Source organism: Amblyomma maculatum, chromosome 7, assembly GCF_055883805.1.
Source record: "Amblyomma maculatum isolate TAMU_Amacu chromosome 7, ASM5588380v1, whole genome shotgun sequence".
NCBI lineage: Eukaryota > Metazoa > Arthropoda > Arachnida > Ixodida > Ixodidae > Amblyomma > Amblyomma maculatum.
This window is the reverse complement of record NC_139350.1, coordinates 10,029,215-10,173,393: the sequence shown is the minus strand read 5'-3', so window position 1 is coordinate 10,173,393 and position 144,179 is coordinate 10,029,215. Positions and strand designations below refer to the sequence as shown.

Sequence of the window (144,179 nt, the reverse complement as noted above, 5' to 3'; positions counted from 1 at the left end):
TTTAAGAAAGTTTTTGGTTATCCCTCGCTGCCTGTCGCGCTAAGTTCCTGCACAACCACCGAATCACATGACCCCTCAGGTTGTACTCGCGAACCGATCAGACAGATAATTAGAAAGCATCGCGGTGCTCTCTGAAATAGATGATGGCTTGATGGGCGCTGTTTAACACAAAGACAAAGAAAAGAAAACACGGGACTGGCGCTTTTATCGCTTTCTTTTTTTTTGTCTCTGTGTTAAAAAGCGCCCACGAAACCATCATGAACAACCTACAACTCGCCCAACTTCCCCTTCTGTTGCTCTCTGAAATTTCTCGTCTCGCGCAGCTCAAGTGCTTGAGTTAGCGGGCCGCATTGCTGAGCTTGGCAACGACGGCGCGGACCGATAGTTTCTCTATGAGAGCAAAGAGTTCCAGTATGAAGAGCAAGATGAAAGAACATCCTTTACGTATTGAAATGTCATTTTGACGTCATCATTAAATGTTTATGCATGACGTATTTCCCGCCACACAACGTCAGCCAATCAGATTTCAAGAGTCGGCTCTTGACAGTGGGCGGTTTATTTCATTTCAATGGGACTTTTGAATGGGACGTTTAACTTTTGAGGTTCTACCTTGAGTCCACCTTCATAGGCTGGAAGGACACGCTGTATACGCAGAAGGTTGGAGTATGCATTGGGTCGAGTGTTGCACGAATCTTGAGTGACATCTCCTTAAAGGGGTCATGCAATGCCTACAATGGGGTAAAGCAAATCGGTCGAGAGATAGGTGCTCCATCACAAGTCAATTCACCGCAAGAAGTTTTTAGCTAGCTTCATTAACACCACAGATATCGGCGATTAAATATGGCGCTCCTCCTCGCTCTCCTCCTCGCGCTCCTCAACTCAACATTCGGAGACACCCGAAAAAATCGAAGAAAACAGCTCGGGAACTCCGCCCCGCTTGCCCCGCCCACGAAGCGTCATCGGGTGACGCTCGGTTATCAGACTTCTGGTCGTCGCGCCTGTTTTCCCCGAGCGTCGCCTATGCATTCACGGTCTCTGCCTTTCCCGTCCCGTCTGCGTTTGCATAGCATTCAACCTTGTCTGCTGTCTTCCTCGGCCGCCGGTTTCTTCGGTTTCTTGACCTCTCGGAATTGTGTGCGGCAGCAGCCCGAACGACTCGGGTCGTTCGCGAGCGCATACCTGCAGGTGGGAAGCTGCTGTCCACATATACCGGCGGCCGCCGTGGAGGGAGCACTTTCCTTCATATCCCTGTCCCATTCAGCGCAAATTAGCGTGCACTCCTGCCGAGCACGGCTTTCTACAACACCTCTTTCTTCTCTCGCGCTGCCTGGGTCTTTTAGTACTGTCTTCTGCGGTTTGACCAACGGCGGCCGGTGACCCGTCGCGGAGTTGACGCGATAGCATCGACTCTGCATGGATGCTGGCAGACGATCGAGCGTGCGAGTTGCCCGCGTGCAAACATATGTCGTCGTCGCTTTTAGTCCAGAGCTGCTTTCTATGGTTAGCGAGAGGCATCTTTTGTGCATAACGAATGGAATGTATACGCGTACGTATCACCGACGAGAGCACGGACTGATGATCGCTACAGTTTGGATATCGGTTGACAGGTGAGCACGAATTATTCGTCCGCGAATCTTACAATTGAGATTAACAAAAAGGATAGTGTAGTGTATTTTTTGTCGTCCTTTCGCACATCGTTTAGGAAGTGCCAATGCGCAACGTGCACGCGTGTTTTATGCATGTGTACGCATCGTCCGAGCCAGAATCGACGGCGTAAAACATCAGCAAAACACCTCGGCACGTTCAGTTCGGCAGCGCAGATTGTCACTGATTTTCGCAGCGACACGCAAGAATCGCGCACATGAGCATGCGACCGGCTACGCAAGAGATGCAGCGAAGCGGGCGATTCCAAAACGTCCGCCGTGGCTTCGACGCAAATTGCACCGTGGACGCAAATAAACAAGGCCTAGCGACGACCAGGTAGCAGCGCACGATCGGAGTGCCGTCGGCCGCAGCGCCCGCGGACGGCATCTATGCGGTAACCTGGCGGCATCCGGTGCTGCGCATAAGCGGTGCGAATTTGTGTACTTTCGCGATGAAGCTGAGGACAGACCTTTTTTGACGCACGTTTCATTTACACGAAGGTTGATGCTGCCTTTTTAATTGGTACGGTGTTGAATCGGACCAGCTCGTGCTCTTTTCGCACTGCTGCACCGACGCGCACTTTCAGTCGGACGCACATCGTTTAGGAAGTGCCAATGCGTAACGTGCACGCGCGTTTTATCTCATGAGTACGCATCGGCCGAGCCAGAAACAACGGCGCAAAACATGAGCAAAGCAGCTCGCCACATGCAGTTCGGCAGCGCAGGTTGTCACCGCTTTCCGAAGCTACACGCAAGAATTGTGCACAGGAGCACGCGAGCGACTACACTAGAGACGCAGCGAAGCGGACGATTCTAAAATGCCGTCCGCCGTGGCTGCGATGCAGAAGAAACAAGGCCTAGCGACGAGCAGGGAGCAGCGCACGACCGGAGTGCCGTCGGCCGCAGCGCCCGCGCCTGGCGGCATCCGGTGCTGCACTTAAGCGGTGCGAATTTATGTACTTTCGCGATGAAGCTGAGGGCAGTACTTTTTTTGACGCACGTTCCATTTAATTATCAACACGCCGCACTAATGGTCGATGCGGCAAAGACGAAACGGGACACGCTGCTGCTGCTGCCCCTTCGGTCGGTACATGAAGGTTGATGCTGCCTATTTAATCGGTACGGTGTTAAATCGGACCAGCTGGCGCGCTTTTTGCACTCCTGCACCGACGCGCACTTTCAGTCGGACGCCACCACCACCTTTTCGGGTAACATCGCGAGCCGAAGCGCCACGCTCGGGTTCACGCATGCATTGCAGCACTCGAGCAGACGACTTTCGCAGCTACCGGAAGTGTGTCCGTGACGTAGTGGCCGTCGCGGCTGCAGCCAATGGCAGCCTGTCGTGGCCTGTCACTCTCGTGACTTGTGACGTAGGTAATCACGGCAGAATAGTCCCAAATCTCGCGGCCACGCGGAAATGGCGCAGCCCGCGAATTTCAAAAAATGCTGTTTTTAAAAATTAATAATAAATCGCGGGATTTTTTTCCGAGGAGTCTTAATTTGCACGAATGCTCAAAAGCATTTATTCTACACATTGAAAACGTTTGTTAGCGACCTTTCTAGCCGTTTCATACCCACTTTAATATACGTGGAAAGACACCAGAAGGATAACTTGGAGGGCCTACATCATTCCACCTTCAGGTATGTGGACAACTTTTTAGTATTGACAGACCGTGAAGGATTGAATCAACGAATGAGGGACATTATGGATGTTTTTACTGAATGTGGATCCGGGCTGGAATTTACTGTTGAAGAACCAGTTGATGATCGGTTACAGTATTTAGATTATTTATTAAATTCGGTGAAGATCATGTTTGTTGGGAATACAACCCGAGATCGGTGAAGCCCTTGCTAAGCTCCAGTTCGGGGCATTCCAAATTTTTGAAGAATGGGATGATCAACACATGCTTATTAAATGCGTTGAAGAAATCTTGCTACCACGGCATGGGCAAGAATTTTGAAAAACAAGTGACAAGAATTGCAAAGGCCGTTTATCGGGAGTCGATTATTAATGAGGCCAGTTGCCGGGAACTGAAGAGCCTTAAATTATGCACAGACTAAACTCCCTGCCCAGCATGGGCGAGAAGAAGAGAAAGGTTACGGTGGTACCGTATGTGCACAGAATTTCACATCGCCTCAAAAATGTAGGCAAGAGGTATGGTGTTGACGTCGCATTTACCGCCCGGCTCAAGATGAAGAGGATTTGCCCGGCTATTCAAAGGGAAAGAGAATTGAAGAAGCAAGAATGTGGGGTGAAACATAGAGACCCATTTGTTGGATGCAAGACAGGTGTTTTATACAGGCTTCCACTCTGTTGTGGAGCCTGTTATATAGAACAAAAAGGACGATGAATTAATAAGAGACTACAGGAACACCAGAAAAACTTGGAAAGTGGCAAGAACAAAACGTTTCTGGTATCACATTGCCATTCATGTGAAACAATGAAGAAGGAGAAGAAGAAGTGCACTCCTAAGTTTGACCAGGTTGGAATTATGTATCGCAACAAAGAAAAAATGACGAGAGAGATAGTTGAATTATATTTGATTTCAACAGACAATAAGTGTGTCAGCAAGACTTCTCTTGCACTTTCAAGCAAAGAGGTGTCTTATTGAGTGACTTTTGAGTGACTTCATGGATCACTGCCTTGTCGTGGCGGAGGGGCTTGCGAAACTCGATGAAGTCGTGAGCTGTGCTGTGTAGGGCCACCCAAGATAGACAGGTCACGGCAGAGAGTTCTGACAAATTGTGATTCATTGGAGAAGGTAATGGCAACCCACTCCAGTATTTCCTGCCAAGAAAACCCTATGGCCAGTCACAATACCATTAATGATATGGCGCCGGGAGATGAGCCCCCCAGGTCGGAAGGCATCCCACATGTACTGGGGATGAACAAAGGGCGATTCCTAGTAGCTCCAGGACGAATGAAGCGGCTGGGCTAAAGCCAAAAGGACGCTCAGTTGTGGACGTGTCAGGAAGCGACCGGAAAGTCCGATGTTGCAAGGAGATATATCACATAGCAACATGGAATGTAAGATCTATGACGCAAGGTAAACTGGATGTCGTCAAGCGAGAAATGGACAGATTGAACATTGATATCTTGGGTATCAGCGAGCTCAAGTGGACCGGAATGGGAGAATTTAACTCCGGCGACCTTTATGTCTTTTATTGTGGGCACGAATCGAAGAGAAGGAATGGGGTCGCTCTCATAGTAAACAGAAGAATGGGCAAATCAGTGCTAGGGTACAGCCCCATAAACGACCGAATGATTTCACTTCGGATCCAAGGTCACCCTTTCAACATAACAGTTATCCAAGTCTATGCACCGACCACTACTGCTGAAGAAGCTGACGTTGAGAGATTTTGTGCGGACCTACAATGCCTTTTAGACCACACCTCACCATCAGACATCGTTTTTCTCATAGGAGACTGGAATGCTAAGGTCGGGAGTGAAGAAATATTCGGAATTACAGGCAAGTTCGGTCTTGGTGAGGCAAATGAAGCTGGGCAGAGGCTAGTAGAGTTTTGTCAAGAAAACAACCTGACCATAGTGAATACTCATTTTCAACAGCACAAGAGGCGCCTGTACACATGGACTTCACCTGACGGTCTGTACAGGAATCAGATCGATTATATTCTTTGCCGGCAGAGATGGAGAAGCGCTATACAAGCAGTAAAAACAAGGCCTGGGGCCGATTGTGGCACCGATCGTCAGCTTCTTGTTGCCAAAATTAAGCTTCGATTGAGGAAAACACAGAAAACTAGAAGGCCTTTCAGGTATGATCTGGATCAAATTCCATTAGAATATGCTGTGGAAGTGAGGAATAGATTTCGAGAATTAGATCTAGAAGACAAAGAGCCCGAAGACATCTGGACTGATGTTCGTGATATAATACAAGAAGTTGCTACTAAGGTAGTTCCAAAGCAAAAGAAATGCAACAAAGCAAACTGGTTATCTGAAGAGGCTTTGCAAATAGCTGAGGAAAGGAGGATGGCAAAAGTTATGGGGGAAAGAGAAAGATGCAAGGTTCTCAATGTGGATTTTCAGAAAATAGCAAGGAGAGATAAGAATGCCTTCCTGAACATACAGTGCCAAGCAGTTGAGGACAACAGCCAATTAAGGAACACAAGAGCTCTGTATAGACAATCAAAGATATCAAAAGAAGCTTCTGTGCTAAGCTGGGCGTGATAAAGGACAAACAAGGGAAGGACCTCACTGAAGCCTCAGAGATAAAGAAGAGGTGGCAGGAATACACAGAAGAACTGTACAAGAAGGACCCGAGTGTGCAAACCCAACACAAGACCGTTGTGATTACTGATCTCGAGCCGGGCATCCTGAAGAGTGAAGTTGAATGGGCCTTAGCCAGCCTTGCTAAGAACAAAGCTATCGGAATAGATGGCATTCCAGCTGAGTTGCTTCAAAACCTCAACCATGACGCTGTTAACTTTCTGCATACATTATGTCAGAAGATTTGGACAACCCTGCAGTGGCCACAGGATTGGAGGAGGTCAGTTTACATCCCCATTCTAAATAAAGGCAGTGCCAAATATTGTTCCAACTACCGCACGATCGCGCTTATTTCGCATGCTAGCAAGGTGATGTTGAAAATCCTCCAAGGTAGGCTGCAGCAGTATGGGGATCGGGAGCTTCCGGACGTGCAAGCTGGGTTTCGCAGGGGCAGAGAAACTAGAGACCAAATTGCCAACCTTCGCTGGATCATGGAAAAAGCAAGAGAGTTCCAGAAACCCATGTACTTCTGCTTTATTGGTTATGCGAAATCGTTTGACTGCGTAGATCACAGCAGATTGTGGCAAGCTCTCCAATAGATGGGAGTTCCAATTCACCTCATCTGTCTCCTCAAGAACCTGTATCAAGGGCAAGAGGCCACAGTCAGAACTTGTCATGGTCTTACTGATTGGTTTCCGATCGAGAAAGGAGTGAGGCAAGGCTGCATACTGTCGCCCTGCCTATTTAACCTATATGCAGAGCGCATCATGAGGAAGGCCGGTCTGGACGAGTCTTCAGCTGGAGTGAAGATTGCTGGAAAACGTATCAACAACCTTAGATATGCGGATGATACCACTTTAATGGCAGAAAGTGAAGTGGAACTCAAGAGACTTCTGATGCGCGTACAAGAAGAGAGTGAGAAGTTTGGGCTTAAACTGAACATTAAAAAGACAAAGATCATGGCGTCTTGCCCTATCAAGTCCTGGAGCATCAAGGGACAAGAAGTGGAAGCGGTGACAGATTTTCTCTTCTTGGGCTCCAAGATTACCTCGAAGCAGACTGCAGCCATGAAATTAGGAGACGCCTGCTTCTGGGAAAGAGAGCAATGGTTAGCCTTGACCACCTAGTAAAGAGCAGAGACATTAGTCTGCCAACCAAGATCCGTATAACTCGTGCTATGGTCTTTCCAGTTGTGATGTATGGATGCGAGAGTTGGACTGTGAAAAAGGCTGATCGCCGAAGGATTGACGGGTTTGAATTGTGGTGCTGGCGAAGACTCTGGAGAGTTCCTTCGAGTGTCAGATGATCAAATCAGTCAATATTGTCGACCATAAACCCTGACTGCTCATTGGAGGGTCAAATTCTAAAGTTAAAGCTCAGCTACTTTGGTCATCTGATGAGAAGAGAGGAGTTGCTGGAGAAAGAGTTGATGTTGGGAAAGGTTGAGGGTAGCCGGAGAAGGGGTAGGCAGCGAACGCGATGGTTAGATGGCATCCTCGAAGCACTGCAGATGAAGTTATATGATGTTAGAAAGATAGTGAGAGACCGGAATGCGTGGCGTGACATGGTCCATAGGGTCACGAAGAGTCGGACACGACTGAACGACTGAACTGAACTGACTTGTGCAGCAGGTGAACCCAGGGGTTGTTTCACGTGATTTTTCCGTTTTCTTTGTGTTTGTGTTTATCTGTGCCTTGGAGTAAAGGGCCTAGGCATAGTTGTGTGTCAGCGCTTGTACTGTGGTTTTCTTTTATCTTGTCCTTTGTCTTCGGGTTTGCGCTGTTTAAACTAATAATGAATAAGTACCAACTCGCCCAACAAAACGTCTTGGTAAAATCTAATTCCTCAACGTCCGAAATAATTATTAGTGAAACTGGAATCCTATCTTTACTAAAGAAACTTAAAACGACACCTGCGTCTGATCACCTTGGTTTCAATAACAAAATACTCAAGAATTCATCTGAAGGTATCAATCGCATCTTGTCCGCTATTTTTTCGCAGTCCCTTTCATTTGGTTTGGTTCCACTTGACTGGCGCCTTGTCAAGCTTGTGCCCATTTTCAAGTCCGGTGATCGTTCTTTAGCACTAAATTATCGATCAATTTCATTAACTAGCACGATTTGTAAACTTACTGAACGCTTGCTTCATTCGCAGATATTTAACTTTTTAGAACAACACAATATGATCTTTAAATATCAACACGGCTTTCGCAAAGGGTACTCGTGTGAAATGCAACTTGCTGGTTTTATCCATGATCTTCATTCATCTATTGTTGCTGGTATTCAAGTTGACTCAGTATTTCTTGATTTTTCCAAAGAATTTGATAGGGTACCTCACTACCGGTTTTTAGCCACATTAACACTCCACAATATTCACACCTTTGTTATTGCATGAGTTAAGGATTTTCTCTGTTCTAGGTTTCAGTTTACCACTGTCAATAACCATAATTCGTCCCTCAGCCAAGTTCATTCAGGCGGTCCTTAAGGAAGCGTGCTTGGCCCTTTGCTTTTCTTGATATTTATTATTAATTTACCTAACTCAGTCTCTTCTCGAATCAGAATTTTCGCTGACGATTGTGTGATTTATCGAAAAATTTATACTAACGACGATCACCTAGCCCTTCAATCAGACCTCGACAGAGTAACAGCATGGTGCTCTATTTGGCTTATGCAAATTAACCTTTCTAAAACAACATTTATGTGTTTTACTAACCGAATGTCCAGACTTCAAACAGCCTATTCTTTAAATAACACTCCAGGTAAGTTGGTAACCACGTATAAATATCTCCGTCTTCACCTTCTTTCAGATCAAACATGTAACCACCTTATTAACCTTATTCTTGCATCCACTAATCCGCTTTAGGTATCTTATAACATAACTTAAAGCATGCTGCCTCCCACCTCCGATTACGTTCTTACACCACTCTTATTCGACCTAAAATTGAATATGCTTCCGCTATTTGGGGCCCTCACCAAGCATACTTAATAAGTAACATCGAATCATTGCAGAATCGCGCAGTTCGTTTTATTGTCTCGGATTATTTACGTCATACAAGCATCACAGCCTTGAAGAAACGCGCCGATCTTCAGGATCTATCTCTTCGTCGTAACCTTGCAAGTTTATTTCTCTTTCATAAACTGTATCATCAATCAACGCTTCATAATGACTTTTTTTCTCCACCTTCTTCCATTTTTGACTGCCGGGACCATTCATTATAGTTAAGCGCTTGTCATGTCGTACATCTAACTATGCGCATTCATTCATACCACGTACGGCAACCGTGTCGAACGCTCTGCTTTCACATGTTACTACCGTGAGTGCTGCGGATAAATTTTATAATCTAGTGGCTGCCACTACACCTGCTTAAACTTTTTGTGTTCATTCTTAACTTACCAGTGCATCAGGTTTCTATGTTTATTTGTGTTAATGATAATTCTCGTTTTATTTTCATTCCGTTATTTGTGAGACATTATATCTATAACTTATATCAACCTTAACTTCTGCCGCTTTGTTTATGTTTTTTTTGTCCCTTTTAAGCTTCGGTGTTTAATTTGGTGCTTTTACAAATATTCATATGCTTTTATCTGTTTTGTTGTTTCTTGTAATTGTGGTTTATTTGTTTACTTTTGATTACATGCTTGTATCCCCCTCCCCTTTTTTGGGGGGTCATTTTGGGCATGAAAGCATTGACCACCAAATGGGCCGCGATGTCACCTTTAGCAGCGTAGTGTAGGCCTTCTATCAGGCAGAATGCATCTGCATTTTGACTAAATAAATGTTTTCGGATCAAATCACTCGCCGACGTTGGTTCACTTAAAGAAGAGAAGGTTGGTATTGCGCTGTCTCCAACATATTCACCTGCCAGCGCAAGTCCTGCGCTATACGTTTGAATGACACAGTGATTCCAATTGCATCAGAGCCTTGTCGAGGCCGACGGTACTTAAACACTCGAGGACTACGCCGCAAGCCCATCAGAACCCGCGAGTGTCGTTCCATGTCTGCAATTCGCCACTACTTATGACCAGTCATGAAGGTCTAGGTGACGCAACATATCGTGCATTTCACAGTATCGACCACCTTGAAACGCAAGAGGCCTCAGAAGCGGCAGGGCGACCAGGGGTGAGGAGGCCGACAACAGTGCACTTCCTGAAGACGGCGCTTAGGCTTTGATTTGAAGGACTCATGTGCTGACACTGGCTTCACCGAGATCCTGAGCGGCGCATAGCCACCGTAGAGGGTATATTGCTGCGTGCGAATCAGGAGAATAGGCGTGTGGAACCGTATCTTTAAGAACATCTGCATTGAAATCCGTCAAAATCGGCCCGGTAAGCTGTCCGTCCTCATGTTTGCACCTCGGAGCGACCCGAGCCTCACCGACCACGGCTAGTGAGCACCACAATTTTAGTAGAGCTGGTCGTAATATACCAGTGCATCTACTGCGTGTACAGCAGCTACTCGGCCCCTTGTTCACCGGCAAGCCGAGGATGTAAGACCACCTTGTACCCAATAACACACTTGAGCAGTTTCATGTGAATGGACACATGATACAAGAATTGAGGCATACGGCCTCAACAGGGTCGTTGTGTGCGAAAAGCTCCTCGGCTCCAGATTTCCAAAGTTAAGCTGTGCCTATTTGGCGCGATGATGCGGTCATATTACTTCGAGTCGGCTGCGTAGTTGAAGGAAGCTTCCCTGTCAAAGTCGGCCTCAGAGTAAGCAGCATAGTCGCACATTTCAAGGCTCTATAATCCAGGAAGAAGGTGGAGATTATATAGCTGGACCTCTAAATGTACCTTGAACGTATATGCGGGGTGCAGTAGCTTAAGCTTCTTACGCAGGACGATAGGCTCAGGTCGGGGATTGTTCGAAGTGCGAGACTCCGGGACAAAAAGCAATGACAATAGCGTGCCCTTCCGGAGAACGCTGACTTTGTTCCGGATTGCGAACAACAGTATTGGATCCTCAGAGATGCGAGCATTAGTCGATGCGTTAAAGACGAACAATCCACGCTTAGTTCTAGACTTTTGTGACAACGCCATTGGTGCCGAAGGAGCGCACGTAATCGCTGAGATACTATTCGTGAACACTAAGCTCGAAGAGCTGCACCTGCATGGTAATGCTATTGCTGACTGGAATTGTTGCCATTGCCGACTCTCTACATCACATCAATGCACACAATATGATTCATTATTTAACAACTGCTTTGCCAAGAACAAAGTCACCGCACTGGCTAGTGTGCTGACCAGAAAACAGACTGAAAATATTCAACGCCGCAATGGCTAGAATGATGGCTAGAAAGGAGACTCTAAACGTACTCAACGCCACTCTGGAGCTCATTTAGCTGTACGTTGAATGACTTCCCCTCGACGCCTTCACGGACGCCTTAGCATCAAACAAGACTCTCTTCGGGCTGCAACCCCTCGACTGGGTGTTCCAGCTATGTGGTAGATATCGCATATACCTTGATGACTGAATTCCTGCAGGAACAGTGCCTCCAGGCGTCCAGTTCCTAAGGCGAGCAGACCAGCTCTACGTTAGAAGCGAAACAATCCATCCGGGAACTCAAAGTACCTCCTACCTCTACAGGGATGATTGCGCCGCGTTGTCCCACCTATGAAGTGAACAACAATCCGGGCGGTGATTATTCCCAGGAAACACACCACCACTAGTGTCATTTACAATTTCACGGCCTGGCAAAAAGAAAGAGCCTCTTTTGGTTCAGTGTCCAACTTGAATACATCATGAGCACCTGCGAGGTCATCGCCGACGCTCTGGAGGTCATGACTCTCTGCTGTATGACGTTTGGCTAGCCATCCGCCGAAGAGGAGAGCCTGAGTATCCTCTGTGCGGCTAATGCGAAAAACGCCATCATGGAGATGTTTGAGTTAGGCTACACGACTTCCAGTAGCGCAGGATTCAAGAAAAGGAAACGGCACCGCTGCAACATATACTTGATGGTGCAAGCCATGAAGTTTGTGTTGGCCAACCTGGTTGACAAGCCGGGAGCTGAAGCTTTCGAAATTCACAAGTAAAGCATATTATTACATTGAGAACTTGGTAAGGCTTAAGCAAGCAGGAGTCGTTCTTCGACGCTGACCTTAAAACGGGAGGCCGAGCACTTTATTGAAGACGACTATTTGCGGATTACGGGGTTAGTGAAGAGGAAACTTTTGTTTGTTGGGCCAATGGGCAAAGTGAGAAAAGAAGGCAATGCTTGACCTCTTGGACAAATGCTGCTTAAAGAAAGTGTTCAAATACCTTCAGGTTTTTAACGTGCGGTTGTGAACTGTGGGATAATTTTTTACACAAAGTTTACAAAGCACCCCAAAAATAATATTGTTCGTTTCTTTTTCTACGTGAATAACAATTTCTTTTTGACCTTCTAAAGGAACGAAATGCTTGCGGCAGCTCTCATCTGGTAACCTGTCATATATACGAAACGGCTACAACGTTTCAATGGCGATTTCAGAGATTTGAAGATTAGCGAGCTACGATGGGGCCATTGAACGTCCCAAACATTTGGTGTCACCAACATTACCTTGCACATGCGCGACCTTGGACTAGACCGGGGAGATTATATCCTTCAAGATAGAGAATAAGGAAATCTGCTCTGTGCAAGCTACAGATAACCACAACTCTTGCTTTGCAGATGGCATGGTACCCATGGGCCAAGCCGTAAGTGATGCGGACACAGTCGCTGCAGTTCTCTATCGTCGGCCAACACTCTCGAAATATCCATTTCATATCGAGGGTCCCGATGCAGTCTTATGACTATGGGACCCTCGTCTGTATTTTTATGCACTTTGTAAATATGTTCAATCTAATAAACTTTCACTTTCAAAATCGGCATGAAGAGCTTGGAGTAACTCGCACCATGCCAAATGTCAGAAAGGCGAGCGGAGAAGCCGCTCACGTATTCATGTGACTGAAGTTCATGTGTAAACCACTCATGCGACAGAACCAGTATACCTAGGAGTACTTTTTTGGCACAACTGCAATGCATAGTGTTTGTATCTGGATGCGCTATAGGTTTCGCGCGTGAGGAAGTTCGTGTTTCTCGTTGACGCAATTAAACGCATTCCTCTATGTTTAGCTGGCGCATGTATAAGCTGTCGTGACGCTGGGACTAAGTCGACCCGGATTTCACTTGGTAGCGTGCAGAGACTCCGGGTTTGATGAAGGATTGAATTTTCTAAGTTGGTAAAATATATACAAGCAGGTTTAATGGCACTTTGAGAAAACTTATTTACATGAAAAAAGGGTATATCAGCAAAATGGCAAGCGTTAAGAGTTTATAGCGAGAAGCGTCTGGATGAGCCCTTTACCCAGGGCTCAGAGCGTCATTTCATGCTCTGCAACGTCCTTAAATCCCCTATGTCCAGCCCCTCTCTGAAGATGCTGACCAATCTGTTCCAGGGCACACCCCTCACATATCGGCAACAAATCGAACACATCACTGCACTGATGGTCTGATGCACTGACTGGTCCAGTATTGTTTCGTCTGGCGTGGTCAGTTTTTGTCGGGTAGAGCTTGGGAACGAGGAGGAGCTAAATTTCGATTCTTCTGCAAAGATCCGCTATGTTGATTCCGGCAAGTGGATTTCCTTCTCAGAAACCCAAGTGTACGTGCGCGCCACGAATACTGCTCCCAGCATTGTCCCTTTCCGGCTATTGCAACTATTTCCTGCATTCACGGGAAATCCACTAATGGCCGTAATCCTCATGCTCCTTTCTTCTCCTGTACGTCAGCGGACGTGTCACTCCGATCGTCTCCTTTGGACAATAGGCATTCCTTACTTGACAATAGCGCCTCTCGACGGGAAGGGTGAACAGTTGAACATAAGCACTTCCGGCTATTTCTCACAGGGCGACGTTTCTTTGTATTTTTCTTGACGTTCCCTTGACAGGGCCAACTTGGCAGTTGTAGGGTCACGACAAAGCAAAGCATGCTCACACAAAAAGATTCATGTGAACACGCTCACTTAGAGCCCTTGCAGAAACACCACATATCAATACCATGCCCACAGGCGCACAATAGTACGCGCAAGCGCGAACCATGCACGATCACAACAGCCTCCTCCCCCGCCAGCGCCAGAAGAGTCACGGAGGGCAGCAGTCGCAGCTGCTGTATGAAGAGACGACTTATTGGCCTGCACATAAACGCTTGAAGCTCGCTGTCGCTTGTCGCGTTGTCCTGATTGTCGTAGGCCAAATTGCTTGAGCTGTCTCTGAAACCCAACCACATGTCTAAGCAAGCACTCGGCTCCCGTCTGAAGAGACCAGGTCAAAAGAAAACTGCCATCGTTGTCCGGGAAAAGCCCACACTCAAGACGCTCAGGACCCACGTATGCCTAGAAAACCAAATGTGCCATTTTACATAGTCACATATTTACAAGTGCACGAAAAAAAAAACCTGATTATCAATTTGGATACATGGTGAGGAACACCTCGGACCGCTTAGAAACAGCGGCTAAGCGCGTCCGCATTCCCATTTAACTTCCCCTTTTTTTATCTTATCTCAAAATTGTACTGCTGTAAAATCAAGCTCAACCTCAGAAGGCGAATGTTCTTCGATGTCGCAGTTTGCAGCCAGGCCAGGGGACAATGGTCCGTCTCTACGGTGAATTTGGCCCCTCCAAGATAGCACTGCGATTTTTGAATGGCCCATACAATGCAAGCGCACTCTTCATCTGACGCGCAATAAGCCCTCTCTCTAGAGCTCAGTTTTCTGCTGAGGTAGAGCACGGGGTGCTCATTACCGTCGTCATCCCTCTGGCAGAGAACTGCACCTAGCTCTTGATCACTTGCATCACACTGGACCGCGAATTCTCGGTCGTAGTCTGGAGCTCGGAATACCGGATGGCTAATCAGCACAGCCCTCAGGTTTAAGAAGGAGGCTTCCTGTTGTTCGTCCCAGACTACATTTGTCGGTTCTGTCCTGCGGAGAGCGTCGGTCAGAGGGCTAGCCAAAGCTGAATAGTTAGGGATGTAGTGATTGTAATATCCCGTCAGCCCCAAGAATGCCCGAATTTCCGTCTTCGTGCTCGGCCGCGGGTAGTCTGCTATCGCAGAAATCTTAATCTCTCTGGGTTGCCTGAAACCTTGACCTACATTATGACCCAAGTAGTCCACTGTCGCCCTTGCCAGGCAACATTTCTCGGCCTTTACGGCTAGCTTACGGCTTTACGGCTTGACGCAAAAGGCTCAGTACAGCTCTTAGATGTACCATATGGTCCGCCCATGAGTCAGAAAAAACCGCATGTCATCTAAATAGGGCACCGCGAATGTTTCACACCCCTTTAAAACCCTATTCATGAGTCGGGAAAAACAAAATGGAGAATGTTTGAGCCCGAAACTCATCATTGTTGGCTGGTAGCTGCCCTTCGGAGTGACGAAAGCCGCGTATTTGCAGGCGCGTTCAGTGAGCGGTACTTGCCAGTATCCTCGAGTAAGGTCCAGCGTAGTCACATAGGCCGCTCGACTGACCTGTTCTACTCTCTCCTCGATATTCGGAATAGGATACACTTGATCCCTGGTGAGAGAATTTAGCTTTTGGTAATCTACCACAGGCCTAGGGTGTTTACCTGGAGCTTCTACCAAGATCATAGGCGAAGCATAATTGCTTTCCGAGGGTTTTGTTACTCCCAATTCCAGCATGCGAGTTACTTCCCTATCCAGAATTTCTCTTTGCCTTGAAGAAAATCTGTATCACCTTGATAGCACTGGCACGTCTGTAGTCAGCTCAATATCGTGCTCAGTCAAATCAGTCCTGCCTGGCCTGTCCACGAAGCAGGCCTCAAACTCTGTTATTAGCTTGCCCAGATCGGACAGCTGAGATTTCTTTAGTTCTCCTCTCTGCTCCGTCTTTTTGAGAAGCTCCTGAGCGTTGCTTTCTTCTCCGCTGAGGCAAATCAAGGTTTCACCCATCCCCTCGGGAAGGTTTAACGTTAGATTTACCACGGCTTCCTTCTGCGCATAAGGCTTCATAAGATTGCAATGATAAATGCGCACTTCTTTACGCCTACCGGGGATTTTCACTGCGTAGTTAGTGTTACAAAGCTTTGCAACGACTTCAGCAGGTCCTTCCCACTGTTCTTCGAACTTATTCTGCCTTGAACCTCTCAGCAACATCACCTTGTCCCGGATACGAAACGTCCTTTGACGTGCTGACTTATCATAGTACACTTTGGAACGAGCCTGGGCTGACTTCATGCTGGCCTCAACGAGTTCCTTAGTGTTATATAAGCGATTCAGGAGGTTCAGAATAAATTCTACTACTGTTGGGTCTTCCGCGCCCCTCCCAGGCATCGCACACCATTCGCAAAGGTGAGCGCAGTGACCTTCCGTACACCAACTCGGCTGGGCTAAATCCAGTGGATTTGTGCGGCACTGACCGCAAACTGAAAAGTGCTGCAGGCAGGCAGGTATCCCATTCGCGCTTGTTTTCATAGCACAGTCCCCTCAGGGCGCGTTTGAGAACAGAATGCCATCTTTCTACGCTCTTGCTCTGCGGATGGTGGATCGAGCTGTGCACTACCTTAATGCCGCATCGCTCGAGAAATGAGGTGGTGAGGACACTTGTGAGAACGCTACCCTGATCACTTTGGACCTCGGGAGGGAATCCAACTTGTGCAAACACTGACAGCAGCGAATCCACTACACTCTCGGACGTCACCTCGCGCAGCGGATCAGCCTCTGGAAACTTTGTGGCTGGGCATAACATAGTGAGGATATAACGGTACCCTGACTCGGTCACAGGAAGTGGCCCAACTACATCTATTACTAACCGGTGAAACGGCTCGGTAATGATTGGTACTAACACCATCGGAGCTTTCCCCTTATCCTGCGCCTTTCCAACCCGCTGGCACGTGTCGCATGACCGTACAAAATTTTCCGTGTCCTTAAAACATCCAGACCAATAGTATTCTTGCAACAGCCTCTGCTTTGTTTTCCTTATTCCAAGGTGACATGGACCACGAGCTGCCATGGGAAAGTCGCAGTACGTCTTCGCGGTACTTTTGGGGAACGACTAATTGGTCCCGCTCTACTCCGCGCTTATCCTTAAATAAGCGATACAGCACTCCCTTTCTCAACTCGAAAGAAATATTCTTTGCTGTCTTAGTGGCGCGGTGGCGCTCCCTTATCTCCTGTATCTTGGGATCATTGGCTTGCTCCATAGCTGAGTCCTCTCGGGTTCCACTTAGAAGTCTCGTGAGATTACTAGACACTGGCGGCAAGAGGTTACTCTCAAGAACGTCCTCATTCCGTGTCTCATCAAGCTCACTTTCAAGTTGACTTATCTGAGATGCCTCGCTCACAAAGTTTTCTGACCCGCTATCTTCAGCATCAACCACTGTTTTAACTGCCGTTTCCTCCGCTGTGGAATTTTCTGGAATGAGCAGTGTAGCTAGTTCTCGCGCCTTTGAACGTGTTAAGGCTTGCACAACTCTGTCTCCGAAAAGGATGCCCCTCTTTCGTAGCAGCATGTCCGATTTGTAGGAAAACAAATACTGATAACACTTAGGAAGCTTTCCTGAAACGGCAGCCTCGGTTGTTAACTCGCCGAAAGGGCCCTCGATGACCACGTTCGCGATTGGCATGCACACACACTGTTTCTACACTACCTGGCGGATCCATGCACACTGTCCTGTATAGTCGGAAGGCGACACATACGCCGGATGGACAACATCCATCGTTGCGGCCGAATCGTGCAGTACCTTGCAATGCTTCCCGTTGACTACTAGGTCATGCATGTAGGGTTCTAAAAGCTTCATGTTTTCATCGCAGTCACTGACATACGAGAAAGCAATCTTTTCTTTCCGGCAGTTGACGGCAATGTGACCCTGCTCATTATACCTAAAGCATGCGAGCGGCTTCCTAGCCTCAAGCTTGTTCTTTGTGTTCTGCGCGTTGCTCACTTTCCCACTTTTCTCACTGCCGTCCTTTCTAGAGAGTTTGCCTGAAGAAGACTTCCTTTCTTCATTTGCAACTCTAGCAAAGTGCCTTTCCTGATGGTTATTCACCCTCAACTTGGGATTGCGGGGCCTATCCACTGCTGGGTGGCTGAATTATCGGCGCGAAGCGTACTCCTCAATGAGTTCGGCAGCTTCAGTTGCCAACGTAATGTCGCCTCGGTCCTGTAACCAATTTCTTTCTTTTTCTGGGAGGCAGTTATAAAACTGCTCCAAAAGAATTCGCTCGACTACAGCGTCCCTATTACTGTAGGAATCAGTGCTCTTTAGCCACTCGCTCAAATTGACTCTTAAATTGTACAGGAATTCAGGGTAACTCTCGTCCCTGGACTTAGTAGCGTTCCGAAAACGTCTGAACGCCTCGGCGCTAAACCTATACTTTCTCAGAAGGCAAGCCTTGACCTTTTCGTAGTTGTCCGCGTCCTCCTTGCTTAGCCGCGCGACAACCTCCGCTGCCTCGCAGGGCAGAACCGTCAATAATCTCTGAGACCAAGAGTATCGCTGGAAGGACAGTTTTTCGCAGGTTCGCTCAAAGTTAGCCAGATACAGACCGATATCCTCTGATATCTCATATGGCTGAATGTACTTAGACATCTTGAAATCTGCCTCCTTGTTGAAAACAAATACTGCTAGCTGGGGACAATTGCCCGACCTCTTGCTCAACTCTACTTCTAATTTCTGGAGCTCAATTTCTTGCTCCAGCCTTTTTGATTCTCTCTCAATTTCACTCTCACGCTTTTCCTCTTTTTCCCGCTTTTTCTGCTGTCTGAGCTGCTCCTCCTTTTTTGTCCGATCAGGTTCCATGCTTCACTGCGCTCCTCATCATCAGTTCACAAATCAGTGATTGCCTTTAAAATCAAGGGTTTTCGTGCCAAACCACTTGTATCATTTCCCAATTCCTCACACAATAGCAACAGTTCCGGTTTCTGCAGCTTTTGTAGGTCCATGATCGCTCCGAGTGTCGGCTACTTCCAAAACAACTGTGCAAACTACCAAACCTAAAGGTGTTTCAACACTCTTTACCAGTTCTAAAATCTAACCCTGTTCTAGAACCTGGTCCACATCAGAAGAAAAGCCAAGCACTCACCCACACATGCGATCGATCTTCCCAGCTGCTTTCTTGTTGGCCGATTGTTGCTCCTGCTTGTTGCTTGAGATGCTACCTCCGATCACCAAACGTTGTGGCTTGTAGATTCAGGTGCCACCTCCGATCACCAGATGTTGTGGCTTGTAGAATCAGATCCACCTCCAATCACCAGATGTTGTGGCTTGTAGATTCAGATCCCACCGCTGGTCACCAGTTGTCGTGACGCTGGGACTAAGTCGACCCGGCCTTCACTTGGTAGCGTGCAGAGCCTCCGGGTTCATGAAGGATTGAATCTTCGAAGTTGGTAAAATATATACAAGCAGGTTTAATGGCACTTTGAGAAAACTTATTTACATGAAAAAAAGAGTATATCAGCAAAATGGCAAGCGTTAAGAGTTCATAGCGAGAAGCGTCTGAATGAGCCGTTTACCCAGGACTCAGAGCGTCATTTCGTGCTCTGCAACGTCCTTAAATCCCCTATGTCCAGCCCCTCTCTGAAGATGCTGACCAATCTGTTCCAGGGCACACCCCTCAGATATTGGCAACCAATCGAACACATCACTGCACTGATGGTCTGATGCACTGACTGGTCCAGTATTGTTTCGTCGGGCGTGGTCACTTTTTGTCGGGTAGAGCTTGGGAAAGGCGAGGAGGTAAATTTCGATTCTGCAAAGGTCCGCTATGTTGGTTCCGGCAAGTGGATTTCCTTCTCAGAAACCCAATTTTACGTGCGCGCCACGAATACTGCTCCCAGCATTGTCCCTTTCCGGCAATTGCAACTCTTTCTTGCATTCACGGGAAATCCACTAATGGCCGTAATCCTCATGCTCCTTTCTTCTCCTGTACGTCAGCGGACGTGTCACTCCGATCGTCTCCTTTGGACAATAGACATTCTTCACTTGACAATAGCGCCTCTCGACGGGAAGGGTGAACAGTTGAACAAAAGCACTTCCGGCTATTTCTCACAGATCGACGTTTCTTTGTATTTTTCTTGACGTTCCCTAGACAGGGCCAACTTGGCAGTTGTAGGGTCACGACAAAACAAAGCATGCTCACACAAAAAGATTCATGTGAACACGCCCACTTAGAGCCCTTGCACAAACAGCACATATCAATACCATGCCCACAGGCGCACACTAGTGCGCGCAAGCGCGGACCATGCACGGTCACAACAAAGCGCATCTGACACAGGGGTTTTATTCTGACCCATATGTGATGCTCTTATTTATGTACCTGCGGTTTTCTTGTTTTTAGTCGTATCTCATTAGACCGAGCCACTTTCCGCACCATAATTTCACTTGAAGGCGCACTGGTTAGCGGCTAAATATGGATTGCAACTGTCTCCTCAACGCTTTTTAGGTCATAGAGAATGACTGTTTCTATAACAGCACCTATTTATTACCATTGCAGCCATCAACAACTCATACAAAGGAATGCATATTCTTTATTCAATAAAAATCCGCAGCTCCAATAAGGCTTTATTGCAGGGGATACAAGTCTTTACAAAACAAATCCGCGGTTCTTCGTCTGACTACTTCACTTGGCAGTAAATTCCATTCCTTGATGGTTCGTACAAAAAAAGAATACTTAAAAATATTTGTCCTTGAGCTGTACGGTCGCACTTTGTAGATATGATCAATTCGTGAAGATACTGTCACGGACAACAGGGCTAGACGTGACTAAAACGTCGGGACGAAGCTGTACCAGCAGGCAACGTTCGGCGCACAGCGCGCAAGTCAACTTCAGTGTCCTCTTCTTCCAGGCGCAGCAAGAACATGGGGACACCAGGTGGCAATACGTAAGGCACAGGGTGCAAATATGATGTGGATGAAAGTCCTGTTTGACCCTAAAAGATTGTATAAAAGAGGTTTAAACGTAGCGACCTGCAGCATTCACTCAATAAAACGCAGCCCAATTCTTTTTTCTTTTTTTTTTGTGCTAGCAAGCGGTCGTAGAGGCAAAGGCAAATCGCGCAGCGGTAGATTGTATGCGCTCAAGCATCTATACATGAATATTGTAAACAATATCCCACACAGGGCAGGCAAACGATAGACGACGAATATTAGGCTTTCGCCTTTTCCTCTTATAAGAGACATCTAAGAGACCTAAAGTTTTAACGGTTATGCGGATCACTAAGTGGCAAGTAATGAATAATAAGATGCGAAATTACAGGTAACAAAATCAATTTTATTTTCTTTACTTTGGCGCTATCTTTGCAAGCACGGGCTCTGGTGAGGAATGGCCTCACTGGTTTTTAAAAACAATCAGCCTCGTGCAGACCTTACATTTTCGGCATTCGTTTCCTTCTACCACCTTCTTGCGTAAAATGCAAATGTGGTTAGCCGAAGCAACCCAGTCGAGTGTGTGCTCATCGAAGCTTGAAAATCACACCTCTGGCAACAAGCCAACAATTCCAAAAGCAAGTCCTTAGATGTTGCATGCACATACTTCAAATTTTCGCGTTCCGCTTGTAGTCGCCGTAGCCCCTTTTCAGCAGCAGTGCAAATTCCAATCACACCATGTGAAGGAGAGACACGGCCGCCTCGGCTCTTTTGCTTTACTAGGGGCAGTTGTTCCGCTGCTTGAAAAGCCACGACACAGTCTTCGCAACTGCTTTTCTCAGCCACAATTATTGCAACAAAGCCTGCCATATAAGACACCACAGAGCCACTGAAAGAAGACAGGCTTTAAGGGTAGTCTAGACGGTGGGTGTAGTCTTGGTCCTCCAGCTGTATAATTGGAGACCGCCTTGCTACAGTCACAGCTGTGTCCACATTTTCTTGAAAATCTGCTGGGCCACTCAAAATGGAGATGATGGCCTGAACACAGCGGACACTGTTCGAGACCATACTTCAGTTTGAACTAGAAGTTTCAAGTATGAAGCCATGAACTGCGCTTCGGTCGGGTTAATGTTTATCCACTTCATGCCCGAATGCATCCAAAGAATGTTTCCTCGTGGTCGTGACTCATTTTGTGAGTCAGGATGTACTTGAGGCTCTCTTAGCCGACCAGCTCGTCATACATTTTTTATGCTTTCCATACTGACAAGAAAGTCAGCAAATCCAGCCTTCTTTGGCCTATCGAAGATTGGTAGCCCCTGTGTGTCTTTCATAGCCATTATGTGCGCTTTGGCTTTTCAAAATAAGAGCTTCCAGTAAGCTTCATTTTGCCTACTCAACGATGTCTGAAAGATCTGGCCAGATGATTTCTGGAATTAAGCATGTTGAACAACTAGTCAAAAATTCTAGTGCCTTTTGCCTTAGCACTTGCGTCTTTGAACTCGGGCAACTTCAATTCAGTCTCAAAAATGTCTACAGCATCAGCAACTGACGCACTTAGCGCCTGGACTACAAGCCTCACCTTCATTTTCTGCCTTCCCCATTTCACATGGTCTTTCATCACCTTATTGCCTAGTCGCAGCCCTTCTTTTCGTTGCAGTGCTTCAAAGGCTTTCGCATATGCCCACATCACATAGCTGCCTTCCCCATCAAACATGACTGACGGTTTACAAGGAATTGCGGATTAGCTTGATAGTGTGCCACGCATCCAATATGACGCGCACATTTTTCTAGTGTGACAAAGATTCTCAAAGTGTGGTGAATAGTGCTCAGAGTACGGTCGGAGGTCTGCCGCAAGCAACTTCGCCATAGTGAGATTTGATGCAGCGCCATCAAATGTCAATGAAACTATCTCCACACCTATTGACGTTAGCTTTTCTATACACTGTTTCGTTAGTGCGGCCCACTCTGCCCCTGTCAATGAATGAATAAAAAATACTCAATTGGCAACTTAAACCGCACGCTCAAGTCAACGAGCATGTACACACAAGTATTCTTGGCTTCAGGCAGGCTGTTTTTTGTGGATTCCAGTACTGAAGTCCATGTATCCATCTACTTTGCCCCGCACCAGTTCAACATATTGTTACGGTACGCAGTGAAAGCGACGATGACGAAGTGCTGGGCTGGTAGAGAAAGACGACGCTGCAGCTACGTCTGGTTCTCCTGTGAGTGTGTCCCTGACGGTGAACTGTTGCGGCTACGACGTACCATCACCTCCTAATATCTCGACGCGCCTGATAACATCTTGGTGGAGCTGCTGGGTTAGACACCAATACCACAAGCTGGATCTCCGTAGTAGCCGCCAACTTGGTGCTAGCACTATGCAGTCCGACGCAGCTACCTCTACAGCGGCACAACCAGCGCCCACTGTCGTCGTTGCGCAGCCTCGTGATCCGGGAACCTTTTGCGGCACCGATGACATCGACGTCGAAGACTGGCTCGCTATGTACGAGCGAGTGAGTAAGCACAACCGATGGGACGCAACGTTGATGCTTGCAAATGTCATTTTCTACCTGGCTGGTACGGCGCGCGTCTGGTTCGAGACGCACGAAGAAGATCTAACATCCTGGGACATGTGCAAAGAGAAGCTTCGGGATCTCTTTGGCAAGCCAATCGGACGCAAGCTCGGCGCTAAAAAGGACCTGGCATCGCGAGCACAGTCGTCGACCGAATCATCTGTCGTACATACAAGATGTACTAGCTCTATGCCGCAAAGTGAACAGCGCCATGCCCGAGTGTGACAAGGTGGGCCACATCTTAAAAGGGCATTGCTGACGACGCTTTTAACCTTCTATTTTGCAAAGATAGTACGACGGTCGACTCCATCTTCGAGGTATCCCGGCGGTTTGAGCAAGCTAAACATCGTCGTATTGCTCCCCGCTTCGACCGCTTGCCAAACACAGTTGCTACGTCTTCGTGCGAAGATCTGCCAACACTGGCCGTCCCATGAGCCAAACTTGACCAGGATCATTCGCAGAGAGCTGGAGGCAATGGCCGCCGTCGCATTCACACCTCAGCCGGCGGATGCTACTATAGCACTGATCCAAGCTGTCGTTCGCCAAGAATTCGCGAACGTGGGCCTTAATGCGAGCGTAAGCCTCAGCTCTGGTCAGCCGTCCGCACAGCCATCTGTCCAGCCCACCCTCTCTCCATGATATGCCCTCTCGTGACTTTAACCCGCCATCCCCGCGCATGTCCAGCCGATCGCCGTCTCCCCAGACCCGCCGTTCCCGCTCGCCCCTACCTCACCGTTCCTCGTCCCCTCACTTCTCTGGCCCGCTCCCGGAAAACTGATCAATGCAGCTCCCGGAGGTGAAACTGCATTGACGACCCGGCCCGAAAATCCTCTGCTCACCCTCGCTCATCGCCGCAATCTTCTAGATATTTGTATAGATGGTGTGCCTGTTACCGCCCTCATTGACACTGGTACCCAAATTTCCGTCCTCAGCTCTTCGTTTCGCCGCCGACTCAAAAAAGTTGTCACACCCGCCTCTTCATCAGCCGTTCGTGTCGCCGATGGAGGCGTCGCTGCCGTCGTGGGACTTTGCACTGCGCGCGTGAGCATTTGTGGTCGAACTACCCCTGTGCTCTTCACTGTAATCGACCGCTGCCCTCACGATGTGATCCTCGGCATCGACTTTTTAACGGCGCACTCTGCCCTGATGATTGTTCAAGTGGCCTCCTTCGCTTAGACCTGCCTTTCTGCTCCGACCGCACAGATATCAGGCCATGCTTCTGCTCCGTCGAGTTTGTTCGCCTACCGCCCGAAGCTGCCATGTATGTTCCTTTGGCCCCGTTTCCTGCTATTCCTGATGGTACATACGTCACTTGTCCAATCACCGATGTTGTTCTCCACCGTAACGTCATACTCCCTTACACTGTCCTGACCGTCACGGATAACAGAACCTATCTTCCCGTCCTTAACTTTAGCCGCTCTGTCCAAGTTTTGCCCCATGGCATTGCACTCGCTGACTTGCTTCCGTTGGCTGACTGCGAAGTTTCTACCCTCAAGCCTGTGCCTCTGTCTGAACCCCCTTATCAGCTTCTCGTTCGACCCTTTTTACTCCCATGATAGCACCGGATTTGACACTTCAGCAAGCCGATGCTCTCTCCGACCTTTTGCTTTCGTACAAGGACATTTTTGATTTTGCCGACCGACCTTTGGCCCAGACATCTGTCGTTACCCATCGCATCAATACTGGTGATGCCAGCCCTATTCACAGGAGGCCTTATCGAGTCTCTCTTGCTGAGCGCCACGTGATACAGAAGGAGGTCGACAAGATGTTGACAAATAATATTATTGAGCCTTCCTGCAGTCCCTGGGCGTCTCCTGTCGTTTTAGTCAAAAAGAAAGATCAAACATGGAGATTCTGTGTAGATTACCGCCACCTCAATCAGATCACTAAAAAAGACGTTTATCCGCTCCCGAGAATTGACGACGCCCTCGACTGCTTGCATGGTGCCAGCTATTTTTCCTCGATCGACATGCGTTCCGGCTACTGGCAAATAGCTGTCGACGAACGGGATCGAGAGAAAACCGCATTTGTCACCCCTGACGGACTATACCAATTCAAGGTCATGCCATTTGGCCTCTGTAACGCTCCTGCGACCTTCGAGCGCATGATGGACTCGCTTCTCCGTGATTTCAAGTGGACAACGTGCTTATGCTACTTAGATGACGTCGTTTTCTCTCCCATGTTCACAAGTCACCTTGAACGGCTTTCTACGATACTGGCAGTCTTTCGCCGCGCCGGTCTTCAACTCAGCGCAAAAAAATGCAGCTTTGGCCGCCGCCAGATCAAAATCCTGGGACATTTGGTTGACGAAAATGGTGTGCAGCCCGACCCTGATAAAGTTCGTGCAGTCCGCGAGCTCCCTACACCACGTAATACAAGTTATGTGCGAAGTTTTCTCGGGCTTTGCTCCTACTTCCGTCGCTTCATTCGGAACTTCGCTGACCTAGCACGTCCCCTTACCTCTCTTTTACAGAAAAACGTGAATTTCTCGTGGAGCCATGAACAAGCTCAGGCCTTCACAACGCTCATTTCCGCGCTCACCGCTCCTCCTGTACTGGCGCACTTCGACCCGTCTGCGCCTACAGAACTGCGCACCGACGCTAGCGGACATGGTATTGGCGCCATCCTTGCCCAGTACCAGCACGGCCACTCTCGTGTGATTGCCTATGCAAGCCGCCTTCTATCTCAGTCCGAGCGCAATTATTCCATTACGGAGCGCGAATGCTTTGCACTTGTTTGGGCGTTGACCAAATTCCGCCCTTATTTGTTTGGGCGGCCCTTCAGCGTAGTGACGGACCATCATGCCTTGTGTTGGTTGTCATCACTTAAGGACCCTACTAGCCGCTTAGGTCGCTGGGCCTTGCGATTACAAGAATACACGTTTACTGTTGTGTACAAGTCAGGCCGCCTACATCAAGACGCCGACTGCTTGTCCCGAAACCCCGTTGACCCTCCTGAACTTCCTGACAATACTGCTGACGACTGCATTTTGTCCATTTCGAACTTTCTCCACATCGGCGTCGAACAGAGTCGTGATCCTTCCCTGCGCCCCATTATTGATCACCTGCGCAACGACAGCACCGATCCGCCCATCAGTATGTTTCTGCTACTTAATAACACATTATACCGACGCAATATGCGCCCAGATGGTGTAGACCTTTTGCTTGTTGTCCCGACACATCTACGCTCTGCTGTTCTTGCGCACCTTCATGATGCTCCTACAGCAGGGCACCTAGGAGTGTCCCGCACATACGACAATGTTCGACGGCGATTCTACTGGCCTGGCCTCTACCGCTCTGTTCGTCGCTACGTCGCCGCCTGTGAGCTGTGCCAGCGCAGGAAGACCCCGTCTCTTCGCCCTAGTGGGCCCCTGCAACCACTCGCAGTTCCAACTGAGCCCTTTTCTCGAGTTGGTCTCGACCTGCTCGGGCCATTCCCCACATCGACTTCAGGGAACAAATGGATTGCCGTAGCGACCGATTACTCCACCCGGTATGCCATAACCAGAGCTATCCCCACCAGCTGTGCCTCCGACGTTGCAGACTTTATTTTGCTTGACGTAATCTTGCTTCATGGTGCTCCTCGTCAACTGCTCACCGATCGCGGTCGCTGCTTCCTTTCTAAAGTTGTTAATGACCTTCTGCGCTCATGCGCTACGCGCCACAACTTCACAACGGCCTACCATACACAAACGAACGGTCTTACTGAGCGCCTTAATCGTACCCTGACCGATATGATGTCAATGTATGTTTCTGACCATCACCGTGACTGGGATATCTCTTTACCTTTCAGAACATTCGCTTATAACTCCTCACGACATGATACCGCCGGATACTCTCCCTTTTATCTACTCTTCGGCCGCGACCCTCTACTTCCCTTCGACACCTTACTGCCTCTTGACGATTCCTCCTGCAGTTACGCTTCTGATGCCATCGCCCGCGCTGATGCCGCCCGTCATATTGCTCGAGACCGGCTTCGTGCGTCCCAGCGTTCTCAAAAGCACCGTTACAATCTCCAGCACCGTGACGCCTACTACCCTCCTGGCTCCCTTGTACTCCTCTGGCTCCCTGCTCGACGTGTAGGCATGTGCGAGAAACTTCTGCCCCGTTACGTGGGCCCTTACCAGGTCTTGCGGCAACTTACCGACGTGACGTACGAGATTATCCCTGTGAACCGCCACTCTCCGGCAAACCATCATCCAGAAGTCGTGCATGTCGCCCGTCTCAAACCTTATATCTCGCGCTCACCTGTGTAGTCTACGCACCGGGACTGTGCTTCTTCCGCGGGGGGGGGGGGGGGTATTGTTACGGTACGCAGGGAAAGAGACGATGACGAAGTGCTGGGCTAGTAGAGAAAGACGACGCTCCAGCTACGTCTGGTTCTCCTGTGAGTGTGTCCCTGACGGTGAACTGTTGCGGCTACTACGTACCATCGCCTCCTAATATCTCGACGTGCCTCGTAACAATATTTTCTGATAGTCATGTCATCAAGAATCAAAGTGCTGTGCAATGTCTCCATGCTGCCTTGAACAAGCTTTTCTTAAAAAGACAGCGACTCAGCTGTGAAGCCAGGATCTCGTTATTTGAACTATTTGAAAAAATATGCTGGAATTTTGTCCAGACAGGTTGACGAGCAAGGCTTTTACGGCCGACAGCAACCGATGGCGAAATCAATGAAGTTGTGAATTTTATTTCAGTGAATACTAAACAGCGTGTGCCTATTTGCAGTGCCACAGGCGATATCAGCTAGCGCAAGAACGTGCAGTACTCAAAGAATTTTGCAGGTACAGCAGAAATGCGTCAAACACGTTCGCACAACTTCCCGGTCGCGGCCGCGTCGTCTGCCCGGTCCGGTCGAAGCAATCCGCGGTGAAGTGCGCCGAACGTAAATGGCCCACGTCTTTTCGCTGCCAGTCTTACCCCGTAGGGCCCGCTCCCACATATTTGGCACATTTTGGTTCTTGGGAAACCTGTTTAGAAAAAAAAACTTGTGACCATCCGATGTGAAAGCTGAGGCAGACTACGAGCTGTCACCATGCGTCGCGCCAGTCAGATACGTCTTCGATATGCTCAAAAAATGGTATAAGTGAAACGTAATCCCAGAGCCCCTTTTCGCTCGGTTTTTACAGCCATATGCTTCACATGAAGCAACGATATTTCCCTGCATCATCCAGAAACCACGGAGACAACTACGCACCAGGGCGGGCGGCGCGATATTTTTTTTTTTATGGTAAGATGACGCGCGGCTTCACCTAGGAGGCGCCCCCTCCGCTCCAACAGTCTATTTTTAAACCTTCTTGTTGCGACAGCAGTAAGGGTCCTGAAGTGCGCGCTCACGCGCTCAATCTTCCCAGAAAATGTATCATTTCGATTAAGAAGTTCTTTTCGAAGAAATTGAGGCTTTGCACGAGTATGCAAATTGTCAAATTCAGAAGACGTCAAATTTTGGGGAACCATTGGTCCATATTTGCGTATAGCCTCCTTAAACACTAAGTACACCACTGATTTTCCCATTATCAAATCAGGTTGGACACAAAATTTGGTGAAGTTCGGACCACGCCAAATTTTGAGGCACCAATCTGCCAAATTCTTTGAGGGGCCGCAATAATTTCGGAGACATCATTGATTTGGCCGGAGCCAATGCCTAATGTGCAATTAAGTAGTTGCCGACCAATTGACACCCTATGAATACTTTTGGTATGCGGACACCTGCAGAAATATTCTGAAGGCAGGTACTTTCCACCCAGCGTATTTATTGTTCAAGCATTAACATTAAGAGTACTGAAAGAACCAAATTTGCAGCGCCACCTCGCGTATTTCGAGTAGGTCGACAGCGATATACAAATTGGTCCCAGCGCCAACAAATTTTCAAAACACGTGGGCCATCTCCGGCAGAAATGCACCTACCGCTTTCATAACGAAGAGGCTAAACTAGCGCCTCCAGCGCAGACTATGATGTATAAAGGCAGCGGTCCCTGCACATAAATGCTCGCTTGCTTTGAGCGCTACCATACGATCATGATAGTCCTTATCACGACAGAAACGCCGGGAGTATACCGATACAGTGACAAGGCATACGGAGCAAAGGGAGCGTCGCACCGGCAGGGGGAGTGCAGATGCGAGTGACGATTTTCTGCTTTTGGCTGGCTCGTCTAGGCGGCGCTGACTCTCAGTGTTTTCTGGAGTTTAGTGACTCTGTGCTTTCTTGGGCTGTGCGCTCCATTTACTTCTGTCCGAACCTGCACATGCAGACTGCGTCAGGAGACGATATGTAGCGGCCTTTCTAGCGTTTTGATAGCGGCTTGGCGAGAGAGCCGTGCAATGTTATTATCGGGCGCTTTGGACAGTTTAGGGAGGTTTTGGCGCATCTGTAGGCGAGAACTAAAGAAGTGAACGGCCTTAAATGGGCGACAATGTACGAGCGTCCAGATCGAGCGCACTGCGACTCCGGCTCGTTTTTTGTTACCTTGATGAGGATTCGCGCGCAGATAGAAAGCTGTCGAAGGGTCCAGTCCATTAGAGTGGAATAATCCGACAGGGGATATTCAGGGATACAAAAAGATGATGATGACCCCAGGATATGTGTGTCGCCTTGCACCAGGCGGTGACAGCTGCAATCCCTGCGCTCTCCTCTTCTTTGGAGCTTTCAAGTACAGTTATTTAAGAGCGCATTGAGCCGTGAAAGCAGTTTTTAGATACGTGTAGACAGTGAGAATAGGCACGATGTATTTAGGAGAACCTGTGATGAGAGATAGAGCTGTGAGCTCGAGAAAAATGGAGCGTGCTAGATCAACCAGCTGCACATGTTTTTCTACACATTTATGTAACCTAAAGTGAGGTCGTTTCTGTGGTAGTAACCCTTCTATATTGTTCTCAGTACTTTATAGAGCTCAGTTCGTCTGTGTATCTGTCATAGAATCGCGGTGCAGAAATACATCAAACCTTTACTCAAACGTTGCAGGCAGTACATGCTTACAACAGTACAAGATATAACAACCATCTCTGGAGCTAAGTAGCAGAGCATATAATGCGAAATTCTCTAATGCGAAGGTCGCGGGTTCGGATTCCTCCGAAAGCATGTGGCTGCTTTTTTATTTATATATCTGGATCATTACATTCTTATTTGAGGTTTGAAATTTGTTTCTCGGCGTTCCTCTGTGTAGGAGGAGAGATAAAGGCAAGAAGCCTAACACAGCCTCTTCCGGCTCTACGGTTAGAGGTAACTTACATAGTTCATAAGAAAAACGACACTCAAGAGGAGCCCAACTCAAATCACTTTTAAATGTACACAGAGCACTGATACATGGCTTACGCCCCATCGCAATTATTATAGCTTGCAAGATATTAGCACAAATGCAGCAAATACACTTTATTAAAATGGTATTAGCAAGTATCAAAAAAGAACAAGAAAAAACAGCGTTATTTATTTAAAACGTAAAAACATATTTATACAGCGTCGTAATTAAGAATTCTGCACAAGGACAAACAAAGGCATTTTCTTGTGTCCAAATGCGACAAATTCCCGTTGCCAAATACGTGCCTTTCACTGGCGTGCGAAGTCACGAAGCCGTCGGTGGAGGTCATGCTGCCGTGACTCTGTGGCTTCATCGCCTTACAGCTAGAGTAATTATTACAGTGACCTCGTGGAAAAGCCGCCTTTTAAAGGGATGATGGGATATTGTACCCCCACTGTAATCCAATGGAAAAGGAATAGTTTGCATAAACACGGCAGCCATATGTAAGACAGTCTCTTACAAGTGTTTTAATGAAGTAAATTATGTTTTCTCAAGTTTTGCATAAAAAAAAACGTTTATGCGAAAAGCCGAAACGCCGCATGCGAGCCACAGAACAATATTTGTGCAAAAGCAAAGTTCACTGATGTATTTTTGCGCCCATTACCCAGAATTACGACAGCATGCGCTGTTGTATCACGACATGAAACATATTGCATCGTTACAGGCTTGGTGTAAGCAGCAGAATAGTCAACGCTTACTGAGTGCCTTGATTTTTGATAGCGACGGAGCGAAACAAAATCGGAAGGGATGATGCAACCCAGTCGGAAAAAACTACAGAAAATTTTCTGATGGTACAACAGAATTTCTGCGCGGTTTTTGACGGAAAACCTGTTGTGACAACAGAACATTCTGTAGTAACATCAGAAATTTCTGTAGTTACAACAGAAAAGTACTACAGAACTACAGACAACAGAAACATACCACAGAAAAACTACAGAACTACAGAAAAGTACTACAGAACTACAGGAAAATCTGACGTTTACGACAGAACTACAGAATATTGTGTCGTATTTTTGACACGGTTCTGTAGTTTTTTTCGACTGGGAATACAAGGTCATCTTCGAATATTCTATTTCCGCCGAGCTTCCTGCGTGTCTCGGTGTGCTTAGCTTTAATTTCGTGAAACAAGAGCTGAATTTCGTTACTCCCAAATCTTCAGAAAAGGACGTATTCACCACTTAAGGAACCATTCAGTTTTTACCTTGGATAAGGCTTTTTGCTCTTTGCTACTCAGCACCTAGTCCACCTGGTTTATAATACTCTATAAGAATCTACATTCAGCTTTCTAACAGTTTCGTAATCATTGCTTTTTCTTTTTAATTTAAAAGTTACAATGCTAGAAAATTTTGGAATCTGTTCTCTCAGTCTGCCTTTGTGTCAGCATATTTAGTATTTAAATGGAAGTCGAAGAAAAACCCCCGCAATAAAAAGTAATTCGTGTTTTTTGCTCGAAAAGCCCGTCCAAACAAAAATTGACGTTTTTGCACGGATTGCACTGTTTTTCATGATCCATCGTCCGGCACTAGCCCTAATTATTCCACCGATACTCGTCTTGCATTCATGAAACAATTTCTCATAAGACAGAATCACATAATGAAATACTGTTGGAGCAAGCCACAACCAAAGGCAAAATTAAAATAACGTTTAATTTAACGTTATCGAACGCGTTGCAGGAGGCAATATTTCATTGTAACTTGCTTTTGGCGCGTGACAGCTTTGGCCACATAGGTGCCGATGTAAATAATCACATTTTTTTTAAGACTGCTGCAGCTGAGGCTCAAAGGGAGCACTTCAGGTGAGGCTCAAAAGAAGTACCTTTGCAAGAGAAACTGAACCACCTTTGCAGGCTGCGAGGTTCGCAACTGGGTTTGCGCCCACCAAAGAGGAGGGGCGCAGCGGGGTTTGCGAAGCTTCTCCCAAGCGCGCACCCCTAGTAAAGAAGAGCGCCAGGCCGGGGGACGCCTGTACCGATTTTTACCGGTGGGTGTCCGGCGGTGGGTTTCGAAGTGACCACTTACCGAAGCCGATACGGGCGCTCTAACACTAGGCCACGGCTGCGGTCTGCGCATGTGGACATTTTCAAACGCGAATCGAATAAGAACGTGGCAAAAAATGTCTTCGAATACCCTCCCCCCCCCCCCCCCAAAGAATATGAATGATCTAATCTAAAAACATTAGAAACTAAAAATTGCAAATAAAGTTCGCCTTGTTTATTTCACAATTCACAGGGTATTGGCAAAAAAATGTTAAGCTACAATTGCAGTGAAGTGTATACCCTACTGAAAACTCTAGTCTGAATTATACACTGGATTTCTTGTAGAACCAGTTTTTTTTTTTTTTATACAGGAAGGACCTGGATGAAAGCGGCTTAATTTGTGGTATACCTGTTGAATACATGCAGCTCTTGTTAATTCGGCCCTCAAGAGATCAGAAAAAAATGTCTGAAATAACAGAATACTCAAATTATCGAAAGGGCCCGAAAGAACTACTAAAAGCCATCTCATTAAATTATAAAATTTCAATAAAATTTCGTTTGACCCTAGTTGGTTCATGATTACCTAAAGAACTGGTGAGCGCAAACTGTAGATGATCCACGGAGAATAAACCAGGACAGGCGCTAACCAACTACTTTATTCATCGTACAACACGTATATAAACCTGTGGACACCCTTGTGCAAGCAGACAAGAATCCGATAAGTGATCTGATCCAAGTCAACAACGTCGCGAGCACAGGAACAAATGTTGTCCACCACTTATGTTCGGTCACAGCTCGAGTACGCTTCACCAGTATGGGATCCATTTAACGCCTCACTAACACAGAGTCTGGAGGCCGTGCAGAACCGGTCAGCTCGCTTCATCTTAAATAATTTTAAAAGGACATCAAGTGTAACACAAATAGAAGTACTATTAAGCCTCCCCCTTATATCAGATTGTCGAAAAATCTCCCGAATTTGCCTCTTCCACAAAATGTATTGTCAAAACAGTATTTTACACACACTTTATATCACCAGAGCACCGTTTATTTCTTCGCGGCGAGACCATAATCGGAAAGTTCGCGTACTTAATTTTCACACTGCCAAGGCTTCTAACCCCTTTTCTCCCAGAACTAGCAAGGACTGGAACAAGTTATCGCCTTTATTAACAAGTATAACTGATCCTGATAACTTTAGAAGCGGGCTTGAAAATGCATTTAATTGTTGTATTTCGAGTGTTTATTTTTATTCCCGTTCTTAAACAAAATTTTTGTTTGCTTCTTACGTAAGCAAGAAGTTAAAAAAAACGGTTCAACTGTTTATTCATTGCATATGTAAACGTACCATCGTGCACTTTGTATTTTAGTTTTCCGTGCTTATCATCATCAGTTGTAGCTCGATATTTCGCATTCTTATTTTCATTAGCATCGTTTATTCTTGAGAATTATTTCTGATATTTTGTATTGTATTGACTCTCCCCTCTCTAATGTACGCCGTATATTGAGGGTATAATAAATAAAATGAAATATTCGGCTTCCTACTAAGAAAAATAAGTGCCCTAAATAAATTCTTCAGCTTTTTTTCTTGCTATAAAATGTTTCAAGTGCCAACCAAACATGTGCATTTTCGGTTTTGCCAAGAATCAACGTCTTAGCAAATCGCGGTGCATATTTGCGTGCAAGAGCATAAGACACGAGGGGCAAACATTTGTGATCTTCTTAACATTTGGCGCATGTTCTCTGAGTCATTCATTACCACAGCAGCTAGTCTGACTGACATTTTTTTCCCGCAGGAAAGTGGGATAGCATACACCACTCCAATGGCGCATGGAACGTCGGTAGTTCCGTGCCTGATTTGGCAACCCCGCCTCAACCATTGCAAGTGCGGGAGCAAAGCTTAGATAGCTTGTGCGGTGCAGAAAACGCCAGATCGACAGAATACCTGTTTGCTACCTTCTTGGGATAGTGCGAAACAAATATCAAAATAAGGCACCACCACTGCCCAGAACGTTTCACGTTCGATCGCATATTTCTGAATTGGCGTTCTGGTTTTTCGGATTCGAATCAGGGTCTCGGCAACAGCTTTTAAGAGCGACAATGGGAAACCTGCTGCCAATAAAAGCGCGCATGATTGCCTGTGTTTCATGCACACAAAAACTTCTGAGAGCCGATTCCATTCATCAAAACGTTATTCCCATTTACACAATTTTCGGATGTGCGGACTTGAACAAACGTTCTATTTCTGCGTGTGGTTCGTGTTCCTAATGAGCACGTGTTCAGCGACCTGGAGCTTAAGGTCCAAGAACTGCAACATGTTCTTGAGGGGTAACTCGTGAGTAAAACGTAGACCTTCTTCGTGTTGATTGAAATAATTTAAAACAACATTATTCGCATCCTAGCAGGCAGAGTGAGACTTTACAACCACTAAAATGTCGTTATAGTACCTAAAGACTTTTTCCACCTCACCTGCTTTGCGGTCAATAACCGCTAAAAATACATCACAAAAGAACTGGAGCAACACTAGACCCAATGCTAATTACATTTTGTTGTAGAAACAGCTGGTCATTTAAAACAGTAAAAGTGACCTTAAGGTAGTATTCTAAAAGGTTTAGAATGTTCCCCCACAGAAAATCCGGTAGCATTCTGGAATGCAATAAGAGCATTTTCTTCAGTCCACGTTTTGACAGAATTTAAACTTTCACGCTGCTCCACTGAGTAAAATACATCGATGTCAATTGAAAAAATGTACCTGATCTTTTCATTGCTCTTCAAGAACTGCAATACATTATCAGATTTTTTCGTACTGAATGGGTCATCCACCACAACACATCGTAAGTTCTGCTCCAAGAATTGGCTTATACAATTCTGACAAGACCCGTATTCATCATCATCATCATCATCAGCCTGATTATACCCACTGCAGGGCGAAGGCCTCTCCCATATCTCTCCACTTAACCCGGTTCTGTGCTAGCTGCATCCACTTGACCCCTGCGAACTTCTTAATCTCATCCGCCCACCTAACTTTCTGCCGCCACCTGCTACGCTTTCCTTCCCTTGGAATCCAGTTTGTTACCCTCAGCGACCATCGGTTATCCTCTCTTCGCACTACATGTCCTGCCCATGTCCATTTCTTCTTCTTAATTTCCACTAGAATGTCGTTAACTTGAGTTATTTCTCTGAACCACACTGCACGCTTTCTATCTCTTAATGTTACCCCTACCATTTTTCGTTCCATAGCCCTCTGGGTTGTCCTCAACTTAAGTAGAACTCTCTTGGTTAGCCTCCACGTTTCAGCCCCATAGGTGAGTACAGGCAACATGCAACTGTTGTATACTTTCCTCTTGAGCGATACCGGTAAGCTGCTAGTCATAATCTGCGAGTGCTTGCCAAATGCGCTCCATCCCAATCTTATTCTTCTTGTTATTTCCTTTTCATGATCCGGATCTGCGGCTACTACCTGTCCTAAGTAGATATATTCGCCTACTACTTCCAGTATTTCGCTTCCTAATGTAAACTCCTGTTCCTTCCCGAGGCTGTTGAACATTACCTTAGTCTTCTGCTATTGATTTTCAAGCCTAACTTTCTACTTTTCCTGTCTAGGTCATCAATCATTATTTGCAGTTCATCTCCCGAGTTGCTTAGCAAGGCAATGTCATCAGCAAATCGCAGATTACTGAGGTATTCTCCATCTACCCTTATCCCTAACTGCTCCCATTCCAAGTCTCTGAATACTTCCTCTAAACAAGCTGTGAATAGTACTGGGGAGATTGTGTCTCCTTGCCTAACACCTTTCTTTATGGGAATTTTGTTGCTTTCTTTATGTAGAACTATGGTTGCTGTGCAGCCACTATATATATCTTCCAGCACTTTCACGCACGGCTCGTCTACCCCCTGATTTCGCAATGCCTGCATCACCGCCGAGGTTTCAACTGAGTCAAATGCTTTTTCGTAATCAATGAATGCTATGTATAAGGGCTGGTTATATTCCGAGCATTTTTCTATCACCTGATTGATGGTATGGATATGATCGATAGTAGAGTACCGTTTCCGAAACCCTGCTTGATCCTTTGCTTGATTGCAGTCTAAGGTTGTCCTGATTCTATTAGCGATTACCTTAGTAAATACCTTATACGTAACAGACAGTAAGCTGATTGGTCTGTAATTTTTAAGGTCCTTAGAGTCCCCTTTCTTGTGAATGAGGATAATGTTTGCATTCTTCCATGCTTCCGGTACCGTCGATGACACCAGGCACTGCGTATACAGGGTGGCCAGTTTTTCTAGCACGATATCCCCCCCGTCCTTCAGCAAATCTGTAGTTATCTGATCCTCTCCAGCTGATTTCTCCCTTTTCATAGTTTCTAGTGCTTTCTTGACCTCGTCCTTCGTCACTGGTGGAACGTCTGACTGTTTTTCCCTACCGCCAATCTCATTACGGTCCTGACTACTTTGGCTACTGTAGAGATCTGTATAGAACTCCTCGGCTACTTTGACTATCTTGTCCATATTAGTGATGACGTTGTCCGCCTTGTCCCTTATCGCATACATCTGGTTTTTGCCTATGCCCAATTTCTTCTTTACCGCTTTAAGGCTTCCCCCGTTCTTTATAGCATGCTCAATTTTCTCCGTGTTATACTTCCTTATATCGGCCACCTTGCGCTTATTGATTACCTTTGATATCTCGGCCAATTCGATCTGGTCTGTTCGATTGGAAGCTTTCATACTCTGCCGTTTCTTAATCAAATCTTTCGTCTCCTTAGACAGCTTACCGGTATCCTCTCTAACTATCCTACCGCCTACTTCTACCGCGCACTCAGTAATGATATCTCTGAAATTATTGTTCCTTGCCTCTAGGGTAATGTCGCCATCCTCAGTTAGAGCTGAATACCTATTCTGTAGCGAGATCCTGAACTCTTCTGCCCTCCCCCTCACCGCTAATTCGTTGATGGGTTTATTTCTTACTAATCTATTGCGTTCCTTCTTCAGATTTAGGCTAATTCGGGACCTCACCATCCTGTGGTCACTACATCGAACTTTCCCGATTACCTCTACATCCTGCACAATGGCGGGGGTTGAACACATTATGAAGTCGATTTCATTTTTATTCTCTCCGTTAGGACTTTTCCATGTCCATTTTCGGTTCTTCCGTTTGCTGAAGAAGGTATTCATGATTCGTAAGTTATTGCGCTCTGCAAACTCAACTAGTAACTCCCCCCTGCTATTCCTAGAACCAATGCCATAGTCACCTACTGCCCTGTCTCCTGCCTGTTTTTTCCCTACCTTGGCATTGAAGTCGCCCATTAGTACAGTATACTGCGTCTTTACTTTTCGCATTGCCGATTCTACATCTTCGTAGAAGCTTTCAACTGCCTGGTCATCATAACTACATGTAGGTGCATAGGCCTGTACAACCTTCAGTTTATACCGCTTATTAAGCCTAATTACGATGCCTGCAACCCTCTCATTAATGCTATAGAATTCATCTATATTACCCGTTATATACTTATTGACAAGGAAACCTACTCCTAGTTGTCGCCTCTCTGGTAAACCTCGATAACACAGTACATGCCCATCCTTCAGTACAGTATATGCCTCATTCGGCCTCCTAACCTCACTAAGCCCTATGACATCCCATTTCATGCCCTCTAGTTCCTCTAACAGCACTGCTAAACTAGCTTCACTAGCTAGGGTTCTAGCATTAAACGTTGCCAGGGTCAGTTTCACTGACGATAGATCTGAATGGTTTGTCCGGGTTTTGTGTTTTAGCTGTAAAGAACACTGATAAAAATCTTACTGCTTTGTCCTTAAAACGTCGAACCAGTTATAGTTTTTTGCAAAAAAGGTGAACATAGGTTTTACTCTGACCTCGATTTTCTTAACCGGCACAGATTTCATTGAAACAGCTAGCATTCAGCGCTTTCTCATTGTACAGTCCATTCAACACCCCAACAAACTCTCCTGCTCTGTCAGTGTGCAAAAGGGGCGAACTGTTTCCTTTCAAGAAAGACAACGCATTTCGAACGCTGTCATTCCTGCTTTGGGTGAATACTTTGGGGGCCTTTCTTTCCATGCATTTCATACTTTCAAGAAGGTAGTGCTCGCGGTCTTCTTGCTTCGCCTACATCTGTTCATTGCCACGAATTCGTGGGCAAGGGCGTGGGATGTAACACAACTTTGGACCTTTTTGCAGCAGGCGGGTGACGTTTTCCGGTAGACTTACCTTTCCAAGCACCTTAAATTTCACACTTTCAGGAGAACTTGGGTTTTTACAAGTGCGGCACAGGACCTTCAACCTATCATTCCATATAGCCTCAGTAAGCTGGCCAGTAAGACGTACAGACGTGCGATACTTCCCAATAGCAAGCCATTCAGGATCCACACAATGGCAAACCGTCCAAACCAGTATTGATAGAGGCGGACGTGTCTCCAAAGCTCCGAGCGAAGTACTTTGTTCAGTCTCTTGACATGGGCATATGAAGATTACACTGAACCAAAGGGCACTCACATGTGCTGGGACGAATTCTTTGCTTAGTGCGAACCTGTAAAGTGGCGCTCGGCAAGCAAGATTTATAATATGGCTGTGTAATGCGTTGATAACGGAAGAAGAATATGAAAATGACACACAAAATGAGGGGCCCACTGACCGAAATATGAACATCAATAAGTTTGTTTGGGCCTAGTTGGTCCATAATTGCGTAAGGAACTGATGAGTGTAAACTGTGCACGAATTTTGGAGAAGACGCAAAAACAGCACACTGTTCTTTATAGCTAAAACACAAAGCCCGGACATACTTTTCAAAACTAGTGCCAGTGAAGCTGGGTGGTTACAGCATTATGTAAGCCAATTCTTACAGAAAAAAGTGAAATTACTCGGGGTGAATGACCTATTCCGGATAAAGAAATAGGATGAAGTAGTGCAGTTTTTGAAGAGCAATCAACAGATCGTGCATGTTTTGTCAATTTACACCGGGGATTTATTTTACTCAGTCCCTCAGCGTGAAAGTTTTAATTCTGTCAAAACATGCATTGAAGAAAATGGTGTCATTGTATTTCGTAATGCTGCCGGTGTTTCTGTAGGGAACTTTGTAAATCCTTTGTAATACTACCTCAAGGTCGCTTTTATTGTTTTTAACTACCAGCCGTTTTAACAACAGAATGGCATTTGCATTAAGTCCCGCGTTGCTCCAGATCTCTGCGATATATATCTAGCTTGTACTGACCAGGATCTTAGACCATGTTATAATGCAAGAAAGGTTTAAAACGTGCTAGGTACGTTGACGAGTTGTTTTTAGAGGGTTTAATGTCGGACCCTTCCTAACAATACATGTATAATGTTTCATATTATTTTAGGCAACACGGACAAGGTCTACATTTTACTCATGAGTTACCCTGAGGAAAGTTTTGGAGTTCTTGAACCTTAAGATACAAGTCGTTGAATGCCATGTTTGTTAGTAATACCAACCACGCACTCAAACGAACTCCTTCCGTTCAAGTCTGCACATTCGAAAATGGGGAAAACGGGAATGGCGTGTTTATGTAATGGAAGCGGCTCTCAGAAAATCATGCATGCATGCAAAGGGAACTCTAAGGACCTTAAAAATTACAGACCAATCAGCTTACTGCCTGTTACGTATAAGGTATTTACTAAGGTAATCGCTAATAGAATCAGGACAACCTTAGACTGCAATCAAGCAAAGGATCAAGCAGGTACTCTACTCTCAAAATGGTACTCTACTATCGATCATATCCATACCATCAATCAGGTGATAGAAAAATGCTCGGAATATAACCAGCCCTTATACATATCATTCATTGATTACGAAAAAGCATTTGACTCAGTTGAAACCTCGGCGGTGATGCAGGCATTGCGAAATCAGGGGGTAGACGAGCCGTACGTGAAAGTGCTGGAAGATATATATAGTGGCTGCACAGCAACCATAGTTCTGCATAAAGAAAGTAACCAAATTCCCATAAAGAAAGGTGTCAGGCAAGGAGACACAATCTCCCCAGTACTATTCACAGCTTGTTTAGAGGAATTATTCGGAGATTTGGAATGGGAGCAGTTAGGGATAAGGGTATATGGAGAATACCTCAGTAATCGGCGATTTGCTGATGACATTGCCTTGCTAAGCAACCTGGGGGATGAACTGCAAATAATGATTGATGACCTAGACTGGAAAAGTAGAAAGGTAGGCTTGAAAATCAATTTGCAGAAGACTAAGGTAATGTTCAACAGCCTCGGGAAGGAACAGCAGTTTACATTAAGTAGCGAAATACTGGAAGTAGCAGGCGAATATATCTACTTAGGACAGGTAGTAACCGCAGATCCGGACCATGAAATGGAAATAACAAGAAGAATAAGATTGGGATGGAGCGCATTTGGCAAGCACTCGCAGATTATGACTAGCAGCTTACCGGTATCGCTCAAGAGGAAAGTATACAACAGTTGCATCTTGCCTGTACTCACCTATGGGGCTGAAACGTGGAGGCTAATCAAGAGAGTTCTACTTAAGTTGAGGACATCCCAGAGGGCTGTGGAACAAAAAATGGTAGGGGTAACATTAAGAGATGGAAAGCGTGCAGAGTGGGTCACAGAAAGAACTCAAGTTACTGACATTCTAGTGGAAATTAGGAAGAAGAAATGGACATGGGCAGGACATGTAGTGCGAAGAGAGGATAACCGATGGTCGCTGAGGGTAACAAACTGGATTCCAAGAGAAGGAAAGCGTAGCAGGGGGCGGCAGAAAGTTAGGTGGGCGGATGAGATAAAGAAGTTCGCAGGGGTCAAGTGGATGCAGCTAGCACAGAACCGGGTTAAGTGGAGAAATATGGGAGAGGCCTTCGCCCTGCAGTGGGTGTAATCAGGCTGATGATGATGATGATGATGCATAAAATGAAGGCAAGTTTTGACAATCATTTGTGCTGGTTTTTGTTGCACGTTTCCCTTTGTCGCTCTGAACTGCTGTCGCGATCCAGGTTCAAAACCTAAAAAGCAGAACGCCAAGACAGAGGTTGGCGGTCGAATTTGAAACGTTTAGGCCAGTGGTGGTGCCTTATTTGGATAAGGTTTCACACCATTCCAAGTAAATAGTAAACAGGCATTCTGTTCCTCTGCCGTTTTCTACTCGGAACAAGGCATTTCATCTTTGCTCCCGCTCTTGCGGTTAGGGACGGCGTGATTGCAAAATTAGACGCGGAACTACCCTCGTTCCATGCGCCATTGAAGTGGTGTATGCTATCCCACATTCCTGCGGGCAGAGCTTAAGTATACCACTAATTTGTTTTGGTCAGTTTGTTTCAGGTCAATCTTATCATTATAGTCGCTAAGATTATTTTCCTTCCAGTGGATGCAGTTAATAATGCTCAAATCACGACCTTAAAATGTTTTTATTTCGTGTAGCTTTTTTCTTGTTCTGAAGCGCTTTCCTGATATGCATCCCGTTGCGGTGAACGTGCCTGGACTGCTGACATCAAGAAGACATAGCTGGTTTCGATGCGGGGAAAATGGAAGCCGTCCGTCCAATGTGCTGTGTCAGTACACATTGCAGAAATCCGGGTGGTCAAAGTTATCCGGTGCCTTCTCCTACGGTACTCTGAGCTGACCTGCTGTGGGATGTGAAAATGTTCTCCATCCTATTCCATACTTCTTTGTATGTATCTCCGGGAGAGATTTCGTTCCATGGTGCTTAGAGTTTTCATCTCGCAAATTTTGGAACACAGGACGCTTCAAGGGTTATGATACGTTGGAGAAAATTAGGTACATTCTTTAAAGACAAGCCGAGGTACTTCAGGATTCAAAACCAACGAAAGGCTTTCCTAATCCTGACCAGGTCAATTTCACTTTGCAACTCGGGCAACTCTGTCTTCCACCAGAACACATACCGATTCACCGACAGTCAACTTAGGCCAAGCCTTTCCAAGGTCAAATTTCGGGTGGTCTCAGCCATGCTCAGCATATGCCTCATGTGCTATACCGTGTGCTTTCATCATTAACGTGGAGGGAAATCCCCAAATTTGAGCTTTCCTTGTTGTATTATCATGCCTACCCATTCATTCACTGAATCTAGCTGAAGTGTCTTTTCCCTAGCGGCAGGCATCAAAACCGGTGGAGGAATGCTACAAGTGCCGCCGGAATAAAAGCAGTGTTTTCAAGAAGCCTTTTTTGCTGACAGAAGGTCGTATATTATTTTTCTCTGATATGGTGCCTTCATTATAGTCGTTAGCCTAAGAGCTGAACGGGACTTTGATTTCTTTTCCCTCCGCGCTGTCACTTTATATATATATATATATTTAAAGGAGTGAACAGTCTGGAGTGCAAGGCAAACCATTTTTTTTTAGTTTACACTGTTGATATTTACAGGAATGTTGTCTTTATGGTGATTATTGGAATAAAGAGCATTAAATGCAAAGCGGAAGGAAAAACAACGCGCCCAATATGTACGCAACGCGCACTATATATATATATATATATATATATATATATATATATATATATATATATATATATGTGTGTGTGTGTGCCCCCATCTTCTGTCCCGGGGCGTTGTGCCCCCGGACAGAAGGTGGGGGCAGGAGTGGCAGGGATGGGCGCCGATGGTTGGCTGGGAGCGTCCTGCATGGTTTTGACAGAAGGCGGTAGCGTGCGGTTCCGAAGTTCCAGGGTGAAATTTTCGAGGAGGACGGGGGCGACGACCGAAACACCTCCACCAAGTGTAAGGTGTTTATTGGAGCACCAAGACCGTATGCAACGTCCGCAAACCAAAGCGACGGGGGTAGCGTTCGAACCAACAGCTTGCCAACAGTGCAGTGCCAACAAGGCGCCGGCTCCGCTTCGTCTACCTCTTCGGATTGGCGCGCGAGCTGATGGCGATCGGGATTACTACAATATATATATTGTTACGGACGACAAGGAAGAAGAAGCGGGCAGTGGCGCGGACAGGAGCGCTCGCGCTAGGCCCGCGAACATTCATTAAACGTCATCTACCATCGTCATCGGTCATGTTCTGTCTCCTGTCTTCATCGGCTTGCCGCTTCGTAACAATATATATATATATATATATATATATATATATATATATATATATATATATATATATATATATATATATATATATATATATATATATATATATATATATATTCAGCTTGAACCGAAAAGGCTTTGCGGTAGAATAAATTTCTTACGATCGCAACAAGCATAGTAGTATGTTATAAAACGTCCACCTCACGACAGATCCTTAATTAAATGATCAACACGTATAGAAAATTGAGCAAGTTGGTATTGGTTTTTATAGGAAGAGTACAGCACAAGAAGGCACAACACGAAAAGTAGAATGCCTATACTACTCATTACCGCAAAAGGGCATCATGAAATCCGTGAAATTTGCATTGTGGAAGAGAATGACGAAGAGCGTTTTATGCGTCGATGCGGAATACTACAAAAAACGTTTCCTGAACTTCTCTATTTTTACTTGCAATCCACATATGAAGGATGGCGAGATAGAGTGTATGTTCAGAAAAGGGGTGTATGCATCGGATTGAAGGTAGCGCCAGAGCTCGGCAATATTTTGTTAAGTCAAATCGGCAAAGCAATCATCAAAGACATCACTAGACTAGTAAAACGTGTTTCCAGATATGCAGATTATTTTGATTATTTGAGTTGACTTATTTAATTTTATTTATGATTTAATTCGATTTGTTGATAAGATTTATTTTGTTGAAGACAAATTCAGCTGGAGAATAGTTTACATAATTAAACCGTTTCGCGAATGTGCCGCCGAGTGGTCTTTCCCACTTGAAGCTTCCCTGCCAACACTGCAGCACATCAGATTTAAAGATTGAAGCTGTCTTTTAAGAATGATCACTTATGTTGGCTGTATTCGCGCGGATCCCGAAAACCCGTGCTAAACTATTCATCTCGCCACTCTAAGGTTGTAAAAAATAGAACCGTTTATTCTAGCATCCGCTTAGACCTAATGAACGCGTGTCATCATAGCATCCCAGATCACGTACGGTCGCAGGTACACCGGCTAGAGAATGCAGGTTTTCCAGTACCTGTCTTATGGGCAACATGCAAAAAGGTTTGCGACTGGTAAGAGAGAGACTTGTGGATCATAATAAAAGGAATAAGGGAGCAGATAAAAAGTGGCGGTCATCCTCTATGTGCGCAAAGTAGACCACAATTTGAAAAATGTAGCAGGAAGTTTTGATGTTGGCGTATTTTTAGTGCCGTATCAGTTTACCGGGCTCTGCCGTGCAATCAGGTACCATCATGAGAGGTTGATAAAATTTACTGCTTTAAATTCCGGGTGTCGTACAGGTCAAAGACTGTAGAATGCGCGTGCGCCGTAGTACACTAAATACACTGTTACGCACGAAAGTATTTTATAGATGAAAACGTACTAGCAAAGATGAAGATTCTGCGCACTATCTTCATTGGTATCGCTATTGGTGTGTTCGTTTAACTGCATCTACGTGGACTATTCCTACCGTGTTTCTCGAGTCCCAGTACCTGTAATATACCCCAATCGTTCATTTGGTAGAGGGCCTGGGCAGAAAAATTGGTCTTGGAGCTCCGTAGCTGACAGCCCCTCGTTGCTGCAGGAAAGTAAAGCATTTATTCGTTACGAGGCGGCAGTTCAGCCTTCTCTGCTTCCTAGCCCTGAAAAGCAGGCACCCTATCTGGCCGCGTCATTGCGGCACGCTACTTAGGAGCAGGTTGCTGAGGTACTTCAATCTTTCCATCTCCCATCAGTTGCCGTTGCTGCTCCTCTGGCTTACGCGGATGACGTTTTAAGACCTGTCGCCACTTCTATGACCTATGACGATGCCACTCGAAGGTTTGTGCCCGGTCGGTCCTTTGACACACGCAGACATCATTGCACATTCTCGACCGCCCACTTACAGTATACATTTAGTGCCTCTGATAGCGCCAGTACCCTATTTTCGACCTGCTTCAAGACCATGGAATTCCTGGCGCACAACTGATAACCGGCCAATTTGATACACTTGCGGACTGGATAGGCCTTTTGCTCGCTATTCCCGAAACCGTCAACCCAGCACCACCTACTCAAGGTTCTGCGTACTAGCATTCGATGCCTCAGTATTCCACTTCTACTGAGCTTGCAGCAAGCCGTCATTTCTAACCAGAAGCTCAGTCCTCTCCGACCGCCGTTCACCGTCGCCGCGACGCCGCTCAATCTCTCTGATGCGACGTCGACAGAATGCTTCTCGTGAGGAAAATTAGAGGCCACCGTTCCTGAGGGGAGAACTGCGACACCGGCGAACTGCCCAAGTCTATTTATCACCAGCCGACCTTACTGAAGTTTCGGTCTAGGGCGTTTCTGCCATGGTCTTCATTGACACTGGTGCAGCGAGTTTTGTAATGGAGGCAAACTTTGCAGCTGTTTAAAAAAAGTTCACACTAATTGCTGGACCTTTGTAGCGAATTAACAGTGCTCAACAAATCAAACCTTTAGCAGCAGGCAGTGTCCGAGTAGTGATACAGAATTGCTTTCATACTAATCAGTTTGTCATGCTACCAAGTTGCTCACACGCTGTTATCTTAAACTGGAATTTCCTGTCACGTGAAACCGCTATAATCGATTGTGTTCCTGATGAAGTCGGGTTTTCTATGCTGCCCAAGCACCGTGACAGACCCTACTTCTTCTAGCTTAAAGCACTCGTTGCCGAAAACATTGACATTTCTCCCGTTCTTCCATGATTTTAAATATCGCTTGTGACTGTGTATGCGATCAAACTGTTGTCTTCACGCCAGCACATACATTTATGCGCCGAAAGCGCCTTCCGTTGCCCTATGCTCTACTTATTATTTTTACTGGCTTTTCGAGCTCGAGCAGTCTTGTGTGGCTCTGGATGCTATGAGATACTCCCGGACTATTCCCTAAATTGAATTCCAAATTTCATGGTCCCTAGCGCTCTGAGTCTCACCCGTTTTCATACGCCACTGCATAGCGCAACGGTGAATATCTCTGGAACCTACAACCCCTCGCATCTGTTCTCCGTCAAGAGCCTGACGACTCGCCGCTCCTCGCCATGACGGCGCTCAGCCCTCCACTTTGTGTAGCCGCTCCCTGTTACAAAGACCTGTTCCACCACTCCAATAACGCCAGTTTTCCTTCACATCAGCGAACTCAACTTCGTGCCCTACGTCGACAGTTCAGCTCCCCCTTCTAGTGCCATCAAGTTCCCTGGGCCAAAGTTCAACTGTTACTAATGGAATCAACACCGGAGCCCACACACAACTGCGACAGCAGCCGTATCGTGTGTCAGCAACTGAGCGCCAGGTTATTGAAGATAAAGCAGCTCAGATGCTACAGAATGGCGTCATTCAGCGCTCAAAGAACCCATGGGCTTCGCCTGCTGTGCTCGGTAGAAAGACGAATGACTCCATTCGCTTCAGTTTGAATTACTGCTGTCATAATAAAATTACCAAGATTTATATCCTCTTCCGCGCATTGACAATGCGCTGGACTGTTTGCAAGATGCTGAATTTATTTCCGCTCTAGATGAACTTTCTGGGTACTGGCAGGTTCCAATGGAAACGCTAAAACCACCTGTTACTAACGACGGCCTATAGGAATTTACTCTTACGCCTTTCGGCCTTCGCAGATCTCTTGAGACATTTGAGAGAATGATGGACACCATTTTGTGGAGTGAGATGCAACAAGTGCCTCTGCTATCTCAACGACATTGCCGTCTTTTCTGCTGATGTTGATACTCATCTCTACTGCCCGAAGCACGTCTTGTCTGTCTTTCTGATGCTGGCTTGCAGCTCAATTTCACAAAATGTTTTTCCGCACGTCAACTGACCATTTTCGTGCACGTTGTCTCCAAGGAAGGGGTTTCTCGAGATCCAGCCAAACTTCTTGCTGTCGCTGCCTTACCCAAGCCGAGATACATCAAAGACCTACGCAGCTTCCTTGGCCTGTGCTCCTACTTTGTCGGTTCATTCGAAACTGCCTCCAATGCTGCCCCTTAAACAGCTTCTGTTGGGCAGTTCAAATTTTCTCTCTGGTCAATTTCATGCCACGACGCCTTTAATACTTTGCACCGCATCCTCACGACATCGCCTGTCCAGTTTCGCTTCGACCCAACAGGCCCTACTAAGGTATACACACACACCAGTGGTGTCGGTTTCGGCGCTTTACTCGTTATGCGGAAATCTGGCTTTGCTGAATACGATGTCACATACGCAAGCCGAGCGCTCCCAAAGGCGGAGTCAAATTACTCAGTCACTCAAACCGAGTGTTCTTGTAAAGTTTGGGCTTTAACGAAATTCTGCCCTCACATCTATGGCCGCCCTTTTTAATTTGTGACGGATTACCATGCGCTGTGCTGGCTCTCCTGTCGTCTTGCCAGGAGGGCTCTTCGTCTAGAGGAATTCGATGTCCATGTACCTACCGCTCAGGCCGCAAGCATCAAGACACTGATGTCGTTTCTCGCTGCCCCCTTCCAGCTGATGTCGCCAGCCTTTCCACATTGGATGCCTCCACGACGTCACTTCTCATCGGCGGCATGCCTTCTGCACAGTAGAGAGACCCCTGGGTCGCTTCTCTTATCGATCTCCTCTCCATTGGATGCTTTCCGATCGCATGCGCTTCGACGCCAAGCATCAAACTTCGCCATTCTTAACACCTCCTTTATCGTCGGAACTACAGCGTCGATAGCCACAAATGGTTGGTAGTCCTTCCCCGGCAGCTACACTTGCAAGTCTGACTACTTTCAGTCTTTCCCACAATGCGGCAAAGCGGGAGTGGAGGTGCATGTACAACTTCGTGCTCAAATACATTTGCCCATGCCTCGTCTGTCAACGTCACAAGTCCCTTCCTCATCGTTCTGCTGGTGAATTGCAGCCGTTATCCTGCCCACGACGGCTATTTGATCGCGTTGGTATTGATTTAAACGGACCGCTCTCATACACTGCCGCTGGAAACGGTGGGCCATCATCGCGGTTGACTAACTGACGCGCTATGAAGAAACAACTGTCATTCCATCCGCCACAGCGTCACACGCAGCCTCATTAATTTTGTGTTGCTTCGTCCTCCGCCACAGCACATCTCGTGAACTGCTCAGCGACCATGGAAATGTCTTTTTATCTGACGTTGGTAAAGCACCACTCAACAAGTGCCACATACTTGACCGAACCTCCATCGCATATCATCCGCAGAATAACGGACTCACCGAAAGCTTTAACCGTACCCTCGGCAACATGCTTTCTAATACCGATTTCCATTGGGCGAACAGGAGCACATTAAGCTGCACTAAAAGTGCCCTCGCGAGTTTCGGTGCCTACCAGTGGTCGAACAGGAGCAGTAGAGTTGTGTTCTATTGGCAGAGGAGGCACACTTTTGGGGTCCCGAGAGCAGTCTTCGGTGCTCCGTCGCCAGCGGCGGAGTACATATATTATGGTGAGGCTACCCCCCAAAAAAACATAAAATATTGTGCCTCTGCCCGTAGCGGCGGAGTACAGGGAGAACAGAGAAAGTCACGCTGCCTTTTTGACGTCACTTCTGGTTATTCGCCCGGAGTCCGGGCCCCGGACAGAAAGGTCACGCCTGACGTCACGTGCTCCCCTCGCTATGCTGAGCAGCGTTAACGCGAGCGCGGGAAAAGTTTGATCACATGACGCCTGACGTCACGCGCTCCCCCTCGCTACGCAGCTCTCCGAGCAGCGCGAATTTTCCGTTGGGGAGACGAGAACGCGCGTCCCCAGTGCTCTCGTGCGCTGCTCTGGCTGCTCGTTGCTCTTGCGCCTGCTCGTCCAATGGAAATCGGTATAAGTAAGTCTCCTCCGACCACTCTGACAGGGATCTCCTCCTTCCATGCGTGACGTATGCGTACAATACTGCTACACGGTGAACTAGCGGGTTCTTTACGTTCTCTCTTCTTTAAAGCAATCAGCCTTCTGCTCCCCTACATGCCATTCTTCCCTACCAACCACATGCACCTGACTATACCATTTTTACCATTTTATTCCTCCTGTCAAACTGAAAAAAAAAACATGAAAAAGGAAAGTGAGCCCGGACCAGCAAAAGCTTTGACAGGCTTAAAACGAATTTCAAATAAATAAAAAGAAGAAACAGCTGGAGATGAAAAAAAAAACATTAAAAAAAAGCGAAATACCCCTGCCTTTGAAGCTACCCTACACGAAGAAGTGTCGCCAATTTGCCCAGTCTCTCACGGCTAAAACACACTCCGACCACAAATCCCGCCACGGGACAATCACACGACAACGTAATTCTCCTCGAGCAGTCTTGTGTGGCTCTGGATGCTATGAGATACTCCCGGACTATTCCCTAAATTGAATTCCAAATTTCATGGTCCCTATCGTTTCATAGAGCGCATCTCTTCTGCCAATTGCACCGTGGGACCCCTGACGCCCTCACCTAGTCTCCACCGACTCGGTCGCGAGACTGTCCACGTCCAGCGCCTTAAGCAATACTACGACCCTGCCATCTTGAATACGTCTTATGTCGCCAGGGTGGCACCTCTTCTCCGCGGGGGCACTTGTAAAGATGGAAATGTACTTATAAATACAAACAAGATTCTGCGCGCTGTGTTCAGTGGTAACCTGCCTGTACGCGCTCTCTTCCTGCCGTGCTTCTCCAGTCCCTATTCGCCTGCGAGAACATCTGAAGTTCCTCTGAAACACGAAGTACTCCCATTAGAAAAATCACTGTCAGGACTGGGGAAAAGAAGAAAAGCAACAGAAGAACTGCCGCCCCTTAGCTGCGAACAGCGAGATTCTCTGTCGGCATGCGCATAAAACAACAGAGCTGATTGATACCTACTTCAACCGAAACCGACAATCGCAATATATAAGCGAGCCTTCTGTTATGCTTGTCGATAAAATGGCCTTTTTGTGATAGTTCATAATTTTGTTCTTAACTTTCAACGGAGCGGGGAGAGAGTCGATTTAATAACTTATGATCCAGTGACGGTGACTTATGCTTTGTACCCCTTGTAATCTGCTTCGCGCTAAAGCACAGGGCTTCTTGTTATCACTTGAAAGACTTGTATAAAGATGTTTTTCTTTTATTTATTTGCGAGTCAGCGCACATCTGTCCGTCTTCTTCATTTTCTTCTGGTTTTTTTTTACTCCGTCGCGTTCCAATATAGAAGTCTTAACAAACCTATTCCACTGAGGTTTGTGACACAAGGCTGGCGTTTCAACCTTTGTTTTTAGCTGTATATACGGATTTCTGTGTCATATAATAATAAAAAGTCTAGTTTTTCGTTATCTCTATGAGAAGCAAACGATTAAAGCTCCCGATTGTGCTCTTGTGCGCGAGTTGGCCCTTTTCTGTTCTTGTGGTAGAGATTTCGCATGTAAATGACCAGTTTCATGATAGTGCTCTGACCAAGGAATAAAGAATAAGCAATTTTGGCGGAATCAAGTCGGACTTGGACAATTTACAGCATTTTATGCTTTCCCAGTTTCGAAATAGTGTGCTGCATTGGCATTGTCAAATGTTGTTCGTCAGGGGACAGGCAGAATCACGGATGTATGGGAAGTTTTCGTTTCAAGCAGCATAGTTTTCATTACTTGCATTACCTTGCATGTTGTTTATTACGCTAAAGAAGTGCAGTTAATGCATATTGCCACGTGGTGAGGACAGTGCCGTAGACCACAAATGGACAGGCAAGTACAGAACTGGAATGAATGATTTATCGACCTGACATGCGGCCCCAAAATAACTAAGTAGCTGGTAGTAGCAAACTTGTTTCCTGGTCTTTGAACCGAGAATGTCCGTTTCAGTCGTCGCGCTCAATTTAAAGGCGGCAGGGAAACATCTCGACAAAACCGGAAACAATGCATAACCTTCAAGATTATAAAATAAACACACGTGCGTGGATTGAACCCTTCGAGATAGATATCGGCGCATCTTCGGCGACAAAGAAAATGATAAATCAGCGTTTCGCAATAACGAGCGTAAACAAAGAGTACATAGTCTATCCGAGCGCTACAATCACAGTGAAAAGACCACATGCCTACGGCTGCAAAAAACAATTAGCGATTCTAATGGTTCGCGGCAATGCAGTTGCGGCGAATTCTGTCACGCTGTCAGCAGAAATTTGTGCGGAAGGCAAGTTCATTTGTGGCTCTGCAGTCTAGAGCCATTGCTTGTCCAGCAACTTCTTTGAAGGATATTATGTGAGCCAACTCTCACTTCCTTTCGGCTGCACTCGAAAACAAATCACATGCCAATTTCCCTATTCTGTCTCAAACAATTGGCCGTAAACATGTGTGGCCTCTTTGGAGTTTTCCGGAAGTAAATTGCCACCAGATTACAATGTCTCACTGTTTGCATCCCTTCAAGTACTTTTACTCTCCTGCCAGAAAAAAAAAGGTTCTTATTGAGACATTTTCAGTTGTAATCTATAGTCAACCTGGGCTCCACTTTATGAGCAGTGTGGTTAAGTTCAATAAATATGTGTTCAATTTCAACCTAATATTTATTTTTAAAATTCAATTCTTTTTGACCGGTAAAACGTGGTGCCGTTTGAGTCATTACCCGTGGACTCCTGCACGTGTCACAGTCCGAAATTAATGAATTTTCATAATTTAACGTGCGGTATTTCTTTGGGGAATTTTTACCGGACTCAAACTGCCCATTCAGATAAGCTTCTGAGCTGTAAGATAAGCTTTTTGCCTTAGGTGGAAGATTGTAAGGTTGACCCTTTTGTGCCCTTGAGACTCGGCAGCTTGTGCCACGGACTTGCCACGGACTTGCCCCGTTCTTTGAAGTCTGCGTTCAGAGAGCTTTAACGCGAGGTGTATACGTTGCACAAGCTAATCCTCCAAACTTGCTACCTTCGCTCGATGCTTGTGTGCCTTCCAGAATTTTAAAGTCTTCGCACGCTGGCGTGACTACGCCAAATTCGCGGTACCTGGCCCGATCAAGTGACGGAAGAAGCCTACGAGTGTTGTACTCCCTATGACGGCTCCTGCCCGTGCACGAGACCGAGGACACCGGTAAGTGACTCATAGACACTGCTGACCGCGCCATGCCGGCATCGAGTGGCCAGACTCTAGGCATTTCCATATTTGATATCACGGGAAGAAAATCACCATGTATGGACGACCACCGAATACTCCCGACCTGTGAAAGGGCGAAAGGGCAACAGCCGCGGGAGAGCTAACAAAGGCAGCCGGCGGCCGTGGAAACCAGTCAACCTGTTAAAAGGAGGCACAACACTGGAGCGAAGGGGTTAAAAAAGGAGGCGAAGGGAGAGCGGGAACAGGATCGCAGGCAGCGGACGAGACGGTCAAACAAAAGACGAGCTGGGTAGAAGAACGGGGCTGCGCAAAGACCGGTGAGCCCGGTGTCTAGTCGCCGTTTAAGGTCGGCCCCTGTCCTCCTGCCTCCATGGGTGCAAGCTTATCCCCAGCTTGAAACACGTAAGCAACGGCAGCCTTTGGTATTCCATCACCTGGCAGTGACGAACATCCAGCCCTTCTTCTGGGCCCGTACACCACCACGAAGCGACGCAGCCCAGTGACTGCGAGCGGTGGCATTCGGCATTCCAGCCCTTCTTCGGATCCCTTCAGTGTGTGGACCCAGCACCATTTTAAGTAACTCGAGTCATCACATCCCATGTATTAAAAAATTCCTTCCAGGCATATGGGTAGCCTGCCTTTGTCGCGATCCGAAGGTCGTAGGTTCAGTTGCCGCCAGGCCTATCAAAATGTACGAATTCTTAGCACAGTAATTTTCATTGGTCACAGCAACTTACGTGCGTATTGTTGAGTCAATCTGAATTTCTTGATTTGCTTCCGAATTTTTATTGCCCAATTGAAATACATTTTTTACGCTGAGTGAATGAAAGAAAGAATGAACAATTGAAGGCGAATGCAGCCCTTAATGCATGGAGGCATTAGCAATCTGTGTGAGGAAAACTGAGTTAGCAAAGCAGCCGACATTACCGCTCTAAACATTCGAAATGGATTAAGGAGTGCTATACTAATGCACCAAAGAGTATAGGTCGCCCCGCCTGCGCAGTTTCGAGAGTCCAGGTCCTGGAAAGCCTTCTGCTGAACCTTTTAGAAGCATTGTCCCAAATAACTGTTAGTTCCCCGTAATGTTCTGATAGGCAAGCATATAAAGCAAGGATCCTATCTTATTATTTTTGAGAAGAGCTGGTATTAGTTGCTGCTCATCCCGGATTATTTGTTGCTAATCACGAATCACGCCAAATTATACTGCAATACATGTAATTCCCAGCGACCCATGCAAGCTCCAAATTTTCTTTCATTTCGAAGGATTTGTGGAATTCTCACCATAGTCTATCCCAAAAGTTAGAAATAAGACTTCAGTTAAACACACCAATTGCCAATTATGTCCTCCCTGGATTATAATAGCACACAACAATGCCCTGCGACTTTATTACTACATCCGCCAGGCTAGGCTTTGCTTTTAAAGCTGCGGCAGGAACGATGTTTACCAAGTTTTGAGTTCGAAGAAAACCTTGACTAAGAATGAACTGCATTGTGTTATTTAACAGTGACTGTTTCTCTACAACCGAGTTTATTGAAGGCGACGAGGTGCTACAGACAGCTGTATTTCAAGCCGCAAGTCCACGTCTGCTTGGGAAAGCGTGTTTTCGTTACAGGGCGATGCCCACCAGCGATGCGTTGCCTGTCAATAACCGCCTGCGAAGCAGGAACAGGAATTTTTCTGATAAGCGAAAACATGGTCAAGGATGACATTGAAATATTATTACCTGCCAGGGAGCATGGGTATCCTGTAAGGCCCAATCACTTCACCTCATAGAAGGTGTGGCAGATTTCTTGAAATCTATGTAGCATTTGTTTGGCTCAGTTTGAGCCTACTGACGTTAGCACGAAATGAAACGAAGGTCATGTGGTGGGTGTCAAGCCAGTTTATTAAAGTGGAACGTGTGGTGAGAAAAATGACCACTACAAATAATTAGAACACAGTATATATATAGTGCACGGGCTTGTTAGGGATAACGTCCTAGAAAACCATACCTGGAAAATGAATTTTCTACAAACATAGGTAGTAACGCGCAAAGGTTTCCTTGGACGGAGATCTAGGTAACGAAAAACGAGGCGGTCTCCGAGTACAAGCTGCTGGCCCAGTAACTATCGCGAATGGTTTCGGTTACATCGTCCAGCATAATGGACCGGTAGGGGCCACGCAGTGCGGAACGAACTTTATACAGCCGCTCGCGACGACGGTCCAGGAACTCCTCTCGTGACATCCAGTCCACGTCGCTGAAATGAGAAAGGGCCCAAGCATTCATGAATATGAGTCACGAAGACTAAAATGCTGAGCATGCCTCAGAAAGGTTTGAATTAATTACACAGTGCCCGCCTGCAGGAGAGCAATGGATGGCGCTAACGAACAAGTATCGAAGCTCGGTTGGATACTGCACTATGCCAAGTGCATAGCCACCCGTATTGTAAATCGAATGATGAAGCGCGTGGCTTGCACTACTATGACTGGCAAAACGAAGCGTTGGTTGCTTTCCGATATGTTTGCGGTGGCCATCACTACCGACTTCATTCCTCGTTATCACCGTGTTAACGGAAGTGGTTATTTATCGCGAAGCCTGCTTATTCGCATTTCTAATTTAGGAATCAGAGCGAGTTATTCGCGGAACCGCTGGTTTGGGCCCAGCAAACTAACGCGCTCTATAGTCGAGCACAACACTGTGGCTATGATGCCAAGGCTACAAGGGCAGAGCTTTCGTCACGATGTTACTATACCAAATAGTTGTCGTATATCTGCCTTCAGTCACGGTTTCAGTTTAAGTTCAGCCTCAAAATAATAGATATCGAACTGCCAACGGCGCAGTTAGCAGTTAACGACTTTCCCACGCTGCGTACGTTTATCCAAACAAGCGCATTGTGAAAGCGCACAGAAACTGGCGGGTAGACACAGCACAAGCAGCCGACCGACGCTTTCATGGGATTTCCGACAGATGGTGCAGCCAGCGCATTTTCATGGCGTAGTGTGGTACCTCTTGAATGCACTAGACTAAGTGCTCTACCGACTTGTACTGTACTATAGTCTGGCTGTATTAACAACATGAATATTTCCGGAATCCTATATTCCACACTATGATCCTGGAAATTTGACTGTTCTGCATTTTGCTGCGCAACGAGCTCATGCGTTTCTGCTGTGTAGCTTTGGCTGCATAGCCACGGAGAGTTGCCCGAGCATAATGTTCTTTTATCAGTGAGCTGTCAATCGGCATCTTCGCCTTTTACCCGTCGTCTTACCGTCGTGCGAGCGTCTAAATTTCAATGCCCTGTCACTAGAATGTCCGAAAAGTCAAACGTCCAAAAGTAACCATATGAGGCCACAGAAGGGCATTGTAAACAGTAAAATAGTCCTGGAAAAATGGACGCTTCCAAGGTATATTGTCCGACTCATTGTTCTTGGCACAACTTCCTTTCCAGTAGTGATCAGAACCCTTTAAATCACTGATTTTATGTCCCTTGGACGCGCTGTGATCGCAGTTTCGCGTTTTAGGCACGCCTCAAAACCTCTCCTAGAGCGTTGAGTCGTATCTACAGCTATTTTAGCGTTGCTGTATTTGACTCTTGCCCTCGAAGACTAAGCACTAAAGCTTACATTTTATTTGTGCAGCAGTTTAGTCTCGCTCGTCAGGGCGTTATGTCAAATCGTTGGTGCGAGTATAACAAGGCCGAGCTAATAAAGAACAAATAAGGTACGAGGACACTGCAGGGCAAACATGGGTATTGCATCGCTATAGTGGCCGCAGGGAGCTCCGATATTGGAGATTGGGCTGTCGATTAGGAGCCACTATTTCTTCGTAACCAGTGAAACCCTTCTCATTGGTTCAAAGCGGATCTTTTATGTCGTTCCTTAGTGCGGAAAAGCCGCTACACATCAGAAGCACTGCCGAAATTATATAAGGTAAACTCAAAGAGATTGTGATTTAAAACACCGTGACGAGTGCTTGTGATAGTCATCCCTGGCTACTTTGCCCGGACGGGGCGGGTCCCATAGAAACACCAGGAAGCAAAGCATTTTGAAGAATTCTGCTGGTTTTACCGCGTGTTCATGTAGGCACCCGTTCTTTCACAGTGCGTATGTGCTGTGCCGAGTAGTTTCGTATGCCTAGTCGTTTTGAAGCTTCCTTACTAAAACGGCATAAAAAAACGTTGAGAGGTCGCACATACCCTTTTATAGGTGCTTAATCGGTTGACTTTTCACCGAATCGCATATGCTTCTGAAAGTACGACGTATTTTTACGCACGCTATAGTGGCTTGTAGAACGGTCGTTGAAATTTGACAGACTAGAGGGCTCCACGTGAGAGCAGTTATCAGATCGTATGACATGCGAAAGAAGAACTGGGTGCTGTTGCAGACGGCACAAAAAAACAGGGTATTAAGATGATCAATTTCACCTTAAGCAGCAGACGTAAAGGAAATGCAGGTTTTTACGTTGGTTTTAGGACCGCCAAAAACCCGTTCACAGCTTACTCCTGACGTAAATGGAGCTAATTCGGCAATTGTGAGCCTCTTATTCTTTGTCCACGGCGAAAGGCGGTAGAAGCTTTTGCTGTTAACGGCAGAGCAGAAATGGGTACTTTTTTAAGGGCCTACATGAACCCAAAAGATGCTTTGTGAACAGCCATACAACTGAAGCACGCCCAGAAATACCATCTTTTGCATGCCCGAGATGACTATGTCGCCGCCAGGGACGCGCAAATTGCTCTGCAGTTATATGCGCCCCGAGCTCATAAGTTCCATTTTCAGAATGCTTCTTTGGCTTATATTCTGCATCTCTAAAGTATCCCTCCCACCACGACTTGCCTTTAAATGATAATTTATTTTTAGCCTGCACAAGAATACCCCAAGGCATACTCTAATTTCTTGTTCTTGTCGAGCAAACTGGGATCAGCCAATATGCAAATGTCGGTTAACGGCCACAGAGGCTAACCGATATGCGCAAGCAGATGAGTTCACGTATATTATTATAAGAATACAAATTTTACGTTTCTTGCTCACGGCAAACAGTTGTATTCATGTAACACACTGGCTTATCTAACAAGAAAATATTATGGGGGCTCTCATTAAGGCGTAACGATTTAATGGCTCAGACTCGCCAGCGTGTTCGTGCTTGTGTTAACAGCAAGCGTCCGCAAGAAGTGTCTCAATTTTCGAGACATTTCGTGGCATACCATGGGCTCCACCTATACATCCTTCTGGTGACGTCATCATACGTTTATCAGAAAAATAAAACTGAAAAATCTTGTCTCCACCGTGAATCAACCCTCCATCCCTCAGATCCCTAGCAGAGCGCTTTATTCAACTGCGCCACATCCAGGATTATGAAACTCACACTACAATTCTCCTCGTCTACCATGAGGGAGACAGTACAGGGATTCTGATACTACCCGTACCAATTATAGAACGGCGGTAAACTTTGACGCATTTAACGGAACGCTGGTTGTATTGAACGAGGGGCGCAAGATGTACAGTCTGCTGCATCAACGGCTATGCGTTTGCATTTCTCTACTGATGATTCTCCAATGCTTTCGGAAGTTTTCCCCAGGCACCATGTGGTTCAGTGCTGGCGCGGCTCCCACCTATGCAGCTCAAACGTACTTCGGTATTCTAGGTGTCAAATGGGCTTACTGAACTGTCACAGAAATCAAGCAGAGTCAGTTCGCATTTCCTTTTCCATAATTTCATGCTGCTCTGATGACCCAGCCACAACCGGCTTGAGAGAAATTCCGAGCGTTTAACTAATGAAACACTCGAAAAATGTCGAAAAGAAATTCCTATCTACAATAGACAGTACGGTAGAGGCGCGAAGCAACTTCCTTTTTGCAGTAAATAAATACTACACACGAAGAATTCCACCTTTCAGGAAAGGTGCTTTGGCATCCCAACACCACGGCCTCCGAATAGAAATACCTCCAGCGATCTCGCGATGCTCACGATAGTTTGAGTTCTTGTTTATGCACAAAGGAAGAGCCCAACGATTAAGGTGAGGTTACTAGAGTGGTCTTCAGTCCGATTAGGCACAAGTTTCGGGCCGCTAAGAACAACTCGATTTCGACAAAGTACCGTGCATTACATCTCCAATTCTAGAAACAAAGAGCCTGTGGTGGCACTTTCGCTTCTATGTTCTGCGGTGCGGCCGAAATCTGCAGCTGATTTTTCTCGCTACTGATGCCGCAACCGCGAGTTGGAGCCAGCAAAGCTTGCTGTCATGGACATCCATTTTCCGCGATGACTTTTCAGACGAAACAAATGCATACAAACCGGGCATCTGCTGACGCCGTACGCCTAAGCACAGCGGGCACTATTTACCGGAATTTGTGATTAATGCTCAAGAGAACTCTGTCGGAAGTTGAGAGCGCAGGGAGCTTACTTGTAAGCTGCTCAGTGGGGTATTTCCTGTAGTCCTACCCTATGGAGGGCGCGGTACTGGTATTCTTACCATCAAGAGATTTACTAATCGTAGGATGAATTATGAGGTATTCCTCGAAAGCGAACCCCTGTGCTCCAAACTTAACACTTGGTACCCGTCCACGTGATACAGGTTGTGAGAGCGAAGTAAACGCTGGAAAACGCCAAATGAAGAAAACGCTTTTGCAGTGCGCTTTCTACTTCCGTCAGTTACTCCTGTGGTATTTCTAGCCCTTATATCGTGCATTTTAACATATTGAAAAGCAAGCTCGTATATACTTCAGCCAGGCTCCTAGTGTACGCGACCACAGTCACGACCTGCCATTGCGCCCTCCTTTGGCCACAAAGCGGAACCTGCAGGTGTCATCCGCAACGATACTCAAATGAAGTATTAGAGAGGATCGACAGCTCTAAGGTTCACTTGCTTTTCAAAGGACACTGAAAATTCGTCTAAGAAGCTTCACGTACCGTGAAAACTCATTCGCAGCTCCATTCAGAAACGAGGTTTGTTGGTTCCCCGTTGCAGCAGTAACATCCATCGGGGCACCCTGGAGCCCTTGGGCATCTCTTTCCGCTGTTGCTAAGAACGAAAATGACATTAAAAACTATTTTTCTGCTCAACACAATGATGAACATGTGCAACATCGTTCACTTGCGTGCGACGTTGCTCACCTGGACACTGTATTAGAATCTTCCTCAGCCATGCTAGCGGGCACATGAACAGAGCGACGTGATTTTCGTCGACAATGAAAGTAGACAATTATTCGGGATAGGGTGCGAGCAAAACACAAGGATGAAAATACAATCAACAAGTGCCAGCTTGTGCTAAACGTTTATTTGACCTGCATACGAAGGAGAATGAAGGCAAAGAGGACAAAACAGGTTTCCCCACTGACAACTTACATTTACACGAGAAAATTAAGCAAGACAAAGTCGAACGAAGAGTATTTTTTGCACACACAGCCTCACATTCAAGCAAGCAGGATCTTTTCTAGAGAAAAATACGGGCACACTAGCGGCATGTTAAGCTCTACGTTCATTTATTTTGGTCGGCTTTGATTCCGACATAATTAAGAGGGTAAATAGGTAGACCAGTTGGTGAGAAATTAGAAAATTAAGAACAGCAGAAGACGCAGGATATCGGGAGGCGACTACAGAGTTGGTATCGCCCATTTCTTGTTCTCTCTCCTGTGTCTTCTGCGGTTTTATTTTCCTGTGATCGGAGCGCCATCTTAGCTGTTAGAATGCATTGATAGGATCGGTTGTTAGTTCGTGTTTTTATGTTCCGAAGCGACTTAGTGAGATATGGGACATTATCACAAAATGCACTCCACGATGTAGTTCTACCATGACTTCAACCAAGAAGGAACCGTGGCGTGTGGAACAGTTTGTTTTATCCCTTGAGAGCTGGCACAAGCAGCAGTCATAGTGTTCTATGGAAATACTTTTTAAACCAATTTAACGGCGAAATGACACGAGAAGAGGAAAAGGAGAGAGAAAGAGCGCCTTTTTATACCCCTTTTTTCCTGTGGTACTGTCTTTACGCCATTTCATTCGTTAGTATGAATCAACTAGCCCTACAGCAAGTATTGCTTCTCAAAGAGACAGCTTTACTAGCCCCATTAGCGAAAATTCGGTCGCCGGCGTGTGGACTCGAGGGTACCCCAAAACGAGATTGGTGGAAATTACACCGTAGACGTCCACTACGGGTCCTCTTCCTCTTTCCCTTTCACTCCTTCCTCCCGTTCCTTACGGCGCGATTCAGGTATCCACAGAAATAAATGTGACAGATACAGCGTTTTTCGCAAGGTCAAGATATCACATACGCGAGATCTGTTGCCGAGATTCTGCGAGCTGTGTCCTTGTCTAGCGTTCCTGCCATCTGCAAACCTACACTTCAACGTGCGCCAAGAAACGCAAAGCGACAGTGTGCCGTCGAAACTCTTACTTGCCGGATAAAGTGACAGTGAGTCTGCTTTCCTGTAGACTAGTTGTAATTATATATACCACTGAAACGGACGCGCGCCAAGGACGAAAAATTTCTACTGTGTGACACGAGCCCTGGCATTGCTAGAAAAAAATTTACAAGGGGTGCGCGATTAACCATGTGCAGCGGCAACAACCGAATTCGCACTTCTCCAGTGGCGATTCTGCAGTGCTCTCTGAATGTTTTCACCACTCCGACACCGCACTGTGTGCAGAACGCCTTTACGTCGACGGGGAACACGCTTGACAGATCCGCACGTCATGCCGCTGGTGCGGCATAACAAAAGCTGCCGGATGTTGCGTCGAGTGCGTTGTAACGACGACGTGAGGCAACATTGTTTGCCTTCAACGTGGTGGATAAGCCGGTATTTATGATTTCATTATTTTCGCATTGCGAGCAGTGTGGAGGGATGGTTTATCCAGAAGCTATGGACTCGCGAGCCACTTAGAGCGTCGGTGGCCGTGTGATGATTTCCTCAGTCTTAATGGCGCATACTCACAATGGGGGATTGGTCATGGTGCATTGCAGATACTGAAGATATGCGGACAAGGAATGGAGTATTTAGATAACAATGAGTGATCCAGCCGCGGTTAACTCCTTTCGTCACCCTAGTTTTCATTGTTAAGATGACCTAGATGATGGTAACCATGATGGGCTCCGAGCAGCTGAAACATTTTCTTTCTATGAGTGAGAGCATTTTCAAACGCACGTCGTCTGCTAGATGAGGATGAAAGGCTATTATAGATTTGGTTCACACTCACTGCAAAACGAGCATACTGATCAGTCGCAAGTGTGGCCGGGGAGCAACAGTAGCACTCGTGAAATTGTACCTCGTCGTAACCCAATCGGCTAATAAAGCTCCACAATTTTATTTCTTCCCTTTTATAATTTGGCACTTCTGCTTGATTACCTATACGCCCCTGTTTCATGGTCGGCTAATTAAGACCTCAAAGTGAATCATCTAGAGCGGCCAGAGACAAGCGCATTTGTGAAACTACAATCCGGAGGGGAAAGTGATCTCCACCGGTCACTTGGCAAGCGGTAGACTATCAAGCTGCACGTGATCGACAATTGGCTGTTGCCCGAATGGACGCCTAGGAATTGCAGGGAAGTGAAAACGTAAATCGTGCCGCCGACTCTCTGGTATAGAGTTCGCGCTTTATAAGCGTGGGCGGGCATGTCGCGCAATATCTTAACGGTTTTCCGGGAAACATTTAGAGCAGGTATGCACGGTCAGTGCTTGCGGGGAAGCGACGCTGCAGAGAAATAAAATCAAGAAGGGAACAAAACTCCCCAAACATAGCACCTGACATCTAGGTTACCTGTGCCGAATGCGTATAAAGTGTGAAGCCTCGCCTTCTAGAAAATGGGTCCGCGAGCTATGGTCGCGCCCGGCGAGCGACAAACCCAGTCTCCTAAAAACGCCGGTTTATTCCGAACAAACGGAAAAGCTTTAAAAACAAACATTGGGCGCACAGCACCACGCTGCAAATCTGCCATCTAAATGCGCGACAATGGACCATCAAGACTAAAGCAGAACGATGGTCAGGGTTTTGCAGCGGCACGACAAAATACGGCTGCACGAATAGCGCGAGCGTTAGGGCCACATCGCTACCGGCATTTGTCCAATATATTGGACATCGAATACTACGCCACTACGCAGGACTCAAAGCTTTTTAGCCGGTAACATCAAATCGTCCAATATTTTGGACACTTACTAGCGCCACCTAGGAAGTTGCGTTCAAACTACATCAGTTATTTTGCCACCAGGGGTGTTTGCAATGGCGGCGTTCAGCGCGGCATCTTTCTACGGCGACCGCCGGAAAAGTAGGTTCTGTTTCTCGTATTATCACGCGTATTTCGGCATAAAACCTGCTTCAAATCATAATTTATGTTTCAGAGAACACGCAGAACTGAAACTTTTGTTTATGTGCCCACTTTCTGGCTTTTCCTGCTAGTTTTATTTTGAATGTCCAACACGTGGGACGCTGGCACTCAACGCGGTCTTTTTGAACGCAGCAATGCGATGGCTGCCAGAATGAGCCTACCGCGCCCTAGTTTTATCGGCGCAACAAATTCCATTGCCGTGATGGGGGTCTGTGCGTTTTGGACTGTTTTGTATTTCTGCGCTCTAAACATTTTTTTTTTTGGTCAGGGTACAGGCCTTTGGTGTCAGACGAAACTGCAGACAGAATCCTACAAAGAATAGCTGCTAGCAACTCATCAGATATCGACCTATCTGACAGCGATGAGCACACCATAGTGGACCCCAGCTTTTCTGCACCTCTGGGAGATGTCAGCTCTGACGATGAAAGTAGTGAAGACGATGGCCCGTCAACTTCAATCGGCAAAACATTTGGAGCACGCTGGAAACGTCTTAAAGGGTAAGCATTCTGACACTGCATGGCTTCACTGTGTTTGTTGTGACGAGCCTGCAAAGAAACAATTTTATTTTTCACACACATTTTTTTTTTTATTTCAATGCAGGCCCATTACAACATGGCTTCCAGCTTTCGTTCCCGGCAATGCTGATGACAGTGAAGTGCGGGCCTCTTGGGCCCCCTATAATTACTTTTTGCAGTATGTACCTAAAGAAGCATACGAAAAAATGGCCTACTAAATGAATAGAACCCATGTGGAAGTGACTGGACGTTCGTTGGATGTATCAGTTGAAGAACTTAAGACATTTTTTGGGACCTCATTGACGATGTCATGCTTGGGCTACCCGCAGATTCAGATGTATTGGCAAAGAAAGACCAGAGTTCCGCTTGTAGCCGAAAACATGACTCGCAACAGGTATTTCAAGTTACGACGTCGGCTTCAGCTTGTCAATGAGCTTGATGTTGGCGATGAAGAGAAGAAAGAAGACCTGCTCTGGAGAATCCGACCCCTGGTCTCTCTAATTATGGATGGGTGTCACAAACTCCCTCGCCCCGAGCACGTATGCATTGACGAGCAGATGATACCGTTTACCGGGCGAACACAACTCAAGCAGTTTGTACCACGCAAGCCAAATCCTGCGGGGTTAATAAACTTTGTTCTTGCAACACCAAACGGTCTCATCCTTGACTTTGAGATTTACCAAGGTAAAAAATCAACGCTGTATGCTGGAAGCTCAGGAATAGCGGAGTCAGCGGTGCTGCGACTGACAGAAACACTCAGCCCAGGGACGAAGTTCTACTTTGATAATATTTCACTTCAAGTGCACTTCTGGATAAACTTGAGCAAAAAGGCATTGCTGCGACTGGACCAGCGATGAACAACCGACTGCCAAAAGATATCAAGCTGTCCAGTGAAAAAGAACTACAGATGAGAGGGCGAGGTGCTTCAGATGCAAAAATAAGCAAGAACGATCGCCAGATTGCGGTACGCTGGTACGATAATAAGCCTATTACGTTGCTGTCATCAGTTCATGGCCAGGAGCCAGAAGACAGCTGTCACAGATGGTCACGCAAGGAGAAAAGATACCTTGACGTACCCCGGCCACATGTCAAAATGTACATCAACATGGGTGGTGTTCACCTGGCTGATCGAATGATTAGCTATTACAGAATCAAGGATCGGGTCAACAAATGGACTATCAGAAGTATTTTTCATCTATTTGATATTGCGTTGAGCAATTCATGGGTGCAGTACACCGAGGACATGCACAGAGAAAAAAAAATCATGAAATTTTTGGAGTTCCGGCTTTCTGTAGCGGAATCTCTCGTTGCTGAAGGCCGCAAGCACGAAGACACTGATAGCGACAATGACGAGTGGGCTCCTCCAGCTAAGCGTCCCAAAAATTCACCACATGCAACGAAAGGAAACACCAGTGGGCACTTCCTCCGAATAACTGATGCTGTGAATGCCGCCCGCTGCAGACTGCAAGTTGTAGCATGATGACGAAGTTCTTCTGCACGAAGTGCAACATGTTCTTTTGTGTCACAAAGGACAGGCAATGCTTTGAAATGGTTCACAAAAAGTGACCAAATAGGTGTTTGTAACAAAATGAAGGTTCCCTTTTCTTTTTGTGTTGTACTTTTTTGAATATGTGAATAATAAAAAGTTTTTGCACTTTGAAATCATATTTCATATTATTTTTCCTAGGTGTTACTGCATGCCCATTAGCTCAGAAATAACCGGGTAGAGTGCCAGTGTCCAATCTATTGGACAGCATGTTATGCTAAAACCGCCGACAATGGTAAAGAAATAAATTTCACTTTTCTTCCTTGTAATGTAAACGTCATTTTCTGAAACTTAAAAAAAAAATCAGTGAACCTAAATGCACCTGGGAACTCGGGAGGATATATGACTCCTCGCCTAGCAGTACCTCACGCAAATACGCCTAAGGCATTGCTGCAGCTTTTCTGCCGTCGCTTTTCTGCCGTCTCCATCTGGCACCTTTTGGTTCCGTCGACAGTGCACATCCCACTGGCCCGTGACGCTGGCTGGTTGCCAACTCCCCTCGCTGGGCTTCCGCTGGGCAAGAGATCCGAGCCTTGCTGCCGACGCTCTCATCTACCCCCACTTCCGCGCCGATAGCATGCCGTCCCCATTAGTAGCAGCTTGCTCATGCGCGCTCGCGCTGCCCGGGCAAACCCAATACAAAAAGAAAAAAGCGCACACAATTTGAAATAATGAGGGGGGCTGCGCGATCCCACAAATGAAATTTTTTTTATTCCTGTGACTGCGGCTGAAGCAAATTAAAGAACTGAAGAGAACAAAATATAAAAGTTCATTTGACAGACCTGGAGAGGTTTCCGCCGTGCTCGTGTTTTTTTCCTTGTCCCTGCAAAGAATGACGTGTGCACAAAACAGCGTAAGAGGCACTTGAGAATAGCTTCCGAACTACCACTTCTAAGCGAACACTTACAAGCAGAGGATGGATAACTTTTGTGCGTGAAGGTACTTGAGCATATGTAAGCCGAAGAGGAAAATCTGCAAGCACGTAAAATAATGTATCAGTGAGAAACTGCTCGCCCAACATGCCACAACAAAACCAACTATGTCAACATAACTATGTTACAGCCGAACCAACAAGCGTATGCTGCGGTGACATCTCATAGCTTATCCTTTCAGACATGCGCAGTTTTTTACTAAGCTCAAATTTCTTAAAACACATAGGCTAAGGGCGTCTCAGTACTGGAAAACTCCGAAAAATCGACGTACAGCCACATTGCTTAGTACACGGGCGCCTTCGCGTCCATCGAAACGTGGATTTAAACCCCAGTTCCTCGCCTCAGTAGTATAGCGCTTTACCGACTGAGTCGCCTCGGCGGACCCTATGCGCTGTATCTATGCACGAAACTTCAGGTTTCCTTAATGTTAGCTTTCCCTATTTCTCAAAAACAACACAAATTGTTCGAAAACCTAGGCATTGTTTCACGCTGGGTACTTCCATCTGTGCGCAAGTGAAGCGTTATTCTTCTGGAAAACAGATCCATGCCGAAATTATTGTTTCCAGTGTCACAAGAATCAGTTCACTTATTAACATTCGAATGTGTCAGATAGGGAAAAAAATACTCTAGCAATAGACCGCATTTTCCATGTGCCCCAGAAATGTTCGTACCGTACATCTGTATTTTCTTTTGGAAGATTTTTTTTCCAGTACACAAACCAGTTATAGTAGGAATATAAAATCGACCTGGCACGATTAACCTCGTAGAAGGAGACTCAGACGATTTGAGAAACTACTACTTGCAGAATGGTAGACTCCTAACGTGAGAATAAAGAAAACGCAACTCGAAGAAACAAAATACTATGATGGACAAAAAGGAGCCTCTGGCTTTTGGGCTGGACGCCGACCGACACCTATCTATAAAGAAAGCGAACGCGGCGGAGCTGCTGAGACCGACATCACAGACTGCGGGTGGAGAACGTGGTGGAGCTGCTGTAACCGGCTCGACAGATTGCCGGTGTAAAAAAATGGTTCTCGCCATACTGAAATTTGTGAATAAACGTTTCCAAAGAACTTGTGGCATAACGGTGCCCTTCTGAAGGCCTAAGAAGAAGAGTCAAGTAAATCGTACCATGAATTGTGAAAGTGTGACACGAAATTAATAAGGTGACATGCATTTAAAACATTAGAATACACGCGCGTGACAAAGTCCTTTGACTGGGGTACGAGGCAGGCGGACGACAATAAAATTACACTTAAACAGAAGTTTCCGAAATATATTCTTTCTAGTTTCACCAAAATGAACACAGAAGCCGGTGATTGCTAACAGTTGGCGAGTACTTGACTAACTGTGTGACCAAGTACCTCATGTCATCAAGCTATCTGTGAGAAACGCATTGTAAATTACTTTTTAAAATTAAGCTTGCTCAAGCAATGTTCAGTATTTCAACTTCGGAGCTGTGATGATACGGTAGGCGTTAATCTGATCTCTCGGTCGTGTAGTACTATCCCAGACCATTGACTTCTAGTGGCAGCGGACCATTTAATGGATAACCAAATATGAAGCAAAAGCATTAGGTGTGCAGTACGACCCTCAAGGTCAGACGAATATTAGTATATGCCGTTACCGCACCGCTTAGTATTAGAGCCTGTAATTTTGAAACATAAACTACTAGCATTAATTGAATAATTTGTAATAAAACGGAGCAAGACGACACACTAAACAGGTTTAAAGGGGACTATGCTAAATACTATGATAAAGTACAGCAAATGGGCGCCTCACTTTCCTTCGCCATCAAAAAGCAGCCGCCGGGGCCTGATAACTGAGCATAGTAGTCGAGCGGCCGAACTACTGGAACGCCTACGGCGGGGTCTTTATTCAAAATAGGCTACATCTGCGATAGCGATTCAAATTTCAAACGACTGCGCAGACGATACCTTCGGCATCCGCGGGCCCCAACTGTTTGTAAGCGAGGATTTAGACACCGTCCTCTGCAACAGTGAAACGCAACTCAATTGTGTTTCAGCGTTGTCCTTGTGCACTCCTTCGTGGTTAACGCGTCCTCTTTTCGCTGGTTTTCACCTTCAATTATGCACCAACAAGCTACGCTTCTTGAATGTGAATTATTGATTCCATATTGGTTAGCTAATACGTTACAATTGAAACCCTTCAAAAGTAGTAATGAAGGATGGTTCTGTTTGCATTATTTCACATCCCAAAGCGACTAAGGCCATGAGAGGCACCGTTGGGGGGGGGGGGGGGGGGGGGTCCGGAAAGTTCGACCACCTGGGGTTCTTTAACGTGCTGTGACATCGCATAGCTCACAGGCGCCCAGCTTTTCGCCTACAGCGAAAAGCGGCCGCTGAGGCCGGGATTCGATCTAGCGTGCTTGGGCACAGTAGTCGAGCGCCCCAACCAGTGCGCCACCCCTGCGTGTAGTAATGAAGGATGAACTGAAAGAAACAAACAGGTCATTTTTCCTGAGCTAGACGAACAATTGGTTAGTAGTCAACTAAAATATTACAAAGTATAAAATCATCTAAGATTCGGCCTCTGGTATTGTTACTACCCCAAAAGCTAAGTGTGCGTGTACATCTTCGAACATTAAAAAAGGCTGTAGATGATGTCCTAAAATATCTAATTCATGAATACTAAAAGTAGCTCGTACTCTTTCTCCCTTTCCGTCGCGTACACACATATGTCAAATACACCTCTCTGCACTGTGGAAAACAGTTCGTCGGAGCTTTTGCTCTTGGTTTCATTCTAGTACTACGACATTAACAGAACATGCTGGTAGACACTGAAAAGTCTACAGCAGCTGAAAGTTCACCCTAAATGTTAAATTTGAATCAACAATACATGCTGTTAAAAATTTTGTACGCACGTTCTGCGCACCTGAAATAAGCATTTTTATGAATCAATGAATCAGTACATTCAATATATTAGGGTATGTTCAAACGCAGTCAAGTTTTGCCACCCGGCTAAAGCAACCGAAGCCCAGAAGAGAACGTGCAATCTTGACTTACCTCTTCAGACTTGCGGACCCGATCTGGCAAGTTATGGCTGTTTGAGGTGGGAAATAGAAGCAAAAGGTTTGATACAAAACCAATGAAGGCTCAAGTAGCGCTTCAGTAGGTGCAATGAGCACGACTGGCGGGAAGCCGTAGCACTTGCCTAAATAGAAACCAATCGTACGCGACCGTGAGGTAGGCCATTTCGACGGGAGAGAGGCCTTTGTGGATCTCACCGTCAGCCCACAGGGACAGGCGCATCAGTGAAATGAATAGTGGTGTGCGGTCCCAGCCAGGGATGCAGTGAACCAGGATGCCAGAGGTGCCTGCACACGGGAGAGACGAGTAAATATCGTATGTGTCGAGTAATATCGGAGCGTGACAATCGGAGCTGCTGAAACCATAACCCATAGGGAGATGTCCACAGTTACCGTCCTATTCCACTCAAAAGAATTATTAAAAATAAAGGTACCACTTCTTTCCCCGTAGCGAAAACTTTCTCGTTACTTTTTTTTTCATTACAATTACATACTTTTCCGCTAGGTATATCATGTGACCAGCAACTAGCTCTATTTTATTATGGCACTAATCCTACTTATATGTGCAAACGCTTGCGACACAGTACACCCACTAGGGGCTTTTCCTTCAACTTTGCTCTCATCACTCTGGACCGCATACAATTCGTCGCTAGCTGTGAACAGGGCCGCGGTTTATCCAAGTGGTCTCTGACTTACCTCGAGCATAGTTCTCAGCCAAACGAATGCCCCAGCTGCCAACAGCATAGATCTACCCCAAGTCAGTCAGTTTAACTGCACAACAACATCTGTCGCCGTTCCACCTATTAATATCCCCACTCTCTCCATCGGAAAACGCCCTGGCTTGCACGGAGCCAACCAGCGTCAAATGATTTAATTATTTCCAATCGGGAGCACGCCTAGGCAATTTTATACACTGAACTAAATCTTCCTCTTGCCCTTGTATCTAAAAGAAATTGTGCGCAGGACTCCTGCATTCATTCTGAGCGGTGCCTTTGGCGGAGTGTGATCTAATTGAAGTGAAAATACATTCTACTAGCCCTCGTTTGAACCCGTAAAATAGCTGCACTCCTTTTATTGAACTTTACCATTCACCGTAAGAAAAGTGTTATGACGTCTGCTTACCGCGTTAGTTATAGCCTTAACCATAATTGATAAGTCTATCCACCATCCGCACATGCCAGCCGCGCGTCTGGAAAGTTTTGTTTCCCAGACAGCGCACTAGTGGAATCGTTTTCTTGCCTACGCTGGTCGCCACACTAATGAAGCCAGGTAAATGAGTTTCATATAAAAATAATCAGGATGCTATTTGCTATAACCGACCAACCTTCACGTAAACTTAAGGAGTCGTAATATTCGTTAAACGGATACTGAAGTAGACTCTCACCTATATTGTTACCAAAGCCCAATAGTGGGACATTTTATCACTTTATTGTCGCTTGTCCGGCAAGAAAAGAAGCATTTGGTTCTGAAAAGTATCGCTTCGAAGGTTTTTTTCCCTCCGCTTTGACTCACTGTATTTCCCATCACGCAAATGTAAAATGGCGCAAACCATGATGTAAATTTGGACTCCTTGATTGCTGGCGCACAGCAAGGGGTGAGGCCTAGAAGCAGCTGAAGTTGCAGCTGCCACGGGCCGGCGGACAGCGTCCTTTGCGCAAGCCATCGTTTCCGAGCTTTGACAATCAAATTTTCACTACGCATGGCCTGAACTTCAGCGAACTTGTTTTTATTAGAACATTTAATTGGTACATTACACATTCTCCGACACCCGTCGTATTTGAGGTAATAACGTTTTCGTGAGGACAAAAGGGAAATTATCAAAATTTTCTTCAGTGAGTGGGGCTCAGAGAGGTCATTTTTGGGTCAAGGAATCTGACACCATCATTGCCTCGACCAATTAGGCAATTTTTGTGCCAGGGTGACGTTTTGCTCTGACGGGAATTCTAATGCTAACACAATATTCGTCAAAAGAACATTCGAGATATGAATAATAAATTAGCTGTGGTTTTGCTTCATATTAAACTTTAAGTTACGAAACAGCAATCTGCATAGCTACGCTTACGTTCGGCTTCGAAGTAAAGTATGGCTTTTGCACATAGTAGTTTACTATATCGTTTCAGCTTTATGCCATAGGGGAATCACTTCACGCATGAGCACCTCTAGTTTCTCGTCGTTGATCATTTTCATTCAAGTGTAGAAGACTCGAAGTGGTATGAAATAGTCTACGTCGAATTCAGGGGCACACCGTGGTCACACGTACGAACGAACCTTCTTTCCTTGCAACTGGCTTTTGTCGTTCGCCTCTACCAACTACCGAGTTATCTGTATTCGTTCTCTTCATTTACTTGTTCATTTACTTGTTCATTTACTTGTTCATTTACTTGTTCATTTACTTGTTCATTTACTTGTTCATTTACTTGTTCATTTACTTGTTCATTTACTTGTTCATTTACTTGTTCATTTACTTGTTCATTTACTTGTTCATTTACTTGTTCATTTACTTGTTCATTTACTTGTTCATTTACTTGTTCATTTACTTGTTCATTTACTTGTTCATTTACTTGTTCATTTACTTGTTCATTTACTTGTTCATTTACTTGTTCATTTACTTGTTCATTTACTTGTTCATTTACTTGTTCATTTACTTGTTCATTTACTTGTTCATTTACTTGTTCATTTACTTGTTCATTTACTTGTTCATTTACTTGTTCATTTACTTGTTCATTTACTTGTTCATTTACTTGTTCATTTACTTGTTCATTTACTTCTACATTTACTTCTTCGGACAGGCACGGCGAAATAGTGAGACTGGGCAAAGTAGCTCTTGCTACAATAAGTATTTTACAACTAGCTCTGTCTGCTAAACCCCGGTCCCTTTAGTCGCTGTTCTGTTCCGCAGGCGCCTACTGCCTTGTTTGACATTGTTTTAATTATGGCAGCCTTGCAGAAACTTCGGGTTTGGCAAGAATGTCTTATTAAAAAATTAAAGCAATTCAAATTGCATTAACACATAACGACGTAGCGCTGGGTGACCGCAGAGGCAGACTAACCAAAACTGATGACTGTACGTGGTTTACAAACTTAAAGACTGATTTTTTGATGCTTGTGGAGTAGAATGCAGAACAGTCATTAATGTCTTAACGGGTGATGTCTAAGACAGTCGAGTCGAAGGAGAAAGCACCTCATTTCAATTTAGTGTTTGGCATACATGACAGTGCCGCCGAAATTAAAGCGCAATCCACACAGTGGCCGAATCTGAACGTTTGTTTTGAGATTTATGAAAAAACAAAGTAGACGTAACAATAAACACTATACAATTTGAAAAAGTTCATTGACTCGAAAGGTTTAAAACTAACAAAAACAGGCCACTCAATGTTAACTTTGCACATTTTAAACAAAAAAATGTGCTAACAAACTTATAAACGCTCGCTTTAGTATTTCTGAAAATGTATCCAAACACTGCTTTGGTTAGGAATTAGTAACTCGCAAAGGAACAGCGAAAACAAAAACTGGAAATTCAAACCTCACCTCAACAAACTCCCTATCGGCAGCACAGCTTATATTTATCATCAGACCACAAAGAAAGTCATTCCTCGCAATCCATTCACTACTAATTATCTCCAAGAAGTCAAACCTACGCTTCTTATCCATCCTTTAGGTTAACATCTGTAGCTTTCTATCACAGCTAGACACCATCCACAGTGTTATTCGAACGGAAAGCGGCCTAGTGTTAATAACTGAAACATGGCTACACCCGTCTATAAATTGCTGATATACTTTCATTCCTTCCCAATTTTAATATTTCTCGATGAGATAGGGTACATAGGTGAGAAGGGGGTATACTTATCAGGACTCCTCTTTGATATTGCTGTAATAATGATAATAAAGCAATCTCATCTTGAAATACTTTTCATTAATGTTGACGCTTCGTATCCCCAATTATCATAGGCATTTGCTTCGTCTTCGGGTTTAAGTGGTTCTTTGTTGGTAACTTCCATGCAGCCTTTCGCGTCAGAAAGACTTCCCACTCACACATTCCCAATCTTCTGTATGGTGTGGAATTTTCCGTCTCTAATTTGGTCTAATCTATAAATCTATATCCAAAAATAACATTGAAAGGGACGTTAACACGTGTCACATTGGAATTGTCACAAATCATGTCTAGTTCTACTGGTTACAGCAGCCAATCTTCTAATATTCTAGAACTTCAAACTTGATAGCGTTGCGCCGCCACTTCATTTGCCTGCACTTTGCGATCTTTCTGTAACTAAAACTAGATTGTCTTGCCCACTACCGTGCCTCAAAAACAAAAAGAAAAGCCTAACCCCTCACGACAGCGGCAATAAAGCAGCCTGAACACAGAGCTCTCCGTTTTGTTGGGGGGAGAGATTCTCCATAATTTTTCAAGCCATTCAGTCGAAAGTAACTGGTCCCTTCTGAAATTAAAAATTCATAACCTAATTACCAACCAGAAATCAACAATCACATATAAGACCTCGTCAACATGGTTTAATACCAAACTGAAACGCCTCAACAAGAAAAAGAAAAGACTTTCCAACAGCGAAGCATCTTAACCCAATAACTGCACGGGGAAAATCTGCCGAGAATGCCATCCGGTATATCTTTATCGAGCAAAAGCCAAACGTTCTTTTACCTCAGTATCACCGTGTGTGCTGCATACCGACCCCGATTTGTTTTTATATACTATTCACCGTACACGCCATATGCCTCTTACAATACTCGGTGAAGGCAATAACTCCATTTCAGATCATGAAACTAGTAGCACTTTTAATACCTTTTTCTGTTCTATTTTCCCAAATCAACCCAACGCCGTGCCACGAAGCCTTGTGTTCGATCACCCAGCTAAGCAAGACATTTTGTTCAATGCTAATCGTACTATGTAATTAATCGAGGTACTGAAAGTGATCTGCCTTCGGTATTGATGGTTGGAACCCTTAAGTTTTAAAAAACTATCAAGATTATAGTTAGCATCGGTCTGTACCACATGCTTAAACGGTCCTTGTCTGGTGCTTCCACAATACTGAAACGTCGGAAAGATTGTACCAGACCCCCAAAATAGGTTCTTCATTTTCAAATAAAAACTCGCTATTTTCGTCACAGCCATCAACGCGAGATTAATACAGCATGTGATTTACTCCCATAGTTACATTTTTTGTTCCAATTCTCTCGACACTAACCAGCCTAACCAGCATGGATTCCTTAAACGACTTGTTATACCAAACTAATTTTATTAACGACCAAAGTTATAACCTTACCTAAAACATTCCTGTTGATCCCATGCTATTAAGCTTTGGAAAACATTTGATAAAGTTCGCGTAAATCTTTTAGACTTAAACCTTAATTTTTAGGGGATGGAATGGCTTTGAAATTTCTTGGCTAAAAGAATGCAAAACCTACACGAACAACCACTATTCCCCGCGTTAGCCGGTAACCTCAGATGTTCCTTTAGGTTCAGTGCTCGGGCACTTGCTTTTCCCTATATACATCAGTAATCTGCTCCCTGATATTACCTCTAGCATTTGTGTATTCGCTGAGTGTGCTTTTTAGAGCCCAATTTCTAACACCACTGATGTCCTCGGCAATAAAAACGATCTATAAAAATCGAGACTTGGCGAAAAGACTGGTAAATGTCACTTAATATCAAACATGTCTGCTTATTTTTTTTATTGCAGGAAATCCTACATTCTTCATAAATACGTTCTTTTCGATACCATTGTGCCTTCCGTTTCAATCAAGTATTTGGCCGTTACTCTTACTCTTACCCTAACAAGGTCATCACATTTAACGACCATCGCTAATGACGCTAACCGCATCCTTAGCTCCTTACGTCAAAATCGTATTGCAACCCCTCGCATTAAATTACTATCATACCTAACCTTTATCCGACCTAATCTAAAATTCGCTTCAGCTTAATTTGGGAAATAATTTGAAATCATGCTGCACGCTTTATTTTCTCTGAGTGCTCATTTTTGTCTAGTGCGTCTTCATAAAAAAAAAAGCAAGCACCACCACCTAATTTTTAGTCACGTCTTTAGGAACATTAATCGTGTCACGGGTTCCATCGCCATTCCAACAGATTATCACCAAAAGACTATCTACCCAGCACCTGCTAAAACCTTCTCATCTCTGATCATTTTTTGTCGCTTAATCAAGGGAATTAAACGACATTTTGGCGGAGGCTGTGCACCTTAACAACCCCATCAAATTCAAGAATACAGAAACCGTCACTTTTTAATCGCCACTTATGCTATGCTCCATACCAGGGGCCATTCAGGTATGGTAAATATGAATGCAGTAGTGCGGTCGGCAGGGTAGAAGCCTATAGTCCTAAGGTCCCATTTCACTACCCATATTTTCCAGTTTGTAGGCATGTGACCCTTGCTTTTCGTCCTACGTAGGAAGGGGAAATAGCGCTATCCCTCACAGCTGTTTTTCAGCTTTCGGTGTAAAATAAATCGCGAAGCATCACCCAAAGAATAAACTAGTGACTTCTTTTGAGAAATATTTTAGATGCTGTTAACATTACAGATATCACAATATGAATATATGTCATACACTCTTCAGTAACGCAGCTTAAAATCTAGAGAACTATTTAATGGTATACATTTAACTAAAAACAAAGCTTAGTTACGCCAGTGAACTGAGGGCAAACAACCGACCTTATGACGTGATGTTGAATCTCATAGAAGCTTGCTTTTGAAATCTGAATGGTTCAACTGCGAACAGCACAATTTCGACATTAAAATATAGTACAACAACACTCACGTTGGAAAAGTGCTTTTAGCATGTACTGCAAATAATTTGTGGTCCGCTGTACCAAGTCCCATTTCTGAAAAAGATGAAAACATCCCATCTCAACAGAACGTGAAAATCAATGGAAGAGGAATGGTGCTTGGGAAGAAAACAAAATCGAGGACATTGCCACTGAAGATATGGAGACATTTTTTACAAGTACACCGCAAAATTTCTGCATCGGGAATTTCCCCGCAAGCAAATTGGGGATGAATAGCGCCGTTTTAAGAGCGTTGACTATCTTTTACTGGTACGTCCGAATTTCCAGTCCCGGACTACTTGCTCTCAGGTCTGGGCTTCCGCTCTGACAAGAAACAGCGTTTGGTCACATGTATTAGACCATCCTTTGCTCTTAGCAGACAAAGCAAATCATCAGTAAACAAGACTCCGTTCCTTCGCAGTGACGGTTTATCTTTTGACGTGTATGTAATATTAACGTTAGATAACAGAGGTGGGAATCAATGAGTACTTTTCGTTTACAGCGTCTTATTTCTCACGGTTTGCAAGCAGTTGATGCCCATAAAGTTACATTGCTCAGGTATCTGCGCTTCGAAGAGCAGACGAAATCGTTTGCAAAAACGTTCACAACAAGGGTTAGCTTCTAAAGCAAACAGCTGCTCGTTTGCGACGCTTTCCTTAGTGAGGGCTGAGAAAATAACGAAACAGCGAAGAACCGGACAGCACGAACAAATCCGCTCGTAAAACTGGTAACCGCTAACTGCATGTGTATTGGAAATTATGTTTTCCGTTTGACGCAGAATGTTTGAAGTGGTGTCAAATGGCCTGCAATGTTTCAAAGGATAAAATTACTAATTGAGATGGAGCCCAAGGGATCCGCACAGAACATTTCAGCCCCCAAACCATGGATTCCGAGGAGCTTCAGACGAACCTTACATTTTTTAGCTTTTATAGCAGGGTGCTTTTGTTGGTGTGAAACGGTTCGTCGTATTGTAATGTATACGTTCGTGAAACGTAGGAACTGATAAAAGGAATAAATATACCAGGTATAATTCTGGTGACTAATTCTGAATATTAGTGCAAAATCGATGAAATAGAAGGCACTGATTTAGGATCCGGTAGCTAACGCTCTTAAGGCACTGGTGGAGGAATACTTATGACCCCTTTTTGCATGCAATCAGTAATATGTCGTGGCCAATAACTATTAAGACGCGTTGAAAACCGTCCCTTGAGCAGTACAGTAGGATCTCTTAGGATTAAACTTGTATGTGCATGGCAATGATTCATTCAAGTTTCATCACTTTAGAAAACTTGCCTTATAATCGCTCCATTGAATTCCAAGTTGGGCGGCGATATCATCTTCAGGCAGGTTCGGGAGAAAGTCTGCAAATATCTGCATGAGGAGAGACCTGTGAGTAGAATTTACACTACTGCAAAATTTAAGTGAATCTTTAGCGAAAGTCCTTAACGACCAACCACTCCTGGTTTACTCAAATGCATTGCAACATTAGAGAATGATTACATTGTAAACGGTAATATCGAATAAAAATACACTATCCACGAGTCATACCAGAAAATGACGCAAGCGCCCGCTGAAGCCAGTAGTCGACCCAACAGCCGAGAAGAGCGCGTTTTGTCTAGAACGAAGAGCATCTGAAAGGCAGATCTGACGTAGAAGTGACCTCTTGCATATATTGTTTACTTTAAGAAAAATGTTGAATTTCGGTTAGAGGGCTTAAGGTACCCAGATGATTCGGGCTATAACGCTGTAGTGGAGAGCTGCATAAAATTTGATAACATGGGGTGGCTTCAAACATTACAAAGATAAATCGGATAGTTGAAAATGTCAATAGACATAAGAGTTATTCCGTTATCAAAACTGCACAGTGGTGTAGGACAAGGTACAAACCATTCCAACAGGCGAACTCGCAGCTTCAAAGGTCACTGGAGTCCTGTTCTCTACAACACGACACGCTCTGGAGGAAGCAAATCCAGCTCTAAATCTAAAAACAGGTAATGCCGACTATTTATCCCTGGCTTTTAATGCATCCCATTAGAGCTAGAGTCGCATATCCCTTTTTTGCGCGTGTTTTTCCATCTAGCCTATATACATACACTACAGATATTCACTTTGCTAGCTACACTTATTTGACAAAGGTCTAGAGATATCCACGACTGATTTCGAGGAAATGGTTTGTAACCCGAGTCGCTGCAATAGGCTTCAAATGGTGAAAAGCATTAGGTCATGGGCAAAATTGTCCTAACTGCGCAGCCTACAGACCTTACGACAAAGAGGCTACAAAAACACCCACTCTGCATGCGTTCGACGCTTGGCCTGGCTGTGGGCCCTGATTTAAGAACCGGTCCTAAGGCATATTAGGGCCGGACTGGCAGGATAGAGGGGAATGAGAATATGGGATTTAAACAATGTCTTTCTTCCAGTCGTTTTACAGGGCAACTCCGGAGTTTTATCGACATTCGAATATTCCGATAAAAATTTTACTTTGGGTGGCCCTTTTAGCCCTGACGCATTCTATCGAATTTGGGAAGCGTGCAATAATTCGTTTGCGCGCAACATGATTTTAAAATATGAAGTTTTTGTGGCTTCGTTTGAGATGATTTTTGCGGGCAGCACTGCGTTTGTGACGTCACAAACAGTACACCCACGATACTGCTGTCTCCTTGCATGATCACGAAATTTTAGGGCCTCTATCGGGATCTCAGACACGTTAAGTACTCATTCATGATCTGTTTACCTAAATTCCGCCCCACAACGCACTTGCCAGTGTTTTTCTAATGCTGTATGGGCCATCACTGTTTCGTCGACGGGAATGTCATCTCTGGCCCTGAAAACAGTTTCGGTTTGCTGTTTTTCCTTTTTAAAAATAGTTCTACTTATAATTTCGTAGAATGTTTTTTTTTTTTTTGTGTTGGATTCGGGACAGACCGAAGAAAGTAATCCAACCAAAAACTAAATGGCGAAAACTCCGGAGTTGCCTTTAACACTCATGCAGACAAGTGCACGGCCTTTGTTTATTCACAATTCCCTCCATGGCCGAAGCATTGCAAATGAGTGTGGATTTGAAACATTATTACATTCAGAAGCAATGAATATGCGGCGACATCTGCTACTGACTGATTTGTGAGGCACTTGGGTCGAAGAGTAACAAGTTATATACAGAAAACATTAAAAATAAGCAGCATCGATAACAAAACTGCAAAAATATTAAAGTAAATACGAACCTATTAGAAAGCACGACCTATATAGAACAAGCAACTAAGAAAACAATGTGTAAAAAAAAAAAGTTAATACTGGCAATTTGACAGATGCGAAAACAAAATGGGGTACCGCCATAAAAAATTTGGAAAAATACAGAACAAACTACTTAAGCAAGCAAGTCTATAAAATGGCAGGTATGTAAACAATTTCAAAACATGCTGATTTCACTTCAGTAATATAAAGAATAAATGGCGCTTAAAAATTTGGGAAGCACCATCAGCAAAAGCGGATAAAGGTTCTCTGTCGTGTGGAGAGCGCTGATCAATGCTAGAGGAACACGCTGCAGCACGCCAGCCTTTCTACCTACACCTGGGTTCAAATCCTGAAGCATTGTGAAAGTTACAATGTTGGCACTAGCCCTGACGTTTGGTGCATATTTATCCTAATGCTGCTTTCAAATTCAGAACCCAAGTTGGAGACGAAGGCTGCGATTCAATGAAATTCACAAGCTTTCTGTATGGCGCCATGGCAAAGGAACCGGAGCGGAGAGCCATATTTTTATTATGTGTATAAATACTGTAACATCGAACATTCTCGGCCAAACCGGTAAGTTTGGAACTCATATGCAGCGAAATAAAATGCAGACAGGAGTGCAAGCGGCGCAGCAGGGCTGCAGCAGCTACACGAAGTCACCAAAGCAGTGAAAATAATTACCTCGTCCCATTCAGGAATGATCGGTTCCTCATCCAAGTCCTCGGTCCTGTATTTATCGAAATACTCGCAGCCTGAAAAAAGAAATGTGTATGCGTCAAGTAAACAGAGAAGTCACTGACCACTCTTGAAATAAGCTGATCAGCTGGTAAAATAAGTCATAAAGAGAAAATAAAAACGGAAGCATTTCCACAAAACATAGAATGAACTGAGCGCAGCGATTCACATGCACGGATTGGGATATAAATATTCTGAACGGGCGAAAAATGCACGATAAAAACAGAGCAAAAAAAAAAGGTGATCGCCGGACAGAACAAGGTTCATTCTTACGAAGTAGGGGCTTAGATGCCTTAAGGCCGAAATGCCGAGGACACCTGCTTGCAAGTACACTAAGCATTACGGCAGATTGAGCAGCAGAATTTCGTGTCGTTTGTTAAATAGTTGTAACCATTGTTTAAGGATTACGAAGTAAATGTCACAATAGCGTAAAATGAATATGGCATGTAAAGACGAATGCGGCTGACAATAGGGTGTAATATTTTAGCGAGATATTGTAAGCCTCTTAGACCTGAGGGGAGGCGTTCGAGAGTTTGAAAAGAGGATGAGGAAGCGATATCAGGAAGCGATATCGAATTGTTCCACGTGCCAACAATGAAGGAATTCCACGTGCCCACGTGATGAGCAGTTTATGCATCACCAGTTTATCTGGAATACAGAATTCTCTTTTCAAGGACGAAATTGAATTGCTTCTAAAACGTGGACTCCAGATATGAGACTGTCGCTGATTAAATGTGTTCTTCTGCCTATACACTTTAGGGTAGCGGAGAGCAATGGGGCGTTTCAGGTAGTCAAGGAGAAACAAATTTATTTTTCAGCATCAACGATCACTGCCCCAATAGGGGTAAGCAAGATGCCTAAAAAGTCGAGAAGGGCTTGCACCCTATTCTCAGGTGGCAAGCGACTCATACCGACACGCTAAAAATTGAAATTTGAAGTAATCAAGCAAAATATATGGCAGAGCATGGCAGAAAATCAAATTTAATGCAAGTGCAGACTAATATTGCCGCGAACCATTCAGATGTTTGTTCTCTTTCGACAGCCGCAGGCCTTATTGTGAATCTAGCGCTCGAATCGCTTCTGTATTCATTGTTCGTTCATGCTCGTAGCGAGACGCGGCTTTGATTTCCTTTGTTGCGGCGGATGGTTCGAGTAGTATGTCGAAGCATTCCAACCACGCGCTTGCATTTCTACAATGTTCCTGGTTATGCTAGTCACTGTCCGCAGTTTTACCTAGATGTTTCCAAGCCATTAATAAATTTAGTGCTGACGAGTGAATCGGGAAATCTTAGTTCGACAGCCGACGAGCACGTTTGTTGCTATCGCCACCGCCAGCTGCTTAATTCTTTTGCGAGCTCAACGCAGCCCAATGAAGAGTTGATTCTCGTGAAGATCATCTCATTTGTTGCCAACGGCATTGTCAGCACCACGTGACTTCTGGAGGAGGCAGCGGAGGATCTACAGCAACGCTTATTCTAGCATCTCATATCGCAGACGTCTACTCCGCCAAGCGCTATCGTCTGATAGTGTGGACCATTTGATCGCCTGGGTTGATTTCCTGTCAACAAGGAAACCCCGCATCCTTCATACCTGCGGACACCACGTGGTACTGCATCACCGCACTGCTGCGTCGCTTGCTTGACATAAAAGGCCGGCGATATCGCTTTCCTGGTCACTTGGCAGCGTAGGCGGCGGATATACAGCCACGCTTATTCTTGCATCTTAAAACGCAGGTTTGAGCAGCCATTTGTTGTACTTTTTACTCTTTTGCACTGCTCTCTGCGCTGCTTCTGATGCCGGTGATCTGCGTTTGTGTACTGTTGCTGACATGACAGAGATTGCTGATATGAAGCGTGAATTCCGAAAGGAACTGAGATAGCTAAGAAACAGCCTAGGGTACATAAACAAAGACTGCGAGAAATGAAGCAAGATTGCACAGAAATAAGGAGGGAAAATGCTGCAATAAAGAATCTAGTGAACAATGGCCGCAGGAGTTTGAGCATTTGAGTAAACAGGTGCGCGACAATTCTGTAAGAGTAATTGAACAGGATCAGTATTCTAGGAAGGAACAATAATATTAGAGTAAAGGGGGCGCCGTATGAAGAGAACGAGAACTTTGAAGAGTTACTTGGTAAAGTGGGAGACGCACTGGGTGAGCCTATAAATAAATAGGATGTCGAGCTGTGCCACCGTGTTCCAGTTTGGAACAACACAGAAGGCAAGAACATTGCTGCTGTTTTCAACAGCCGTGCCAAACGAAATCAACTAATTGACAATGCGCGTAGCAAACTACTAAACGCCAAGGACCTAGAATTTTCCACAAAGGCATCGCTGTTTATGAACGAACATCTTTGTCCCCAACTTACGGTTCTGCTAGGGAACACAATCGCAAAAAAAAAAAGAAGGAAATGAGCTGGCGTTATGCATGGGCAAAAGGCGGCAAAGTGTTCGCACGAAAATCAGAGACATAACGAGTCATCCGCATTTCGTGCGAAGGTGAATTGGAAAAAATTGTATAAGCACGTTTTGCACGCTTTATCGTGCCTTTGTTTCCGGTGGTGACAAACACAGCTAAAGATATCGCTTCTCCAAACGATAGTGCGCACCTTTCACTCTTACATTTTAATGCGCAGTCTGCAAAGAATAAGTACGACGAGATAACTACATTTCTCGACGAATTCGAGCTTAGGTTTCATTTCATAATGATCGCCGAAACATGGTATAAAACGCAAGAAGTCCTTTCTCTACCAGGTTACAAACGTTTTTACCTAAACAGGCCCTTCAGGCTCGGTAGGAGAGTAATGCAGTTTGTATCGGAACAGATGCGATGTGTAGTGCTCCCCGAATTCATAGCAATTACTCCATATTACGAGACACTGACGCTCCAATAGGAAAAGTAAATATTTGCCGTTATTTACCGGCTCCTCGGTGGGAGTACTGCTGAATTACTTGTCTGCTTAGAAAAGATCCCAAATTTGCCGTGTGTGAATCAACTACACATTACCATTGGGAAGGATTGCAACAAACATACCTCAGCCTACTTCAAGTTCTCGAGAAAGGTCCTTTCTTCTCGATACATTTTACTTTTCAAACGTGATAACAGAACCTACACGCATCACTTGTCACTGCGAAAGTCTTCTTGATATTTTTAATACAAATAATCCCAGAGACTGCATCAGAGCTGACGTTATAACGACTACTCTGGGTAATTATTTGCTTATTTTTATGCTTTGCAAGCCCGGTGGACTATGTAAAAATTTTCGAATGTCTTGTCAATCATTTTTAGTTCAAGAAATCAATGATAGAACGCTTAAAAATTTTAGGAGTGTTGTTGCGGAAATCGACTTAACATCTGTGCTTGAGTACTACTGCTGACGATGCTTATGACGTTTTCACGAGTCTGCTTAAGCATACCTACATGCATTGCTTTAGGTACAAATCTATCAAGAGGCATAAAAAATACCGTAGGCCATGGTTCACAAAATAATGAATTAGTATGATTATTAAGAAAAATGATATGCATTTTCAGTTTTTTGAAAACAAGGGAACTCGGCTATTTCTATGCATTTAGGAATAGAGAAACAGTGTAAGTTTTTACGGAACTCTAAACACGCTTACTTTGAAAACAGTTTTGGCCGCGTTGCCGCCCGGGTGGTTACTCTTTGGCGGGAATTGAATAAACTCTTAAATAGGAGTACACATGAAAGTGAAGACCTCGAAATTATAATTAATAATCAAAGATTTAGGGAAAGAGAGCTAGCAAATAAATTAAAGAATATTTTACGACTTTAGCTAATAACAGTCACAATGATAAAGCATCCTCGTATTTGCGCCAACTGTATGCCCACACTGTTTTCTTTTATCCAGTTATTACAGATGAAGTTTATTCCATTTTTATGTCCTTAAAGAACAGCAAAGCGCGTGATATTGACGACCTAATTCATCCCATAAAGTTTGTGCTCAATCTCGTAGTACCTGCTCTTACGCATATATTTAACATCCGTTTAGGTACTGATGTTTTCCCGCAAAAAAATACAGATAGCCAGAGTCGCTGTCCTGTTCAAGTCGGGTGACAAAAATGAATTTTCAAATTATACACCCATTTCTGTAAAGCCTGTAACACCCAAACGACTGGAAAAGGCAATTTGTAAAAGAGGGGTATCATTTTGCGATAACCATGCTAAAATATCTCCCCAACAGTTTGGTTTCCTACAGGATATGTCAGCAGAACTGGCCCTTGTCACACAAAATTACTTTATTATTACAGGATTTGAAGAAAAAACTAAACACTAGGGGTCGTTGTAGATTTTTCTAAGACGTTTGATAGAATTGACCCTATTAGCGTATTTTCTAAACTAGAGCATTCTGGCTTCAGTTGTATACCTCTTAACCTTTTAAGATCATGTCTGTATGCGTGATAGCATAGACTTTGAATAAAAGAGGAATCATAAGCTCGACGCAATATATCTTATGGTGTGCCTCAAGGCAGTATATTAGGATCCATTCTTTTTACAATTTATATTATTGACATAGTCGAATAAGCGACCAAGCCGTCTTGGCAGTCTATGTCTATGACACAAGTATCTTTCTTCAGTCAAAAGACGTTAGTGAATTACCATGTTTTGGTAACATTATATTGAATAAACAGTTAGAATGAAGCAAAATTAATTCATTGGAAATAAATACGAAATAACTAAGGCTGTCCTATCTCGGCCTGCGCAAAACGTCTTTAATTTAAACTTAGGCAATGAAATATTAGATACAGTACACGAAGAGATAACATTAGGTATAGTACTTAATGAACATTTAATTTGGGATGCGCATATAACGCATGTGCTTCGCAACTTGGCAAAGGTCTGTGGCATTCTCTGTAGACATAGTCTTCCACCTAGAAATAAACTAATGGTATATAATCCCTTATTCACGCCAGACATCTATTCCTGCAGCCTTTTGTGAGCAACAGCTTCGAATACCAACATACACCGGTTATTCTTAGTGCAAAAAAAGGCAATACATCCCATTGCAGGCTTCCCGCATGAAGGCCATACAACTGAGCTTTTTTAAGCACAATATACTGTCTGTACTCCACTTATATCATTTTAACCTAATTATTAGGTATAAAAATTAGCTGGTAAAATTAAATACATGCTTTCTATCACTGTGCAATCTAAGACAAATTTTGGAAGTTCCCTACAACACCAGAAACAAATACTTGGTTTGTATCCTTTTCACGTACGAATAATGGTTTCAATAGACTAAAACATCGCTTGCCAGCATAAACAGATTCAACAGCAGAGATATAGATATAAGAACGACAAAATCTGCACTAGCTAGATATTTTAGAAGTTTACAAGTATAATGTGATGAATTAGTGATGGGCATTAAAACATCTAATTAAAAAGGAAAAAAAAGGTCCATGTAAATGCATTTTTCTGTTTTGTTTTCAAGCATGCATAAGTTGCATATTTTTTATGTATTGTGCATAGACGATTCAAATTTTTATGTGTGCTGATTTGTATAAATGCTTGATCGTTATGTGCATATCCTATTATATTGTTTGTACTGTAGAGCATAACCTGTGCATAAAAAGAACATTTTATGATATGTAAATAGAGCTTGTATAAATGTCATACAATTAGTAAGAACATTGATTACATATTACAGTTCTCCATATTTCAGCTATTTTCCTTCACAACGTTTAACCTCTGTATGGTTGTTGCCGCTGTACGCTGCCATCAAAGGGGGCAAGGGGCTTCCTCAAGTTGCTTAGATAGCAGCTTTTAGTTTTTGCCTTCACATGTTTTTCTGTACAGGGAAGAATGCGGAATAAAGTGATTGTGATTGTGTATGTTCTAGCTGCGATCACTCCGCACATTCTATATTTTGCTAGAAAGATCAACAATCTAGTGGGATAAGTGTCGGCTAACGAGTACGTCAGTAAATATATATAGTGAGGCAGAAAAGAACTAGAAAGTCTTTTCTTGTTCTTTTAAGCCTCACTAAGCTTATTAATCGGCATTGATTTGACAAGATTGTTGATCGGCCGAGCTGAACATAAATTGCGTTGACTTATCTTAGCTAGGATATGCAACGTACTAATTTTGCCTTAATGTAAATTAGCTAGTGTCTGTGGCAAGCAGATGGTTGTGCACTATTTTCGGTTGCTCAGCAGTAGGTATGTAGTCCTGAAACAAAATGTGTCAGGTGCAGAGTTTCCAGACCATTTGAGTCTGAAACCCACAGAAATTAAGTGGTGCGGATTCGGTCTGCCCTCATAACACATAGGCCACTATTCGAGAAGCGCTCAAAATTTTGTTACCACTACGCTATGAAATATGTAGCCGATTATCGATAGAATTTCAACAGCGTGTGTGATAGTTTTAGGAAATTTCTATAGAAGCCCAACATGCATTTTTGTACTTTCATGCTGTTCTTATCGCCAGATTTAAAAAATGAAATCTTCGCCATTTTTAAGTGTCATGGAAAGTGCCCTGTCCAAAAGATCAAAATCCCAATATGGGCAATAAATAGCGTTAACTTATCAATAGCATGCTTAGTTGGGTGCATACGCAAGTCATAAATAGACTGTTTCACAAACAAGGACATTTCTTCTGCTTCCGGGACGGGAAACCCAAATGCACTTTCTCATGTTTTGTCCTTACGTGGAAATAGCTGGCCGCCAATGAACAAGCCTGCAATTATTTAACGCAAGCATAGCACTACTGTTTCTCTTCGGTCTCCGTTTGTTTGCATGTTAACTGGGGATTTATTGCGGCGTACTTTTCATCCCTTTTGATGTTGATACCTGGGTATGGGAGCTCAACGATGCTGAAGTCCGAGAACTTGTCCCACTTGGTAAGAGCTGCCATAAGCGGCACACGGCTGCAAGCAACAAAAGGGCGACTGAGAGTTAATACATGCGCTTTCGCGACAAAAGAAGGCTCAACCAACTGGCGTATAGAGTGAAGTTCCCCAAAGGAAACTGAGACAGAACAACACGTTTTAGATTATCACATATGAAACGAATAGCTGTACCAAGCTAGTGCAGGAAAGCTAATTCATTGTGAAGAACAAGGGACGCAGCATTGAACTGCTCCTTCCCTGCACTCCTGTTTCCTTGTCGGGGTAATATATGAAATATTGCGGGTTTTTTCCGCTTTATGGGAAGCTAAATCCGTGAATTAGTTGCTGCTCGTAAGAAATCTTGATCGGTATCAAGTTCATGAAAATCGGCGGAGAAAGGAAAAATCATTTGGACAAAATCTGCGCGGCAAAAGCACCAGTGTGAGCTCAAAGAATGGGAAGAATGCTGGATGGCTTGATGCTATGCACTTAAATGAACTGCGAAATTTCAACACAACATACTAGTCGAAACGAAAAAGATTCTAATTTTTGTAGGCAATGCTGATGTGATTAAAACAAGTGGGTCGCGCTGAACCGATTCAAGTCGTCGAGCGCCAGACATTGCTGCCTGGTTGCGCGGGCGAAACAAAATGTTACATTGTACGATTTATCGGGTTGACTGATTGAGAAAAACGTTCCAAATGAATGTCCATGTCTGGAAGGTATCGAAAGCTACGCTATAGTCCGTTTTCGCATTATACATTACACCCAATCGCGCTGTTCGAAGTGGTGCAGTGGGGTAGGGTGCGGGGTGTGGGCAAGAAAAACTGGCCGGAGACGTACAGAGAGCCAGTGTATACTAGTACCGAAGTTTGGATACATAAATCAGTTAAAGCTCTCTCCCGGTGTTTCCCAGCTGCCAAGCGTAGTTATAAATGGCGTTAAGGGTAGGTTGGACGAATCCTTGACGTCTGTGGTAATGACCTGCAATTCCTTTCTTTAAAAGAAAATACACGTTGAGAGGCACAGGACGCTAACTATTTATGCGAAAGAATATTTAAGTGGGGTAATTGAGTAAGCTTTTTAATTTCTAGTCATGCTCTACAACAAACCGTGTTACATCAGTATGCTCTTGAGTATTAAAAAATATTAAAATTCAAATTAAATATATTTCCGTCCGCATCTCAATTGTGAAGGGGAGAGTGACGAATTTCACACACCCGAGCTGGGAAACAAGAAATTTATTAACAAAGGTAAAATGCTGCCATTTGAAGTTTGAAGCCTAGTCATTGAAATAAATGAGGTAATAAGTTGACAAGGAAAAGTAGCCCCGTGTGGTGCGATTTAATAATCGCAATCACATTTCAGTTGCTCTACAGGAATCTTATCCACACAAAACCAGTGCTGAGGGTAAACATTATTGGGGATACTTATGCTCCACCTGCAAGGGTATGAGGCGATAACGTAGGCTATCTGTCTACATATAAAACTCCGCGATGGCCAAGCCGTTAAACGCGCCTGCTTGGCCTAGGAGTAACGTAATTGCAACGGTCCTGGCAGGCGGATTCTGCTATCACCCTCCAATTATGAGAGGAGAGTCCCAAGTTGCCAGCTCCAGCCGAAGGTAACGTCAGGCAGTCCTACGTACAGAATGTAAGTTGGAGTCCAAAAACGGACTCCTCCCGCATCACTAATGTTACATATAGCATGGTGAGGCTGACCAAAATAAAAATATGCCCCTGCCCGTGCCACTAAGTATAACGGGCTGTCAGCGCGCGGCCATGTCAGCTACCAGCAGCCGCCTGCCAGCGCCACGCTTGCCAGTTTTTGCCCACAACGCCAACGCTGGCCGGCGACGCATGTATTTTCGATGAACGGAGCCTTCAAAGCTATGGAATTAGTGTGAACATATCGATGACTTCTATATGAGAAGCTCCTACACGTCACTATACACTTCTTTCAATGTTTGTGGCATTTGCGCGCCTGTCTTTCATCACAAGTGTCAATTGCTATCCTAGTCTAAAGGTTTGGACTAACTTCATCTATATTTCTGTTGCTTCGCCCTGGTTCTACTTGTGTCAGTTATTACCAACTTGCCCAGTTCTAAGTCTTCATTCGTTTGCAATATACGTGTAGGGAAAGATCGCGAGAATTTCAGATGCACAGATGAAATACGCAAGAAATTAAAAAAAAAATACAGCTTGATGACTTAGGCGCCATATGTCCTGGGGCAATTAGAATTCTTACCTTATATACCTACTGTGAGATATTGAGATGCGAGACCACTATCATCGTTCGCCGCGTCAGAAGTAAACTAGAAATCGTGCCTCGTTTGAAAAAGTGTGCATTTCAGCGAAAGTCAGTGTATGCCGTACAGTGACCACACAAATAATGCTTTGAGACAGCGGGAGAATTGTGTCGCAAGGCCAGAAGCTCAGTCCCAGGTAGCATAAAGTGGGCTATGAAGGGGGGACCCTGGTGGGTCCGATGTAGGCAATGCAGGACAGCCCCGGTGTGCTCAATGTGGGTGCTGCAAGAGGGGCCGACGTAGGCCTGAAGGGGGCTGTCGACAAAGCCCTGATGGGCCCCACTAGGGACCGATGCAGGCAGCATTTGCGGGGCTGCGCACATTTTTCCGGCATTGTTAAAAGGGCACATCCAGCCAACTCCCCACGATGGTCCTACTTTGGACGGATTTGGGCAGCCGCTCTGCATGAACATTTATTTTTTTTTATTTCGGTTAGCCCCTCAGATAATGACATAGGTCCGATGCAGGCTATAGCGCAAGCCGCACTTAGGCTTGCTCACATTATTCTCATAGGGGTCCGACGCAGGAAATCGATGGGAAGCCCTTGTCGAAGTTTTCCCAATCATTATTTATGCACGTAATTAAATAATTATTTTGTACATGCTTGCCTTTATAAACAGCCACAATATTAAATTTTGCAATAACTCTTAACATTAGTCTAGCCTAAATGACTTCGTGTACATCTTGTTCAGGCCATGATGATGTGTGTTCGGAACAGTAATTTTGTGCTTAGCGTTGTAGGCTATCCATAGCAACCACATTAAGAGCAACAGTTATAAATCAGTATGTTTTAGTATTTTTAGCGCAATTTGCATGAGTGCGAGAACTAAAGCCACGTAGTATTTCTAACCGACTAAACATGGGAACAACTGTTATACAAATAGTCTATAATAGTACTAATATAGGGCAGCATATAATACAAATAAAGGTTGAAAAGAATCATTACACAATTGCACGCGCGCCTTCTAGCCCCATTGCGGCCGATGTGGGACCTACAGCGGTTTTGTGTGGGCAGCCCCAATTGGGCTGGGTGTTTTTGAACCTAAAGCCCACTTGCTGTGGCACGTGCCTTCCAATTCCCCACAAGGGACCGATTTTGGTATCATGCAGGCCTGCCCGCCTTCCAGCCCCATTACGGCACATGTGGGATATAAATCAGTTTTGTGCGGGCAGCCCCAATTGGGCTGGGTGTTATTTTTGAACCTAGAGCCCACCTGCAGTTGCACGTGCCTTCAAAGTTCCCACAAGGGACCAATTTTGATACCATGCGGGCAGGCCCGCCTTCCAGCCCCATTACAGCCTACGTGGGACCTAAAGCGGTTTAGCTAAGGCTGCCTCATTTGGGCTTCACGAGGGCTTGCCCAAATTGAGCTCTTATTCATATTTCCCCTGCCCTCAAGCAACCTACAAGGGGCCGATTGGGGCAGCATGTGGGCGTGTCCATTATTGTTTTGCCCCACTACGGCCGATGTAGGTCCCACAAAGATTTTATGGGGGCGGCCTCATTTCGGATCTATGAGGCCCACATTTAGGTTGGATTGCCCTTAAATATCCGACAAAGGACCCTTGCGGTCTGGATACAGGAATGTGCTTGCATTAGCCAGAGCAATGCCGCTATGGGACTCGTGCAGAAGGAACAGGGGCAAGCCCAAATGGGGCTTGCCCACATTTGCCCCATCGGGGACCGATGCAGGTTTTATGATGGTTGCCCCAGCCCCACTTGCCTACATCGGACCTACTGGGGCCCCACATTCTGTGCTTCCTGGGGTTGAGCAAGCGACGTGTGTGAACATCTGATGCGAACAGTAACCGCCGCTCGGCAGATTAGGCCACTCACGAATTAAGGCATTGGGCGGCAGTCAGGATAAATCTGAAAGGAGCTCAGTTTTTGATTGGAAGTAGAATCAAATTCAACGTCTTTAGGTGCGCCTTTGTGGTGGAATTTAGCTTTCAGTGCCTTACATATTGCATGGCAATCCTAAGCTGATGCGCTGTCTGCACTCAGGTGAACCATGCCATAGCAGGCAGAACAGTCATAGTGGTGCCGTGGTACATTGCTTTTAAAGCAATTTTCATTCATGCACTTGACATTGTGAAAGCAAACATGCCGGTAAATGTGGCTGCTGCTCCTAAGCACAGAATGGTGCCGTGATGAAGCACGGCACCACTCGATCTTTGGAGCAGCAGGGTCACATTCACCGGCACGTTTGCGTCTCACAATGAGAAGTGCATGAATACAAGTGACACTAGAAGGGCCCGTGCCGTACAGTCGTTTTATCGAGTAGGCCTAAAACCAGTTCAATTAACGCACACTGATAAGGGTAGGAAATGTGATGGTAGCCAAGTGCGTAAATTTCAGACAGTCAGAAAATTCCACTGCAAAATCATTCTATCATTGAAGGTTGGAACGTCTTAGAACGCCGTCTGATAAAAGAGTAAACAAAACAGAAGAGATAGTGAGCAGAGCGTAGACATACTATCTTAGACTTGGAGAGGTTTACCGGATGGCTTCTGCGCATGCAGTAGGAAGGGTGGGGAAAAGTGGCCACGTCACGTGTGTAATAGGCGTCAGGCTATACCTGTATAAGCCTAGGATAGTACATCTCCGCTCTGAAAAATCTAATTTCCCGCAAGAGAACATTATTTGTGAAAGCTCGTGGAAATTTTTTTGTCATTTGGGTTAAGATTTTTGCGTGCACAACGGAGAGCGCTGGTATAAAAAATGAAAGGGTAGAAAAAGTGGCTCGAATAGTCCACGTGAAAACCAATAAAGAAGAACAATGCACTCACTTTGATTGCTTTTTTTCAGTCATCAGGTCACAGATTTGACCCACTGATAATTCCTCGAGAAGCAGAATATCTTCCCTTTCCAGTTGTCCTTGAAAGGAGGCCCCACTACACAAAGGTTGGGGAAGAGAACGGGTCAAAAGAATTCGTTGAACGGAATGAACTACGCTTGCTTTAAATTATTGCGTTGCACATTTCATAGAAATAGCGGTGACGAGAAAAGCTATTATCAATTACAGGTTTCCACGACACTCATTCTGAATGCCACGCATTGGACGGGCCCAAGGCTAGGCCGGGGCAGACACACGACGTCCAGCCGAGCGCAGACACAGGCACGCTAAGTTAGCGTTTTACCACCAGTGACTGTTCCCGGAACCAGAACAAACGAGCATTACTTACTGCAGGACATGAGGGAATTTCACAGGAATAAGAAATGGGCAAGCACACATATTGTAATAACGCTTGAAGAACGAGATAAGATGGCTTCTCGAAGTCGTTGTCTTGAACAATGATGTCTTTCGTCCATAGCTACCCACAACGCATCGTAAAAGAGGCAATCCTGCTAAGAGCAAAACCGCTTAGCCTGCGACAGTATCTCTCCTCCCCTTAGTCCTGAGGCTGGTGTGACATTGCTGTGACTGCTTTTTCCTTACCATGAGATAACCGAGTTGGATGTTTTAGTGAATATGACGGCAAGGCTGTCTCTTTAACCACGGGGCAAAAAATTATTCTGCGCGTAATTAGGCGACTATGAAGTCACCGCTCCATCAGAAGCAGTTGCATCAAGCGAGCGTTCAATGGAGACAAAGGCTGAGAAAAGCGTTTGTGTTAAAGAAGGTTTCACCAAAGCAAGTTCGCAGGACATTGCTATGCAGCCGGATGGAACAGGCAGAACAAGTGCACGAGCTCTTAACTATTGTATCGGCGGTTTTCGCTATCTAGAGTGGGTTCCTCAAGTGTTCCAGTAAGGCATGCATGGATGACTGCTCTTGGATTCAGCGTATGTGGAATGGCGATTGTCACAAGCTTCACGTTATAATCGTATTTTTCGATGAAAGTAGTTTCATTAGATTCAAGTACTCATTTTCCTTAGAGTGAACTATTGAACTAGGAGCAGTGAATAAATTTGTCTAGCGTTCGAAAAAATATCTAGCTTGAAGATAGTCCAGTAGACTGCCGACGCACGCTCGAAGCGAATTTCAACAAAGTGTAGACGAAGAATCCTCTAAAATTAAGGGTTAGTGACAAACACTAAACGTTAGGGTGAGCAAGACTAAGCGATGGGTATTATACTGAGCACAAAACAATGTGGAAAATAAGAGTCACTGTCACTTCAGTGCAAAAGGATGCCTTTCATGGGGTTAAAATGTTATTACTTTTTCCTACTTTTAAAATTGTATACATTTTATTCATATGTATCAATGGAATGCGAGGCATTGAGCTCGCTTTTAGCAGTGACCTGTCTTTATGAAGCAATTAACTGCACTGTGCGCCTTCTATGTTTTCCGGTGGGAAGGCATCGGGGTAGGAGAGGATGTAGCCGACCACACAGTATGAAAGAGCACCGTATGGAATTTGTGAAAGAATGCTAGGAACATTAATAAAAAAACGCATCTTTGCACACCAGGCCCCGAACACAAGTGCCTCACCCGCAAGCCTCCCATTCTATTCCTGCTGCAATCTCCCAATCTTGGCATCTAAAGTATGGAAAAATGCACATGCCCCGATTGCCCCGTGCACGTAACCCCTCCCTCTTTACCTAAGGAGAGTGGAGGAGGTGTGCCTTACAAGGATTAGCGCTAAGGCTACCTTTAACCCTTCGGTGACGCGCCGAAGGGGCTCTAGAAGATGTAGTGTCGAGCACATGTCCTAAGTGTCTAAGGCCATCTTTGCCATCTTTCATGGACATGCCCAGGAATGCAACCGCCAAAAATAAGACAACAGGAGGTTGGCCTCTCGGCTACAACAGAGCAAAACCTCCACTTGCGGCTGATGGACAATATTAAAAGTTAGTGCTTGCTCCAGGCACTTAATGACAATCTACACGACTTACTTTATAGGGGTCATGAAACCAATTTTGAAATATAAACAATTTATTGCGTCTCATTCATGATGTGCCAACTGAACCTCAACGTTTCAGCTGCATCGCAGCTGCAGGCATTTTAAAAACTAGTATTTTCGTTTCTTTGTGAACAGCTTGCTAATCTGGCAACCGGTGAAGCCGGTGACGGCATAGGCTGACGCCGTGTCGTCTGCTGCATGTTCTCTGCACGCGCAACTTCAACCGCGTTTAGGCTAATCCGCGGTAATGTCGGCCAAATAGCACTCTTGCCTCTTAACGAGGTTCCCGCAAACTAAGCTTTTCTTTGATCTCTGCTAGAACTTTTAACCTAGGGAATACCGGCATCTGTGCGCGGTATTCAGGCGCACGTCGGCGCCCTATTACGAAAGGCGCACGAGTCGATACCCGCTCGAACCGCATACATTTGTACACTGAAAAAAAAAAAAGAAGGATGACGGTGCTCTGGCCAATTCTCTTATCGTCGCTAGGTCTAAATTACTTTGAATCGAAGCCCCAGTGGACTGCGCTTTGTAATAGATTAGTGAGGCGTTTTCGTAAATGGACCTCTCGATTATGAAAATTCTTTAATCTGAACCCCAGTTTCGTAGTAGAAGAAATTATTTTCTGCGACGCTTTAGCACCCGAGTTAGCGCACAAGAACACGGGCAGCGCACCTCTCAACGTATGTGTCGGCATTTCACAAGAAGCATTTATTTTTATATTTTATTTTCGAGGATCTATTACGAGAATAATACATTTTAGTACGCTTTTCTGATAAGGGCGCAAGGGATCCGCGTATCGCTGGCGCGGATGGCTTCCAAGGAAGGCACGGCCGGTGTGGCCAGCGCGACGGTGCTTGCAGCGGTTGGGGCAGTGCTTGCACCGGGCGATGGGGTCGATCGCGCCGAAGGAGGAACTCCAGGCAGTAACTAAATCGTGCTTCACTAGAGTCGTATGTTTTCAGAAACATGCTGACTCCACTTATTGGGAGTCATGTTACCGCGCGCAAACACAGTAAAGTGTATCGGCAGCTTATCGGCGCCGGCACAGCAGCAGGCGATACGGTGGTCATTGTCACTCTGTGACGACACTAAGCATTTCAACATAGTGATTGCTTTCGGTGGGATGAGGTTCGCGAAGTGAACTTCAGCCACTTATTTCAAAACAAGAATTGCGCCTAGAGCACTCAAATTTCGGAAATAGAACAAAAAGGTCCTTTAGTATCTGCCAGACTACAAAACTAATATATTGGATGACAGTGGCATGGCCCATTTAAGTTAGACTATGCCACATGGCAAGTCTTCAAATAAAAACAAACTGGAGGAGTGCTAAGAGGGAGCCCTTAGCCCTTAGGCACCACAGTAGAACGAGAGGAAGAAGATGGCTACGCAGTATTAAAGAAAGCTGAGCATAGATCGAAGGAGAACGTCAGTTCGCAAGCTGAGCTAACGTTTCGATAGGGTATTATTTATTCACTAACAAGTGATAATCAAGTGTGACTGAAGGCTGAATCGCAAAGTGCAATAACGAGTATAAAGTAACAAACCATAGCACTAATTGTTCTTTGAAGACAGCACGGTCATGAATGAAAGCAATGCGATCAGGAAGATCATTGAGCCCCTTATGGCACGCGGTAGCGCTGATGAAATAGAAGCTTTGCTTCGACCTAATGCGCGCCTAAAGCTCTGGTGATCACAAAGGCTGAAATTCACGATGCGGTTCAGGAAGGTGTAGGGTGCTAGGATTATTTTACGAAAATAAAAAGCCACCTGCTTGCGTACCTCTGGGTCGAGAATAATAGCGATAATTTGGGATTCATAAAGCTTGATTGCCAATCATATTTCCCGGTTATAAAGTCTGCAGCGCGACTCTTCACGAGTGCCAGCGATTGTATTAAATAGGCTTGATGCGGTGACCAGATCGAGGAGATTTAAAATTGGGGACATAGAATTGTCAGAGAAGCTAGTTTTCAAACAAGAGTACGCTACGCCTTGTCAGAGATATTGTATGATATGATATCATAAGCGTAGCACTGATAGCTCGGCTATTAGACAGGGGAACGAGACACGATTATATTAGAGTAGTCGAGGAACACGCAGTCCGAAAACCTTTGTCCATATTCGAAACAAATTCATTTCTGAATTGAATTAGCTGCGTATCAAATGAAAATCCCTTCCTAAATCCGTGTTAGTTTGGGAAGCAGTAACTGTGTTCCAGTTAGCGCGCCATCCATGGTGCAATGACGTCATCCCATCTTGTGGGTATGTGACATGTTTACAAAAAGTCAAGAAGACGTGTTCAAGATGTTCGCATGCGACACTTAGATATGGGGCTGTAGATACACACCTTATTTCTATCACCAACTTAACAATTGAAACTACTTTAACAATTTTCCAATCCTCCGGTATTTATCCAGTAGAAGATTGTTCGATGATGTGAGCAAGGTTAACACTAGAATTATTGACGGTATTCTTAAGTTTAGTACTAATGCCATAAATGCGACAGCAAGATGATAATTTCAGATTTTCTATCTGAGACTAAATTCCAGCTGAAATTATGTTCACACGTTCCATGTGCTGAGGGTCAACCTCTTATCTGTGTGGATACTGGGGATGATCTCAAGTAGAAAGGTGTAAAAAAAGTGATAAAAATTGCGAGAGCACTGTAGCACCTGCAGTGGAGAAATGCGAAAGCCTGAGCTTTGCTGCTGTACATGGTAAAATACAACCAGCGTTTCGTTGAACACATCAAAATTCACCGGAGTTCTATAAATGCTGTACAGGAAAGGAAAAGCGAAGTTACCGTCACTTGCGGAATTACGCTACCGTGATCCTCGTGGTAGACAAGAGTTATGATGTACTTTTCGGGATCCTGGGGGTAGCCGAGCTGGTTAAAGCACTCGGCTGGGGATCCGAGGAATGGAGTTTAGATTCTCAATAGAGACAGGATTTTTTGTATTTCTGTTTACGTTATAATGATGACTGACAAGTGAAATCCCGCGAAGTAGTGGCACACTTCTTGCGGACGCACGGTCCGAGACGCTAGCGAGTCATGAGCCATAAAAGGCTTTCGCTTTAAAACAAGCGGGTATTTAACTTATGTCCGGCCAAGTCAGTCTTCCAGTTAAATTTGAGCAACTGGGATTTTGGGCAAGGCATTTTTCCAGTCTGGTTATGGGTAAGCCATAATTTCGGTGTTCCTAATTGTTTGACTTTCCTAAACAAACTTTTTTTTTTGTTCTATAGCATGCGCGGTGCATGCCCTGTGGAACCAAGGTTGTGATGTGTTAAAACTAAAGGAGAATCACAGTGCGTGAGAATAAACTAACGCTATTACTTTTCGCCTCATCAAAGTCCTGTTTTCGTTCACCGACCTTTCAGGAAAATATACGCGAGGCAAACGTTTTCGAAAGAGTTTTTATATGGCTGCATAGTCTCCCCTTTTACAGTCAAGGATGTGTTTAAGTCGTGTGATATAATGAAAAAAAGCTACAGTACTTTTCAACTCGAGGAGCAGATGATCACCAAATCCTTCATTAAGAGATACTGAGCTGGTATAATCAGAAGCAATCGTAAGAACCAAGTGCAGGACATTATCTTTGAGGGTATGGAAACTATGTGGACAAAAGAAACATGCATAGTAATGTCGACGTAGGATAGTTAAAATCGCCGAGAAGGAATATATGAGCTGTTATTTGAACTAACATATCGCCAATCTCCATAAGCAAGAATACATATACCCTCATCGCCATAAACTACCATGGAAAGTTCCCGTCACGCGCACAGGTTATGGCCGCCAACGCGTTGAATACACACTCCCACACACACTCAATGACTTTGCGAAGCAAGACATATTCACTACGAAACTTAACAAAAGGGACATAGAGCAGTTATTTATAAAATAGCATTAGTGTAACTAGATGTTTCTTTTTACTTTCGTTTTGTACCGTTCCTAGTACACTAAACAAAAATTTGAAATGTTAGTGCTGTCATTGCTGTCAGGGTGGTTGGAGCTTTGTCAAGCTGATATTGTGCAACTTTTTCTCCCACCCCCTTTTTTCGCCATGTATTTTTGGTTACGGTGAAAATAACAAAACAAATTTGATTTGATTTGAAAGGATACCTTTTTGGCTTGTGAGGAAATACACATCCACAAGTTCTCCATTGGGAGGAAATATTAACAAAAACAGCCCTGTCATTTCGCTTACGCTTCATTTGCAGCCGAGCCGCCTTCTTCCTGAGCGGCCTCTGCACCCCTCGCCGGTCCACCACCTGCTCCACCTGCGCCACCAACGTCAGCATCCACATGGCGTGAACGCAAAACAGATCTTGTAAAGTCGAGCGATGAAATGTTGCGCAAAGGCGTACGTGCTGAGTCGCTGCATACCTTAACGTTTCGGCACATATTATACAGCAAGGCATTAATGACAAAGCGTCAGCAGAAAGATAAAAAAAGTGGTTATAGTGGCACCAGCGAAAAACGTTAGAAGATTCTCAGTAACATTTTCGTCATACACAGAATAGTTAAGAGTGTTATAACAGGCTGCAAAGTAAAAGTTAAACGAGGCCAGTGCACTCCCTTTATTGATTACATAAACGCTATGCCATACTCATGAAGAAAGCGAAAGAAAGAAATGTATAAAGAGCCCACTTTCCGCGATAAAGAATGCAGTCTCCGACAGCATATGCAGCTCAGTCGAGCCCTACGGACCGAAGCGATGGAATAACCTCTGCTCTCGGAATTGTATGAATCTTAATTCCACGAGAAAGAGTTATTAGTCCCTGAGGATAAATGGGCAAGAATAAAGAACGCTTATCTTACTCCCACTGCCGTGTCAGCGCTATGAATGTGTTTCCATACAGTACTAACTTTAACTTTTATATCGCAAAATGACAAAAAAGTGCTGCTTGCCCAAACGGTCTTGTGCAGACCCCATTAGTTGCCGTGCTTGCCCATAGTTCCAGATACCTGCAATCAAGTAAGCATATAGTTTAGCGTTTAGAGATACACGTGGCGACAAATATTTGCAGAGGCAATCCCGGACAGAAAGGAGCTAGGTTGTCTGTTCCGCATGTGCTGCGCGAGACGTTTTTGTATCCCTACCAGCCGCAGTCACGAATTCCGCAGATAGCTATCCGAATATCCCAAACCATCCCCCCCCCCCTACAACCTCTCTCTATTTGTACCATTCAAATGTGTTGAATATTACATTCTTGTTACCGCAGGTAAGAATTAGTTTCACAATTGGAACACTCGATGCGCGTTCTTCCATTGAAAATTACAAACCAGTAAGATTATATTGTTCGCGAGCAGCAAATAAAATGAGTAATAAAAAGCTTTCGGCGCATATACGTAGCAGACTGGCATTACGTAGCGCGCTTACTTTGACCTGTCGTGCCCGATGGAGGCAGCCATGACGGCGTACAAAGTCTACGTTCTCCAACTAAGTCGAAGATTCCAGGTTATCAGCTAGATTTTACCTAATAAACGTCTTCCTATTTCCACCGTAATATTTTTCAGAGAATAACAATAGAAAAAGTTGGTTATTTGTCGAATTTTCACAGAGGTTGCTCACCGTAGGACGCCATGTTTTATTAAATAGCGCTGGCAGCTTAAACAGGTTGACGTCATTTTGCGTAAACAAGCGGTATTCAGGAATGAGTACACTGTATGAAAATGACAAGCATGGATATCGCGACATTGTGTTTTAGAGGTTTAGGCATGACTTAGGCTACAGTGGCCGCTGAACAACTCTGAATTGTTCAGAGCGATGTAGAGTTTTCATGTTAGAAACGACCTGACCCGAATGCAACATCATGGTAATGCGAGCACTCCAATCGAGTGGCCTTGAACTACCATGACATTAAGTTTTTCGGCGTACACTCCGGTATACGTCCTTGCCGAGCGAGCACTAAGTGCTGACATGCTCGCACTAGACATGAGAGTACATACGAATTCATCTTACCGATTGTATGAAACGAAGCTCTTCTATCCTTAAAATAACAGGCTACTAATATGCCAAAGATAAAGACACAGCGCCTGTGTCTTTGTCTCCCTTTCTTCGTGTTTCGTCCCGTTCGTTGCGCTGTTTTATTTCATTATGCAGTACCAACTAGCCCGGCATCTTGCACTTCTGTACTAATATGCCGATGTCTCACTCAAAGCGAAGTCAAGCGCAGCTCTCTTCACACGGTGCAAACAACCGTCCGATAGGTAAACTTAAATGGTCCTATTTGCATGCGTCCTGGCAGTAAAAACGAGTGCATTAGATTTCCCAAGTTGAATAACAGTCATTATACAAGTGTGCATGTAGCACTGTAACCAATGCGCATTTGAATGCTCAATTCAGGTCAGCACCCCTTGTTTGGGTAGACTTGCGCGCTGCGTAATAATGGCACATCCTATGCAGGGAATAGTGTCAGCCAAAAGAGAAGTTGAGAATATGATATAACAGCCGAATGGAATAAACTATAACGACAGGCAAAATGTGTATTCAATTCTAGGCATGCGACGCGCTTCCAAATGCGAAAAGTGGCATACAGCTCTTATCAGCCATGTCTTGAAGTTCCAGAAATACCCTTTGTAATTAAGATCGCCGCTCTCAGAGCTGCCGTAAAATTTGACTAACACCATGACGGACATTGTTACATAGGTGAAGTGAATGCATAAGAAATTCATAAATCTTAAACGGGAAGAGAAGCACAGTATGTGCACAACCCTTTCTTACCTGCTACCATGGAATGGCAAATTTGGCCACAGTAACCGTCCGATTCACCTGCACGAAGCGAAGACATCTTTGTTCAAGAAAAAGGAGACTAGCTTGGCCTAGCCACTTTCTACACCGTAAAAAGCACTTGACCATTATGAGGCACTTCAAAACTGTAAATCTCACCGAACTTCATTTTGTAACATGTTGGAGTGAATAATGCAGGGAAATATCTGTGCTTTAGGATAATTGCTAAACATCGTAGGTGTTCCAGCAAACAAGTTCGGCGCGTGCAAATGCCGGAAGTGATAAATTGCTCTCAGGCAGGCCGCGAATGACCTAGCACTTCATTGTGCCACAAAAAGTGGTTAGGTAGTAAGCATCGCTACTTAGTGTGAAGATTCACTCCTAATCAGTGCCATACAAACAATCGGTTGGCCACATCTATCAGCGTAATACTTATTTACCGCTGCATCTGCCCGCTTCCCGGCCAGACAAGTAAACCAAAAAGAGGAGGTCGGACACCTTAACAATTCTGTCGCAGTGATCCAAGAGCATCGCTTATGATTTTCCCGTAGAGAGACTGGGACGAGCGTGAAGTTCGTGCCCAAGCAACATAGATGTTGCGACAATGGCAGGATAAAATTGCAAACAGTCCTCGCAGGTTTGACGGGTAGCGCCCAATCAAGGTGCAATTCTTACCAAAGAATCTGATGATACGGCGCCAGTGCTTTTCCAGTCTGCCAGTAAGCGTAGCTAACCTGCAAATGTGCTGGAATGCACGAACAAATTGTGTCAACAGCCAGCATAGTAGGTAGGCTTTGCTGAAGCGGTGCAGGATAGATGAAAGTTTGTACTTAACAAAGCCGAGAAATTGACTTTACCTTGCTGCCGTAAATGATGACTGGAAGAGCGAAGCGTGTGCGGGCTCTCACCCAGTGTGGCTCCTCCGTGGGATCGCGGAACATTTCAGTGTGCATCTCGTGAGCGCCTCTGCAATGATTTTAAAAAGACCGGTGTTCTGTAACCAGTAACCAGGAACAACTGGCCGCTTGGACGGGGGCTACATGCGGAGTGGTGCATTACTGGTCTTAGCTCCTCTCCCGTTATGCAGACGGAAGAAGAAGCTGAAGTCCATCGAAAGAATTCCGGCCATACCACGGAGACTATTGTCACCATGCCTGATATCGTTCAGAGCAGACCGGATACGCGATGCAGGATGGTTGCTGTAAACGATTTAGACTGGTTTTCATACATTCGGCGCCACCATAAAAACCAACCAACGAAAAATGGAGCTTCGCAAAACGTGAATGACACTCTGGGTTATGAAGTACAACTTTCCAGAACGCTTCAGCCTATGGCAGTGAATAGATGAGAGCTGCGAATAATTTTCTCCATCTAGGATTCTTCCGCGTGAACTAAGATCTTATAGTACAGAGTCCACCACACTTGTCTCGAGGGTTCAGGGTGCGGCCAACGTTTCAAACCTAAATCGTAAAGATGGTTGGTTGGTTGGCTGGTTGGTTTGTGGGGTTTAACGTCTCGAAGCGACTCAGGCTATGAGAGACGCCGTAGTGGAGGACTCCGGAAATTTAGACCACCTGGGTTCTTTAACGTGCACTGACATCGCACAACACACGGACGCTTTGCTTTTCGCCTCCATCGAAAAGCGGCCGCCGAGGCCGCGATTCGATCCCCGCGTCCTTGGGAACAGTAGTAGAGCGCCGCAAGCGCTGCGCCACCCCGGCGGGGTTAAATCGTAAAGAAGTTGCTTTGTTAGAATCTATGCGATTTTATGATGTAAATGAACATATATAAATTGGTTCAAGGCAAAGAAGGCCGATCTGTCACTTCTCCGTCGGCACTTGAACCACGCTATATGAAAAAAAAAGTAGGTGGGAGGGAAAACAAAATGAAAAAAAGGTGCCGTAGTGGTAGGCTGTGGAATTTTTTAGACCACGTGGGATCTTGAACGTGCCCTGACATCGCACAACCACATGGACGCCCTAACGTTTTGCCTTTCTTAAAAACGCGGCAACCGCCGTCAGTTCCCGGGCGATTATGGGCTGAGCCACCACGGCATGCTGGTGTATGACCTTTATGGAACTTCTCAGCAGTGTTAAATCTTATGTATTATTCAGAACCAGCCTCAAATTCGTTTTACATCCTCTGGACTGTAACGCTCGAGCGACAAGTGTGATGGGCTGCGTACGCCTGCATTTTGTTGAGGTAAGTCCCTACCAAAGGCCACCTCAACTGGTTTCAATCGCATATGAATCGAAGGGCAGAACAAGCGCAGGGGGTAATTTTAAATGTGTGTCACAAGAATCTACTCGCTGGCCCATCCCAGCCGAAAGACAAAAGAGAAAGCATGCGAGGTCAAGCGCATGTCCACCAATCCTTCAGCTCAATTGAGCACCGCTTACAAGGCTGTTCCGCTTACTGCGAAACGACCCCTGCCCGTAATGCACAATAACGCATAGTTGCTTCAAAAATCTGCGCCCAGCTGTTTTCATACTGTACCTATGTATTATGGGTCGTATCCGGAAAGATCGCACACTTGCGATAACCAACCTTGAGTGCCCAAGAAACCGGTTGCTATAGTCGCTTATAAAGAGGGTTCTCAATATCTGCACGTTAATTTGTTTTCAGGCACCATGTAGACATTGCTTCCAGAAGGGGCTATTGTCACGCATGGAACGTTACGAGTTTACAGAGAAAACAAAAATGGAGCAGATGGAGCTATAGATAGAAAACGAAACAAATGCTCTGAAAAACTCAGTCATAAAACTTGCCACGAGGGGCTTCTTCGCGCAGAGAAGAGAAACAAAGCAAACTGTTGGATCCAGCAGCCGGCGTCCTCCTTATTTCCGCTGTGCTTCACCTCAGTGCCGCTGCAAGTCACTCATTGCTACTTAAGCAAAAGAGGCCAACTGTACTCACCCGAAAAAACCAGTGAAGTTTCGAATTAAGTGTTTTTAAATAGGCACAGGACAGTTTAGCTGCATTTGAAGTTAATGTATTTATTATTCATTACAGTGTCCATCGGTGCTAAACTATGCACGCGTAAATAAATAATGACGCATTTTTCTTGTCTTCTGAATTTCTGCCCACATGTCGTGATTCACCGTGCTTCCAGCGTAATTAACAATCATTCTATGCTTAGATTAAACTCTGAGTGGTTTTATTTAATGGTATAGCACCCGTGAGCGAATCAGACTTAAGAATGGCGTAGTTGAGGGCTCCGGATATTTCGACCACCTGAGGATCTTTAACGTGCACTTAAGTTGCACAGCACACGAGCGCCGCGCATTCATTTTGAGCTCACGTCCTTGGGTTCAGCATGCGAGAATTCTTATCACTTAATCACTGCGGTGGGGTGCTTAACGGGAAATGAAAACTTGTGTGGCAGCATTTGTTTTTTTACATTCCTTGATGCCACATTGCCTGCACGAAAAAAACATTTTTTGCGATTATGAAGGAACACGGCTTTAAAAAAGTAGAACAAGCGCTGAAATTTAAATTGGCTTCCTGGCCAGGCCGTATACTCTACCCGAGGAAGCTATGATGTTGCAGACGCTAGAAAAACCTATTATGGCCGTTGAATGGCAGTGAAATTTACAGATGAATACAATATACAGAAATAGCACGATATATAACTGCCCCACAACTTGCCCTCACAGTCAGTGAGCATCTGCGCGAAAAATGCTTTTCGTCTCTCTAGCATGGCTGCGCGCCGAAATAGTTTGAATAGAGGCGATGGAAATGGTCAACTTTAGAACCGATTTGTGCAGAAATGGACTTTCATATGACTTCCAGATTATGTTTACGTGTCTAGGACTGGAAGGTTTGGTTTGTGGGGTTTAACATCCCAAAGCGACTCAGGCTATGAGAGACGCCGTAGTGGAGGACTCCGGAAATTTCGACCACCTGGGATTCTTTAATGTGCACTGACATCGCATCTAGGACTGGAAGGTGAGTGCCAGTAAGAGTAATTAGAAGGCGTGAATCTCGAAACACCCTGGCGTTGCCTTTTCAAGAGTTGTGTTTTATGGCACGTAGGCAGCCAAGGCCATCATGCGCCAAACTCTGGGTTTAAACATCTGTTTGGCGAAAGAAAGCAAGCGATTGCTTTAATACACTAGAGTAGGGTTAGGATGTTGACATCTTTTAAGAAATCAACGAGAGAAGTACGTTTTAACCAGTGAATTTTCTCCTAATAGTAAGCTAGCGTGTAGGGGAATGTAGTCTTAGAACTGTGGGAAATGCTGTTTTCTATGTTGATCGAGTTTTACACAGGATATTAGGATGTGGTTTATGGCGACCACCTCTCCGCAGTTTTCGCATATGGGTTTGTCTATCTTTGCTGGAATGAAGTTATGAGTCAGGTGGGAGTGTCTGATATGAAGGCGGCATAATATTACTTCAATAAAACGTACTTGATGGTTGTATGTTTTCTATTCTTCTATAACTAGCTTTTCTAGGTGTAGCTTGTTAACTTCGTTATACCATGCATCCTGTCGCTTTTTTCTCAGTTTTCTTCGCATGAATTTTATGGCACCATTGTGTGGAATTCTCACTTTCTGTACTTCAGCATTGCAGGCGGCCGCGGCACATGCATCAGCCCTCTCATTACCGCTGCTTCCAACGTGTATTGGCACCTAGAAAAATTTGATATTAAGCCCTTGTGTTTTTGCTATCACTACGTAATGGACTATGTTCCCTACTAAAGGTGATGTTACATTTTTTTTTATGTAAAGATGCGAGTACGCTCAGAGAGTCTGTATAGATGATACTGTTTTCAATGTTTTTGTGGACTATTTTATCTATTGCTAGAGATACGGCGTAGCATTCGGCAGTAAATATTGAGGCACACTGTGGTAACCTTACTGATTTTTCCTGTTTATTTTCTATTACCGCACTGCCTACATGAAATACTGTCTTCGAACCATCTGTATAAAATGCCTTGTAATCATTGTATTTCTGGTTTAGTGCCAAGAACTCCTGTATAATGTGTTCATGCGGTGTTTGTGCTTTGCGAAATTGAGTTAATGTGAGGTCACATACAGCAGTGAAGTACCAAGGTGGCAGTGGGTGAGGTCTCCGAGCAATATCAGGTAGTGCATCAAGCAAGGTGAGTTCCCGGCACTGCTCTTCAAAACGGAGTATGAGAGGTCTGATAGATCGAGGCCTATTGATGTACAGTAATCTTGAGGGGCAGTTTGTAAGTATAAAGTGACAGATATATTTTGGCAACGAACAAATTTTCAGAACGTATGAAAGTGTAAGCATGGTCCTCCTGTACTTTAGTGGCGGTTAGTTTGCTTCTACATACAGACTTGTCACCGGCGATGCCCTCTATTCAACAGTCGAAAGACGCAGACCTAGGTTATGTACTGAGTCGTTTAAGATATGACGGTCTTGCTGACCCAAAGACCACGCACCCAAACAGGAGCGTACTACTGAGCGATAAATATGGAGAAGACATGTCCTATCAGAACCCCAGCGTCTCCTCGAGAGTACTTTAAGGATGTTGAGAGTTCGAGAGGCTTTGACGTTGAGGTTGTTTATGTGCGGAAGGAATGAGAGCTTCTTCTCAAACGTCAGTTCTAAAAATTTATGTTCTTGCTTTATCGGGAGTATGGTTTCATTTAGGTGCAGGTGGGATTGAGCTGCAGGCCTCTCTTGAGAGTGAGAAGAACGGCAACTGTTTTCTTTGGTGAAAACCTAAATCCATTTTTTTTCTGCCCAATTATCACGTTTCTTTATTGCTAGTTGCATCTGTCGTTCACACGTCGATAGGCGGAATGATGTGCATGCGATTTGGAGGTCATCAACATAAAGTGAGTGCATAAGGGTCTGTAGGATTTATTTGGCGATGGAATTCGTTTTTACAATGAAAAGCGTAGTGCGTAATATGCATCCTTGCGGTACTCCGTTCCCTTATGTAAAGTTTCTCGGGAGTGTAGAATCGAGGCGTTCTTGGAACGAGCGGTCGGAGAAGAAATCTTTTAAGCAGTTCAACATTCTGCCGCGGATTCCAAGGTCTGTCAGATCGCGAAGTATTCCTAATCTCCAGGTGGTGTCGTATGCTTTTTCTATATCGAATAAAACTGCGAGAGAGTGCTGTTTCTGTATGAATGCTTCTCGAACTGTGTTTAAAAGCCGAACTACATGAACCAGTGTTGAACAAGCTCTTCTGAAGCTGCCCTGGTGGGCATCAAGAAGTTCACGAGCTTCAAGAATGAACATTAACCTTGTATTGACTATGCTTTCGAATGATTTGGCAAGGCAGCTAGTTAGGGCTATTGGCCTGTAACTAGTAGGAGAGTTTGAAAGTTTTTCAGGTTTCAGCAATGGTACAATGGCAGCTTTGTTCCAAGCATCGGGCATTTTGCCAGACAACCCGATTTTGTTATAAAATTTCAGGAGTGCTTCTACTGCAAGTTCGGGTAGATGGGCTAGCATTTTATAGTGTATCTAATCGGGCCTGGTGCAGTTTTCTTACCATTAGGTAATACTCTATGAAGTTCACGAACTATAATTAAGTTATTGTACGGTTCGTTGGTGTAACCATTTGTAGGAAGTCTGTTTTTCTGCTGTGTTTTTAAGCTTTAAGAAGGAATCTGTGTGCTGTAGGGAACTGGAAATATTGAGAGAAGTGTTCTCCCAGTAGGTCAGCCTGCTCGAGAATACTTTTTTGTGCAACAGGGGATGTAAGGAAAGGAACTGCAAAAGGAAAGAATTTGCCAACTAGTTGGCGGACTTGCTCCCACGTTTTCTTTGCTGCGACGGAACTGTTTATTGCAGACACATAACCTTGCCAAATCTTTTTTCAGCATCACATGGGATATTTCGCGCCTTAGCCCTTACCTTTTTATATTTATATAGGTTTTCCTGTGTTGGGTATCGACGAAAAATTCCCCACGCTTTGTTCTGAGTCTTTTTTGCCTCTCTACATTCCTTTGTATAGCAGATCTTTTCATTCCTTCGTACTACTCTCGAAGTCTGGGGAATTGCTAAATGAGCAGTGGCAATAATACATGCTGTGAACTTTTCATTTTGCTCATTACATCGAGGCTGTCGGGAAAGATTTTTTTAAACCTGCATGTTTTTGGTAGAGTGCCCTGTTGGCTAGATAGTTTCGAACGCCGTGATTTAGTAAAAGTGATTAATGGTGACGTTAGACTGGTAATGATGGTAAGATGATCGCTGCCATAAGAGTTGTCAATAACATTCCATCTAAAATTAGTGAAAAGACTTGGTGAATAAAAGGACCAATGAATGCAACTCATTCTTGCAGTGCTTGGAGAACAGTAAGTGTGTTATCCCGTGTTCAGGAGGCAAACGTTGTTGAGAATAAAATCTAAACTCCAACCTCTGGCGTCCATTTTTTCAGTTCCCCAAAAGGATGAATGAGCATTAAAATCCCCTACTAAAATATATGGCTCCGCTACTTGCAATAAAATTGCTTGCAAGTCATTAATTGTAATAGTGAAATGAGGTTCGATGTATGAAGAACATATTATAGTTTTAAAATGCACCAAGGTGACTGCAACAGCTTCAAACGAGGTTTTAAGGTTGATTCCTCTCGTAGCAACGCCACCTTGGACCACGATAGCAGTGCCTCCAGAGAGCCTGCTTGAAGTCTGTCGGTCACAACAGAAGACATGATACTTTTTAAGAACGTTTTCGATCTGTGGTCCGAGATTAGCCTCCTGGAGACAACGCGATAGGAGCAAATGAATTTAAAATGTCAGTTATATCAGTGTAGTTATGTAAAAGCCCGCGACAGTTCCAGTTAATTAGAAATGCCGTGGTGGCGGGTTAGTTGAGGATAGGGTTAAAATCTATGTTGGGTCTTTTGGACCTGTTATTTGGACTTTGTCCCTTCTTTTACGCTCAAGAGAACTTTGCCGCCGCTGCTGCGAGGGCGAGGGGGCGATGTCCATCACATCCTCAGATGTGCTGGACCTTCGTGCAGAAGGCACAGATACACTTGTTTTTGACCTCGCCCCTTGGAACAAGGCCTTTTGGCCTGCTGACCTGGGGTTCGGCGCGGCATGTTTTGGGGGTGGTGGAGTAGCTCTAGCTACATCCACAGGGGGTGCGGATGGCCCTGCGCCAGGGTCACTAGACGTGACCTGGGCAGATGCCGAGGTCTGTGACGACGCTGCGCGCTATTACGTCATCACATGGTAAGTTGGATTCTGCACCAACGAAAGCTGCTTTCTTGCCTCTTCGAAAGTAATATTCTCAGTGACTTTCAAGGATACGATCTTTTTCCTTTTTCCATGTAGGGTGAGGTCGTGAGCAGGCGAGATGATTACCCTCACAGTTTGCGCAAACGTTTGCTTCGGTGTGAGTTGTAGTGCCACGTTCGTTGGAGGCACATTTTGCGCAGGTGAGGCGGCCTCGGCAGCTCTGGGAGTTGTGGCCGTATCTGACAATTGTAGCAGTGGCGTGGGTTGAGAATGTAGTCTGAGTTCGAGTTATTGGTAGCCTACTTCAACTGAGTCAGGAAGGGTGCTCAGTGCAAATGTTAGCACGATGTGTTTAGTTTGAATCTTGTTATGGTCTTTCCTGGTTTTGATTCGATAGACATTGGTAAAATTTGGTGTTTTAGTCCTAGTAATTCCTCCTTAGTCAGGTGTTTGAGATAATTATCTGAAATGACTTCACGAATTGTATTGAGTGACCTGTGGGAGCTGATTGTGACAGGGATGTCCCCGAACGACGCAACGGTTGTTACCTTTTCACTCTGAATGTTATACAGAACTTCTAGGAGGAGGTCACCATTTGGTAGTTTCTTAATTTTGTAGCCCTGAACTATGGCACCTGTGAGCGTCTTTGTCACTGGGAATGGCGAGATCTGACGGACAGTTTTTTCTGGGTGTTCAGAGTGCACGACGTGGAAGCAGGGGAAAGCTGTTGACAGGTTTCGTAAAGAACTTATTTTTCACATCGGTGCGCCATCTTTTACTGGGAGGGCGATCAGTTTTAGATATGGAAGAGGCCATGTAATTCAATTTTTGTTCGGTTACGATGTCAGCCACCCTCCATGGAGTCCAACAAGGGGACGAGACAGGAGCTTGAAGAACCCCCTGCCCATTCCAGCTGTACAGCTTAACTCTAACCTAATATGGGGCAACACAGGGTAGTTACTCCACACAAGGTTAACCCTCGCCACCGGGAAGTAAGGAAAAACTAAGAAAAGAGTAGAGGACAGGAGAGCTTTAGGGTAGACTATCGTCTATCCTAAAGCTCTCTTGTCCTCTACTCTTAGTTTTTCCTTACTTCCCGGTGGCGAGGGTTAACCTTGTGTGGAGTAACTACCCTGGAAAGCGAAAGATGGAGGGGAGGATAGAAAAAGGCGACTGCCGATTTCCCCCAGGTGGGTCAGCCTGGAGGTGCCGTCTATGGGAAGCGTGGCCAAAGTAGTGCTTTGCCTCCGGCGAGGGGCCTCAAAGGTTCAAACACTCGGTATCGGCTCAGACACGGCGATGCCACGCACGGCTAAACGTGGGTGCTTGGGGTCGGTGGTGTCGCACAGTACACACAAACATCTGTATTGACAGATGCCCCTGCGGGAGCCTTTTCAAGAGGCCAACAGCAGCAAGGTAAGCACGACCCGATCATCACGCTGCACAAGTGTTCAAACTTCCAATGTTGACGATGCATAGCAAAGCAAACAGCCAGCTGCAAAGAACCACTAGAACCAACCTTCCGTTCTTGAAATTATGCACTCCGTATCAAATCAGTTGACCTCGTGATTGAAAACGCCACATAAAAAGTCAGTGTTGAAATGAATGCCGGGAGAAAAACGCGTGTAAGTTTAAAATAGCGATGTGCTGACAATGACCAGCAGTTTATATGGCTACAAAATAACTTGCCTTTGATCAGTTTCATCGGCGCTGCCATCGCTAGGAAGCACCAAGGACACGATCTTTCCAGGGCACGAGGAGCGAAGGGAACCATTCTCATCGTCAATTACCTGTGGGAAGAAAGCAATGGGGAAGCAATGAATAGGCCGGCCCTCAAAGCAAGCTTCGCCCGTTTCGTAGAGAACCTTCATACTTTCCTGTAACGCTCGTCGCCTATTCTTACGATGGCAGAAGTACGCGGTACTTGACCTGGCAAGGGCATCTTTGCGAGAGCTCAACTTCGGTAGCACCGAGTGGTGGCCTTAGACGAGATTTTCTGAGCACCAAAAAAATCTTCCTCGTCCAATCTGGTCTCCTGGGCTGCTCGCGTCTTCCACCGTGTCCTTCCTAACTGTTCAGATTGCCGTTGCTTCATCCGTCCGAGCGATGCTTTGCGAGACCTTGCCGAGCCTTAGTTCCGCCGTCAAGGAACTTGGTTACCGTGGATGCAAAAAATGCACGTGTTTCTCAGCCAACTACACCTAAGGCGCCACAGTCAAATTAACAGAGGAAACTAATAGGGCGACAGCGATTAAACATTTTGCATAGTACAATAAAATGGAGTGCCTATATCGACCATCAGTGATTCTGACTAGGGGAAGGCCTCAACCAGCGGCATTTCATAGTATTTCAATAATAATGTGACTGGCGCCTTTAATCATATTGGAAAAGTACAGCGCAAAAAGACAAGACGAAAAGATGGACAGACGTGCGAGTCAGCGCATGTCAGTCTTTTTTTCGACCTGTGTCTTCTTGCGCTGTAGCTTTCCAATATGAGCCAATACCAACTTTCCCAAATGTCTATCCTTCAGTGCCTTTAATCGTGCCATTCGTATACGTTTAGTGAACGCAAATTGCGCCCTACGCTTAAGACGCGACAGCCTTAATTCCTCCCGTCTGCGGCTCCCCTTCAGGGTACATCTACTGGCTCAATTGGTAATCCTTTACTGTGCCTACATTATTGTCTCTCATACTCTTTAGCATGCAATCGCAAGCTACGTGAAATAGAGTTAAACCACGGCTTAACGAAAGTGTAATATTGTGCCTGAATGCCCCGTATAAAGGTGGCATGCGAATCTAAGAGAGAAGGGCTCGATTCCAGTCTCGCAGGAGCTACACCAGTGTACAGCTGCTGGCATCTTGGTCGCACATGTGGCCTTGTGACATCACCGACCAACCAATGTCCCGTCATGTCACTTGCCAACTACCACCAGCCAGGGGCACGCTCGTGATTTTTCGCTCACAACACCGACGCGTGAGTTTGAGCTCAACGCGACCTTGAAATCACAATTATAGGGAGCACTTTTGACCGCGAAACTGCGACGAGGCGAAATCCTGGTCGCTGACTTCTGCTTTACTGCGTCATGGCCCGATTTTGCACATGGATCTACACTGCAGAAATGCGAAAGCCGAAGCGTTGGTGATGCACACGGTGCATCCCGTTTCCTGTCATTATTATCAACTAAATGGCCGTTTTATTATTGCTAAAATAGACCGATCCCACGGACCGATCTGCGCAGGCGCCGGCTTTTGCACCGCCACCACGTTAGGTATCGTCGACTGGCTAGCGCGCTCCTAATCAACTGCACTACAGAATCTCCGCGGCACACAAGCTTACCTGCACTTTTCTTGTATTTCACCGTGGAGAAAAATTCGTCCTCGCATTGTTTAACAAAATTCCACTCACTGTTACCTGCGAGGAAAATGGCCTAAGAGTCACTCTGTTTCTTAAGCGATAGTTGGCACAGCTTGTTCCATAAGCCATCGGCGTAAACGGCAAGTCGGGTCAGAAAAAACGAGTAATGCGTAGAATAATCTTACGGTAATTTGCGGATTCTAGTGACTAATGATAGTTTGGTATGTGGTAGGTGATGAGTTAAATAAATCGTAATAAATGTTCAAAGTGAATTAAAGAAATAAAAATAAACAATATTACAAAAAGGGACTCAAAAGTGCCACAATGTTCAGAATCAAGAGCCAATGCTTCATAATAGTAACTATACAAACTGAGAGTGTTCCATTCATTGTATAATGAAAATATTTGATAAAAATGATAAATTTGAAAAAGGGCGTGCAAAAGTGTAAACCCTCAGAATTATTTTCGACGCTTGATGATGCTAATTAAAAAAACAGGCAGTCTAATTGAGCAAATAACTGAAACATTTGAATAATATTAAAAATCGTTTATAGGTGTCAAACTGCTCAGAATTGGAAAAAAATGTTTGCTGAGGCTAGGCATTGCCGCACAATAAAAAAAAACAGAAATAAAGAATATTAAAAGCAAAGGGGCAAAAAGAAACATTTTACATGTGTGTGCATAGATATCGCCTTATACCCTCAACGATGAGCGTAAGTTCCCCCTCATTTTTAGGCTAAAGTCGCATGTGTCCGTGGATTAGCAGCGAGCGTCCGCCAGAAGAGTCCCACTTCTTCACGAGATTCCACGGGATAATGCGGAATTCCACTTGTCAATCATCATGATGACGTCATCAGATAAGTAAACATCGAAACTTCATGCATCGGATCTCCAGCGAGCTACACCCGGGATCGTGAATCGTACATATCATAATTCGTGTCTTCCGTGAGCATGATAGTAGCGAGATTCTTAGGGTGACACGTATTGCGCCTTTCCTTTCCTGTAAACAAATTATAGAACGTCGGTGAACTTTGACGCTTTCAACGGAACGCTGGTTGTGTTCGATGGGGGAGGGGGGAGGGGCGAAGTACCGTGTGCAGCAGCAATGCTCAGATTTTCTCATTTCTCCACCGCAGATTCTGCAGTGCTGTCGGTATTATTTCCGCTGCTACCATCTGATTGCACGCAAAGTATCGTACCATTTCAGCCATCTGTCAATAAACTTTCATGCAAAACGACCGTATTGAGGTGCTTTTTCAGCACGCGTAGTTGCAACGTCATGTAGGCTTAGTGGCGGACATCATCGGGATACAACAGAATTTGCTAACAGTTCTAAATTGCGGCACCAAGACGTTCGTGTCGTAAGAGTAGTTAGGTGTATTTCGCACACAACCATTATTAAATAACAGACTTAAGGTTCTTAAGTACACTACCATACGTATTTTATTTGTGTTCACGGATTATTACGAAAAGAGAGGTTCTAAAGATACCGCTAAATGTGAGGATGAGTCGTGAAAGTTTACTTGACCTTGGGCGAGAGAGTCCCGGTTAAGCGGTTGCAAAGTGTCGTGTTAAGCACTTTACGCCAATAAGAAAATATTGTCTCGAAGTATCATTGCAATAAAAAATTGACCAATTACATACCTACGATTTTTTAATTAAAATCATCACGCATTGATTTTTACGAGCATTTTGCACATTTGCATCCCATTTTTCCAGTTTTTATTTCTCTATATATTCGATTAATAAATAAACTACAACGGTTTCACTAACTCGTCATCACCTATCACACACCAATCAATCATCAATCTCTAGAGGCACAAATTCCTATGATACGAATTTTTTCGCAGCCCCCGATTAGTTGAGGCATGCGGGGCCGACAACTACAGTTGCTACGTCGGCCCCGATGACTAGTCTACCGAACGAGCTGTATAAACAATCTCTTAACACAAAAGAAACCCATAATTTGTCGCTTGCGCTGTACTTATAAAATTCAGAAACGTAACAGGGGAATTTTCCTGTGTGCACTCAGGCCTGTACATGAATTAAAAGTAGTTTGAAAACGCGGCGCACAAGCACTCTCGACGGCTGGAGCGGCCTGATGACTACGTGCGCCAGCATGCACCGCGGAAGCTGTGGCGTCGCGCAACTGGCCGGTGGAATTGGTCTATTGCAGCGTCGCTGTCATCGCCACTATACTTTCGTCACGGCAGAGAAGCAAATGGAACAAGGTGATGACGTCACAATCTAGCGGTATCCCGTGGTACCTGGCAAAGACGTGACACTTGGCATGGCGGATGCACAGGATCATGGCCGCGAGTATGAGCCATTAAGGCTTTCGCCCTAAAACTGAGGACAAATGCACTTATGTGGTGTGAATAGAATGCCAGCCCTTAATCACGAAAAGACCATACGTGTTGAGAACAAAGCTGCAGCACGGTAGAAAATAGCAAGGAATGAAATATATATCGCTGCCAAAGCCCATTCTTGCCACTGGCGACAAATGGCAGGGCTATCATGAGGACTTCAAACGAAAACAGGACCGGCGCAAATTTTTTCGTACTTTTTTTCTGATGCCGCGTACCATTGAAATCTGTTACAGCCGCTGGGCATACGGCCTTATCAGTGCGATTGCAGCGCATAGATCGATTCTGTACTCTGTTCATGCTTATTGTCGCGAAACACAGCTATCATTTTCTTTATTGCACAAGATGCGCTGAGATGTAGAAATACACGAGAGTGGCTGGATTCTTCGATATACATTTTTCCAGGTTGTGCTATTTACCGATAGCCGATTTACGTAGAGGTTTCTTCGGCGCCTTTGAATTGAGCGTTGACAGGTGCGACGGGAATGATTTGTTCGACGACCGACGAGCCCTTTTGCTGCTATCGCCCCCGCAGAGTTGAATACTTTTGCGGGCACGAGTCAGCCTAGTAAATGGTCCATTCAGTCCTATGCCAGTCTTTTCGTTTGCTGGTTTCAAGATTGTCACCAACACGTGACACTTGTGAACCTAAAGTCCTTCTAATGAACCTCGTCTCAGCGCTGTTAAGGTTATTTCTCGCAAGTGAAAGCGCCACGACTGGCAACGAATCTCGAAGGGTACAAATGTGCAATACGGTTACATGTCTGATTTTAGGCCTTAAAGTAGAAGACTACGACCCTAAATCTCAACAGAAATTTCATACAGCCTTTGGATAACTGACGTGTGCCTAGCGAGCATATAAAAATGCTATCAATGTGAGAAATACGAACTTTTTCAAAAAATAGGCCTTATGCACGGGGGACAGTCATAATATATGCAATATAGTCTTCTGCAGAAAAGACGCAGAAGATTGGCTGCCCGTTTACGGCCATTCTCTCAAAAACACCGACCCAGGAGACTCACCTCGAGCAACAAGCTTATAGATTTAGCAATCAAGCCACCAAATCTCATCACAAGAAGCGTCAAGGGACCCAACTCATATTGTAGAATGTGAGACACGGCATTCTAGTCTCTCCCGAGTCCTGCAGTAGAGCGAACTCGTCTAAGCCCTTCCTGCGCAACTAGCGATTTTTCGAGCAGACAACGCGTACTAATGACATGCAGTGAAAAATATGCATGACAAATGAGAATATGCGATAGAAAAATTAAACACAGGGATTTAATGGCTGAATTAAAGCCCGGCTTCATTTCGCACACAGCTAAAGAAGGTGTGCATAACAAATACAAGTGGTATTTAATTGGACGAATTTGGACGAAGCAAAGAGCTATCTTTCCAATTAAGCAGGGTATAAGTTTTGACATGTTGGTTGTTAATAGCCAAAGGAAAAAGTTAGCGCACAAGCTAAGACAGGACGAGGGACAAAGACAGGTGCTAACTTTCAATAGATGTACATTGCAAAAATCAGGACCACATATGTATTGTCCTTCACATAAACCAAGGATTTAAAGAAAGAAGAGCACTGCAGTCGGCTGAACCTAATGACGTATTGTTTTCCGTCGTGCACTCTTCCTCGGAGTTTTTATATTTCATGTTTATAGGTTATTCACTAGGATGGGTTAAGTAAAATAAGTTAGGGGTAAGTGGCCTTTATTAAGTTGTAGAAGAGGGTTCCGATACAACGGACACAGTTTTTTCTACTAAAGTCTACCTCCTACATGTTTTTTTCCCAGAATTTAAAGAAAGCGCGGGAAATATGAATACCACTAGGCGACTGAAGTGCTGTGTTACTGTATTGTAAAGTTGCCAAACGCGTTTTGAATCAACGAAGCGTGCACGCTAGACCTGTCGAAATGAGCGGCCGACGACACGTTCAGCGTAATCTCAAAACATGCGTTAGCACATTCTGTCGGGGGGCACAGAAAGCCCGAGCCACTATCAGGGATAAGCGACGGGCCGGCCACCATCGGCCAACTCAGACGGAGGTTTCATCGAGCTATCAAACTGACAGACAAAACTAACAAAAACCACTAAGGTAGCTTAATTCAAGGCAGGCTCGGTTACATTGAGTCATGGTGCAGTCCGCCAAACAGAGATTGACGCTCAATTCGGTGCTGTCAGAGCCCACATCTCGGTCATCCAAACGCACGAACTCAGTAACGTCGGATTTGTTTCTTCGTATCTGCCCATTTCACGGACTTTATACAAATGCCGTTGAAAACGGACACTTAGAGGAAGTTTGGTAAATAAAAACTGGATAGGTTGTTTCCTGATTTCTCCACAACTTGATCGAGCCTAATGGTCTCTAAACTGAATAATGAAATTTGCTGAATTTATCATAGTTATGCCACTAATTGAGCAGAAAGCAAAAATGCGCGTAAGAGTGCAACATAATGGCAAATGATATGACGTTCATTTGACCAAACTTCGCTGTGCCGCTTTTTTTATTCATTGGAGCAGTTATTTAACGCTCTGTATGTACTCTGTTCCGAAAACAAATGCAAATGAGAGGAAAAGAGCCGTGACAGCGTCGTACAAAACATTACTACTGTGCTGGAACCTGCTGTTTGTGCCACAAATTCAAGCTCTCTGAGACAAAGTAATCGACGGGGAGGAGACACCTTCAGTACCGGTTCGAAAATGCTTGGAAGCTTCAACAATTTCATTGATAATTTGGTCCTGATGGCGAATCTCATCCTCGGTTCATTCGAGAAAAACTGATCCACTCATAGAACAAAGGAGTTGCGTTGCCACCACGCTCCCATGTCACAATACTGGTTGCGTTTGTGTAATGTCTTATTGAACAGCTCGGTTTTTTGTGTTGCTAAACGCACTATGCGAATTGCGCTCGTACCGCAGTTGTGTTCATTGTGCACGTGTGCGCAGCTTTTGTCACTCATCTATCCTAGGATCAGGCGTCCAGGATCAGTAACGAGTTTAACTCCGAGACTTTTTTTTGCCTATATTTTTCTGTTCTCTTGAACACCCCTTGCAGTATGAAAATAAGGGAGTGTTTTCGCTTATTCTCGTATATTCTGTTTTTTATTTCAAGGTCCCCCAGCCATAGCAAGACTTTCAACCGTTTGATTGCCCTCTCATTAGAAAAAAAAAACGGGACGTAAAAGAAAGAGGGAGCCTGTGCCAGTAAATATTTGCGAGGCCTAAACCAATTTAAGATAAATAAAAGAACCAATTTAAATGAAAAATGACCAATAAGTAGTCGAAGGCAACCTTAAGTTAGCGTGACTCGGATGTCAAACGAACAAAATCAAGAATATATGAGTTTGTTTCAGTATCGCAGTGACTAACTGCACGTTTCTCAAACACGAGGGCTGAAATTGCTCAGTTCATATTCAAGACTGAACACGCAGCCCGAATATTCTAGAATAGGGAAAACGTCAACGCAGAGGGCTGCACTGCATCTGATCTCGTGGTTGAAAATGTACCACTATAATTTGAAGCTGCAAGACTAAACACAGCATGAGTGCATTAATCTGAATGCATCTAATAGAGTTCCTATCTGGTAAACTGGGCTGTGAACTTTGTTTCAAATAGTCTGGGCGAGTTGCTTGGCCGATGAACACACAGGCTGGCGGGCACAAAGCGGTTGAAGTAGACTGCATCCCTTCAGATGGACTTTCTATACCGCACGGGCCCTACTTGTTAGGATAGAAAACGCTTGCGTCACCTTAAGCGAAGTCGCTAATACATCACTGCATATACCTGAAAATTTCTTCGCTCTCATACCTCTCGCACACCCACTAACAGTTTCACGCCTTCCTTCTGTACAAAAAAAGGAAGTCAGAAACCTGACCGCTCCGTCGCTTATAAGAAGGAAGTTCGCGGCCAATTTTAAAGAAAGGTGGCTCTTGAAGATGCATTACATGTTCATTGGTTGATCTCAACAAAAGCGGTGTTGGCGCTATATTTCCAGGCATATAAATGTGTAACTGTGATAGGTTTGGTTTGTTTTGTGGGGTCATTATTATCATCAAAAGTACTTCCACAATGTTGCACCGATGCTCACATAAATAACGGTTCGACCGGAAGTCGTTTAAACCTCAGTATGCAGCCACAGATGCCTGAAGCTGCTAGATCGCGCTGGATTCTGCGCCTCCAAGTTGAATTATACGCCCTCGCGACGTCGAAGGAAACAGCCGGAAAGTGCTGTTCATTTACGAACGCCTCCCAAACAGAAATCGTGCTCAGTATATGATCTGCTTTCGGCAGCCTTTATATTTACAACACTGGTGGGTATCTAGCAACTCACAAAATTATAAATCAGTTTTACTGTAATGTTCAAAACATTTTAAAAGCATTTCGCCAAGAGGAGTGAGAGGTTTGGTCCTATAACTTCCAGGAGGGTCGATGACTTTCAAGGCTTTAAGAATGGTGCACTTATAGTTCTTTAGCGCAAGGAATGTAGAGCGGAGAGGTAACAAATTAGAAAGTGATGAGGGGAAGTTCGCAGGGGTCAAATGGATGCAGCTAGCACAGGGCAGGGTAAAGTGGGGGAGTGTGGAGAGGCCTTCTCCCTGCAGTGGGTATATTCTCGTTGAAGATGACACTAACAGCTCGCTTCCAAGGCTCTGGCATTTTTCATTGGGGCCAAAATTTGGTATTAAGATCACATATGCCTCTACAGAGAGGTAGAATAGATGGGCGAGCACTTAATTAAAATCTACCAACATATGGGCAGTTTCTTCTTGCAGAATAAATAGACAGTTATATTCATACATCAATACTGTAGACAGCTACAATAATTTTAATATACAATTCCATGTGGTATTTGTTCCTCAGTGGTGATAGAAAAGCTGCCATTGAGTGTAAGAGCATGTTTCAAAATTTTTAGATATCCATCTGGTCACTGATAACAATCATCCCACAGAATTCACTTATGGCGTTGAGAGAACATAAACATCGAGCTTTAGCCCTCCATATTTTAAATCTATCTTTGCAAAACCTACCTAGCTTTGTTATTTGGCCTCCTCGCATTCTTGTGCCCATCAAAACTATATTGCATCACACGAGTTTTGTTGAACGGCGAGACTTGCGCAGCCAGTAGTACCGTTTCCACGGTCGCGGTTTGGTTAGGGTGGGTGATGAGAATTTGATTAGTGTAGGCACGTGATCTTCTTTATGAGATCATTTCTTCCGACGAAGACTGGTCTTGCGACCGAAACGTCAATACATTCTTTTCTTCACCACAAACGGCCATAATGAGGTTATGCAGAAGAGGGCATAACCCCGGGTCGACGCTTCCCCAGTGTCACGACGCATTAAACCATTTTCCAGCATTTGCTTCAAGTTATACATATATACATATTCAATTCAATTTTGTTAGAATTAGTGGGTGAAGTCACAGTAATGTAAAACATATTTCTCAGGAAAGTGTGGAAGGGCATGTCTGTTTACCAGAGCTAGTAGGTATATAATATCACAAATGACAGGGTCCTCATCATTTGGCTTTCTGCGTGTTTTCTGAGTTCGCCGCCAAAAGAAAACTGTGCATTAAAATCTGATTTCGAAGTACTGCTCTGGCAGCTGGCCAAAGTTCTAAATCATGGAGACTTGTTCTAAAGTTAAAGTGAAGGTTAATGAGATACACAAGGAACATACTGGTTTTCATAAAAATGGTGGGACTACTGTAGCTTCTCACGTGGCGTTTATTTGTGTTGCTGAACTGCAATCCTCCTTTCCATTACAATGGCGGCGCCACAGGAAAGCCTGCTGACCTCTCGCTCTGTCTCCTCAAAATACTTGATATATCGTAAGTGAATTTGTTTGTCTGGAACATTTACTTGTAACATTGCGCAAGCGTTGACAGTGTAGACTGGATATTGTATTAATTTACGCTGTTTAAACGTCCTATAGTTTCGCGACAACTAGGAACTGGTTCGTATATTTTATGAGTTGGAAGATTAGATGGTCTTTTTCACGTAGCGTAATTTTTCAATGAGCTCCGCTGTCTCTGAAGAGGCGATGGACACAAGCCAAAACAGCTTTGTGCCGTCCCAAGAGAGGCTGCAGGACAGTGTCAAAGCCATTTTTTTTTTATAACGACACATTGTTGGAGGCCTTGAGACCCGCTAAACCGAGGATGATGCGTAACCAGATTTAGGGGTCATGGAGTAGTTTGAGCCACTTCCAACGGGGGTGGAGGTAGTCCTCATCCTGACATGGTGCAGACTCGGCATGTTCCTAAGGCCGATGCGAAGCCCCGCCCCATCGTGTCACATCGGCGAGATTTAATTTTTTGCCAAATTGAAATATTGTCATTTTTTTATTGAGGACGATCTGGTTAGGCCTTTTTTATGTTATGCGTTCTTTTAGTAATTAAGCACTTTTCACCTTTCTAAGCTTGATAATGCCTACATTAGGCGGGATGCTCCTCATCACATTGCCCAACGTGGCACGATGGTGCAGTTGTGAGGCAAGCTACTGTGCGATGCAGCTCTGCGCTCCGTAGCTATACAGTTGGTGTGTCAAAAATTTTTGATTCGCTATGTGTGGTCGAATATTTACTTTGATGAATCGCACCTAATTATTGCTTGAAGTATTCAGCTGTTGAAAGGAAAAACAAGATGTATTGTCGGAATTTACTTGTTAATTTTTAGACCTCTAACTGTAGACATCTACAATAATTTGATCTGCAATTCCTTGTGGTATTTCTTCCTCAGTGGTGATAGTAAGTCGCATTGGGATACAGCGCCTCGGATGTATACAGGGATCGGTAGGGAGTGATGGAGACGCGGGATGTCTCCAAGAGACAATGGTTTCAAGCCGGAGACTAGTGTATGGTTCATACTTCGAGCAAGAGGTTTCTAGCTTTGTTTATGTACTTGGCCTAGGTTGTCGGTAAGCTATCCAGCGTCATAAAGTGGAAGACTATATAAGCGGGTTTTCGGCTTCAAAAATTGTGTGATGTGGTACCTCATAAATACTTTCTTTGTTCTTTGGAAAATCTAGACAGTTGCATCGCCCAGTCCTCTTTTGTTTGAAGTGCGATAGGTAATTTCAAAATTGTTAGTGTTTTTCAGCGGCCGCCAGCGTGGAGTCCAAAGAGGGGAGCAGAGCAGAACTTAGAAACAAAGTTCAGGCTGAACTGACGGGGAATCGCCACACAAGCGTAATAATCCTCACCTCCTGGAAAAAGGAAAAATGTCAAGGAAAGAGGCAACAGGAAAGTTCTGATCCAGACTACAGACAGTGAAAGATGAACTGTCATTAAGGGTACGTGTGAAACGGTCGCAATCGAATCGCAACTGAAAGACTACAAAAAAAAAAACCCGAGACAACTTTTTTAAACTTTTTTAGTTATTGATAAATATTGTTACGTCATCAATTGAAATCTTGAAACTCTTATGAAATAAACCGCACCGCATGATTTTACGGTTCATATTATATGTGTTATACGCATAACTACTATATACCTAGGCTCTCTCAAAAGTAGATAACTAACATAATTACACAAACTACGCACGCTTGTTTTGATCGACCCCTTTGAGGACGTGCGACTCTAAAGGCAACAGCTCTACGCAAGGGTACGGGAGCTTGGCACTTAGCTTATTTTGAATGAATGAAGTGCGTCACAGCCAGAAAGTACTATGAATAGGCATTGTAAAATAGCTAGCTTAGACAACAATGGGTGAGTTTTCGTTTTCACTTACCCTGACCATGTAGTCCTTGGCAAGCAGGAGCACACAAGTCTTTTGCATTTCAGCGAACTCTCGAACCTAGGCGGGAAAAATTGAAGCACAGTTAGGGCGGATATTTGCCATGTAGTGCAATGTTAGGCCCGCCCAAAACTTTCTCTTCGCACGCCACTGATAATTGACATGGTGATTCACATGTTATCGCTTAATATAACAAGCGATTGTAAGCAGATATAGGACTGGAGGTTCAATGTCCAAAAGCGACATGGTTTGTTTTTTTACGGACAGCGTAATGGAGAACAGCGGATCCATTTTCACCACCTCGGGTTCTTTAACGTGTTTTGACATACCGCAGCACGCGGACGCTGTGCGCCGCGCGCCAATTGACACTGATTGAACCAAGCACTGAGGGACAGCGGCGGGATATTGGGAGTAACAATTTTGAGGGGGCCTTTAGAACGGAATTTGTAGCCCTTCAGTGATAAGATGAGGCGTAAAAATGACAGAGAACTACCAGAAAATAGAGCTTATAGGCTCTAGCATGCATATAAGGAGTATTACATATGCAACGAGAGATACGATTCAGCCGTAACCTTTTACGATGCACGCTTTCACAAGTTCTGAAACGAAAGTCGTGAGACCGGCCCCACATGGATGTCAGTCATTGCGCGCATTAAAGCGAACGGCACGTCCTTCGGCCGCCTGAAGCCGTGGCCGTATTTTAAGGCGAAATCCTTTTCAAGTTCATGGAACGGAGTCCCGTGCGCGACAGGAACTATGCGACAGGAACTATGTTGTACCATCCAAACTCCGACTTGCCGCAGAAAATGAGACAGATACTGAGTTTTTAATTTCCTGTAAACCATTACAATTATATGTAGCACTGCGGCGAACGCCGATGAGAGGCAAAATTTGAGAGACAAATGACAGAAGAGGAAGGGCATGCTTTCGCCATTCTCTTAAGAGACATAAGGGACCATCTAGGTTTTTCCTACTACCGCTCGGATCTTTATTACCATCCTGTATACAAGCGCAAAAGACTACGATCTCCGACGGCTTTTCTCTTAATCGGACATATATAATACTTACTGACTAAACCAACATACTATACGGCATGATTCCCCATCCTAAAATCATCGCCCACTTTAACGTTTTGCCGTAATATCGATTATGTGGACGTTATCAAGTCCTTGCCCCGAAAAGTTATTTACAAACCTTATATGCTGCCGAAAACCGCATAAAGTCATTATCTACCAAGCTAATTTCCTTACATTACACTTGCTCTGCAAATTGTTCATGTATCTCCATTCCACTAGCTACAGAATAAAATGCTAAGGAAGGACATTTGAAATCACATTACCGTGTAATATATCACATTGCTGATGTGGCCAGATGTTTAAGGACGGTATATGCTTACCTATACTGCCTTAGGTCGCTGTGTGATGCATGAATAAGCAAAATCCTTTACAATAGTTTAGGTGCGTCGATACTACGATATGGTCTCAAAGTGTAAGGGTGGGCCTCCGCCTACAATATAAACTGTATACACAGCATTTTAACGAGAATTGACTAACCTGTACAATGCCATTGAATTTCCCAGTGAAAATATCACTCAGCATGATTATTTGATTTATTTCGACATATCTGTGGAGATTTGAGTTGAAATTTTGTACAAACACTGATTTTCTGGCGCTTTCAAACGTAAGAATATAAAAACGTTGCCTTTACGCCGTACAGAAACATTCGTGGTTCCGCGTGTTTATATTAACTACGGGAAGAAACCCCGAGCTCTCCATTACCTTCAAGCTTCAAATAGCTCGTAATTAATCCGTCACTACTCTCTTCGGAAAATTAGCACAATACAATAACCCACTTGGTAACCTGTACAACATGACTGAATGTTTACATTTCACCTGGGCTTTTTAATTCAGGTAAAATTTGTTCATCATAGGTAGTGTGTCTTCATAAATACCCTCTATAAATGCTTTGTAAATTATTTTTTCATTTTGCATTGTTACCGGTTAACGTTTTTTCATGTTCATTCTAATTCATATGTTTTTTTGTATCAATGCTATTTTGAAAAATGTTTATTTTGTACGTAGCTCGGCCCCTATGCAATTTAGCTGTACTGCCCACCTCCGTTCACAAGCACGTATGAATAAATGGTCTGTATATTTCCTTGTACATTTTTTTTACGAACAAATCTACCTAAAAAGCGTTAATTCAGAGTCTCGTAACCTGCAAAAACGAGAGTTAAACCATTACTTGCACCTGGTTATATAAGCAAAACCTCTGTCAAGGATGGTTTTGCAAGGTTTGGCAGTGTTGTGGATGGTTTCACTGTTTGATGTCTGTACTTCGCCTTATGAGTAGACGCATTGTACACTGCCTTTGCACTGCCCGATTTGTTTTGTTTTTCTTCACTTGGTCTTTGGGTAAAGGAAGCCGCAGTATCTGTCTTACTTCTGGCACGGCGCATTCACGTAATTCGGTCAAGGAAATTCGAAACCAATGTCGCGAATTCTGAAGTTGCCCAGCAAGTGCTAGAGCCTACCCCTAATGAAAAAATCCGTTAGTCACAATAATCTCATACAAATTCTCATACGAAACTCATACTAAACTCATACAAATCTCATATAATCTCATATAATCTCATACTGAACTCATTCATCATATCAGAAATATATGAAAATAATGAGATTTGTATGAGTTTAGTATGAGAAATCTATATGAGGTAATTGTAACTCATACGGGGTTTTTCGCTAGGGACGTTCTAAAAGACCCTCCCGAACGTGGCTATCGCAGCAAAGGAGACGAATAAAGTATGTCGTGCATTCATGTTCACGTATTTTCGCGACCCCCAAGGTCGAAGAAGTTCACTTTAGTTCACTTTCGGTCGCTAGCTTTGTTCTGTCTCATGTTTGTGAACGCTTACATTTCTACGAGACAAAGGCGTCCATGCGCTGTGCGATGTAGATGCTTGTTAACTATCACCAGTTGGTATAAAGTATGCTATAGCCTGTCAGAAACGTCCATTATTTTCTTCCACTGCCACATTCCTCCCTTCCCTTACGGCGCGGGTCAGGTGTTCACTGAGAAGTATGTCTGATACATGCCGCTTTCGTTTTCTTACCTGCCTTCGCGCGACGCAGGTAGTACATTTCGCGAAAATTATTTTTTTTCTTGTGATCAAGATAATGTCACGTGAGAAAAGCTCAGTGATGAAAGTTATTTCCTCCACGGTTATTTGCAATAAAATTTTGTTACTATCCGCCTGTGAGGCCTCACAGGAGATACTTATGCCTTAGGAGATATTATATGCATTTTCCACTGTTTTGTAACAGAGAAGTGGTTTGGTTTGTGGGGCGTAACGTTCCCAAGCGACCCAGGATAATAGAGGAAATTTCGACCGCCCGAGATTCTTTAACGTATACTGACATCTGTAGCTGAGACATGGCCCACCCATCGTTTCTATGAACTTCTGGAGGTGAGCGGGGCGGGCGACGGCCCGCGATATTAAGGTATGCACTTTGGAATCGATCCAGTTTTTTATCCGAAACAGGGCCTTTTGAAGACGCGACACAGCCACACAGAGGAAAACAATTGCTGTTTATGAATGATGAAATCTACATTACTTGTAAACGCAATCGCTTGAAATAAAAAAAAAACGTTATATTGGTAGTATGACAGTCGCATGCTGATTTTTCTCGGCACGTCGAAAAAACCATATGGCCTTTAAAGTACGAAACTACATCTACCAGAAAGCATCAATTGATGCTCCTGCCGAAGGAATTGCGCACCCCAGACTGGCCTGAGCTGCGAACAGCGAAGCCCGGAATGTCTGCTGTTACTCGCAAGTTGACTAAATTAGACCCGCGAGTTCAAAGTTCCCACTTTCTGGCGCCCGCTGACGCTCATGTTAAAATATTATGGGTTAGGGGAAACGCTAAATTACCCCGAGAGCTGCTACAATTACCACGTTTCAGCCACAGCTTGCATATTGTAAGTCGTGCTGGGCGCCACAGTGGGCGTAATACGTACAATGAAGAAGAGTGACCCAGCAACATGTCCGTTCTCACGCGAAGCGTACACAGCTCGCTCTGTCATAAAGGCATCGCCGTCACCGTTGCCCAGAATCGTGAAAAAATTTGTCGGAGAAAATACGTGATTTTTCATCAATGATGTTATGCAATCGTCCTTTGTGCAGCTTTCAGAGTGGTCTCGTACCATTTAGGATTCCCACTTAGCCCACATCTGCTACTCAAGCTAGATTACAGTTTCGAAGTTGCTTGGACAACGGTCTGCAATTGTTGGACTGCCAGGAACGATGGAGGAATTGTTAGGAAGGAGGCTGAAACTAAAAGAAAAAATAAATGCCAAAATGGTGGCTAGTGTTTATCTCATATCAGCATAAGCACGTGGAAAAAGGTACGATGTGTCTGTGCTTTTTCAGCCTTTCTTCCCTGTGTCGGTTGGTGTAAAGCGACAACGACAATAATGTAGACTGCCCTATTAAGCATCGGAATCTGAAGTAGTGTATAGTATTCCTTTGAAATGTATACATTGGGCTGTCAGGCCGGTATATTATTGAGCGCTACGGGAGCATAATTTGCCCTTATGGACCGGTACTGGGTCTCACTTTGCGGCTCACATTAACGAATGTGAAAAAAAAAAATAGGGGTAAAAATAAAGAAAATATGCTAAAGTGTAATGCTAGTCTCCAAAAAACAAGCGTCTTGCGAAGAAGCTCAGACATACTTGCGTGGGAGCTGTTTGAGGCTTATCACATCAACCTGTATGTGAATGATAGCTAGCAAGCCGTCCGTGGCAATTTATAATAAAGAGCTTGCATTTCATGATTGTAAAAAGGCTAGATGAGTTGTAGCTATTTCCTATTCAAAGGTTCTTTATAACTGCTCTGAAAAATAAATGAATTCAGTTGAAAAAAAATTATTGCTCTTGCACGTGCTATTAATACGAGTGTGCTATTATCTTTTAGTCTTTAAGCCGTCCTCGTTGTTCCGAATGAATCGGTTGCAAGTAGCGCCCTGCCGGGTTTTTATGTTTTCCTGTTGTGTGTTTCTAGTGCGCTTATAAAAGTTTACGAGCCTAAACCAATTTGCCCCGGAACGCATGTTACTGCTACTCGCTATGTCCAAAGAGCGTTCCCTTCTGCCACGTCAAGGAGAACCCTTAATATGCGTCGCTCGTTGGGAACAGCATAGAGGTTTGCGATCCTGAATGGCGAGGAATGTCAACAACAGAGCATGTGGTATTACGCACAATCAGCGCAGACGAGTGTTAGTCAAGTGGTCTGAGTGCGCGTGTCCAACAAATGCCGCCTTGACAAGACTATGCGGTATCGGTCCAACAACGACATTCATTGGCTGTTTTTTGCGGGCTGTTTTTTTTTCACTTGCAGGTGCAGTACCGCCGCAAGCATATTCTATAGCTGGCTATAGAATATGCTTGCCATAAAATATTCTATCGCAACGAGTGCGTGTTCGGAGTGTTATAATTCACTAGCGCTATACAAGCGTCCTGACACCCGGGGTTTCACTGCGAAATAAAGCCTGCAAATGGCGCCATAGTTCTTAAAGCATGGCCGAATAGAAAGCACTGTGAAATGCTCTTTCCGTTCATATGTTTTATTATCTTCATCAGCCGAACCCTACACATTGCAGGGCTAATGCAGCTCCCATATTCCTCCAATTAACCCGCTCCTGTTCTAGCTGCATCCACTTGACTCCTGCGAACTTAACCTTATCCGTCCGCTTAATTTTATGCCGTCCCTTGCTACGCTTTCCTTCCTTTGGAATCGACGAGGTTACTTTTAGTGACCATCGATTACCTCTATTCGCACTACATGTCGTGCCTGTTTTCGAATCAATCTTTTCCTTTCTTCGCTATCACCCGTTGTCCCGAATTCCTGCGAAGTTAGCGGTAGTATCAACTGACGGCAACAACGACGCTGCAGTGATATTCAGCTGCCGATGAAAATGTGTGGAGTGCACGGAGTCCTGCCAGTAGTCTGAAGATCCACCGCTGTCTCCACTTCCATTTTCAAAGCCGTCGCCGCGCTTTGCCACTAGTTATTGACGAGGCTATCTCCCACACGCTTGCGCATTCCATTTCATCACGACTATACTAAGAGTGTCACTAAGTATTCCTTTTGCTGGCCGGAAATGTGGAAACCAGCCCCGGCTCTAACCGGCCATCTTCTCCCTAACAGCTTTACGATATAGGCAATGGACAGTACTTGACCATGTAGGCTTGACCAAGTCAACCTTTGGAGGATATGAAGAAGCTTTCATGAACCTAAACACTAGACTTTCCAAAGATTGATGTTGATTTCAAATTTGAAGTCTCAAATAGAAAATACCTAAAGCACTAACTCTAATTGAACAGCTCATGTTTCGACTCTTGATTACTGAGATTGATGGCTCGGGAACAGGTCATATTGAAGACATTTAGTCTTCCACCGGTTAAAAAATACATGAAAAGAAAGCCGAAGTTGACCTGATAGTTTGGTAATAGACGACTCTCTGGAAAGCCGAGTGTGATCCTTGAAAGAAATAATATGCGAGCGCATACGCTTTACAGTTTCAAAGAAGAAAAATAACGTCCAAAAGTAGTTAAATTTCGGAATGTTAAGGACAAAGAACGTGTCTTGATGTCAGCTTAGCCGCTCAAATCAAGATTCCGCGAACTGTGTGAAGTTCTCCCCCCCCCCTCCCCCACCGGTATCGCTTCTAAACGCTTTACTGAATTCGAGACAGCTAACCTCACGTATTACGAGCTTATATGTCTCTAATGGAGAAACAAACCTTCTTGACCCTCCTAGCTAAGAAAATGATTTAGCCTAAAGTATTTGGCCGAACATCCCTAAGTAATTACAGACCTATATCACTAACTACTGTATATTTTACCATCATAGAACACGTCATTTACCCGAGTTTCAACATCTCTAACATTGATCAACTCTTCATCTAAACCAACATTGATTCCTGAAAGGATGCTCATCTGAAACCAATTATCTGTGTGGAATTCCTTGCAACCTTTGCTAAAATATCTGAAATTACATTTGAACCTTTTTAACCACCCGCATTTAGTTTCCGCAAATGGCTGTTCATTTCTTACTAGCGCTGCAATTTCAGCAATATTCCAAATTACACTTCTTGACAATTGTACGTTTTATAAATATTCACGACATAATGTCACAGTAGGATCTACAATCCCAACTCTCGTGGATGCGTGTACTAAATATACTGCCATATAGGTCACGCCGACAATGCTTCTGTCCGCCAAAATCACATTCTATAGTAGACAACAATGGCATTCAACGTGGCCAATTTCCCTGAATACCGCTCAGACTATAGTACGTACTTTTCACATGCATCGAAATTATACTCCAGCTGCTTAAAAAGTAAACGGCGGTATGACCATTTTCAGTAATTATTTAATATATTCAAATGTGATTTATGACCACGTGAAGAACATAAATTCATCTAATCGAACAAATGATTAAATTGTAACCTGCGCATTACGCTTTCAATAAAATTATGGAATTATGAAACACTTGTCAGACCCAGTTTTAATATTTAAGGGTAATATTTACCTCTACCTAGCTAACCATATTTAGGCTTCTGAATCTGTTCATAACCGCACATTTCTACATTCTTTCAGACTACTAGCATATCCTCCCCAATTTTTACCTGCAACCTCTTGCCCTCGCTTTTTGCCAAAACATTTTACATATCTGCCTCTATCAAAGGTTTATTTCGTTCTGCACCCTTAGACAACCAGCGCATACTGCTAGTATGTCGGAAACATCACGGCGGCCATCCTAACAGCGTCATCCTGCATTGTGCAGGCACTGTTATATTCCAGAAGGTCTATTTGTCCACAAAGCCCGTGACTACAGTATGGACTTCCAGCGGCCTAACGCTAATATCTGACCCTGCTCTTAAGGCTCATCGAGCAATTCATGTCATCCTGATCACCACAAAACAGTTATTGTTAACAACCATTAACGCGCCCACTCCTGATGTACTGACTCACCTGTACACTCTTGAACTTCAAATAAATATTCAAATAAATAAGGGTGCGCAGATGCTAGGAAATAAAGAAGCCTGCAATACTCTCACGACAGGAAAATATGCCCTATAGAAGGAGTTCCTTGCATCGAAGCTAGAATTCGGTCAGCATCAAAACCCAGTGAAAAAATTCGTGAACAGCCAGCTTTAAGCAATAAAACATTGTCCTCGCATCTCCCTTGCTCCCCATTCTTTTGTCACGCGTACCGCTGCGATGGAATGACAACACTGTCTGCATAAATACTGTTGAACACGTTCTACGCTAAGCCTCTGGAGGGTGGAATAACAGCAATAAAAGACCGCAGCAAAGGGGCTGCGAGAACGCACCCTTACAACGTGAAGCTGGTACGTACTTCAAGGCTGTTACATCCCCGCCACCCGTTTAGCCTTTAAAAGAAAATTGTCATAATATACACTCTCCTGTTTTAGAAAATGTGGAGCTCACAGGCGATATCAAAAAGTACTGCAACGCAGCAGCGAGGCATGGGCGGTGAATGGCACTGCAAGCAAATCTTGCGTCTGGAAAGCGTTCTGTTCCGAGTTCTCTTACCGTTTCAGTGTCTCTGTTTGTTCTCCCATACACGTTGGCGAAGGCGTACACAAGTTTCCGGACGTCGTCCTCCTGGACGAGCACCTCTGAATCGCGAAGCAAATCCATTTTCTCGATCACAGGGAGGCGAGCTTTAGCGCATCCGCCTGTCAGCGTTGTGGAGAGGCCTATGACAGGACCACTCAGGCTGAACTCGTCTGACGTGCGATGAATCTCACGTGATGCTAAGAATCTTTTGCATTGCAAGGAAATACAAGGTGGCGCCAGTAGCTCATTTGGTTTGTGGACACGCCCACAGGGAAAGAAATTTTTCAACGCTCGTGAATTTTATGCTTACGTTTTATGCCAATACAATGAAGTAAAAACAAAATTTAAAAAAATGCAGCTGCTACTGTTTTTTAAGAGCCAGAAACCGCCGAATTGGACTGATTTACAAAAATAATACATATTGCTGCGAACTAGAAACATTTTTTTTTATGTTTTCAACGGCTCGCGGCCTTATCACTGTGATTGCAGTGCAAGGAACGGCCTTGTCCAAGAGACGTGGCTTTAACATTTTCTTTGTAGCGTCAGATACTCCCAGATTTTTCTCGCGTGATAAAAGCGAAGTAAGACAGTTGCTGTATCATTCGAGACGTTTCCATGTTCCTTTGGCTGGTTATCAAGATGGCTCTTCCCCCAATGTAAATAGGCGCTGACGAATGCAGCGGGCCTTCTCTGTTTGCCGACCAGCGAGCAGGGTTACTGCTATGATCGCCACCGAGTTGCTTATTCCTTTTGCGGGCGGAAGTCAGCCCAATAAACATCTCTGCTAACTTCTGCTACGCCTGTCGAATTTTTGGAGCGCACGGCATAGTCACAACAACGTGACAATACAACCGGGGCCCCATCCTCGAAATTCGACTTCACTTGGCCGCCCCATATTGCCTTTCTGATTGAGTGAAAAGAGTCACGTGCTTCAAACCTGTGGCCCAAAACCGTCAGTTGAGGTGAGCACTTTTTGCGGCTACATGAAAATGACGTAGCCACGAATATTGATTTCGACCGGAGCTATCCTTGTTGCCTGGATGACAAATACGAGTGATTTTGCAATGGAAACAAAGTTACTGGTGGTGGTTTGGAGAACTCTTACGCTAGATTAACCAATATTATGAAACTAATTGCATACTGGGAAGGAGCGGATACTCAAATTTGATTGGCTGGAGTTACATCACGTGAAACACAAGCATATTTAGATGACATCAAATTGACGCGTCGTGTGTAATTTGTGTACAGCCATTACTGAAAATGCTGATGTTTGGCCGCCATAATTTAGCCGAGCGGCGTGGTACCCGAATTATGCAAATGAGATGATGGCGACAGGCAAGCTGATATATGCAGCCATTAGCTTACTGTAGTCTCTTAGCCTATTTGAAGTAAAAAGATAACTTTGTAAACACTTGTTTGGATTTTTAAACGCAATGAAACGGCCAAATATGAGAGCGTATGAAATAAAGGACGCTTGAGACCGTCTGTAGAGGGGGCAAAAGCATGTGGCCACGTTACGGCCCCAACTCCTTTCTTATTTCAAACTCTTTCTTCCCACGGTAAGAAATCTTTGGTCTGCGCGGTTATGATGGTTTTGATAGCCCGGCAATGGCGGCGGCCATGGAGGAAGGCGCGCTTGTGAGTGGTCTTCATGCCGTTCGTCGTACGCATGTAGTGATCGAGGATTCGCTGCAGCACATCAATGCTTCAATATGTCTTACAAGATAGCTGCTCAGTACAGTCGTCTGATGAAGTGTGTAGTGTGGTGGCTGGCTTTGCAAGCGAGGATCACCCCGCGGTCAGAACTCGGAGTGTTGAACTTTCGAGATGCAGGTGTTTCGGGTGCGAGCGGAAGCGGTGAACGCCTCTGAACTGACCGTCTTTTAGTGCGTGGTGGTTGGATGGCACAAAAGGTATTCGTGCTGACGAGAAACGAGCTTCGGAATGTGTCGGGCTTCTCGATGGGCATCGACCAGCAAGGCATCGCAATCTGCTGGAAATGGTGCAGCACGTCGAGCATCACTAACGTAAGGGAAATAGAAAAAACTGCAAAGGTGACTGTTCGCACAGCGTCATTCGCATTCAAGTTGTACGCAGGCGGGAAATGACTGAAGAATAAAGCGATAGTTACTGGACGCATGCTGCAAATCCGGCATTTTTAATCAGAATTTTACTTTACTTTTTGCTGCTACTTCTACGGCGCATTATAATCTTCGTCAGCTTCTTTACACTGCACCAACGAAAATAGTGAGTGTGCTCGTAATTCAGGAGTGCAAACTTCTGAGCTAGTTGCGACAATTTTTTGGGCGGTGGTTTCAACGACCGAGAAAGAAAAAATAAGTGAAAGTCGCTGATATAAGTCGGTCATTTAACTGCAAGAAAAAGTCAGTATATAATGTCCACCATTGGACATTGTATACCGTCCAGCCGTCTGTAACTGTTACGGGAATTGTTCACTTAGGTGATTGGTTTTGCATTAACCATTTTTTCTATTCATAGTTTAAACTTGACCGCAGCTTGGCTTGCAGTTTTGATGGTTTTGAATGTTCCTAAGTCCCATCTCATGCTTGTTTGAAATTTTATTTGCATATAAATTAGGCACTAAACAATGTGGTAATTTGCAGGTATGGACATTGGGGGGGGGGGGTGCAGCCGTTTCAGCACTTCCAACCTGAGTCATCATATGATGAGAAATCCTGGGGCCATATTCAACATCATGAACCTCTCTGCTAGGCTTGTATAATCTGGGATGTCACACCTTGTTCCTAAACGGCCCCATCAGATGTGAAGTGCTATAAAGCATGGACAGAAGCTCTTTGAAGATTGTTACAGTTGTGTGTGACAGATCCTATGACATTGACGCCATCTGCAAATGGTGATTGTCGCAGGAACACCAACAAGTACAAAAGAAGACGTACATGCAACGTTTATATTAACTCGGACAGAAATAAAATGATCACCTGCACTTGGGATTTGCACTCGCTCTCATGATTTTGATATATGCCACAAGTGATCAATGTGCGGTTTCTTACTGCTTCATGTTCGATACCATGCTGTGGAGAGGCCATCGAAGTCTTAATTGCTTCTGTGGTTTTGGGATATAACAATATTTTTATGTACATTTTGTTGATAGCATGTGCAAGAACCAAGTTCATATTTCTTTGGTGCTATAATTTATTGTCTACCATCTGTAGACATACTGAGTGTATTCCTCTACAAATACTGTTGCCCTTGTTAAGAATTGCCATTCTTCGTTGTATGCTTTGCTTTTGTGTATTCTGCTTGAACTCAGTGTGCATTTTATTAGGTGCTTCATAACCATAAAACACAGGAAGATATAAAATCATTCTCTCTCTAGCTCCAGAAGGGCCATTCTGAGTAGGACGTGCATGCACCAATACTTTACAATTCACATTGGTGTTTGTGGCAAGCAGGCAGTCTGCGGTGTACTACTTCAGTGAGAACATTTGACCTACACGCACCCTGGTGGATGTGTCTGTAGTATTTTACCATTGCAGAGTTTATTCCTTTACACCTATCTTCTGTGCTACTACGAGAGGTGGCCACTGTGCTTTTCCAGAAACTGCAGAGTGAAGCGAGCTGTGCTTCTTCATATTTAGTTGCCTTTGTACTTGTGTTCTATTGCTTTTGTTATATGCTGTATGCAGTTAAACAGACATCAACTAGTTTTCCCAAGGAAACTTTGTGCACCTATCTGGTGATCATTTTCGTTGTTGTTTGCACGAAAGATGAGAGCTCAGTAAACATGTCGACCCATTTTGGCGATATTATATTCCGCTTTTCCGAAATTTGCCATTTACAATTTGCTTCACTGCAATTACTGACGCTGTTGATTTTAAGCAATATCCCAGATATCAATTTAAGTTCTGCGCAATTCGAGTGGCTCGGCTAAATGAACAGGTTTGTATTCTTCCGTTTGATTACAAAGACAACTAATGACTTCTCTGTTTAGTTACTAGGTAATATTGATGTACCGTCTTAGCCAAAAGTAACCAGGCTGCGTGTTCCATTTCTAGGTCGGGTAGCAGAGAATTCGTACCACTTCTGAAGCTGTAAATCAGTGAAAAGTAAAGGCGAGCTCCTCTCCTCACTTTTCAACAAGTTGTGACCTTCTGGGAGTCAATGTTGGCTTTAGAATACACGCGAGAATAAAAACATGCAGCCTGGTCACTTTTTGAAAAGACGGTACGTGTGCATCCACTGGCAAAAGTTCTTTATAGCGGCTCCGCAGGGGAAAGAATGTATTCATTTGTGTACGAGACAAATTGCTTTACATTTCATGTTACACTATGTAACCCATAGTCACAATAACGATGCACAACCGCAGGAAAGAAATAATTTTTTTTTGAAAAGGTCTTTTATAAAGCTTGACTGCAGCTCTTGAAAATGCTGAGCTCCTTTTGCGCATTGCAACATATTGTTACGATACTGCAAGCCGATGAAAACAGGAGAGCAGAGGACAGAGAGATGGTCGATGACAGGGAGATGACGTTCAATGAAAATGTTGCCGGGCCTAGCGCGAGCGCTCCTGTCCGCGCCACTGCCCGCTTTTTCTTCCTTGATGTCGTCCGTAACATGACCCGGGGCCACCGAGCGATCGTCCCGATCGTGGACGAGGAAATGCACGATGTTGATGATTCCATGGCATGATGATGGGCGTGTCTAGATGCTTGAAAAAGAAGAGGAAGAAGGAAGAATAGAATGGCTTGCCGGCACGATGATTCGCGATGAACCTTGGCAGGACACTCTCGGGCCACACGTTCCCACGACTCGATGGCGGAGGCCAAGGCACGCACCGCATGGCATAGGCAGGGGAGAAATATCTTAAAGTGTAGCGGTGTGTTGGGTCGTAGGGTCCTTGGTCGGCACATCAGGTCAGTGGGGTCACATTAGGTCATTCGAGTCTCTCCTTGTGTCTTGTGGTCATGTGTGGCGTCTCGGGTCAGTCTCTCCTTCGTCGTGTCTTGTGGTCGGGGCGGGGGGGACGGGGCGGAGGAACGGCAAGGTCTTGCTGGATCCGGCAGGCTGCGGAACAGCCATGCAGTGCCTCCTAACCTTTCGCCGAAGGCGCAAGAAGTCGCAGGGCGCTGATGCTCCGGCCCAGGATGGGGGGGGGGGGGGGTGATGAAGTACCCAGCACCTCCAACCAAATGTTACGATGCTGCAAGCCGATGAAAACAGGAGAACAGAGGACAGAGAGATGGTCGATGACAGGGAGATGACGTTTAATGAAAATGTTGCCGGGCCTAGCGCGAGCGCTCCTGTCCGCGCCACTGCCCGCTTTTTCTTCCTTGATGTCGTCCGTAACAATATCTTGTTCTAGAAGATATCTCCCTCCATGATAGCGTCATATGCAGGCCTTCCATACCCCTATTATGCGGCTGATATCTGGGCCAATTGCGTCTTGACACAATGCTGCTGCTCCACATGCCCACTGGCACTCACGTTATTGGTAAAGAGTGTTGGTAAAGCTTACATATTCATGCTCGAATCCGCTGGAACATGCCTTCATCATTCTAGATGTTTATCAAATGATTGCAGGTGTATATAACTGCTTCTTTATTATTTTGTTCTCTGTTAGTTGCTTTTGTAGCCTTACCTTGATTGTTTTTGCCAGCTTCAAATTGAGAATTTTAAGGAAGGAACCTAAATTTTATGTAATTCACTTTAATTTCACTAATGCAGAAATACATTCAAGGACACTTTTGTTTTATCATCACTTTTCAACATTTTGTACCATTGTGCTAGTGTGAGTTGTATAACTAATCGCTCTCATTAATGACAGTAGCTCTAGTTTCACTTACACCTACCCGATTTTCACATTTGTTTTCTACCTTACCAATTCTCTGTTTTAGTTATGCCAGTTTCAGCAATATTGTCTGCACTGTCTAGTCTGAATTTAACCCTCCGAACCTGTTCCATAATTTGCACGTCTGCTATGTGTAAAGCCAACTTGAATTGAACACCACAATTTATTTTTAAGATTGCATCAAAAAGATAAATTCATGAAGTTGCAATCTTATTAAACACAATGGACATCATATTATTAAGTGAACCTTTTTTTTCGTGATGTATTGAATAAATTGTGAACAAAGCGATTTCATTTTATCATGACCACATTTATCTTTTGTTTGTGTGGTACAGCCTCTGCCACAGCAGCATCTATAACTTGGTTGTTATGGGTAGGGTGGCCAACTCTTGTTCTGCTGAGGGAGTGCATTGCCGGAGGTGTTCACCGGCATCAGGTCGGATCCCAAACCAGTGGTCGCACCCCAAACACCAAAAATCATCCTCATTCATAAGAAAGAAGACGCTTAAGACCTTAAAAATTACAGACCAATCAGCTTACTGCCTGTTACGTATTGCCGCGAAACCTTCAAAACTGTATTTGTTGTTTTTTAACAGCCGCCGGCATAAAGGCTTATCACTCTGATTCTGGATCGCGTATCAGTTCCGTAATCTTTGTTAATGCTCGATGTCGCTACTCACATCTTTATCAGTTTCGTTGTAGCGCAAGATGCACCGAGATCTATCTCGAAGATTCCGGCCACTCGTGTGTCTTTCCACAATGTTCCAGCCCGTGCTGGTAGCTGTTTGCGACGTTATCTAGATTGTTCTGTGCAGCCTTTAAATTGAGCGTTGACAAGTGTGACGGGCATTCTTTGTTCGACGATCGACCAGCACGTTTGTTGCTATCTCCGCCACCGAGTTGCTTAGTTCTTTTGCGGGCGCAAGTCAGTCCAATAAAGAGTTAATTTCAGTACCACCGAGCCTGTGTCTTCATTTGTGTCATAGACCCTGGTCACCACCACGTGACAATATAAAGTATTTACCAAGGTAATCGCTTACAGAATCAGGACAACCTTAGACTGCAATCAAGCAAAGAATCAAGCAGCTATTTGGAAACGGTACTCTACTATCGATCATATCCGTACCATCAACCAGGTGATAGAAAAATGCTCGGAACATACCCAGCCCTTATACATAGCATTCATTGATTACGAAAAAGCATTTGACGCAGTAGAAACATCGGCAGTGATGCAGGCATTGCGAAATCTGGGGGTAGACGAGCCGTACGGAAGGTTCTGGAAGATATTATTGTGGCTGCACAGCAACCATAGCTCTGCATAAAGAAAGTAACAAAATTCCCATAAAGAAAGGTGTTAGACAAGGAGACACGATCTCCCCAGCGCTATTCACAGCTTGCTTAGAGGAAGTATTGAGAGACTTGAAATTGGAGCAGTTAGGGATAAGGGCAGATGGAGAATACCTCAGTAATTTGCGATTTGCTGATGACATTGCCTTGCTAAGTAACTCGGGGGATGAACTGCAAATAATGATTGATGACCTAGACAGGAAAAGTAGAAAGGTGGGCTTGAAAATCAATACGCAGAAGATTAAGGTAATGTTCAACAGCCTCGGGAAGGAACAGAAGTTTACATTAGGTAGCGACGTACTAGAAGTATAGGCGATTATGTCTAATTAGGACAGGTAGTAACCGCAGATCCGGACCAGTAAAAGGAAATAACAAGAAGAATAAAATTGGGATGGAGCGCATTTGGCAAGCACTCGCAGATTATGACTAGCAGCTTACCGGTACCGTTCAAGAGGAAAGTATGCAGCAGCTGCATCTTACCTGTACTCACCTATGGGGCTGAAACGTGGAGGCTAACCAAGAGGGTTCTGCGTAATTTGAGGACAACACAGAGGGCTATTGAACGAAAAATGGTAGGGGTAAGATTAAGTGATAGGAAGCGTGCAGTGTGGGTCAAAAAAATAACTCAAGTTACTGACACTTTAGTGGAAATTAAGAAGACGAAATGCGCATGGTGTCACGAAATCGGCAAACAATTTTACTAAGCCGGTGCGGCGCGAGGCCCGCGCGTCACCGCATGAAAGTTTCCACAAAGTTCGAGAAAAGTCTCCTTCCCCGCGCGAGAGAGCGCGTAGCTTTGTACGCGTCACCGTCGCCCTCTTTCTCATCACCCGGCGATGACGGTGACTCATCAGTCTGGAATATGCCAGAGCTCTCCAGAATTTTCTACGGGTCCTAGCCAATGACAATGCTCGACTCGACGGGAGGAAAAGGGAGCGCTCTGACCAGCGAAGCTAAGTGTGTGTGTGCGCTAGCCTTAGCGTGCCTTAACAGACAGACGCGGAGCGTCCTATTTATTGAGGCCGCGCCGCTTGTGTAGTCAGTCAGTCAGTGGTTGCGGCGTGTTCGCAAGTGCTTCGGCCGGACCCCCGGGAAATTACTCCGTAGCCCTCCACTACGGCTCCCCTTTCTCTCTTTCCACTTTCACTCCCACCTTTCTCCCTTTCCTTACGGCGCGGTACAGGTGTCCACAGAGTAAGTGTGAAAGATACTGCGTCTTTCCCTTCCTGTGAACCAACCAACCAACCATCACCCGCTGCTGGCACGCCCACGGAACTGCGAGGGAGCGGCGCTCGTCTTGCATGGCGGCCACATCGTGACTGTCGAGGCGTCGGACTGCAACAGTGACCGGTGAAAAATTTGGCGTTTGTTTATGTGACTCTCTCGTGTTTGATTTGTGTTGTAAAGCCTCTGTGTTATTGTATACCTCTGTAGTTGCATGCTTAGCGTTGTTTTTGTGAACCTCTCGTCTGTGCATTTCAAGTGTTGTGTATTCCTCTGTATCGTCTCTTGCTGTGCATAAAGCTTGTTTTGTTTGTTACTTCTGACTCCTATCCTTACTCTGGCTTGAACCGGTGACAGCTGCGCACCAAACGGCCACTCCCTTCTGTCACTACAAGGTAGTTGAATGCCGGCTGAGCTTGCCACGCAGGTCGAGGGCATCTCCTTAGCGACCGGAACAGCAACCCCCCCCCCCCCTCACTCTAAGGGTGTCTGGGAGTGTGTGCACCATTAAGGGCGCATCCATATTGTTAATAATAATTCCCCTAATTATTAATGGGTTACGCATGGGCAGGACACGTAGTGCGAAGAGAGGATAACCGATGGTCGCTTAGGGTAACAACTGGATTCCAAGGGATGAAAGCGTAGCAGGGGGCGGCAGAAAGTTAGGTGGACGGATGAGGTTAAGACGTTCGCAGGGGTCAAGTGGATGCAGCTAGCACAGAACCGGGTTAAGTGGAGAAATATGGTAGAGGCCTTCGCACAAAAATGGCAGTCCACTCGATTTCGCATAGGACACACACATTTAACACATACCTTCATTTTAACTAAACAGGATAAGCCCCTGTGTGATTCATGCGGACACTAGCTAACAGTCACCCACATTTTAATCTCATGCAGACAACTTGAACAACTAAGAAAAAAACATTTTACACAGTTTTACAAACAACACATTCCTCTTCATCCAGCGTTGCTTTTAGGTGAAAATGCGCTCGTTGATTTGCCCTGTGTTTTCAGGTTTTTAATAGAAGCAAACGTCCTAAACAGAATGTAAGTTTAAATTACATAAATACAACACTCTTAACCTTGAAGTTGGCGCATGATAGCCTAAGTTGCTTATGCGCCACTAAGCCCAACACAACAACAACGTTCGCAAGGGTCAAGTGGATGCAGCTAGCACAGAACCGGGTTAATTGGAGAAATATGGTAGAGGCCTTCCCACTGCAGTGAGTATAGTCAGGCTGTTGCTGATGGTGACCCTGGTCACATATCTTGTGAGCCAGCAGAGCCTAATGCAGTATAGATGTTCAGCTCTTGGCTTCTTGCTTTTTAATGCAGCAACATTAAAGCCTCTCTTCTGCAGAAAATTTGACATTGTGAGCGAAACATCTTAGGCATGTTTCTGGCAGGTGACATGGCCGAATACTGATGAATACTAAACAGTCAATGGGGTGCGTGACATCTCTGGCTTCACCTTTCAGATGAATGTTTGAGATGATAAACCTTGCAGGATCTTTGGGTGATAAGTAAGACAGGCTACCCTTAGGCTATGAAAACGCATCCGTACAGCTTGGTTAGAGTGGGCTTGATAGGTATCTAGGCGAGTGGCCTTTCACATAATTGGGTAGCAAGTTAGAGACTGAATATGTATCATATAATAAAGACTAGGGCAAGACTAGGGCATAATAAAGTCAATGCACACCAACGAGGATCTGTAGACAGGAGCCACAAAGCGGTCGTGTATTAGCTGTAAATGCAGAGCTTGCGTGTCGTCACAGTTGTTTTTAGAGCATGAAGTTTTCAGGTGGTGTTTCAGTTTTCAGCGGAGAGAACCTTCGGGACCTCATCCGGGAGATCGTGCGAAAGCAACTCCGGCGATTGGTGCCATCCTCGCAACAACCCCAGGTGGCGACGCTCGCGGAGAAGACGTCCAGCAGGCGCCGGGCGTTCCTAAAGCGATGGCTCTGACAGTTCCAACCCAAGAGTCAACAGCGATTAACTACGCTGCTGCATTACATCGCCCTGCGCCCCGACGTGTTGACTTTACAAGCCTTCGCCGCTACCGTCCTGTTCATGAAAGCCACCCCTTGGCCCCCACCCGCCGAGCCTACCAGTGACCCCCAAGCCAAGCAAAGTGCCACGCCTGGAGGAGAGCGAACAACCGGCCATTATACTTCCACTGAGGTGATGCCGGCCACTTTCAGCGCCACTGCCCGTACCGACGAATCGGTCTCCGCGGATTTGCGTTCGACGCTCCACGACCACGCCCAGGTGAACAACCGCAAGAAACCGACAACTATCTGCATAGCGGTGAGATTGCACCACCAAGCCGTCGGATCAGGTCTCCATCGCCGTGCAGGGCCCGCTTTGCGTCGCCAGGCCGTAACAACGATGAGAGTATGCGCGGAAGGTCCCGAATCCCGAGCAGGGGAAAGTAGACAGAGCAACCTGTGGAGGTAAGGCTGCTTCACGGCGAAAACACGAAGATCCCCCATCGCCGAAGATGAGTGACGACGACGCAGCCATTAAATCGCCGATCCACAAGACGACAACGTCGACAAGATCACGACAAGACTTCAAGTTGACATTGCCGCCCAGCGACTTTACGACGGTGTGCCCCGGCCACGACCTCCGCACAAGATGGAGCAGAGATCGAACACCGAAGTCAACGTGCAATACTAGGACTCGAACAAGCGACCTTGAGGTTGCTGTCGACGTCCTCACGGTTACCGCCCTAGTGGACACCGGTGCCGACTACCCTGTCATCAGTGGAACTTTCGCCGCCCACCTCAAGAAAGTGACGACCACTTGAGACGGCCCATTAATCCGCACTGCTGGTGGTAACCTTATCATGCCATCGGGGCGATGCACCGCAATGGTTACAGTAAATGAACGTACCTACCCTACCAGCTTTGTCATCCTACAGCATGTGGTTCTGGGCATGGATTTTTTGAAAGAACATCGAGCGATCATTGACCTCCGATTCAAACTCAAGCTCTCGACCGACAAAGCCATACCTGCTACGAGAACGTCGACGCCTCACGTCGCTCTCAACGTCCTCGACGAAAAATTGACTGTACCGCCCCGATCAAGCGTCATCGGAAGGGGTTGTCGAAGGAAACACTCTGTTACTGAATAGAGGACTTGGCATCGCAAGACGCATCGTCCTTTTCCGTCATAAACAAGCTGATGCGCTCGACACGAACTTCACCGAGCACCTTAACAAGGGCAGGACGATTGCTTTCCTTAACGAGCTAGTGGACAGCCGAGAAGCCTTCGCCCTCCCTAGCCAACTTGAAGACGATGCACCCAACCGAGCCAAGCAGCCTAACTTCGACAATAACCCATCGCTCCCACGAGACAAACAAGACCGGATTCGCACTTTCTTGAAACCTAGAGCGAGTGCTTTTCTTCAGCATCGAAGGTGCGGCAAACTCCGTTAGCAAAGCATCGCATCATCGCGGACGAAAACACTCGACCGCTACGTCAAAGCCCCTACCGTGTATCACCGCGAGAACGCCAGGTGATACGCGATCAAGTTGAGGAAATGCTGCGTGATGATGTGATAAGCCATCCAACAGCCCCTGGGCGGCACCAGTTGTTTTGGCGAAGAAGAAAGACGGCACACTTCGCTTCTGCGTTGATTACCGCCGCTTGAATAGCATAACTAAGAAGGATGTCTACCCACTTCCCCACATCGACGACACTCTGGACCGGCTCTGTAATGCTAAGTACTTCTCGTCGATGGACCTGAAGAGCGGGAACTGGCAAATTGAAGTCAACGAAAGAGAACGCGAAAAGACGGCGTTCATAACACCGGACGGCCTCTTCGAATTCAAGGTGATTCAAGGCCTTCCGCTCCGCACCAGCCACATTTCAACGGGTAAAGGAGACTGTCCTCACGGGCTTTAAGTGCAGATTTGTTTTGTATACTTAGATGACGTTGTTGTCTTCTCGTCAAAATTTGAAGACCATTTGAGAAGGCTTCGAACAGTACTTGACGCAATCAGGTCCTCAGGTTTAATGTTGAAAGCAGAGAAATGTCACTTCGCCTACAACGAGATGTTTCTTGGTTATATTGTCAGCAAGGGAGCAGTTCGCCCAGACCCACAGAAAACAGCTGCGACCGCACAGTTTTCACAGCCAGGTGACAAGAAAGCTGTGCGCCGATTCTTCGGACTGTGCGCATACTGCCGACGACTCGTGAAAATCTTTTCCCGCCTCGCTGCACCCTTAACGCAGCTTACGAAGGCAGACGTGCCATTTCAATGAGAAGCACCGCGAGCGCAAGCCTTCGAGAAACATAAGCGCCGCCTACAGTCTCCTCCTCTGCTAGGCCACTTCGATGAGAACACCGAGACTGAGATACATACCGACGCGAGCAGTCTGGGGCTAGGCGCCGTTCTCATTCAGAAGAATACCGGACAGGAGAAAGTAATCACCTACGCTAGCAGGTCCCTCTCGAAAGCCGAAGCGAATTACTCGACCAATGAGAATGAGTGCTTTGCGATCATCTGGGCCACTTCAAAGTTCCGCCCGTACACATACGACCGACCAGTCAAGGTGGTAAGCGATCACCACGCGCTCTGCTTGCTGGCAAATTTGTAGCAACCCTCCGGCCGCCTTTCCTGATGGAGCTTACGTCTTCACAATTTCGACATCCCAATCATCTACAAGTCACGCCGCAAGCACTCCGCAAGCACTCCGATACAGATTGCTTTTCAAGATCCCCCGTTGATGCGCCGACGAAAGAAGAAGACAAAGACGCCTGTTTGGGACCGGTAAGCGCCAGCAGTTTCGCAGAACAGCGATCAGACCTGAGCTCAAAGCGCTAGCTGATTGCTTAGAATAAAAGACCACTCCCCCTTCTACTGTGTTCAGGCGACATTTATCATCGTTCGCGTTAAGCAATGGCCTCCTCTTTAAAAGGAACTTCGCACTCAACAGGACCGCGCAGCTTCTTGTGCCTAAAAAACTCCGGCAGAAAATTCTGCAGGCGTTGCCCGATAAGCCCACAGCAGGCCATCTTGGATTTGCACGCACGTTGCGTGGAATCCAGGTGAAGTACTGCTTACCGCGACTGCCTGCCGAAGTTGCCCACTAC

At 45.0% G+C, this 144,179-nt stretch overlaps 1 protein-coding gene across 2 annotated transcripts; it reads right to left on the bottom strand.

Annotated features, from left to right (window-relative positions):
- Positions 1-54,437: 54,437 nt before the first annotated feature.
- Positions 54,438-130,905, bottom strand: LOC146182706 (phosphatidylinositol-3,5-bisphosphate 3-phosphatase MTMR14-like). 2 transcript variants are annotated; one of them, XM_084608907.1, is made up of 19 exons: positions 130,651-130,905; positions 122,020-122,085; positions 110,260-110,360; positions 101,251-101,359; positions 101,069-101,138; positions 100,388-100,435; positions 98,572-98,628; positions 97,868-97,940; positions 91,602-91,706; positions 86,466-86,542; positions 79,607-79,677; positions 76,988-77,065; positions 75,688-75,751; positions 69,027-69,189; positions 68,879-68,915; positions 65,828-65,892; positions 65,703-65,743; positions 59,454-59,565; positions 54,438-54,805 (listed from the first exon to the last, which is right to left on the bottom strand). In XM_084608907.1, the coding sequence occupies exons 1-19, from the start codon at positions 130,756-130,758 to the stop codon at positions 54,622-54,624; spliced, it is 1,629 nt and encodes a 542-aa protein (XP_084465033.1). In that variant the 5' UTR covers positions 130,759-130,905; the 3' UTR covers positions 54,438-54,621. The 2 variants fall into 2 exon arrangements, with proteins under 2 accessions (XP_084465033.1, XP_084465034.1); XM_084608908.1 differs by having other exon boundaries at positions 59,454-59,559.
- Positions 130,906-144,179: the final 13,274 nt, after the last annotated feature.

Bases quoted from the DNA above. Each gene is read 5' to 3' on its own strand.
- LOC146182706 (XM_084608907.1), bottom strand. From the start codon at position 130,758: ATGGATTTGCTTCGCGATTCAGAGGTGCTCGTCCAGGAGGACGACGTC. The intron at 97,941-98,571 runs GCAAGCAGCACT...TTGGTGGCGCAG, and splicing joins GTCTGCACAAGACCGTTTGG to GTGGAGCAGGTGGTGGACCG. The intron at 54,806-59,453 runs GTACGTGAAGCT...TTCTCATTTCAG, and splicing joins GCTGCGAATGAGTTTTCACG to CGACGTGGACTGGATGTCAC.